The following is a 141,706-nucleotide window of genomic DNA, read 5'->3' as shown; positions in this document are numbered from 1 at the left end:
GGTCAGTCAATGCACCCCTCTGCTGTTGGTGGGCAGCATGCCACTAAAAAGGTCCAGAAAAATAGGAATAACTACGCCTCTGTAGAGTGCGGTGCCAAAATCTTGGCAGCGAATCCCGAGGCAAAGGTAAGCATTTACTAATTATCAGTGTGCATTATTTTAATGTACTGTTATGCAGGAAGTACTACAAAGTACACTTAAAACTGAACTCTGATTTGTGAATAATCTTTTATTCCTGTGTTTGTGTTTATTGGGATTTTGATTTATAAAAACGGGACATAGTGATCTGTGCTTTTTTTTAAGGGGGATTGCTATAGAGGACTTGATGTCTTTTTAAGTGAATTCAGAAGGGGGAGCAGAGTCTACTTATTACAGAAAATGAACAACTGAACCAAGTTGTATTAAACATCTCCCCATAGTAAATAATCTGTGATGGCTTCACAGTAGTATGATTTACTGTGTCCTGTTTATTATCTTGCTCAGAATGTTATGAAACTTAGTTATTAGTCCACATACCTAATATCAGAGTTATTTTTGGAAAGTGGGAAGAAATTCTTGGTGCTCTGTTGGTATCTACCATGCAATTTAAAATACTAATCCTCTTCTTTATACAGAGTACTTCAGCTATTTTGATGGAAAACATGGACCTTTATATGCTCAATCCTTGCAGTACTAAGATCTGGTAGGTTACTGAGGTTTGCTCACATGATTACAATTTTCCATTGTGATGGCAATGTGTTTATCCTGTGGGACTGACTTGACCTTGGTGTGTTGCTGCTTGAAATGGGTGTGTAAGAAACTTTGACAGAATTAGCACAAGATGCTCTATTGTGCCTCCCACAGAAATCTAGCTCTGCTATTGAGAAGTAATATTAAGGTGGTATTTTTATTTACCTTCCTATTTGTAGGTTTTGCATAATTATAATCTTGCAGAAGATTAGTGAGTATTTAGGTAGAGATTTTGGTTTCTTTCTCCAGCTGTCAAATAACTAGGAGAGGTGATCAGAATTTACCATATACTAACTGGTATTTCAGATGTGATTTAAATTATATTTGCTGTCCTTAGTTTTTAGTTCTGTGACTTGATGCCTTTGAGTACAAGATGGATGAAGCTCTTGTAGCTGCAGGTGCTATCTAGAGCTACAAAGCTGGATATTCAGGAAAATATCACTAGTGATTCTGAAGGGAGCAACAAGTGTTGCCTTCTTACTCTACAGCATTTTTGTGGCTTTGCAACAGTAATGGAGTAAAGGGCTGAGAATTGTAATTGTGGAAGGAAAAGTCTTTTTTTTTTTCTTTGTTTAAATATTTCCTTTTTGTCTTTAAGGTTTGTTGTTGAGCTCTGTGAACCAGTCCAAGTAAAGCAGTTTGACATTGCAAATCATGAATTATTCTCTTCCACTCCTAAAGACTTTCTGGTGTCAATTAGTGACAGGTATGTTATCTAAATTTACCCTTCTGAATGAAAAATGAAATAATTATTAGATACAAGGCTTCAAAAAACGTGGTCTGTGTATGCCTGTTATTATGCAAAGTGTAATGTTTTGTGGAATTACATGGATTTTCTTTGGGTGTGTATATTTTATCAATTTAGCTTTTTTTTTCCTTTACCTCCTTAAAAATTAAAAACTTAGTTTCTTTTTGGGTGCTTGAAGCACATAAATTTGGACTTTCAGCACTTGGTCTATTGTGTAGTTCTAACTCTGCTTTGCTCACAGTTTTTTACTGCTTGCTTACAACAGTATTTACAACCTGTCACTTAAGTATTGTGTTCTTCACTGTTCCTGCGAGGTGGCTTTTTTTCAGTTCCAGACACTTTATTGTAGACTGGATGAATTTCAGTAATTGGATCAAGTGTAGAGTTTTGTCCTTTGGGGGCTTGCACACTGTTTTAAGTATGTGAAGAGGTGCTGCTGAGTTTTTGTGCTGGGACTACTTTATCTTGCAGCTCTTCCTTCCATAAAAAACACATTGCTGTCACTGTGCAACTGGAAAGAAAAAATTATTCCTTCTCTGAAAAGGCGTTTGGGGAAACCTCAGCAAATGTCTGTAAACACTGTGTTCTTGCATTTCATCAGCTGACTTCATTGTTTCCTTTCTAGGTATCCAACAAACAAATGGATTAAATTAGGTACTTTCCATGCCAGAGATGAGAGAAATGTCCAAAGCTTTCCTCTGGATGAACAGATGTATGCAAAATATGTTAAGGTAACTTAATACTGCAGAAGCATCCATGCTTGTCAGGGATGGAAGGGTTTGCTGGGCTTACCCTGTGTAACAGCATCCAGAGAAATGTGTTATCCAAGCCTGCCTTCCCATTAATTGCCCTGGGTTCGTTAGTGGCCCCAGTGGTATGGGCCATGTACACTCACAAGCCTCTGACCTGCCTCAAAATGGTAACTGAGAGGCTCTTGGGAGGCACCTATTGCCTTGTGTCCAAGTGCATACTTAGCTGATAGCTGAATTAAGAAAAATCCAGACAATGTTCTATTCTATTTGACTTAACCAACTGTCCCCTGAATGCAAGATTAGAAGAATCTCAACCTATATTGTCTCTTGGCTGTACCTGCTTTATACACATACATATGTACTATCTCACTCCCTGGAGCACAGATCAGAATATGTGTCTTTGTTGATATTTTTGTATTGTATTCTGCTGTACAGTTTTAAGTGAACCTGAAAGACTAAATGTTTGAATCTTGATTCTCATCAATAGATTCAAAGTGCAGTTTTGCAATTGCTCATAATTCTGACTCAGGCAAATTACTTAAGCTCACTGCTACTGGAGCATTGCTGTGATATCTCCACCTTCAAAATAGCTTGCATTTATTCAGGAGACTCAAAGAGAATAAAACTCCATAAATAATTAATGTGGTACTTGAATAGGGATAAAAGCTTTTGTGAAAATATGGGGATGTAGTGGAGGTTTAAATTCAAATAAAATATAAATCTTTTAGGTCCTCTCCAGTGATGTGTTTATGTGCCAATTATGGTGCTGCCAAAAAAAAAAATGTAGTTGTGCTACTGAATTATGCTTTGTGCTTTCATGAAGAAGCAGCTATGAATGATAGTTGTTTAACTTCTCTACCCAGAAATTCTGCATGAGTCACAGAATAAAGATTTCATTTATTTTTAATTCTGTTTTCTGGCTGAATTAATGCCTCAAGGTAGCTGGAATCTTGTTTGTCACTGAAGATCCAGAATTCCAGTAGATGCTTCAGCACTTAATCCCTTGGTGGATACAGTGCTCTGCCTTGAATAACATGGTAAAATGTTCAAGTTCTGAGTGTGTAGTCTACAGAAGAAAAGTCCAAAAATTTTTCAAAAAAACTTAATTTTTTGATGTGGCCTACTAAACTTTTATCAAAAACAACTGAAATTTTTTTGTAAGAGTGCTTTTATGGGAATAGTTGGTCTCACTTGTAGATTGTTACAGTCCTTCAGTGGTAGTGTCTATGTGTCTACGTAGTAGTTTCATAAATGTATTCTACACTTGCAAATTAATTCAGATTAAATAAATACCAGTGTGTAGTCAAGGTGGCACTAGAAATACACAGGCAACTGAAGCTTCCAAGTCTGTTATCAGATGCTCTGTTTCTCCAGTTGTGCTTCTATAAACTGAAGCATGTTATGCTGAACTTGAAGCAGCAGCAGTACACAAATGCATGCTATGTGGGGTTGTTTTTCCTCTTGAGTCACTTTCTGTGGTCTGTGCTCTTTAAGGGAAAAAAAATACACTTAGAACACTTAACACACTTCAGTATTCTGTCTTCAATCATGCTGCCTTGAAAAATTGAATAACTTAAGTTATAACTTAATAAAACACGCGTTGCATGTAACCTTCAAATCTGCAAGGTACAAGGGCTAAAAGAAATCTTGCTACCCCAGGCAGATGTAGTATTGCAACTTAATCCTCCACAGCTTGTCATCTTAGGCATTTATAGTACTGAATTAAACCCAGCCAAACTCTGTAGTTGCCTGTGGCATGTGTGTTCAGCCTTTGTACTGACATCTTTTTTTTTTTTTTTCTCTCCTTTCCCTTCTCTCGCTTCAGATGTTCATCAAGTACATAAAGGTTAGCAACCTCTTCTTCTGGAATGGTGAATGCTTGGGGCTTGGGGGGTTCTCTGCTGCAACTCAGCACTTTAATGCATGGCAAGAATAAATCTCTTGGTCTTTTCTGCTGTGGGCAGTCTGCAAATCCCTTGAATAAACAAAACTTGGAATTTCAAGGTTGAGTGTGTATGTTAATGAACTCTTGACTCCGTGGGTCTTTGGAGTTTTATTTTAAATACCTCTTATTCTTTAGGTGGAGTTGATATCACATTTTGGATCAGAACATTTTTGTCCTTTAAGCCTTATAAGGTAATACTTTTTGTTTTGCTTTGTCTTTCTACCTCCTTGCAGTGAGGATTAGTCTTTTTCAATAGTATTTGAGCAACAAATTCTAGTTTTCAATTAAAGTTATCTGCAAATATTTTGAAGTTGTTACCGAACTTACCTGCTGTGTAGACTCCTTCATGTCTGTTTAAAGAAGTTTTGAATCTTTTTATTTGGTTCTCCAGTATGCAAGGAATAGTTTGTATTTGTAGGGGGGAGCATAAGGGAACAGGAGCAGCTTTAGAGAAGGACATGAGCATTCAAGGCTGACCAAGCAAAATAGGGAACAAGTGGTGAACTAAAAAGAGCAGGTTTGGTGAGTGCTTTTAGAAAATCTGCTGTGTTTTTTGGCACCCCAGGTGCTTGCAGTTAGTAATGCTTGGAATATCCAAGTAGAAACACCTGTGTGTTTGTAGTTCAGAGGGACCATCAGCCTCTGCTCTGCTCCGCTCCTAAAAAAACAGGTCTTGAACTTGGGAACTCTGTAGTGGTATAAGTCAAACCATATTTTCAGTTAACAAGACTGCTTTAAATTGGATTGATTTGATATGGTTTTGGCAGAACAGGTCAAAGAGAATATAGTATGCAAAGTGAAGTAGTTATGAATAGATACTCCTGAAGTTAGTCAAAGGTGAGGCTGAAGAGGAGGTGTAAGAACTCATGGAGAGCTTAAGACAAGGAAGTCTAGGCATGAGTTAGAGTTAAAAAGGAGGAAAAGACTCTTTGGAATTAGTAGAATGAAAAACAGGATCTTGTTTTTGGTTCAGCGTTTAAAAGCCTGCAGTGGACTTTGCGGATACAACCTTGAAAAAATAAACATACCTCCAGCTTGATCTTGGTTAACTGAATGCAACTACTGTGTTTCTAATTACCTTGCTACATAAAAGTAATAGTGCTTATCAAGTAGGTAACACAATTACATAACTAATAGGCTAATATTAGGTTTTCTTTTAAAACTTTGTTCATAGGGTCTTTGGTACTAGCATGGTTGAAGAATATGAAGAAATAGCTGATTCTCAGTATCAGTCTGAACGACAAGAACTCTTTGATGAAGATTATGGTAAACAATTATTTTGTGCATTTTTTTCAGCAATTCACACATCTCCTGTGCTAATCTGGTGGCTTGTTTTTTCTTGGTTACGATAAAAGATTTGACTGTTAAATTTACTGTGTGTCTTGTTGACATTGTTCTGGGCTCTTCCAACAATCCTTTTAAGTTTTAAACAATCTGTTTAAATGTAACTATGTGGAAGGTTGCTTTAAAATGCTCGTACTAAGCCTCTCTTTCACTTGGCAGAATAGACAATAATTTCTTCATCTGCTGACAGTAGTTAAGGATTACTAAAATAGCCAAAGCAGCTCACACAAAACAGATTTATACTTAGTGTCCATAGCCCATTTCCTGTGATTGTTTTTATAATCAATGCTACATGCAATTGGGAAGGAGCTTAGTTTGGCTGCAGACATGGTGTTTTAATTGAAAAATGTGAAACTATCTACCTCCAGCCTCTGTGAAGCTCAATGAGTTGTTTGCTGCATCTGTCTTGTGAATCCTGGCTAACCCCTGTATCTGACCTCTAACTTTATTTCTGTAGTTTCATTTTCACACAATCAAACTGACATAACTGAATGAAATGTTAAATCTTGAGGTTTATATTCTCTGTCCATGACACTTTTAATTTTGATAGTCACAAGTGTTCTTCTTTATACATAGATTATCTGTTGGATTATAACACAGGAGAAGAAAAATCTTCAAAAAATCTTCTTGGTTCTGCAACAAGTGAGTATGATTTATTAGAAACACTATTGCTGTGCTAAAACAAGATGAGTTAATTCAAAGTAGAATGACATTTTGTCATGCAACATCTACAAATTTCATGTTCTTCTACTGAAGCAATATATTGTAATTCCTATTTAGTTTCATAGGAAAAAATGACAATTTCAAGTTGGGAGATCAATCTTAAAGTGTTCTAAAAATAGAACTTTCAATTTCTAAGGATGTCTCTTTTGTGAAAACTTTTTCTGTATGTACAGATCCTGAGCACTTAAAATAATGTGAACCTTGCATAGGGCTGTAAGTAGCCAGTACTCATGTGCTGTAGAACCTTAATTATTTGGAACTTGGAAATCTGTGTTTAATGTGCTTTATTTATAGGAGACAATATAAAGATTTACTCTGTGTACAGCTTGAAAGGGAGGAATGGAGAATACTGTTTCTGAGAAGGCTTTATGTAAATGTTGTTACTTATGTTCTTTATAAGGGCTGTGGGTTTTTTGTTTGTTTGTTTTTTGTTTTTTGTTTTTTTTAGAGAACTAATAGTTCTTGACTGTCTCTTCTCACTTTTCACTTTGGAAAACCTCCAGTGTAGGGTTTGTTTGCTAAGAATATGTGAATATTTAGTTTTAATGGCATTCTTAACTGCTGAATTATTCAGGCTAGTATCAGCTCCACACAAATTTTTCTAAGGAGCTCTTACACTGTTCTGCTCTTCCTTCTGTCTCAGTTGATGAAGATTTGTTCCTGTAGTGTAGATTTGCACTCAGTTAATGCTGTCTGGGCTCAGGCTTTCCTTTCATCCCATAGTGGACCAAAGCTACAGAATTCTCTAATACTACTTCCTAGAAAGTAGTTGTCTCCTGAGAATAAAAAGGTCATGGCTAGGAATATTCACAGCTTAGAACAGTTTTCAAAAGGGAAATAGATAGTGCAAAAGGCAGATTCTTTCTAAATGTTAGTCTCTCACAGATGAGAGAAAGCAATAAATTCTTCCCTGACGCTGCTTATCTGTTCTCTGTGACTTTCAGACTTTCTACTCTCAAGCTTTCCTGATGATGCATATTCACATGATCTGTCTGTAAGGGCAGTATTGCAAGTTTATGTTCACTGTCTAAAAAATACAGTGACTTTTCTGTTAGTTTTTTAGAGTACTAAAGCAAAGATTAAAAGATTTGAAACCTCTGTTGCTGATCGTGCTCAACTGTCTTCCTAAAGCACTGAAACATTGCAGTAATCATTATTTAGTGGATCTTGTTGTTGAGACCTTTCCTCTCTGGCAGGGTAGTCAGTGTTCCTCTTTTGGAAGGAGTAGAGTTTGTGGGTTTTTCTGTGGTGGTTTTCTTATATGTACATGCTTAGACAAAAGTGATAGGTTTCCATTTTGCATCAGTTGTTTTAAACAAGCAGTGAGGAAGAGGGTCCTCTGAGGGGAAGACTTAGGGATTCCCAGACATTTAATCTCATAGGAAGTATTCTGCAGTCTTCCACTAGTCTTGACATTTCTCGACTCACTTTAGTTCTATTATGAGAAAGGAGCCAGCCTGTCTTTGTTAGAGCTTTTCTATTTGAGTGTTCAAGCTTTAAATTTCTGGCTTAGGACCTTCCTCAGAGGTTCACATTCTCAAGTTGTCAGCAAATTCCATGCTTAAATACTCTGTTTGTTTTTACTATTCCTTGGTTTCAGTGGACCGATGATCAGCAAGTACTTCTTGCTGTTGTTAGAAGGTCCAGCTGGTAAAGGTTAGGTGCAGGTTTCTAGCTTATTAACCTACCCTTTAAAAGGAACAGCTGCACCCCACATAATAGAATGACCAGGCTTTTTTAATGTCTTTATACTGTGATTCCTTTCAAGCAAGTATTGCAAAATAGCAGATTGCTCAGTGCTGCTGATCTCTGGGCCCTCTGAGTGTGTCCTTGTTGAGTAGCTGTTGTCTCTTTTAGATGCTATCCTCAGTATGGTGAACATTGCTGCTAATATGCTCGGAGCCAAAACCGAGGAGTCGACTGAAACAGAAGGTATTTTGTAGATGGTTGTTTTCTTTAATGAAAATTCTGTAAAGTTTTAATTTCTCCTTGTTGTCTTGTTTAATGTTTCTGTGAAGAGTTGGATGACCTATGTTTAAGTGACTTTTTCCACCTTTTATGGCACAGCTGATTAGTGTCATGGAATTCTTATCTTACTGTGAAAAGTGGAACAAAGATGCCAAATTTGCTGAGGAAGGAACTGATATAAAGATGACACATAGGCCTGTTCAGTTTCATTCAGAGATCTTTACTCTTTGTTACCCAGCTGAAGTTGTAAAGTCTAATTTGCTCCTTCTTTCTGGAAGTATTCTGAGGCTGTCCACAATATCATATTTATAAACTGACAGTAGCACTTTCATTCAAATAACAAATCTGCAATTAATTTGGTAGAGCAGTTAATAATCAAAGAAAACCCCAGCAACAAACCCAATGAAAACAAAGATGGTTCTTGACTTTTAATGTTCACATTTACCTCCTTCCTGCAGCAGGGAACAAAAGTGTGTCTGAAAATGTCACTGCCACTCCTGCAACTTCAACAGCTGCACCGAGACTACCTGAACCAACGCCTGTTCCTTCACCAGAGTAAGTGATTGGTGGGGGGGTTTCTCAATAAGTTCCTAGCAGAGACTAACAGGCACTAGTCTGGAATCTTTGGTACCAGAATGCTCAGGTATGGCATACAGACATAAACAAGTGAAAAAGCAAGTGTTTGGTGAAGTCTGTAGTATGGTAATGTTACTAACCAGGGGAATTTATTGGTTTAGTTACTGTTTATATGTATTTCCATAATAAAACATTATAACATGTTTTGTTTTGGCACAGCAACTGACTTAATATTGGTCCAGGTTTTGTGGTTGTCTCCTGCAAGGGAGACTAATTAGGCATTAAATTGTATTGCTGAAACTTCAACCAAATTATACGGGCAAAAATTTGTGTTTAGAAGCTTAATATATTTGCTAGGCTATCCTTAATAAAAATTTGTATGCAAATACGCAGAATTAGGTTGGAAAGAGGAGTTGTATATAGATTCTGGGACTTTTTTTTTTTTTCACTTGATTGCAATTGTTGAGAATTGATTTGGCTACTTAGAGCCAAGATTCTACCTCTTAAATGTTAAGACATGAGTTGTGCTGTATTTAGAGGTTTTATAGTTTTCTAGTACTCTGGTTGTTGAGAGACTGAGGAAGTTCAGTGGGAAGGCTGAGATTCTTGTGTTTGCATTTGAAGATTGCAGCAGCGGAGTAAGATGTTTGCTGTGGAAGAATTTAGTCATATTTGAAATGGTGACTTTTTTCAGGGGTGAGGGAAGGGGCAATGTGTGACTGAGAAGGCTTCTGTTACAGAAGCAAGGGTTGAAATAATTTGTTTGCAAGTTGAGACTGAAGAGCACCGGAGAAAATGCTACCTTAGAGAATTTCTCACTGTCTTCAAATCGGCCCTTGGTTACCAGATGAAGCCTTGCTGATTTTTCTAAAAGATCCTACTTTTGCAGTTTTCCAGAGCAGGCATGTAAAACTGTTGAATTAACATCCTGTCTTTAACTCTTTTGTTGTAGACTTGTTACTACAGATATTCCACAGATAGATAAAGAGCAAATAGTGGTGGATTTGACTAAAGAAAGTCCTATTGTTCAGCTCGTACAAGAGTATGAAGAAGATACAAGCCAGTCCACAGTAACCTTGCTGTCCAGTGATGATCAGGAAGAAGAAGCATCGACCTGGTTTGAACTCGAGACAGAGCAGTACTGCTGTGACATGGCAGCAGTGTGCTGTATTTCCACGTTTTCGGAATACCTGTTTAAGTGGTGCTCAGTGGCAGCAGCCCTGCGTCGGCAGCACAGTAAAACTGGAGGCAAGGACGGGCCAGCTCACCCTGCTGATGTGCAGCAGCCACAGGCAGCTCTGACCGAGTCTGTCCCTGCGTTGATAGATGAGCCTCTGCCCGAGCAACCGGACAGCAAAGCCGAGAGACCATCTGGGTCTATTGCTGCAGTTGTCTTGAGCAGTGTGGTCCACGAGGAGATAAGTAATGAGACCACAGAGTCAATTGAACTGGAGCCGAGCCATCCTCAAACTGTCTCTCAGTCCCTCCTCTTGGAAGTTACTTCTCAAGTTAAGCCGTCACCCACAACAGACGTGGTGTTGGAGCCTGCAAAAGAAGATGGAGGCCAGGTAGCACTGAGGGGGACTCCCCAGGTGGATGTACCTGAGATCAGTGCTGAAATGGAAAAGGCTGAGAGCTCGACTGTAGAAGAAAGCCCTGTAGTTTCTGAGACCAGTGTGGTCACTGAGGTAAAGGAAATGAGCACAAGAGAGACTATGGCTACTCCAGTGACTTCAAAGCCTACAAAGACTGTTCTGCAGCCTGAGAATACAGTGGATGTAGTAGCCAGTGTTGCTGGGGAAGGAAAGGAGAGCACTCCAGAAGTGCAGAAACCTGTTTTGCCTCCTGTCGAATCTTCTGTGCCTGCCGAAACAAAGGAGGACGATCAGGCAGCTGAAGAAGCTTTAATGGCAATTCCAGTCTCAGGGGGACCACAGAGAACAGCTACAGACTTCTATGCTGAATTGCAGAACTCAACAGATCTGGGCTATGCTAATGGGAATCTTGTTCATGGATCCAATCAAAAGGAATCTGTCTTCATGCGCTTGAATAATCGCATAAAAGCCCTGGAAGTCAATATGTCTCTCAGCAGCCGTTATTTAGAAGAACTCAGTCAGAGGTAAGTCTGAGGATGGTCTTAGCCATTGACACAGAGGAACATCCCTGTATGGAGAGTAACACAGGGGTAGTTGGGTAGAGCATAAATCACAGCATAAAGCTTTATGGAACACTGAGGGAAGTAACTAAGCCTGGGTAGCTGCTGGAGACCCAGATGTCTGTGTGTGGCAGAGGTTCCCTCTTTGTATTTCAGATACAATCACATTTATTTTGTTCTGAGGAATATTACTGTGGGTTTTTTAAAAGGATAAAGTGTTGCCAGGAGGTAGGCACTAATCCTATCCCTAATCCTTTCAACCAAAGGGCGCATCCTTCTGTTGCTTTAAAACTGAATGCCACAGACCTACAATGCCTTCTTTATTGAGTTACTTCCACTTAAATTACTATGTTATCCATCTGTAATAACTCCTGTTGAATAAGTGAGTGTGGAGAAGGAACTAAGAGCTTTCTGTGAGGGATGTATCTATATTAGTGTTTATCTGTAGTGCTCCTTAGGGACAGGAGAAATGGGAAATGTACCAATTTCAGAATTGGTTCCAAGGAAAGGGCTCTTCATTATACTTACTGTTGTGTTGTCTGTCTCGGCAGTCTGTGTTTCCAGAGTGAAGTTCAGTAAATTGGCACTAAATTCCAAGGTGTTGAAATAGATTTGATTTTAACCTTGGGGAAAAAACAAACAAACAAAAAACCCCAGAAAGACACATCTGTTTTATGTGTGAAACTTTAAAAGCAAATGCCACTTGATATTTAAATAAAACTTTGGGCAAAGAGAAGTTCTTTCACTGGCATAGTCATGGTTTCTGAAGACAAGTCTAAGCTGAGGAGTTTTATGCACTAGTATTTCAGACTTACATGCTCTTTGTTTTAGGTACCGAAAACAAATGGAAGAAATGCAAAAGGCTTTCAATAAAACAATAATAAAACTTCAGAACACCTCAAGAATAGCAGAAGAGCAGGTATGGCTTGTTGGAGTATTTAAGTGTTTTCCTAATTAAGAAAGTTTACTTTTAATGAAGAGTTGCAAGGAGTTGGAGAAATCCTCTTTCAATTGAGCTGTATATCTGCCTTTTACAAGTATCCATCCATCCCTTACTTCCCTGTTTTTTTTCTCCACAGTAAAATTCTTATTTATGCTCCCAGTTGTTTTAGAATAAGGCCATTCCCAGCTCTCTTTTCTGATTTTGTATTTGAAGAAAAAAAATAAGTTATCAGCTGGTAATGGCTAAAACAATTTTTTTAACTTGGTTGGTTTTTCATATCTGATTTAAAGTATAGATAGACAAATTCTCTGCTGCTGCTGAAGAGACCCAGCCTATAGAATGGTAGAGGGGTACAGTAAAGGCTTAAGTGAAATTTGCATTTGAAAATGTAATTCAGGTAACAAAGCTGTAGTTCATTCTTTAAAATGTGGGTTTTCCCTGCTCTGCCATCCTGGCTTTTGTGAGCAGCTGTGGAATACAGCCTGTATGGTTGTGCTGAATATTCACTAAAGCAGCCGTGCATGTGGCATTGAGACAGTTTGGGACCAAGCCTGCTAAGTTTCTGAAGTGCAACCCCAGGCCTGTAGTTTGCTCATCCATCAGCAGTGAAGAAAATGGCAACTTCAAATGTGTTTTCTTTTCCGTTCTGTTTTTTGAAGAGTATCAATGCTGATCAGTCTCCTCTTGGTTAACCTCTCTGATATTCTGCTCACCTTCCTTGGTTTCTCATAGGATTAAGAATCCTGTTAGGGCTCTTTCCGGGGAGCAGCTCCAAAGTTGTTGTTCCTGGCTCCTGTCATTAAGTGACTGGCTGCCTGATCCTGGGACAAGAGCTCTGTGTCAGCCCTGAGACTGGAGCTGTGCCTGGTGGTGTGCATGTGTATTCTGTGACGTGGCAGTACTCAGCCTCCTGACAGCCACTGCCTGGAGCTGGCTGCTCACTCTGCCTGGAATGAGGGCAGCACAAGTCACTGTAATGAAATGCACTTGGCATAACTTTACGAAATGTTATCTGACAAGTCAAAATGTTACATAAAGCTGGGCTAAAAACAATGCTGGGTGGGTCATGTGGCTGCAGAGTGCCTGGCTGTGTCAGACAGAAAGAACACTAACTGTACACGAGTGCATATGATAGTGGGAACCTGACAAGCACTAACATGACCGTGACTCTCTTGAACACAGGATCAGCGTCAGACAGAAGCAATCCAGCTGTTACAAGCACAGCTCACCAACATGACCCAGCTGGCTTCCAATCTGTCAGCGACTGTGGCGGAGCTCAAACGGGAGGTAATTACAGTTCAGCAGTATGGCACGAGGACTCAGAGGAAACAGATGCATAAACAGATCTGTTTGAAGAGACCAGAGTCTTTAAATGAAGCTTTAGGTTGTCTGTAGTGTTGCTTTCAGCTTGCTTTATCCTAAGCTTTTAGCTACAAATTTGAGTAGCTTGAGCTGTTTTGTGCACAGCAAAATTGGTAATGATTACTAAAGCCCTACAACCCCATGACTGTAGTCTGAGCTAAGGCACCTTTCTCCTTTCTTCACTGGATATTGTCATCTTTGGAGATCAGGGGGATCTTGGCAACAATACTGAGAATGTCTTGTCTCAAATGTTTATGTTCTCCTGCCTGGGATTTCAAGCAGTATCATAAACATGACCTTTTTAATTTTGTGCCTGTTGCCAGAGACCTCCCTTGAGCTGTTTTCTAACACTTAGTGTGACTCCTTCTTTGATACCTGGCTGGCTAAGCTCCTGTTCACGAGTGCTGTGGTTGGTGAAACCACATTGAATCAAGTGATTATAATGGTGTTCTGTGAAGTACTTCAGTGTCAGCTGATGAAAAGCATCACTTAGATTTGCTATAGCATTACATCCATGCCAATTGTAAACCAGAGAAGTTGCCTTCTAAGCATGCTTTTTTTATTGCTTCAGGTAGATTTGAATGCTCTTTACAAGGGGTGGCAGCTTCTCTAGTAATGCTGGTACTGCAGGCAGTAAAATACTGTCCTGTGTTAGCACTTAGTGGGATTCGGCCTTCACTCCTTCAGTGCTGCACAGCCCATAGACTGCATCAAACCTCTGAAAAATTACTCAAATTTGAACTAGTGTTAAGTGAAACTGAAGGACAGTGACTTGAGAACACGTCATTTGTCTTTTAAAGTTTAAAACACGAAAATAATAGTATCAGGAAATTATTCTGTCTTTAATAATTGTATCCAATTCCTGCAGGTTTCTGATCGACAGACTTACCTGGTGATTTCACTGGTTCTTTGTCTCATCCTGGGCTTGGTGCTTTTTGTGCAGCGGTGCAGGAGCCCTTCTCAGTTCTGTGACGATTACCTCTCAAAAATTCCCAAAAGCAATCACTACCCTAGCCCCAAAAGGTAACGTATTTATATTTGAAACTTAATTGTTATTGCAGCTTTTTTTGGTATTTCCACAGTCTGCTGGTACTGAAATATCTGCTTTAATTCTGAGTTGTCTTTCTGCACACTCAAAATTGATGGCAAAGAGCCATTACTGCTTTGTAGTAACACTCTCCTAGAAGCATTTTGGGCCTACTACACTTGATAACGTGTTGCAGACACAGTGCTCTGTCTGATTGCCAGGCTGTCTTGGGCGCCTCAGTTCTGTCTTTCTACCAAAAATGCTTTTTAATGAAAAATGTGTATGACAAAGTACTGAGAAAAATGTGTTAAAAAAGCTTTCTGGAATTTTCTAGGTGTTTTTCCTCCTATGATGATATGAATCTGAAAAGAAGAACTTCTCTTCCACTGGTCAGATCACAGTCTTTTCAGCTAGCTGGTAAAGAAGGTATTATTCATATTGTACATCTAGTTTCTAGTGTTACTCTTAGTGCTACACAATGTGCATATAGTTCATATATGTGTTCTATAGGACAAGGTGGTTTGTGAACAAATTACCAGATATTCATAGAAGTGTGCTGGATTATGCTAAAACCTTAAATGCAGTTTTTGATACCAGTTATGCTCTGCTCTGCACATGTTTTCTTGGGGTTAGTAGCAATCCGTGCAGGCACTCAGATCTGCAAAGCTGTCAAGCTTGCAGAGTAGTTTTTTTTTTTCTTGTAAGTGTCAGACGTGGGAAGTCTGAGTGCCCTACTTTTCAGAAGTCTTGATAGTCTGTGTTTGAAACTTGGCAGGTATTTAGGATTCAAATTTAGCAACTGTGGTAAGAAATTTAGACCATTTATCTTGGCTTGGGTATGAGGAACGATCTGATCTTTTCAGTATTCACTTGGGACAACTGAATTTTGATTTCTTAGGCCATCACTGTCATGCAAAACAAAGTGTTGCAGATTATAGTAATTACTGAATATGCAGCTGACACTGTTCTTTGGGTGCAGCAAACTTGCCTCACAAGTTTTTGTACTGTGAATGCAAGTGCATGAAAACTCGTAAGTTGAGTTGGAAATGTGTTGTAATAAAGACTAGCTAAGGCCTATGCTATTTTATTTTCTTTTTTGAAAAAACACACTTTTCCTGAATTCTCCCCTGCCTCATCTTGGAAGAATGCTTTTGCTTCCACCAAAGCCCTGGTGGAAGAATGCCAGACTGGTCTCATGTCTGTCTGAATGTCTGTGTCCTTGATAGGTGCACGTACTTCTGTCCTGTCAGGGTCAGGTTGCTTGTTAAACACTGTTATGCTGGTTTGTTTTCTTAGACTTCAACTTTTGCTGACTCCTGCTCCTTTTCCCCAAAGGATGTTCTCTGCTCCTCTCCCGTGGCCTAATTTATCAGAAAGCCACCTGTTTTCAAGTTTGTGCCACTGACAGCTGCCATGACAGCACAGTGGAATTCCTCTGTGTGCTCCTTCACTTCCAGTGTTTGTGTTGTGCCCCCTTAACTTAAAAAGGGAGAAAAAAATGTGCCTGATAAGTGGAATATTTTGTTGTGTTGCTCTAGAGCTGGCAGTGTTAGGATTGCTAAATGTGTGTTTCCTCTCTTACAGTGGATCCAGAGGATCTGTACATTGTAGAACCTCTGAAGTTTTCCCCAGAGAAGAAGGTACTGTGGAGTGAGGTGGGAGGGCTGGTGGGGCTGAGGTGCTTGTGCTGGCAGGTGATTGAAGGCGTGTCTTTGCTGCTCTGCTTCCCTTCCAGAACCTCACTGTTTCTTTTTTTCACTTGTGATTTCAGAAAAAGCGTTGCAAATACAAAAGTGAAAAGCCAGAGACTGTTAAGCCGACAACAGAGCCTGTGCATCCCATAGCCAATGGGGAAATCAAAGGAAGGAAGCCCTTCACAAACCAGAGGGACTTCTCTAACATTGGGGAAGTTTATCACTCTTCATATAAGGGCCCCCCATCCGAAGGAAGCTCCGAAACGTCATCACAGTCCGAGGAGTCTTATTTTTGTGGCATTTCAGCGTGTACGAGTCTGTGCAATGGGCAGACCCAAAAGACAAAAACTGAGAAGAGGGCTATAAAGCGAAGACGGTCTAAAGTTTCAGACCAAGGGAAGCTCATAAAAACTCTGATACAGACTAAGTCGGGGTCAATGCCAAGCCTGCATGACATAATCAAAGGAAACAAAGATATAACAGTGGGAACACTTGGTGTCACGACAGTGTCTGGACACATCTAAAACTAGCTGAACTTCTCAAACAGGAGAGTGTTTGTTCGTTTGAGAACAGTCTGTGGTATTCTGTGGGAGGATAGTGGGAGACAAAGAGCTCAACCAATTGGAAAGTATTCAGAAATTTGGTTTCTGCCTTTTTAAAATAGATGGGATTGTGTCAATCTTGGCTATAAGCTGCAGCTTTACAAGGCTGATAATTTCCTATGAGAACAGCTTGGGGGGAGGGAGGGCAGGGTTCATTTTATAAAGGTTTTTTTTCACAGTTCCTGGGACAGAGATTTTTTGAAACCCAGTTTGTTGGGTGGAATAGGGATAAAAGCCTAATCCTCTTCCTTTAGCTTTGTTCCTATTTCTTGCACCTTCCCATATTTATGTGCCTTTTGTCTATTTATAATGCCACTGGAAGAGGGGAGATACAATTGTTTGTCATTTGATTTATTTTGTAATTTCTCTAGCTTTTTTTGAAGATGCAACACTACAGTGCTGTAAAGGGACATGTGTTGGCCTTCAGCTGGACTCGGTAATGTGGACTGGATACTGTAAAAATACCAATAGATGGACTTGCCTGACTAGATTCTGGTTTTGCAAACTCTGAGGAGAATACGTCACCAGGGTTGGTAACTCTGTCTGTTTGCACCTTGAGTCACAAATGTGAGCTGTAGTCTGTGCAAAATCAGTGACGGTGGCTCTCCAGGATTTCCCGTGTGCAGTGGAACCTGAGGCTGATGAATGCATTTGTCATCTCAATGGCCTGCTGCAGTTCTCTGAAGGAAGTGGATGAAGAATGCTCACTGTTGTTGTGCTGAGTTCAGTGAAAGCTCAGCTGAAGAACGGGAGGGTGAGCCTGGTACAGCCGGGCCATTCTCCGAGCCGGTCTGGCTGCGCTGAGTTTGCAAAGCCTTGGAGTCTGAGCAGTCGGGCTGGTTCACTGGGGGTATTTCCACAACGTTTGCTTTTGTATTGGCTAACAAATGTGCAGTGTTGGTATGGTTGGTATTTCATATTCAAGTGTTTTTTATTTTGACTGTGATTGTATATTTGGATACTATAGGATGTGTGGTTGCTAAAATGTGTGATTCTGAATGAGTGGAACAAAAGGTTATTCCTTTTGACAGGTGTTACAGGTTCACGTTGTACAAAATAAGTTAACTTATTGAGCACTTTTAGTGGTACCCTTTTTAACAGATCTAATGCCTTTCCTGGGTATTGTATGTAATGTGACTTATTTAAAGACTTTGGTTTTTTTTGCTGCTTTCTTGTTAGTTTTTGAATACTTTAAAGTGATGTACTTTCAGAGTTGATCTGCACAATTAGCCAGTCAGAGCACATGAACCAGACGTGTTGAACCTGAATTCAGAAGGGTGTCAAACCTGGATTAGGAAAATACATACCACCAGAGTGCAGCATCCAATGTTGTGGAACAAGAGTATGTAACTACAGAGCTGTAGTGCCATTAGAAACTGTGAATTTCCAAATAAATCTGAACACTTTGTCTTTCATTTACTGGCATTTTTCCTTTGAAAATGAAACTTGTGGCTTAAATTGTCTGAGAAGGACTGTTCTTTAATTTTCAGTCTAGGACTAGGACTGGAGTCCTTCGGCCCTAGTAAGAAGTTCATAAACTCAGCCTAGATGTGTTTGTCTGTCTAAAGAAAGAAAGGGGGGAGGTGAATTCTGAAGGCCAAGCTTTGCTTTGTCTGAAAGTTCAGGAATTGTGGCCCTCTGAAACTGCTGGATAAGTTTCCAGCAGGTCAGTTCACACCTTGCCCAGGGGGATCCCTGGGCGTGGTGGCTTTCTGTGAGAACAACTGCATTAAATGACCTCTTGATACTCAGAGCTAAGGTTTGTGAAAGATATAAAAGGCCCTGAAAGGAAAAGGTTAGGGAGTCATTTATTATTTCAAACCAGAGTTTTCAGCTTGGTTTGCCTCTTACTGGTCCTTCCCTCCTAACTTATTTCTGTCAAGCACAGCAGCACTGTGTGCAGCCAAATGCTGAATTCACAGGCTCTTCAGCACTGATTTTTTCACTTGAGTGTCTCAAAACTCTCTGCTTCATCATAGCACTGTTATTTAAAAAGCAATTTAGTGTGGATTTTGCTGGGGAGGGGGGGTTAGATGGGGAGAGTGGCTGTTTTTTGGGGGGGAAGGTGTGGCTTCTTTTATTTACTCCTTTCTCTTGATATGTCACTTGTAGGAAACTGTGTACCTTCATTGCCCAGGCAACCACTGGGCTCTTCTCTTCAGTAAGAATCATCTGAAACTGGACATGTCTGAATTCTTAAAACAGCCCATCTTTACTCTCTGCTATGAACCAAAGACTGGCAGGTATATACTAGGCTGATAAATGTAGAATGAGGCTGCACGTTTGTTATGACCCGCCCAGAAGAGGAGGGTAACCCAGGTTCTTGTTAATAAATCCTTTGGGGTGGATTAGAGTGAAACAACACTGAATAGTTGGTGTTTGTAAACATATATATATATATATATGTATATACACACGTAGGGTTTATTTTAGAACAATTTTGTTTCAAAGGTAAACAAGTGTGTTGCCATTTTGGGTGCCAACATTTATAGTGATGCAGCAATATTAAAGCATAGCAATATTAAGGCATAAAAATAATACTTAAGAAAATGTGTAAGGGAGAGAAAGGGAAAGAAAGGATAAGGGTCCTAAGATAGATATATATATATAGATATATATATATATATAGTCACCACCCACTGGATGCAGGAATGAAACTTGGTAGTTACAGCTTCCGTGTCTGTTGGTTGAATTGGTGGTCTTGATCCATTGGGGCTGGGGGAAGACACAGCCCCCCCCCCCCAAACCTCAAAGATTTCAAGCTCAGGTGGTAATGCCTTGTACTTCCTCTGGGGTGGGGAGTTTTTCAGTGGATCATGTCATGGGACATGTCATAAGTCTTGGATGCTCCTCAGAGACATCTTCACAGCAGAGCCATCATGTAAGGGAGGACACTGGCATGGTAAGAAGGATTATCCTGCTTCTGCAGGATTTGCCTCTTCTTTTTTCTGGCAATCCAGTTTGTAGCTTCAGGTAGGGGGTAGTTGGACCATAGCACCCACTTGTCTCATCTGAAGGTCCTTTCCCAGTAGCAGTAGCACATTCAGGGAGGGGGAGGCTTTGCTGGTTGTGCAGCTGTTTCTTTTCAGTTTGCTAGAGTGGACAAAAGTCTTTTGGTGATCTTATAATGTTTAGGCCATTGACTATTTCAGTCTGACAATGCTGAAATTCCAAGCACATGTTCACATTTCCAAGTTAACATTCAGATGTCAAACCAAATGCCTTCTAAACCAATCCTTTAATACCCTGTGCTCTCTGTACATTTTAAGCACTGGGCATGACTTAGATCTAAGGAGTTGCCGCATTCTGTGGAAGAGTATCAGGGATAAAGCTTGTCCTGTAATGAACAGGAAATGTGCCATGGGAATAACACATCTGAAGGAACCTACAGAGCTGATTGTGCTTTTGCAGAGTCGAGAGTGTGTGCTTTGGCAGGAGATTGGAGATTGAACCACAGCTTCCACCTTCTGCTGACTTCCTGCTTTTAAGTATCTGTAACCACTGTTTTAAAAAAGGACTCTCAATATCATGTTCGTACTGCTTAATGTTGTCCTTTCATGTGGGCTCTTGAGTAATTTTTTACTTTCGGTTGTATTAATGTCATGCAATCTAGCTTTCAAAATCTGATTCTTTGGTGGAATCAGGTCTCTCAAATTGGTTATAATCTTTATATGGGGAATAATAGTTTCTAATGAAGACAGTCTTTAAATCTGAATGAATTCCTCTGGTGATGTGGATACTTAAATGGGGGGGGGGCAGGTCCATCTTGTGATATTACATACTGAGATTGGACAGCTGCTCATGTAAAATACTAAGAAGCCAGTGTGTGTGTGCTGAGTGAGGATGGTGTCCTTCAGACCTTGGGCAGGTCTGGAGCCCGTGGTCAAAAAATACCTACAGAATGCAGAGGTTTCCTCAGGGGGAAGGATAATCACGAACATACACCTTGTGTAAGTGAATTACCAGCTGTGGTTGCCAGAAGGCGGCATTTAGGTTATATACATTAAGTATCAAGAGAGGAAAACCAATATTTTTTAAATATGGAAACTTTACCAGTGGTTTGGTGTTGTAAGTAGAGAAATCAAGTCTAAGGTGTCTCTGTGTGGCTTCTGCTTTTGCCAAGTTACAGAACGAGATGAAGCAAGATGGAACAGCTTAGCATGCTTTGCTTAATTGGGTACAAACATGTTCCACTTGATCTGGAACAATTAAAGTGTAGAGCCCTGACCACAAACTGCTGTGAGCAGGCACTGGGTGGCTCATCTGGAAACCCGAAGTGTCAAACAGCACTGGGTGCTGTGGGAGACATCGCTGTGGTTTGTGAGAGCTCAGAGATAATCTGTGTCCCCAGAGCTTGTCTAGAGAAAATGCTTTAGTTTAGGAAAGGGTGCTGAAATGAATCTTTCTTACTTATCCCTTCTCTAATTTAAGGATGGTAATTTTGAAAGAAGTTTCCAAGGAGCTTTCTGCTGCCTTGCTGCTGTCTCACATTGGACATGTGGCCTGGGAGCTGCAACTGGTCTCACCTGTGCTGCTTTCCAGTGGAATCACCCAGTAACTCCCACATCAGCAGTACAACTTTTGGTAGGGAATAGAGAGGAAGTTAGTATCTGCACTTTGTGGACCTGGAGATGGAAAGTGTTTGCCACCCTGAGGCTTGTTTTTCCTTTGTTAGATGTGGTCAGAGCCTACATCCAGCTGCCAGGCCCTCCACAAACTCGAAGCAAACAAGAATCATTGTCTATTTCTTTTCTCCCAGAAAAATAACTTAAAGCAGGTAATGAATCTTCTGTTAGTCATAATTTGACACAGTTACTGCTGGAACATCAAGGTTGTGTTGACTGCTCATGAAACCACCTGTGGCTCAAAGTTAAATCCCAGGAAAGTCAGCTGAAGGTCCCTCGGGGTTTTGGGAAGTCAGCTGATATCTGTGCTGTGTAATGAGATGGGCATACCTGCTGCTGGGCTCTCGGTCATGAAACCAGTGCTGGAGGACCTGAATTTGCTGAGTGACCTGGAGCTGAGGTGTGATCCTGGTGGATTCAGTGAAGATCTCAATGTAGATCTTAGGAAATTTTGTTGGTTTTTTGTTGTGGCTGGTTGGCTGGTTTGGGGTTTTTTGTTTGTTTTTTTTATGGGCTGAGGCTGCTCCCAAGAAAACGAAATTGTCAAATACCAACTAGGCCACATTGGCCAGCAGAGCCAGCTGGTGTTTTTCAGGGCAAAGGCTGACACTGTGCTGAGAACCTGGAGCAGGGCACAGACCCTGCTGAAGAGCTTGTGAATGCAATTCTCAGCTGTCACTGGGGAGGAGACGGGAAATCAGCATCTGCACGTTCTTCTTGGTCTTCCTCACAACCTCTAAGTGACCACAGCACCTCATTACATTTTCTCCCATAACTAAGCTATTGTATCATACGAAACAACCTGCTTCTGTTTCTCAGAATAGATCCCGTTACCTCATAACCACTATACCTCATTTCCTTGTTCAAAAGAAATGAAAGCAGCAGAGTAATATTTTAATTATTCCTCTTTTTCTCAGTTGCTTTGGCTCCTTGGATTCTCTCCCACCTCAGGACAGAGCCCTTGTACCTCTTTTGCTGAATTCAGGGCTGCTGTCTGCTTGTTGGGATCACGGTGAAGGAGAGGACAAAGTCCCTTGCTCACTGGAAGAGGGACATATTAAGCACTGCAACACCAGTCCCGAGCTGTTAGCAATGGATTTTGAAACCTGCTCAAGTGTGAGTATCTGAATGTCCCCCCTATGAGCTTTTGGCACCAAGACATGGCTTTACATGTGCTGTAAATGCTTCTAGCAAGGAGAGCAGTCACTGAGGAAATGAAAAGCGTCACCCTCATCTGGGAAACCAAACTGTTAAAAAAGCATGTAATAAAGAAACGACCTGAAGACGTCAGCACCAGCTGCAAAGGCTGGGTGAGTTCAAATGTCTTCCATGCCTCTCCAAGGCTTCAGTAGATGAAGATCCTCTCCCTTTGGAGGCAGCTCTTACAAGCATCCATGCTAATGTTCAGTCAGAAATCCATGTCCTTTTTTTTTTGTTGGAACTCCTTCAGCTGTGGCTCTCTGGGAAGGTTTTTATTCTGTGAGATTCAAGAGCACTCTGCTGCTGGAAATTGTCCCTGTTTGTACAGGTTTTCCACACTCTGTCCATCCCTCCCTGCCAATCTGCTCTTCAGTGCACAGAGTTGAATCCCTTTGCTGTCCAGCAGTTACTGCAACTTCTTCCAGAGCCTCTCCAAAGTTAAACACAGACTTGGAAGTGGGTTCCAGGACTGTCTGTAGCTGTCTGGTGCTATATGTGGGCTCTCATGGGGGAACTTATGGGAACCCGTGGGCTTTCCCTACTGGGAGCTCATGTCCATCTGAGGAGCCTCAGTTTCAGAATTGTTTTCTTTCTAATATGATATTTTCTACCTAAAGAGCTTGATTTGAAGTCTTTGTTTCTAGACTTTTCTTCTGATGCAATTCCCTGTCCTCATGGTTTTGAATACTGTTTTTTGAATGCGAATGGGTCTCAACTCCCTCAGTTCTTGGGTGTAATTTATGCAGGCCTGTGGGCTTTCAGGAGCTGCTTTTTGGCATTTCCACTAGTCATTAGCGTAATAGGAAACACTTGTTAATCGCTTTCAGACAGACTCTGTCCAAAACATGATGAGAGCCTCTCCTACACAGAGGTTCACACTTAAGTTGGTTTTGTTTTATCTTCTGTCAAGTGTTAGATCTGGATCATTGTTCAAGTCCTGCTTTCTTTGGGCAGTCCTGCTTTCTTTCAGGCAAGTCATCCTTTTGTCCCTAAATCTGCTGATACAAACTTGTAGCTGCTGGCTGATTCTCTGCTGTCAATATAAACTTTAGCACAATTGTGTGTATTGTTAGTAAGAGCTCCCATGTCTCATCTGGGGGTGAAGTGGAGATGGAGAGTGTTCTTCTGAGCAAATCCTCTTTTTCAGTCTGTGTCTTGTTTTTTGTTGGTTTGGCAAAGGGGAACAATTCTCTGATAAAGCCTGTGGAAGGTGTTTCCCTTTGAAAATACTGTTTTCTCTTCAAATGACATAATAATAATATGACACTGGAAACAGAGTGTGCATCTTGCAGACTGGCTGAAGAGGGGGATAGGGATAGATGGAAAAATCTGATGCCCTTTTTGTCCTTCTTATGCCCTCCTTTCCTACCTAACTGTCCTTGTCCCATATTTTAGGAGGGCTTAACCTTGTCTAAATCAATGCCAACTGCTCTGTGACTCTGTCATCTTGGTGATATCTGAAGCTGGTGACAGGGAAAACAGTGTGACAGCAGCACCAGCACAGTACAGTGTGTGAGGAAGGGAGAGGTCCCTGAAACAATGTTGTGCACCAAACACAGTCCTTTGATGGTAAAATATCCGTGATCATTGGCTGGCCATGACGTGGTATCAGCAGGCTCTTGACTGGAGCATTAAAAAGCAAAGATGCAGCTGAAATGGCTTTAGCTGATTTCATTGTCTGTCCCTCTCACCCACTAATTAAAAAAAGCATCTCTGTGAAAATAGGAAGCAGTGGGTGAGAAATAAGAGCCCTTCTGATGTTTAAGGGAGACTGCTACTGTGCCCTCAATCCCACTGGGATAAGATGTTGGCATTAAACACGGTGTCAGGGAAAAACTTGGGAATGGATCCTCTCCAGGCAAAGCCACTGTGTGACACTCTCTTGTAATGGTCATGAGAGTGGATGGGGACCTGTCCTTGGGCTGGCTGGGGAATGCTGCTCTGGGGGGCTGAGAGAGGGAAGGCATAACCCAGCTTGAACTGTTGGAGTTGGATTTATGTCGTGTTGTGTCTTTTATGTCAGAAACCTAGAAGTGCAAGGAAGAGCCAGTTGGGGTTGTTGAAACCTCTTTTGCTGCATATCACTGCTGCAGCAAAGGGCTGTGGTGAACATCTTCAAAAAGCAGCGGGGTGTCTGGTGGTGCAGGAATGGCTTTGACAGCACATTTGATTTATTGGTGTGGTTGGAGGCAGAGCTGAGCCCTTGTTTTGGAGAAACAAGTGTACATACATTATTCAAGTGTGCTCTTCTCAGATCCCAGTTTTGATGTTCAAGATCAAAGCCTGTGTGTTGGGATCGCTTCCTTCAACCACAAATCTCCAGTTTGTTCTTGTATCAAACATTTTAGTTTTTTAACACTACTATACAAATACACACTTCTGTAAAATGCCAGAACAAACTGTTTATAATCACTTTTGTGCACCTGTAAATCTTCAGGAAAATCTCATTGTCACCACTCAGAAATCTGCGGTCAATGAGGAATGGAAATGTCCCTGTCTCTCTTCATTAGGATTTTGTAATGAGCTCTTATAAGTGCTGGTCCTTGCAGCATAGCCTGGATTCTGGATGATTTCTTGAAAGGCAAGAGAAATTCTACTAAGATGAGTGGCACTGTGTCTGCCCCTGGCTTTAGTCACGAGATACCCAGCCAGGTTCGATCCTGCTGCAGTGCTCAGCACTGACCTGGAGAGATGATGAAAAAGCCCTTCCCTCTGTGAGGCTTCTTCAGGTTAGAAGAGGGCTGTGGGATTGGAGATAGTATTTGCAAAGGTATGAGGGGCAGCGGAAGCTGTCAGAAGAGCCTGCTTGTGCCCCAAGGCACTGTGTGTTCCCCACATTATAGCAGTCGTCTGGTTCAGCCTGGCTGGTGCCCCAGTGGATCAGTGGGGGTGAGGGCAGCCCACCGAGCTCTGCTTGGGCTGGTAATGCTGGGGCTGTTTGGGCTGCAGCACTCACTGTGTCCTCCTTTTCTGACTGGTTTTTATTACAGTGGGATGGTGTCTGTGACCATGTTCTGTGACTCATGATCCATGCCCTGTGAAGCAACCAAGGAAAAGATCGGATGCAAAATGGACAGTGGTAAGGAATTTGTCCTGTGTGAAATGAAGCGACTCCCCAGCACTGACAGCTGCACTTGGCATTGGTTCCTCATCCTTCTGCTGAGGGCAGAAGTCATCAGCTCTGTCTCTGCCCTCTGCCAGAGGTTCTGTCGTTCCCTTTGCACTGCTTGTGGTCTAGGACACCTCAGCGGAAAAGCAGCTGCCTCTGTCTGAGTGGGCTGCTGGAAAGAGTGGCTGGTGGTGGGTATGAGCTATCACTCAGCCCCGGACTGGCAGCGCAGCCCTCGTACCTCCAGCCCGTGGCTGCGGGAGCACGTTCGGCTCCCGAGCCCCGCGGGCTGGTCCCGCTGCCTGGCGGGGGAGGAGCAGGTTCGTGTCCCGAGCCTGCAGCCGAGGGCGGAAGCTCTTTGGGGTTTGCTGTCGGTGCTTGAGGCTTTCAGAGAGTCGCAGCATCTGAGCCGGGTGTTCACCGGATGCAGGGATGCAGGCGTACAAAGGCAGAGCTGGGTGCTCCCCCAGGGCTCAGGCTGGGACAACCCCGGCAGTTTTTGGCTGCCATATGGAGGACCACACCAAGCGTGTCCAGCCCATCCCGCTCCCGGCCATGCAGCAGAACTTGAACTACGGGTACCCCCAGATTTTTTGGGTGGATGGCTGTGCTGAAGCAAGTACTTCCTGCCCCTCGGCACCCCCTGTTGCTCCTTTCCCACCACCAGTACCGGACCGGAGGAAAAAGCCAGGGAAAAACAGGGAAAGGAGGGGCTTCGACTTCCTGGTGATCTACTTGCTGCTCCTGCTGGCCTTCGCTGGAATGGGGCTGAGCATGTTTCGAATTTTTCACCTGGAGAAGGAACTGGCTGAACTCAGAGAGGTGAGGTTTGCCTGGCTGGTCACACGTCCCTGGGGAAAGAGGGAAAAGGAGAAACTTGAAATTGTGTCTGAAATGCTCAGGTGGCACAAAGCTCCCCAAGGGACAGGATGGTGCTACTTCAGTGTCTGCTGTGACAGAGTATGTGAGGTTGCTTATTACTGTGAGGGACTGCTCGGCTGGTGACTGTATCTGGATGTGTTCGTGTTCCTGAGTGCTGTGAGGTCTCTCCCTATATATTTCTTAGGACTTTACAGCTCCCAGTGAGCACCCAGAATTTGCCACTGTCAAAGACAGTCTTTGGCTGCTTATGCTCTCATTCTAAGACAGTGTCATTCTTCTCTTTTGACAGTCTGCCAGCGCTGAACACATCCCTCCAGCTCTGGAGAAACTCATAGGTGAGTTGATGTGCTTGGAGGAGGAACTCCTGTGTTAGCAGGTGTGAGTGTTCCTGTCAAACTCTTTCCTCATCAGGGGTCACAGCTTGATGCTCTGAGAGTGCTGATTTCTCTTGCTTGGCTGGACAAAGAGCTTTATCTCAGGGCTGAGTATGTGGTCCTGCAACCTCCCCGCTGGACTGCTCAGAGGTGTCACCCACAGGTTTCTGGGACAGTGTGACAGATCCTGGGGCCTCCCATTCCCAGTGTGACAATGGCACTAAGAGTACTCTGCTGTGAAAGGGAGAATCTGGCTGCCCTGACACAGAGCAACAACATGAGTGGAAGGAGGAGAAAGGAGATGGGCACTGCACATGTTACTTCTTTCTCTCCTTACTCTTAGAAGATTCTGGGAGGAAGTAGAGGGGTGTGTTTTCTTTGGAGTGAGGAATTAACTCCCACCCTTGAAAGCACACCTTAATTTTTTCCTACATTCTTTTGGTACAAAGCTAGTTGAGAAATGTTTGATTATATGTAGAGAGTTTTTCTCTTAGAAATGTAATTTCAGTGAAATTGAAACTTTCCACAAGAACCTGACAATCTTTCTAGATTTCACTTAGGAAAAAAGAAGGAGTTTCAATTTCAATGGAACAATTCAAAAATCATATTTTGAACTTCCAAACTATTGTTTTTTCATTTGCATTCCATGTTAATGTTGTCAGTGAGGGTATCCTTCTTAATGATGGCCAAGTCTTAAAGAACTTTTTAGCTCCCTTGACAATTTTTGCTAGATTTGAAAGGGTTTATTTTATTTTCTCCCTTTGAGGATTTTGGTTAGTAGAAAAGTTAATTTCTTTCCAAATTTGTTCTGGTACTGAATGCAAACAAATTTGGAAATAGCAAAGTTCTCTGGAAAGGGCAGTCCTGATTCCCATCAACTCCCATATCAATAAATTTTCCACTTTAGGGAAAGAGGAACTATTCTAACTGGATGCTCAATACTGTGATCAAAAGCTTCTTTAGCAGAAGCCAAACAAAAGTAGTAACGCTGAATTTCTTGAGGGGATGAATAAATAAATAGAAACAGGGAAATAGTGTAAAGAAGAAAAGGGAGAGGATAGAAAAATTTAATTGGCTTGAGGAAAGAATAGGCTGCTTCTAAAATTAGAGGACAAAAAGCAGATGCTGATAAGAAGGGAAGGATGAAGTGGGTGGGATCCACATACTGAGTTGGTGTAACTGGCCCACCTGTCCAAGGGAAGCCAAGGCTCCCAGGAAAGGCAGAGTTTTCCCAGCTGTGCTCTGCCTCCCTGAGGACAGGGTCTGCCTGGCCAGAGGGGTGGTTTGCAGGGTCTCAAGTGACAGCTTTGTGCCTGGCTCCCTCCTGCTCTCTGGGCACATGGCTAATGTCTTCTCTATTTTTGTGCAGGGCAGAAGGAGTCAATGAAAAAAGAAGAAAGGAAGGCAGCACACTTAACAGGTATGTGCTGAGGGACCAGCAGGATTCAGGAGCAGGAATAGAACAGATGTGATTGGGGTGAGAGGGTGTCATGGTTGTAGTTGTGAGGAGCCCACCTCACACAGGCCTTCCTATTTTCCTAGGAAAAGATGTGCTCTGATGGTGGAAAGTTGCTCCACAGACAAAACCTCCCCCGCATTCAGACTTCTCAGCAAGGCCTGTTTTTGGCTTGCCTCTGAGGTGTGTGGGGCAGAAGCTGTCACAAGGGGCTGGTGTTGATGAGGTGCCAGGTCAGGGTGGGCTGCAGTCAAGGGCTTGGAGAAGGGTAGACTTGTGACGTGGGGTGTGACTTGAGGGGAAAAAAACCCACACAACTGTTGTACTTTACCACCCCTTTCTTTTCCTTCTTGATTCGCCTTCCAGGGAGCCCATCCCAGCAGGGCCTCCCTCTAGAGTGGGAGCCCATCTCTGGCCATGCCTACACCAGTCACATTCAGTACCGTGACCGGGGGCTTGTCATCAATGAGACCGGGCTGTACTTCGTGTACTCCAACGTGCTGTTCCGGGGCAATGTCTGCGACAACCAGGTGCTCACACACATTGTCTACAAGAGAAACCCGAGCTCCCCGGGCAGCTACGTGCTGATGGAGGACAAAGGCATCAACTACTGCACGGGTCACAGGACGTGGGCCCGGAAAAGCAGCCTGGGGGCTCTATTCAGTCTCAGGAAGATGGACAGTGTGCATGTCAACGTCTCCAAAATCGCTCTGGTTAATTTTGAGGAATCCAAGACTTTCTTCGGCTTGTTTAAGCTTTGAAATGGAGTGTGGCCAGCAGCCCCCCCTCACACACACCCTAGGGTGTGAGGGCTGCCTGAGTGCAGTGGCCAAACCAGGGTCACACACCACAAAACTCACCAAGAAACCATGTTTTGGCCTTCAGTGTGAAAGAGCTCAAGCCACTGGCAAAGGCTTGAAAGCAGACACCTGGGAAGCACCAGAGCTGTATTGTGTCAACCTGAAGAGAACAGGACATGTTCTCCTTACAAAAAAACCCCCAACAAACTCAAAATGTGATGTGCTGAAGACCCCATTGAAACTCACTACTTGCTACCTGAGAAGAGGCTGGGGCCTGCGCCTCGCATGGTGTCATGGCCCTAGTGAGCTTGGGCCAGCAGAGACAGCTGGTGGGCATTATGGAGGTCCCTTGAGCCAGGACTGCAAGTGCCTGGGTTGTTCCACACTGCAGGGAGTGGTGTGGGAATGAGTAGTGCCAGCAACTGCTCACCCCGGGCCATGGCTGCCCACCCTGCCTGGGCACGGGGCTCTGTGCTTGCTGTCCGACAGGCACCTGCCTGCAAGCTGGGCTGTTACAGCTGGTATGTTCATTTTGTGTTTAGTTACTGAACTGTTCCCATCCCAGAAAATGCTCCTCAACCCCTTTATTTAACTCATCCCAACTGTCTTGCAAGGAACATGCTAGAAGCAATGGTGGCATGAGGGGAGTTCTGACCCTGGAGTGGAACCATGACCACACTTTGGGGGTGGGGCTGGTGGGGAGGCCACGTGCTGACAGGATCTGAACAGCAGGGCAGTGAGGCTTAAGGTGAAAGCAGCACTTCCAACCCCCCTCCTGCCCTTTCAGTATGCAAGGATCCTCTGTGGTCTTCCACCCCTTTCATGATGCATGTAGCAACATGCTAGCATCTATCCATGGCATGGCTTCAGCTGGCCCCCTTGTCATGAGATGTTGTCTCCTGAGCAAAACACAGATGGTAAATAAAAGATATATTTTTCTAGTAAGTGACACTGTCCTCTCCTCATTTGGTGCAACAGGTTTCTGCAATGGCCAAAACACTGAAGGCCTCTGTGATCAGGGTCCAGCACCTTGTTCCTTCTCCAGCAGCATGGCAGAAATCTGGGAGCCTTATCCCACTTCACTGCCTGCTTGGCACTGCACAGGATCCCTTCCATGGAGCTTTGGGGCTCCAGTATGCAAACATCAGTATTTGGGGTTTGGGGAGGTGTGATGTGGGCAGCACAGACCAGACAGCCCAAGCCCACTTGGACCATCAGGCAGGGCCTGATTTTAAAACACAGGCTTGAGCTTGAGTGGAGCCAGACACTTTCTGCTGAGCAGAAGCACTGCTGTCCCCAAAGACACCATGGTCCTCTATGTGACTTCTCACAGGGCAGTCTGAAGGACAAGGAAAGGAAGTGGTGTAAAAAGAAAAAGCCTATTTGTTCACTCTGGCGTCTGGTCGGTGCAGTTCTATCCCCAGAGTTGTCTGTCACGCTACCACCAGGCAGGACCCAAAGGCTGCAGCTGTGTTGCATCATCACTTTTGCCTGTGGTTGTGCCTTCTTGCAGCTCTGATGTTGGTCTGCTCTTCAGCAGTCTGCAGCATTTATTTACTTTTCCTCCGTGCTGCTCTCAGCTTGGTGGTGTGTGGCCTGTGGTTTGCTGTTTCTTGCTTCAGGTAAGCCTGTTTCTTGGAAATTTGTCAGTGATCTGGCTACTGGTGTGTCCAGTATGAAGGGAACACTGCACCTCTGCTCACACACCCGTTGCTGCACTCAGATGGTTCCACTGCATTTCTCAGGATGGAACATACATCAAACAGATGAAGTTTAGGGACCTTCTGTCTTGACTGACTCTTTTTTACTACCCCACCCCACTAATATCAGAGGGGCAAAACACATAGTGCAGATATAGAGATGCTGGATCCAGACCCTGCCATCCTCTTCCCATTGCTGTTTGAGCTGTGTTGCTCTCCTAGTGGTGAGACATCCAAATGGGGAGTGGGAATCTGTATGTACTCCTGCCTGCAAGCTTTTCAGCTGTTTCTGTAGCAAAACTAGCCGAGCACATCACATGCTTCCAACAGCTTGGAGAAAGGCAGAATATTCTGTGCACAGAGGAAGTCTTACTGAGGTTATGCTCTCTGCTAGTGTGGTGTTGGAAGGGTTGGAAAGCTCCTAAAGGCTTCTCTCAGTCAGCACCTGGTAATTCATCCAGACTGTGACTGTAGCTGCCTCTGGGGCAGGATGCAGCAGTTGCTATTGCTGCACGTCATGAGAGGACAGGCATCTTTGTCTTTTTATCTGAAATGTTAAAGGCAATGGAGACCTGCACGTTTCAGAAACAGTGGCACAGTGGAGTGGACAGCCTTGTTACATGTGAGTAGTGCTGGGGTCTCCTGAGGTGGACAGAGCTGGCTTATCCCTGCAGGATAAAGCTCAGTGCTGCTAGGTTTGCTCCCGAATCAGAGAGCAGCTGTGACTGTGCGAAGTCAGCAGCACAGATGCCAGTAAGACGTGCTTCTGCTTTGTGATCCCTTCCTCAAATATCCCTCTAAACTGCTCACAGCAAATCCACTGCTTAGCTTGTGGGCTCTGGCTAAAGATTCCAAGTAAGATCGTGACAGGATTATGCAATTTCAAACAGCACAGAGTCAGTTCCTAGGCTGCTTTTGCCACAAGGGCTTTATTAAAGTCATCTGTTTATCTAGCTAATGAGCTGTTCATTTAGTGAAATGAGTGCCTATTGTTACCATTAAATATTTAATGAATATTTAATGCTGACATTAGGCTCTGTCAAGCTGAGAGAATTGGGGTTATTCAGCCTGGAGAACAGAAGGCTACAGGGGGACCTTAGAGCCCATTCCAGTGCCTAAAGGGGCTCCTAGAGAGCTGAAGAGGGACTTTGTGACAAGGGCATGGCATGAAAGAACAAGAGGAAATGACTTTACACTGATAGGGGGCAGGGTTAGATTGGATATTAGGAAGAAATTCTTTACTATGAGGTTGGTGAGGCACTGGCACACATTGCCCAGAGAAGCTGTGGCTGTCCCATCCCTGAAAGTATTCAAGGCCAGGTTGGATGGGGCTTGGAGCAACCTGGGATAGTGCAAGGTGTTCACAAACAGCTCTTGTGGGCAGCTGAACCCTTCCCAGGTGATGGCTGTGTGTTTGGAGGTGCAGCTGGCTAACTCAGGGCTCTGCACAGCAAGCATTTGTGCTGCTATGCGGCCGAGCACAGTGAGGTGCTTGATAAAGATATGGCTCCTTTTGTGGTTGATGTCTATCAGATGCTGCACCCTGTTTGCCTGCCTTGGTGGAGGAAAAGGGAGAGCAGGATGCCAGTGTCTTGAAAACCTCGTGCAGGCTCAGTGTGTGCAGTAAACAAGATGAGAGAAGGGGCTGCATTACAGAAAGGACTGTATGGGTTGGGCCATTGCTGCTTCTACAGCAGGAGTGCAGTGGAAGCAAACAAAATCCTGGTCAGAGAGGAGAAATATTCCCTGGACAGCTATGACCAGCATCCCTCATCCATGCATCCTGACTCTTTACCAGTCTGTGGTTACTCATGATGGGGAGGGAGGTGACTGATGCACAGTGAAGGTAAAGCAAAAGGAGCAGTTGCTGATCTCCAGCTCTTGGCTCAGAAACCTCAGAGCTTAGATGGTTAGCTGGAACTGTCACTGGTGAGAGGTGTTATGTATAACTGTTTCTGTAGCCCTTCCAGGGAGAAGAATATGAGTAAGAATGGAAGAATTGATATATCTGAAGACACTCAAATTCTGTGAGTTCAGGCAGTAACGTTCTGTTTGATCTGACAAATTATAGTGGTTTTTTGCAGGTTGATTATTGTTTTCCTTTTTTTTTTTTACCTCCTTCATTTACCTGAAGCCAGACTTAGGCTCTCTAAGTTTCTGTTACAATGTCTTGTGGACTCACGTCTTCCAGCTCAAGGAGCTGTAGAGACTCTGGCAAATTTTTACCAGGAGCATTGTCTAGTGGTTAGAGAGAGGAGAAAAAGGAAGAGATATAGACTTAGATATTGTTATTATTCTCCTAGTGGTCTGGCATGGCTATATTACATCATGATTACAAAAGTGTAATTTTAGGCACCTAAGTGAGGTTCAACACAAAAGAGAGCATGAAATGAGTAAAGAGAGAAGAAATTTTGCTGCAAAGTGAGGCAAGTTGCATGTGAATTTCTTGTTGATTTTAATTATTAAAAAAAAAAAGAAGATGAAAAGCTTGACAACTTGTTGCTGATTCATCTCTTGGTGTAATGCAGAAAGTCAAATGTTCCATTCCTTGCACATAACCTGTTACAGGAGATGTGGGACTTTGGGGTGGAGGAGTTGGCTGGCAGTGACGGCAGTGGTGTCTCCTGCCAGGCAGAGCTGTGAAGACATGCTGAGCTCCCCAGCCCCTGCCTGTGGTGAGACCAGCAGTGCTGCTTTAGGATCATACTGGTGGGCGCTGGCCTGGCTGGTTACCCCTGCCAAGACATCAGCAGGCACATGAACAGGCACACAGGTTTCTGTTGTGAGGACTCACTTGTTTTGAAAATCAGCTACTCGTTCCTCTGGGTAGCAAAGAGACTAAAACTCTAGCTGGAATAACAAAACCCAATGTGCTTTCCTCTGTCTCAGTTGCTTCCCCATTCCTCAGCATGCTCACTATTACTCATCTCTCTCCCCCCCTTACAAACCATCATAGAGATTTCACATCTCTCTCTCTTTCCCCCATGTTTCATAACCAGTTTCCTTCAACAATAATTGAAAAAGTCTCCTGTCCATTTTTCTTCTGCTGTTGAGTGACTCCTTCAGTCCCCCTTTGTCAGATCATTCTTGGGGAGTGAAAGACAGCTGGTCAGCTAATTCCCTGGGACCTTCAGCTTGGAAAGCTGCACTGGCAGGGGAGTAGGTGGCCTTTTGAGCCATCTGAATAACTGTCAAAACTGGACTGTGTGCCCTCCTGAGCCTCATGCTGGGGATATGCTTTCTCCTGATGTTTCTCTCTCTCCTCACTAATGTGAGGTTTATGCCAACACAGAGGCAAAAGATTTCAAACAAAAAGGCATCAGAGAGGAACGTTTGTGTCTCCTAATAAGGTTTCTGCATGGAGAACAGGTATCCAAGATTTAGCTTTCATTAAAGTCCTGAAAGAGAAGTCCAAACCATGGAAGATCAGAAAACATTTTGCTCAAAACTTCTCACAATCTGTGGAAACCCTGCTTGCTGGGCTGGAGGATGTGACTCAGGTAAGGCTGTTGATGGATGGAAGGGGATGGTAGTTTCTTAGTTCAGTTTGAACCATCCTTAGGTACTGTCTCCCTGCCTTGAAGTGTTTATTTTATCACCATACACATTTTATTCTGCACAGGGGGATGTTTAGTGCCAAGACATGGTGTAACCCATCTGCCAGTCTATGCATCCTCATAGTCACTGTACCTAAAGCCCTCCAAGCCTCAGATTAAACATGTTTCAGAGCTGGTAGGATTGCAGTGCTACAAGAGAAGTACCAGTGCTGTGCACAGGACCCCTGGAAAGGAGCAGAGCACCAACTGCACGGCTCCCTGCTGGCACCAGGCTCTTTACAGTGGCTGTGGGTGACACTGGGTATGGGGAGCTTCTGCCTCCAAGTACTGATTCCTCTCTCCTGTGGGACCCTACCCTGAAAGTGCTCACCAGCACTTCAGCCAAAATTGTTCTCCCCACTGCCATCGTTTGTCTTCATGCAAAGTAAGCAAAAATCCAGCCCTGTTGCTTGAAGGAGACTGGAGGATACACTGAGGGGGTGAAGTAAAAGAATATGGGAATATGGTAGCAGACAGCTTCTAGGCTGCCATGTTCCAGATTGCTGTTTGGGAGTGTTGGAGCTGAATGCAGAGCATACCAGCAGCCATAAAAGCCCCACTGAATTCTTTGAAAAAAAAAAAAAAAAAGCCTAAAATTGGCCCTTGGTTAAGCAGCGCTTTCGTTTCTCTGTGTTTCAGGTCATTGCCTGTAAACCCTGCCTAGCACCCAGCCTTATAGGACACCAAAGGAAAACCTGCTGATTTCACGCAGTGCTCGTGGTGGGGTTATGACCAGCATCGAAAGTGGGTATGGAAATGGTGTCAGTGATGAGCCTCTCCTCTCCACCAGCCCACGGCCAGGTCCAATCAGCACATCGAGCCCTCTGGAGAGAGAAAAAAATGTTATATGAAAGAAGGAGATGGTTTAGAGAAAAGAAATTCATGTTCATTGTCTTAAAGGATTGACTCTCTAGGAACTTCACTTAGCAAGTGTTGTTTCTTTGTATAGCCTTCTTTGGAATTTTGACCTTTTTTGGTGACCAAATTGCTCTCTTTTGTTTTCTGAAACTGTTTTCTAGTGGTTTGTACCCTCTACAAGTCTGTTACCACTGATGAACGCTTTGCTTTTGCTTTTAGGGTGTGAAAACCCTCTTGCAGAACCATTGAATCACCTATTAACAGAATGCATCACACAATTGGTTTGGAAATTCACTCTGACTGCTTTTTAATCACATTTTTTTCTTCCGATTTCCTCCGTGGAAAAAAAAAAAAGGAAAAGAGGAAAAAAAATGCTATTCCCCCCCCCAACCTCCCGCCCAGACCTACTTTTTAAAAGTGTTGTGCTATTTCCTGTGGTCTTGAAGAGCACGTTGAACACAAAAATGCGAACTTGAAGTATCTCTTGTTGCCGTCAAAGGCAGCAGGTAGGCAGAGAAACTCCATGCCGACTCCCAGGAAACCCTCAGCCTTGCAGGGAGCTGCTGGGTCAGCTGGGTAGTAAGTCTGCCAGGAATTCCTCCTTTTCCATGCTACTGTGTGGTCTCTAAAGTCCCTGCCAGGACTGTAAACATATTCTTGCCAGACATGCAGACAGAAATGCTTTTTTCCCCTCTCAGCACCCCTGTGTGCTGAACAGGGCCAGTGGCTTATGTGCCTCTCTGGGGCAAGTAAGGCTGAGCCATGTGTGAGGTACTCAGGCTCTTACCTGGAATATGCTATAGAAGTGATACTTGCTGGATATATACGCACATTTCAGTGCTTGAAATTTAAATAATACTGGGTACCTGTGGTGGGCTGACCCCAACAAGCTCCCCAGTGGCCACCCAGCCACTCTCACTCCCCCTCCTCAACAGCACAGAGAGGAGAAAATAAGTTGGAAAGGCTCACGGTTGAAGAAATACAGGTAGATGATGTACCCTCACCGCCAAAACGGACTCAGTTTAAGGAAACTAATTTATTGCCAGTTGAAGGAGGTTTGGATGGTGAGAAACAAAGACAAAGCAACACTTTCCACACATCTCCACCCTTGTTTTTTCCCTTTGTGCCCCCATTTCCAGCTCCTCTAGCTGTGCAGGGACAGCGAGCAACGAGGCATTAGAAACAGCTGTGTGTTAGAGATGTGTGGGAAGTGGAGGTCATTAATAATTAATAAGTAATATCTGTGTCTGTAGGCAGGTATTTTTACCCCTTAAATTGAGCAAGCCCACACGTAATACAACCTCCAGCCAGCCAGGGAGCAGGTAAAGCTGCCAGCACTTTAGGCAGCACCCTTGAAATGTGTTGTGTTTACATTTGTAAGGAAACCGAATGTAATCGTATTGTAGTTGATGTAATGCTTTTATTTTCAATGTTAGCTAGTTCCCTAATATCAAGCTTAAAACCTGAAGGGCTGGAGGACTCCCGTGGGGAACATCTATTTGTTTTGTGGGTCTGGCTGGAGCTACCTGAGCTGCTGGAGATACACTGCCCCCAGTCCTTGCGTGTGTGTTTGGGGAAGGATGGTCTGAAGTCTGTTAAAAATTAAATTGACCGGCTAGTGGCTGGAAAGGAAAGCCTGAATAGAAACTAAGAAATGCCTCTTTTTAGTGAGAGACAACTCAGAGCAAGGAGGGAGGATAAAAGAGAGGTAAAACAGGTTTCTCTGCAGTGCTTGGTCCTCGCAGCCTGACCTTGCCTCCAGCTACCAATACACTCTTGCTGCCACAGAGAAGTCTCTGTCACCCCAAAGGCTTGCTCTTCTGCCACAGGCTCACACTATGATCCCCCTAGGACTCATTCCCTGCCCTCCCCACGAAGTCTGGCAGTGTCTGCAGGATTTCTGGACCTGGCAGACAAGTGACTTGGTGAGCAGCCAGGAAATGTGTTTGGGAGGGAGGTTAGGACACAGAGGTGCCACAGTAAGTGCTGGGGAGTGGGAAATGCCCTGAATGCCTTGCTTGAGACTGGAGCTGGGTAAGGATGAGTATGAGGGCTGACTGAAGGGTGGAGCTATATTAGAGCACTTCAAACTCTGGATGAGCAAAGAGTGCATCCTTTCACTTCATAAGGACATTAAATTCACAGATATGGTGTCCTTTGTCTCAGAGCCTGGTATTTTGGGGACCCTGGTCTGAACTGACTCTCAGTGTGCAGTTTATGATGGTGTGGGTACATTTTCACCTGAAGGGAAGCAGAGCAAAGGTGTGGCCACACACATTAACCCTGCAGTAAAGGAGGAAGCTGAAACAAGGGGTTGGAGCCAGGGACTTTGGAGAGAATTAGGATTTGGACGGCCAATGGCAGGGGTCTCCATGCTCAGTGAAGCCACAGGTCCAGCAACATGTTCTTTGGTGACACAAGGAAAGCTGCACGACAGGTCCTGGCTGTAGGTAGGGCAGCTCCAGGATTCAGCTCCCTGGCACATGCACCACTAACCCTCAGATAAGCTGGTGTCCTGCCTGTGTTCCTTGGCTCTGCCACACAGTGCTGCCAGGAGAACTTGTGGTTTGTGACATCAGCACCCCCACCTGCCTGGGCAGTGCACATTGTGAGAGAGCAGTGTTCCAAAACAGCCTGGAGACAGCGAGGCCCACAAGTGAATCATAAACACTTGCGTTCTGCAGATGACTCTTCCACTGGGACGGGTGAGTCACAGCTGTGCTGGTGAGGGCTTGGGGGTAGACTGGGTCTGTCCTTCCATGAAGGATGGTGGAGCCTTCCCTGGCCCAAGAGCTCTGGCACCACCATGGCCTGTGCTGACCTGAGAACCTTTTGAAAGCTCCTTCCATTCCACTGTTGAGAAAGGTGCTCGCTCGATCCCGCAGCAGTGCCTATTCCCTGTGACCAGGGGAATGCTTGGGATGGTGCTGAGGGTATCCAGCGGTGCTGTCTGGCACCCACGGACTGGGTTCTCTCCATGGTGCTGCAGGTCAGTGTAATCTCCTGTCCCATGTCTCCTGCAGGGCCGTGTTGACCACCTGTGCTGCCCTCCCAGCTGTGGGGGAGGTGATGCTCAGAGTTTCCTCGATGCTTGGTGGTGGCGGGGGCAGCAAGCACTGCTGATCTAAACTGTGACAAGACCTTCTTCCCTGAATTTGCTGGGTTTAGCCTTGGGTGGTTTGTGAGTCCCTGGGAGCCTGAAGAGGGATAGTACTGGTGCCTGGCTGGCTGGCAGGCTTGTCGTGGGTTTATCTTAATCCCAGAAATGAGGCTTCCCCGTGGCTGGGACACAGAGGTCATGGTTTGTGGCTGCTGGATGAGGCCTTTGCAAGGCTGCATGTTCTCTCCAGAGCTTGCAGCCTCCCTTTGTGAGTCCTGAGCTCAGGAAGACATTCTTTGGAAGAGGTTGGGTTCCTCATGGGCCAGGAACTCAGTGACTGGGAACTACAGGGTGGGCTGACACGTGCCAGCACCCTGCTCTACTTGTTAGCTCTGCCTGGTGCAGGAGACTGGACAGGAACCCTCCAGAGAACCTTTCCACCTTCTTATCCTGTGACTCGACACCAGGTGCCAGCCCAGCCCCAAGCCAGAATTGTCCTTTCTCTGTGCACTGTAGCTGCACTCAGGGTGATATTCTCATGCAGGGAAACCCTCCTCCAGCATCCAGGGAGGAGGAGAGGATGTGCAGGAGGGGATGAACAGCTCCCCCCCCATTCCAGACACCTTTGGGGTGACAGGCTTGTTCCACCCGTAGGTGCTTGTGGTGGGCTGTCCCCCGTGACGCCTCTCTGCCACCTGGAAGGGAGCAGATCAGCAGCAACTGTGATAAACAGCTCGGGGCTAATTAGAACATCAGATACAAACAGAAAATGTTTCTTCTTTATTTTGTGGAAAGAGCTACAGGAAATCAAGCCACCTTGGGCAGGAAGTGGAGGTTACTGAGAACAGGGACAGGACATCTGGGGGGGTTTGTGTGCTTCTGACAGTGGTCTTGATCCACGGCTGTTCCACCTTAATTTCCTCATAGGGTCTTAGGAGCTTCAAAGGGCTTTGGTGAGGGGGAGCAGGGATGTCAGGTCTGTAGCCTGACAGACAGTCTGCTTTGCTGTGCATCCTGCGCCTCCCAGCCATGGCTGGATGAGCACTCTCAGGAAACAGCTCTGCAGGGAAGGGTCTTAAGTCAGGACAGCTTATGAACTGTGATCAAATATATGGAGGTCTTGAAGGCTATGGCAGGGAAGTTTAAAGGGCACAATTGAAATTAACACCCTGCTTTACACAAGCAGATCTGCAGACTTGTTGATATGTGACTTCTGGATGCTGGTATCAGGTATAACCATATCAAAGTGGGTTCTGGCAAAATCATACCTGGATTGCTTTAGAATGTTAAGCGGGAAGCTGAATTCAGAGTAATCTTAAAAGTAAAATCCCCAGGAGACTCAAAAGTAGATTAAGATCCTAATAAGTTAAAAAATGTTAGAGGTGGCTATTGCCAGTATTGTGTTAATGAGACTATTCACCAACTAGGCACAGAAGTGTCACCTCCAGCTGTATCCCTGAAGAGCTTCAGACAAACAAGGTGATATTGAATCTCTTTGGGACTGGAGCTTTCCCAGTTCTTTTGAAGATTTGTCACATGGTTCTCTTGGGACCATTGTGGGCTGATTGTGAGATGAAGTGTATCAAATTGAAAGTTTTAGGTTGGCTCATCAGCAAAGCGCTCAGTTTTTACGTGAAAGCAAAGGGCCTGAGTGTACAGAAGGGAATCCTTTGATATCTGGGTATACTTTGCAGCCTTCCATTGTTCTTCCTCTGCCATTGGTAACCCATTTAACTGAGACATCCTTATCAAGAGATGGTACACGACTGTCTTCGTGGCTCAGCATGCAAAAGGTCTTGAACAAAGTCAGACATTTGTAACAGAATTTTCTTAGGCTTGGAAAGGACTGTATTATTTGGGTAAGCAGGACTTGCTGGGCAAAGTGGAAAGAAGTGAGAAGAGTGTATTGGGTTTACATAGTAAGGTTTTGGTAGCGGGGAGGTTACAGGGGTAGTTGCTGTGAGAAGATGCCAGAAGCTTCCCTTATCTCCGATATAGCCGATGCCAGCTGACTCCCAGATGGACCCACTGCTGGCCAAAGCTGAGCCCAGTAGTGACACTGTATTGCCTCTGGGATAATGCATTTCAGAAGGGGAAAAACCTGCACCCTGGCAGCAGAAGAAGACAGGAGTGAGGTTATGTGAGAAACACAGCTCTGCAGGCACCAAACTTGGTGAAGAAGGGAGGGGAGGAGGTGCTCCAGGTGCTGGAGCAGAGTGCAGACCATGGTGACTCAGACTGTTCCCCTGCAACTTGTGGAGGTCCAGGAGGGAGCAGACACTCACCTGCAGCTCACTGAGGACTCTGTGCTGGGGCAGGTGGAAGCCCAAAGGAAGCTGTGACGCAGTAGGAGTCACCTTCACTGGAGCAAGCTTCTGGTAGGACAGTAAACCTGTGGAGAGAGGAGCTCCTGCTGGAACTGGTTTGCTGGCAGGATTTGTGACCCTGTCAGAGCAGGACGGAAGGACTACACCCTGGGGAAGGGGCCAGTGCTGGAGCAGTTTGTGAAGAACTGCAGCCTATGGGAAGGATTCGTGTTAGAGAAACTTGTGGAGGACTGTCTCCCATGGGAGGGACCTCATGCTGGAGCAGGGGAAGCCTGTGAGGAGTTCAACTCCTGAGGACAAAGAAGCAGCAGAGACAATGTTTGATGAACTGAGCACAACACCCATTCCCTTTGTCCCTATGCTGCTGGGGGGAAGAGGTAAAGTATTCAGGAAATTTGAATTTGTATGATACAAAACCACTTTCTGGGATGGAGTGACCCCATGGAAGGATTTTTCTGGGCAACTCCTTGTGGCTCACCCGTGGTAGGTAGCAGGAAAGTCTTTGAGCTGGAATAGACAGAGGAGCAGAGACCAAAGGCAGAAGTGGGTGACTTTCGTCTCTCCTACTCCTTAGCCAACTTTTGCAGTATTTGCCTTGTAGTGACAATGCAGCTTAGTGTTGAAGTGTTAAAAACTACCATTCTTGGGGAAAAATATAGAAAGGTTTTACACTTAATAGAGAAAGGCCCGAGACTCAGTGGTGGAAAACAAGCTAATCTGGGTGAAAACTGATACACCTGGTGGTTAGTTAGCCTGAGAGATTCTGGTTTGTGGAATCCTTCACACCTGTGTGGAGACCAAGGCACAGAAAAAGTTAATTGTCCTAATTGGACAAATTACTTAAAGCGGGGTAAAGGAAGCAGGGGTTAGTTTAATTGTGCTGTGCTATGCTGTGCTGGCTGGCAGGTAAGGCTGTTTGCTCTCTTACTTTTGTGCTTTAGATTCTGTGGCTTAATGTTCCTGTTCAGGCCTAGGGCGTTTTATGGACTTGGATTTTGCTGTGTGTGTTTGAAACTGGTCTGGCTTTGTGCTAATTCATCTCTGGTTACTGAGAAAGTGCATCAAAAGGAGGCTTGGATTCAATCCACCAAACATCTGTTTCTGGATAGTGCTAGAGGGTGGACAGAGGCTGTGGGGACCTTTTGTCTGACCCAGGAGCTGGTGGTGTGCTGTGTGGTTACCACATTTTCTGCGTAATTGCTTGGAATGATGTCTCTGGTGGTTCTTTGGGACAGCTGGTGATACAGAGGCTGGAAAATTGTGAAGGCGGCAAAATCCTATCCAAAAAGAAATGTTCTGTTTCTCTCTTGTGTCACTGATACCTGGTCTGCAGAGGGATTGGTGCACCTTGGCTCTTAAAATCTCAAGTCCTGTCTGTGCTGCCTGGCTGCAAAAATGGTGAAAGCTGTGCCCCCATGACTTGGCTACTGTGCAGCTCCATATCACCCTATTTGCAGGCCTTTGGACAGCAAGACCTTCAGGACTGCAGTCACAAAGGTATTCTGTGGTCGTAAACCAAAATGTGAACTTTAAGTCTCGCATGAGAGCGAGTGAGACTGTACTAACCAGCAGTCACATAGGGATCAAAGAGTGTTTACAGGAAAGGAAGCCACCTGAGAAATCACTCTTGATGCTTTTACCTGATGATTTGTGCTCCCTCTCTGCACCTCTGAGCACTGGCTCTCCCTCAGGCAGCTGCCTGACATGTAAGGGCCCAAGTGACTAAACAGGCACGTGCAGGGCTGTGCCCCAGCACAGGCACTTCGACCGGAGTGTTCCCAGCTTTTCTGCCATGAACCCCTTGGAGCAGAAGGGGACGCTCTGGGCTGGAGTGGAGCAACTGCAGGCACTGGATGGAGCTGGCTGTGGATTCTGCAATGTGAGGTAAGGGGGAAGAGGGACTCTGCGGCTGTACGGCGTGGAGGGGCTCCTGCTCCAAGGTGGGGTTGGGTGCTGTGCCTGATGTGGTTTGAGTCTGAGAGGTGTTGGGGGGCATTTCTACGCAGTTTGTCTCAATCTCCCTCAGCGCTGTTTCATCAGAAGCAGCGCAGTACAAGTGCTTCCCCTCAGAGAGCTGATCTGATGAGATAAAGTACTAGGTAGGCATTTCCATTAGACATAAAAGAAAATAACCCTTTTTCCACCACCACCATACTGGTTCCATGCCCTGGAGGAGTGAGATGAGAGGAGGCAGGAGGGCTGAGTGGGTAGAGCTGAAGACCAGTGCTGACTCAGGGTCTAGCAGCAACCCAGGACTTCTCTGTGCTTGGGTAGCCTGCATGGGAAATGGAGCAGCAGCACTCAGAAGGAATGGGCGTCCACTGCTGCTCCAGATGCCAGTAGCCCCTGCACAAGTGGATCTTTAAACTTGTTTTATGTCTTGTCCTTGCCTTGTTGTGCCTCAGCTGAGTGTGCTTCTAGCCTTCTCCTCTCTGCAGTGGGGCTGGAAAAGGGCAAAAAAGACCCTGCGTGTGTATATTGATTAGCTGTATTGGGGGATTGAAATGTAAAGCCTTCTTCATTACTTATTTTTCATTTTGTTTTCATTTTCATTTTTAACTGTTGTGTATTGCCTTTGATTTCTTTGTCAAAGGCTGAGCACCTTCCTGCCAACTTTCTCAGGGCTGTACCCAGTGTGAGGTCCTCCTGCTATACCTAGTGCCAGTGTTAACCGTGCTTGTCCAGGGTTGTTGAGTGAGGCTGGAAGGTGGGAGTCCTCTTTCCATAAGTCCCTGGGAAGGTTTTTGAAAGGTTTTGAGTGAGAGAGGTTAATTCCTTGCAGTGCTGTTTCCATCCTGTAATACCTCAAGTTCTCAGCCATGCTGAGAGATGTGGCAACCAGAGCGTTTTCTATCAGAGCTCTTACTTTTCTATATATGAAATGAGCTGACTTTAAGAAATGGGAGAAGTACCATTTCTCTTTTTAAAGCCCTCTTGTCTTGCTATAAAACTCTCTGCTTGGGTGAACATATTGCAACTCCTAGGCTTACTAATCTGGTCTTTTGCCAGGGGGTGCATGTTTGTCAGCAGGTTTCGAACAACAAGATGTTTCTTATTTCCCAGCTAACAGAAGAATCTTCATTTAAATCCTTGTTTGAAAACCACATTAGTGGCTAACTTTACTATGCTGGCTGGTAAATGGAGTTGGGTTTTTTTATACCCTTGGGGATGATGTTGCAAAGGATTTAAGGTCTCTGTTCTAGCTGTAATTCTGCTGTTAGGACAATAAGATTCTTGTGATACTTTCTCCTCTGAGGTTTTACCCCATTTTTCTGATTTTTTTACTGTGTTGATTTGTAATGCTGTGAGTGTTGCTCTCAGTGAAAGTGCTGCTGGCTTCATCCTGCCCTGACTGGAGGCTGTGGCAAGGGAAAGCCTGGTATCAGATGAAGTGTCTGGAGGAACATGTGGAGGGGGTCCCTGGGTGGGAGGTAGAGAGAAAGGGAAATATGCGGAGGCTGAGCAGAAACGCTGATGGCTGGGCAGTGTGTGGCAAAGGAGCAGACCCAGAGGGCCCCGAACTCCTCTGGGACATGGGCATTGCGTTTGTCAGCCCTGGCACAGGGGAGGGGAGAAGTGCAAGCAGTTCTGCGTGCTGTGTGATCAGTGTTATAGATACCCAAATAAGTAGGAAAAATGCTATCCTCCTGGTGATTCTGCCTCCCCCAGAATCACTTGCATCTGGATTGTTTTTACCCTGCCCACATGTTTCACGTTTCGGCTGCTCCAATGAGCACATGAAACCACCCTCCCACTGCTGAGTGACTCACACTGTCACCCCTCCAGGAAACCAAACGATCATCTCGCTGTAGCTGATAGCGGCGGCTCCTCCTCAGCTTCACAGGTGGTCCCACGCCTCCAAAAAGCTGCTCGCAGCAGCTCCAGGGGCATCCCCACCTCCTCAAATTCAAATGTACTCTGGAGATCAGAGAGCCGAGCTCTCCGCTGCAGCCCGGGGCTGGGTCACCTTTGCACGGAGCAGGCGGGGATTCCTCCACGGGTTGGCTTTTCTTTCCTGCTTTGAGCTGGGCTGCCCTTTGAGGCTGCCCCGCTGTGTTCTGTGCCCCAACCCTTTCCCCCGCGGCAGCAGCACAGTCACGGTGTTTCTGTGCAGAATAAGGCGAGGACGCCTTAGGGGAAAGCCTGATGTCGGCACCACGTGGGGGTGGGAGGAACAGTGCTGCAGGAGCGGTGGGAAGGCTGTCTCTCGCTCTATTTTGGAATTATGCTTGCTTCTAAATAAGAACTTCAGAAAACCAAGGCAGTTTGTGGGAGCGGTCTAGTGTGCACATGCTACTGCCAGGGCAGTCCCAGTGCATTGTGACTCTTGCTGTTTCCATGTGAGATTTTTGCTTTGCTTGGTGAAACAGTGGACATTCAGGATTTCTCTTGTTTCTTCATCCTACCTAGATGGTGATCCATGGGTGTTTGACTGTAAACTGTCTGAATAGGTGTGAACCCTCTGTCGCTCCCATGTCCCTGCCTCCCCCTTCTCCTCCCCCAGTTGACTGATGAAAGGCTGAGTTTGCTATGAGCTGGAATGATGGGGGTGGACACAGGCTATCCCTCTTTCAAAGCCGGGGCGAAACACAAATTAAGTCTGAAACTGCCTGTTTGGTTACTCCAAAGCATCTGTCAGGGTGGTATGTATATTACTTTTAAAGAAGATCTGTCAGTATTCAGTCTGTTCAAAGGCACCTAGCCTCATGGGAATTCAGTGCTGCATCTTCATCCCACCAGTGTGACTGCTGAAAGTCACAGCTGTGGGGGTGTGGGACAAGATTGAGTGTGTTGGCACCTGGAGGATGCCCTGCAGCTCACAGCTTCCTCAACTAGCAGTTTCCCTGTGAGACAGGTATTAAGATGTGTTGTACTGGGGACCTTTCAAGTGCCTTGGGCCACAGAAGGAAATGCAAACCCTTTAAAGCAGTCAGGTTGAAGGCCCATGCTCTGGTCCTTGGAGAAAATCCCTGCAGGACACAGGGAAGAGCAGAGGTGAGGTCCCTGCACTGGATCAGTAGGTGATGGATCAGTCCTGCCACCCTCGGGAGGGGCTGTGCTTTCTGAAATCTCCCATTACTGGTGCAACACTGGGTTTCCTGTCAGTTCCTCAGTGCTTTTTATTTTGGGTTGGCAAGATGCATGTTATCATGACACTGACACCTGTTATCTTTCTCGTGTGGAGAGATGCACAGATGTTTTACTAGATATGCATCGCACAGATTGTGTGCTCTCTTTTGCAATAAGGACTGACCTGGAAAATGGCCAGAGCACTGGATTCATCTGCAAGCATTTGATTTGTGGCATGGGCTCCCTAAATGACCTTATTTAATTGCTAGCTCTTTGGGGCACGTCGATATGTTCCGTGTGTGTGAAAGCCCAACATGGGAACGCCTTGGTTTTACTCTGACAGTACAAACAGATGGTAGTGTTGGTGCTGCTCTGTGGCCCTGGTGGCCCTGGTGGAGTTTGAGCACAGACCACTAGATGTCTGTATAAACCAGGGTGTGATAAGCAGCAGTCCCAGCTGTGGGTAATGGGTTTGTTGGCTTATCAAAAGGGGAGATGGAGCACAAGATCATAAGTTTCAGTCTTGTGCAGAGAGCTCAGGAGAGTGGCAGTGAAGGAGGGGATCAGAGGCAGATCCTGCAGCAGAGTGGGATGGTGGATGACCAGGAGGTGTCTTGGAGGAGTCTGAGGCCAGGCTAATGCTGCCACCTCGCAGCACCCTGGTGGGACGTGCTGTGCCATTGTGGTCAGAGCTCAGGAGCCCCTGCAACCCCAATGAAATCTGTCCCTTGCCAAGAAACCTTGTTTTGTTTAATGGGAAAAGAGAGGCTTTTGCTCTTTGCCTGCAGTGAATCCTTCCAGGTGCAGGCTTGACACCACCTCTGTGGTACAGTTCTGTCTCTGCTGTGTGAGGAGTTGGTGAAATTGTGCTTTCACTGGGGAGAAGGTGCTTTCTCAGCTTGCAATTTAGCTGTGAGATGGGCATTAAGGTGTGTATTGAGAACCTTTCAAGTATGCTGGGCCACAGGGGGAAACAAACTCTTCAAAACTCCAGATTCAAATGGTTCTCCACACACCACTGCAGCAGCTGTGCCTCTGAGCACAGTGACTGCTTCGAGCAAGGGCTCACAGATCTCTTTGGAAAGAGAGATAAAGGTGGTGAGGAGCCCAGTCTCTCTTCCCTCACCACTGGCGTAGCAACATGTGCCTCTGCTCCCCAGATCTTCAGGTGTTAGTTGAACCTGTGTCCTACCCCAGAGAGCCGCGTTTCCCTGCCAAAGCAACTTGCTTTGCTTTGCTTTGCCTCTGCAAGATAAGGTACTGCCAGTACCAGAGGGCAGCTGCCCGCCCACGGCTGCTGGGAGGTAGAGGAGGCTCTCCCTGTGTTAGTCCTCTTGCACAGATCCTCTAAACCCACTAGAGGGCAGGGAAGGTCTGTGGAAGAGCAGAATGGCCTCGAAACCTGAGAGAGCTCAGCTGTCCCTGGGGTGAGATCCTGCACCTGAGGAAGGATCCTGCTGGCTGCTTTCTGGAGGAGTCTTGGGGCAGGCTGGTCTCGCTGCAGCCTGGGCTGGGGTACGAGGAGTCCTTCGTTTCCCAAATCACATCCCTTCTGCTATGCTCCCCTGAGACCATCCTGCATCCTCATAGATCCTTTCTACCCTGTACCACCTTGCCTTGTCCCTTGTTCCTGCTCCACCAGCCCAGGCTGGAGCACTGCCTCAGCCTGCCTGGGATGCTCAGCCCTGCTGAAGAGATCAGGGAGGCTGCTCCAAGGAGGAGCAAGCAGCCTCTGTGCATGGAACATCTGGTGTTTCATGGGTGCCCTGTGGGGAATTTGGAGGGCTCTGTGGCTGAGCTGGAGTGTGAGCCCCTGAGCCACAAAGCACAGGAAGATTGTGCAAGGCAGACAGCACCTTTGCAAGGTAATGGAGGAGCAGCACGTCCCCTTTGTGCCGGCTGTGTGGAGGAGTTATGGCAAGTGGCAAAGTGCAAAGGGACTGTGTCCCCTTACCAGAGATTGTGGGTTAGCCCAATGCAAGGGACATCTGTGGCTGGGGGGAACTGGCCTGTGATCCACACACAGCTGAGCCTTGGAGCTCGGTAGGATTAGGGGGAAGGTGCAGCCATGGGAAGACAATTACTACATGCTGTGCTCCCTGGGCTGCATCACACCAAACATGGGCATGAGTTTCCTGGGTGGAGGGACTTCAGGAAGTGGCTAAAGGCTGGCATTATGACATGGTCAGAGCTGTGGGTTTTCCAACAGTTCCCAGGAATGTGGCTATGGTCTCTGAGGATGCTTAGTTATACCTATGCTCGGCTGTCTCATCTAACAGAGGCCAGGGTAAGGCAGGCAGAGTGGGCTACAGTGGAAGATGAGCCAGAGGATGCTGAGGTACTGCGTGGGGGATCAGAGCCATAGCACAGGGGGGAGATGTGGAAAGGGGATGATGTGGCAGAGCTGTTCCTGTCTCCTGCCCTGATCATGAAAAGAAAATTTGTCTGTTTTTCTTGAAGGAAGCTTGGGCTTTCAGGAAGATCTGTCTGCAGAGGTCTGTGCCTAATTAGGATATTGCTCAATGGTGTTTGTCAGGACCAGCATTTGTAAAGTATGGAGCAGAACAAGTGTCTCTTGAGGATCCTCTTTCCCCCCTCCCCCCCCTTTTTTTCTTTAATTCCAGTTAGCAAGCCATTCTATCTAAAGTTTGGACAGAGAGTTTCCAAATTAATTGCTTAAATCATGGTATTGGGCACGCTCTCATGTACCCTTTGAGGAAACCAAATAATCCATGTTTCAGGGTAGTCACTAGTTCTTGCTCCTGTGTACTCTTCACTATTGCACTTATTTTTGAATCCAGCAGATATTTGCCACCTTGTGTGTGAATGATAAGGGAAGTGGACTGTGTTTATTTCCTAGGAAAGAAAATTTGAGACTTCTGAGACAGCTGAGAACAGAGCATGGAGCCCAGTGAAGGCAGGACTAAGGCTCAGCTGACTACTTTGCAGCTGGGCTATGTCAAACCAGGAGTTTGCATCCCGTGCTGACAAGGTGTACATGCACCCTCTGACAGCCTAGCCACATGAATTTTTTGTTTTTAGAACTTCAGAACTCCGTGGATCACTGTATTTGGCTGATAGTCAGGCTTTTAATTCTCTAAGCCCTAGATTTATTCCCAAGCCAAACAGATGTACTGTTAATAGTGTTCAAGCTGCCTGGAAATACTTGCCTACCGTTTGTTGCTGAGCAGAACTGCAACACACTGCCATAGAAGATCAGAGACATCCGACCTTTTTGGCTGGGTGCTCCCTCCTTTTGAGCTTTCTTCCTGTTGAAGCATCTTTGTGCAGCACATTAGCCTGTTTTGCTTCCCGTGACTTGGCTGGGTGCAATTCTGCAGCATGTAGCCAGTAGGACCAGGGAGAACACAGAGGAAATAGGTTCAGCTAAGAGCACAGCAAAGATCAAAGGAGGGGAAATAAAGCGTGTTCCGTGTCTGGCCAGAGATCTAATTTCCAATTCCCAGCTGAGGAGGTTTTCAGTAAGTGCTGAATGAGCAAGCTGGTGCCATGGTAACTGGGTACACATTTGACATCAGCAGTATCTGTGGCTGCGATAATTGATCAATGTTTGCAGTCACTGCTTGCAGTTGTGACCTCTACTAGACAATTCATGCTTATTTCCTCTCTTTGGGTTGAGGGTCCCAACACACACCCTATTTTGTGGTATATGTTCTGTTATTTTGGCTGCTGCCTCCATAGCAGAGTGCTGTGCATTTGCCTCTGGCCTGTTTCTCCCCAGTAACCAAACCCTTGGTAGTGTGCACATTGGTGGGACTCGTTCTCATGGTCTGGCCTCATCACTGCCACGGTGGCGTTCTTGTTGGAGATGTTGGGAGAGGACTTGAGGAGATCACCCAGGCTCACAGTGACTTGCTGTATGCTCGAACTTGTGCCATGTGCGAGCGAGGTGACCTCCATGTGGAGATGATGACAAGGGAAAATACGTCTTAGAGGGGTAAGGTGAGATCAAGAGCTGGAGGTGGGAGAATCTGCATCCACCAGCTGACCTTGTGAGGCCTTCCCAACTATGTTCACAGAAGCTGTATGACTAGACCCTAAACTTGGGATAACACCCAGGCCTGATAAAGCTTGTTTTACAGCTCTGTGAAAATACAGGGTTAGAACCAGCCATGAGTGTGAAAACCTTATTAACTACACTAGTGAGATGAGTCAAAACCTTCAACATCCAGTGTCCTGCACTGGCATTTCTGAAATGAGATGCTGAACAAGTCTGGACATGCTCCTGTCCGAAGACAGCTGCTTATTTGACTGACAGCTTTTTATTGGTGAGCTTGGAAACTTATTCCTCACCCCACAAAAATCTTTCTCTAAGGGAGAACTAGCTGAAATTCCCTATGAACCCAATATTGTACTAATTTCTTTGCTAACCTGATAGATTCTTTTGTTCTTAAGATGGTTCTTTCAGTGTCTAAAAATGCTTTGATTCCTCTGGGCATCCTTCAAGCAAGCTCAAAGCTGTAGCTTCTCCCACCTTATGAGCTGGTTGGTTGACTGGCTCTGATGTGGTTTGTGGTTACATGTAACGTTGCTCATGTGGCCATCCTGTGCTTTTGATTTTCTGAATCACCAGTGAGTGCACTTTCACAAGCAGGTGTGAGCCTTGCTCAGGAGATGTGTGTAAATACCATAGAGAGATGCTGAGAGGCTCAGCTTCTTCCAACCTGACCTGTAGGCTCCCTGTGCCTGTTGGAGGTGTGAGTGTGTGGGCTCCAGGTGCTGCTGCAGCAGGTATTGTGGAGCCCAGCACCAGTATTGTGCAGACACCTCACCAGGTACAGTCCTTGCCCTGAGCTGCTGTGGACTCCAGCCACCCTCCAGTGTGGGATGAAGTTCCCCAGGGTTAGATGGTATCTGCTGAGCAATAACAGCTGGGGATCCAGACTCATTCCTCACTTGCCTAACTATCACCCCTCTATTGCTGGGTTGATGCAATGCTTGAATCTTGAAAGATTCAAAGAGTCTTGGTGTTGACCTGAAGACATTACTCTACTGGTGTCCATTCTGTGTGTCTTAAGCAAATAAAAGGTTGGTGTCCCAACTTGCCAGACCAGCTCTAACATGTCAATGGGAGAGGCCAGGTATGATGCTGCCGTTGGAACACAGTGCTGAGTCAGTGCCTTTTCTGCTAAAACATGGCCAAGCAAACTTTGTGGGATCCCTGGTTTCTCTAAATTGTAGGTCAGGCACAGGTGTGTCAGAGGCTGGGTCCGGTGGGTGCAGGTGGAGTTTGGAGCTACCACGCTGTTGCTGGTCCAAACTCTGAGGTATCTCTCACAGAAATGGTATGTCCTGTTGTACTGGGCTGTATGGAACTAGATGCCACGAGGAGCTGGGTTCTGTGCATCTGCAGAGAAATATGAACCACGCCGGCCCAGGAGAGACATCTCTTGACTCAGCAGGATGATAATGAAAAACGTGTCACAGTTGATGAACCAAGATGCTGTTTAGAGAAAAAGATACCTAAGAACTGGAGTTGTGTTGGTGCACAACCCTGGTGCACAGGGTCCTCCTAGCACACTTAGAGTAACTTGCAGGTTGTCTGAGTCTTTCTGGTGTATGTGTGCTGCCTCAACTGCATCTTCACCTCTCTGTCTGAACACTGCTGAGCTTACAGCAGTAAGTTGGCAAAGACAGCTAAACCACAAAGAGGAGCTTTCAGAAAGGCCTGACTGTTGAACAGCAATGAGAAGTCCCCACTCCTCTGCTGAAAGATAGCCAGAGATATAGGACATTGTTTTGGCAATGGTAGTCGATGCGGGGTGTTTGAGCAGTAGTGGGAGGATGATAGGAAAGAGGGTGCCCTGGATGAGAAGATGATTGCAGCTCTGCTCTGAAGTGGCACCCGAGGAAACAAAATCTGGTCAATGAGACAGGCGCAAGCAGAAGGAACAGTGAAGCTGGAGGTGAAAAATAGAAACCGGTGGTTGAGGTCACCCAGAATCGAGACTCAATCTGAGAAGAGATTTCTTAGGAAAAAAGGAATACCATTAAGGCCCTTTTTAGAAAGGTGAATGTTTTACTGTGTAAAAATCCTGAGAGATTTCCCATATAACTGCCACTTGGAGAGCTTCTGATCCCACCCTCACAGATGTGAAACAAATCAGAGGGTACTGCAAGCATCCTCTTGAACCAAAGAGTCTCTTTAGCACTTCTGCAAAGGAAGTGACCTTTTTCTTTGGTGTTATCCTCATGCCATCGAGTTCATAATCCTCTTCTGCCTCTTTTAAAAAATGAAAGAAAAAACACCGTACAAAACAAATTAGCCAAATCTTAGTAGCATATCCAGGATATATTACAGATAGGTGCCACTCAGCTTGCTAAAGTTCTTCTGTAGTTTTCTTATGTCACTCATTTTGTGTAAGTCAAGCACTTGTGAGGCCCTTAGAAATGTTTGCCTTCTTGCCATCTAGATAGGTGCCCTATGCTTCTTTTAGCAAATTTGATTTGGAGGTGCTTTGCACGTTTGTCTCAGTCTTTTGGCACGCTGGCCCAATTAGTGTTCAAATCCAACTTTCAGGGCCTGGCTCACTTCCTTTCATTGTGTTGTGCAATGATGCATTTAACTTCCAATATCAGAGGCTGGTGGTGCTGTGCAGCTGTCTGAGAAAGGTCACTGAAAGTCAGAGGAGTTTCACAAAAAACATAGATGAAAAGTTGACTCAGATTCACTGAAATGAAGAAAACTCTTTTCTTTTTCTTCTTTTAGAATTATGTTTTTTGCGAAACTCGCTGGTTTTGCTGTGACCTTTATCTTTTACTCAGTCATAAGAGACCTTGTTTTGGCAGGCACATGGGGAATGACTTTAATACAGTGTGTGCACTCTGTGCTCAATGCTGAAGGGTGGATTGAGATTTCCTGTGGCAATCCTGTCACCAATGGCTCGTCTTAAAGTCATCTGCTGTCGCTGGTGCCATGGGTGTGCCCTGGGGGTCGTATCCAGAATTGTTCCCTTCATCCATGCAGGCGGTAGAGAGACACCTCTTCTGTCATTTGATGCCGTCCTACCTGTTTTTCTTGCCCATGACTGACAGAAAAAGGTCTTGAAAGATAAGGGCAGTGGCCTCTGTGTGAGTGCCAGTGTTTGGCACTGTTCATCAGCCTGGCCTGAATTTAGAGGATTTTGCTGGCATCCAGCTGCAGTGCCAGGCAGACGTGCTGTTAGTGTGGCTCCTACATCCTTTGCTTGTGGCACAGTACCTTCTCTGCGTGCAACCAACCGTCAATATCTGATGAGGTGTCAAGAACGTGCTATCGAGAATAGAGGGCACTGAGAGGTTTTGATGCTCTAGGTATTTCTGGGGAGGGCTGAGGTAAGAGGTCACCGTTTCAGGTGACATCAGGATGCTATGAAAAACCTGTCAAGTGTTGCGTCTTGCTTTGAAATCAGCAGGTATTGGCTGTGGCAGCTGATGGGCTCTGTGTGGGTTGGTGGTTCCCGCAGACACCACTGAAACCGCTGTTCTTGCCTTGCCACTGCCATCTCGAGAGAGCTTGGGAGCACAGTGGGGCTCCGGCAGCACTGCGCCTCAGGTGGGAAAACATTCCCTCCTGACACACCTGCTTGCCCTTTGGAAGTTCCGTATATACGTGAGTCATACCTGACTAAGTCTGTAACAAAGAGAGAAGCTTTCTCAGAATGGAGTGAGTTGGCTGCCAGAGACAAATGTCCCAGTGCTGCAGGATGGGTGATGGTAGGGGGATTTGACTCTGCCTGGACACTGTGATTTTTTTTTTAAGGAAAAGTGAATTTAAGTGCTGGTTGCAGAGCAAGCTGTAAAAATGGGAGGCCTCTCATTTTGGTGTTTTGAGAGCTGGAGATGAGTGAGTTCCTCAGCTGCAGCGCTCTTAGCCCAGGATATTTTTGCCTGTGGAACTTGCTTTTTGACGGTAGTAATAGCCTAGAGCTCTGGAACACTCTTACGACTCTAAGCTCAAATAATCTTTGTGCTATAACCATTCCCATCACTCTAGGGACACCTTTCCTTTGTCCCCTTCCAATGAGAAGTGGGTGGGAGTCGCTGTGCCTCACCAAGCCATGTAAAAGGAAGGGAGCTTGTCTAGGGCATGTGGGTCACTTCACCATTAACAGATGCAAAATCCCTCAAGGATGGTCCCAGCATCACCAGCTTCAGAATAGCCTAATCAACCTGCACAGTGTGATTGGGTGGATCAAGTGTAAATGCATGTGAACATCATCTTTGTTTTGTGTAGCTTTGAAACCAGATGGCAAGCTGGGAAGAGAAGGCTGATGTTGATGAAAATGTGTCTTTGGGAGCCTCTGGTAACACTTTCAGAAGACTGTAGAGAAAGTACAGCCTAAATTCTCAAGTAAATCCAGAGGAGTCACTTTAAAGCTGTACCCTCTCTCTCTTTTGGAGTTACAGGAACAGCAGCTGATATCCTACATAATTTTGAAGGTCTATGAGGTCCAAGTCCTGAAGTCATTTTCAGGGCATGTCCTTATTGTAAGACTTACAAGGCTGGACTTTTCAGTGAGTTGACTAGCTGATCAGATAAGGTGGTGTGCTTTCTGTGGGTTGAAACAGGGATCGAGTGTGTGTAAACAAAAAAGAAAGTTGTCTAGATTTAAGTAAAGCTGTGATTAAAAACTTTACTGGGGTAGAACCTGCAGAGGAATCATCGGGCCTTGGGTATGCAGCTGGTTTAAGGTGCCTTTAGGCAAAGTAGCTGCATTTGCTGAGCAGTAGGAAATGTGTGTTTGTTGGCCCTCTTTGGTCATGGGTGAACTGAATCTGAGAGCAGGGGGGTCATGCACTCTCCCCACTGATGCACGAACACACTTGTGCCTCTGATTTGTAAATCGTTAGAGGTTTGTCTGTCAGGCAGTAACTCTGTAAGCTTGCCCTGAGTTGTTTTCAGCCCATCAGGAATCAGAAGCTGATGGGAAACAGGCAATTCCTTAAATGAGAATGAGCATCAAGAGCATTTGTGCCTGTCCAGCTTAAGTAGTTGAAGTTCACAACTTGAACCTCGCTAGCATAACTTGCTCTGCCCCTTCACCAGCTAGACAGCATTGAGTATGTAAGTCCACAGGAAATGATTCCTAATTAGACAAGACAGAGACTGCTAAGAGGTGCAATAGGAGTTGCTCTACTGGGAGACAATCAGCTATACCAAAATGGAATCTTGGGATGACTGGACATGAGGGGTACTCCCTAGGGCTCAGCCTTAACTACTCTTTTTATTAACTCCCCCAAAATGAAAACCTGTTGCTGATTAACAAAATGTGTTTTGGATAGAAGTTAGGAAATAATTTCAGCATGGGGGAAGTGCCAAAATATCATACCAGGAATGCTTAGACCAAAGTAGAAGAAAAGGGCTGAAACTCAGCAGTAGGATGTTCAAGGGTGCTCAGTGATTAATAATGAAAACCTGTTCTTAAGCAGGAGTCTCATCGGTTAGAAAATACTGAGAAGAAGAAAAGGTGTCTGTGTACTGGCCCATCACAGGATGACTACAAACCATCTATGTGATGTTCTTGTGAAAAAAGCTAATCCAGTGTGAGGGTCCACCAGGTGATTTGTGGTGGGGTCTAGTCCCCTGCTGTGGCAGTTGTGAAGAACAACAGTGTAGATGGGAGCTCCTGGCAGTTCCCTGTGGCTCATCTTGGTTTGCTTCCTCCTGCACTCGTGTAGGATGAGGCAAGATAAGCGGGAAGCTGCTGGGACAGTCTGGGAACACCTTGTCTGTGTCCTTGCTTTCAGCTGAAGTTCGAAGCAGTGGGTATCTAGACCTGACTTCTCTTTATGTTGAAGCGGTACCATTGTTTGGAGAGGCCAGAAAATGCTGTTCTGAGCACAGCTGGAAGGAAAAGAGCTGGGTTTGTGTTTTAGCAACAGGAGGAATTTCTTGCCTGGAGCCACACAGGCGTGTGTCAGTGGCTCAGTGGTGGATGGGTCACACAGAAATAGCTTTTAAACAGAAATTTTCATTTGGAGAAGTTAAACGTCATGGGCTTTATTCTTTTCCCAGTTGCATCCTCCTTTCTGAGATATACTCTAACCCACCTCAATGTGAGTAAAATCAAGAGCAGCTCTTGTATTTTCAAATACATCTCTGCCCGTGTAGCAACTGTCAAATACAAAGCTTACTCCTAAAGCCACTGGTTTTAAAAGAACCACTGGAAAGTTTAGGATTTCACTTTGACTAAGGCTGTTTTTCTTTTTATGGGAACATCACAAAGCCTCTCCTTTCTTGATACAGGTTTGAGCGAACAGATGCTGGGATAGCCCCTTTGAGGGAGCAGTCTGTTTGTTTAGGTTCATGTGAAATTCAGACTCAAAGGTGAAATAATTAACAGCACGTGCATTTGTTTTTGTTTTGGGAGAATGCTTATAAGCCAAAGTACATGCTACTCTGATCCAGATACTGAAATCATCCAGACAGCTGATTCACAAAGGCTGATTTTCCAGTAAAAGTTTGTATGTTGTTAAGGTTTGCCTGAAAATTTAGCGCAGGAAAGTCTTTGGGTCAGAAAAGGTGGATTTTATTTTTTTTTTTTCCTACAGTAAAGTCTAAACAGATGAGATTTTCTTCAGCAAAGAAGTATGACTTGTTGAGGGTTTCTCTTGGTAAAGCAGAGACTTTTTTTATAGTTGCCAGTCAAACAGCGACAAACTACAGATAAATTGCCAGTGCAACATGATAAACTCATCATGGTATGAAACCAAGTTGCTGCTCAAACAGCACCACTAACAAATTCCTTGTGACTTGATATTAACGTTGTGGTCTACCTTATTACAGATAAGGAAATTGAAATTATTTTAATATTAAACTAAGAAGCATACTGAAACTTAGAATTTTCAGAAGACAATTAAACCGTCGTTTTTATTTACTGTAAGCCTTCTTTGTCTTATTTTCTTACAAAAAGAAAGACTACTTGGACTACCAGCACTTGCTTGTGTACACGGGTATTTATCTGGAAATAACTGCCAACTTCAGCTGCGTAATTCTGATTAATGAAGTATTTTGGGCCAGCAGTACTGACAGTTTTGACAGATGAGCCTGTGACTGACTGCAACACTTTCTGGGGTTGCCACCACAGCTTCTCACAGACATTTTAGCTTGAATTGGCTCTGGGAGTCATTTAAACCTATATCTTGTGGTGAGAAATGTAGCCCTGAGCACAGGTGCCTCTGTGTCTCTTTCTGGGAGAAGAGCAATTCCTTTGCCTGCTCCAATGTGTTGCTTTGTGTGTGAGAACTGGCCCTTGTTACCTGTACTCGGGTGAACTCTGTGGGGCTGCTCACCTTCAGCATCATGCAAAGAAGCTGTGATGCTCTCAGGAGAGAAAGCTGGCCTGGGAGCTCAGCGACCCAGCACAAATCCGATACCCTCTCTGTGCCTCAGTTTCTTAGGAGACAGGGACAATAAAGCTTACCTTCCTAGGAACAGATATATGAGGGTGAGCTTGGAGAAAAACAGTGATTGAGAAATGTCTCTAGGTTCTAGATGTGACACTTCACGCAAACCAACGCACTGCTGCTTTGCAAGGGGTTTTATCACCCTCTGCTTGGAAACATTTTTGCCTAAATTGACAGCCCTTGTAGGTGGAGCTGTTTCTTTCTCCCCAAGGAAACTACAGGATGAGACTCTCTTATCCCCTTCCTTGCCATCATGCAAGCCTGACTGAGGGGGAATTTCCCTTGGCATTTAGCACAGGCTAAGCAAAGACATTCTCATGTGACAGACCAGTGTGGTAGAAACGCTGCTGTCAAACACCATCGTACCCAGGCATCTTGGTGCAAGGAACCCAGGGGCAGGGCTGTTGCTGCATTGGGAGAAAGGCTGTGCAAGAAAGGAAGGGAAGGCAGGAGAGTGTGGTTGCTTGCTGTGCCTCTTCCTCTGCACCAGCACAAGGCTGGCTGTAATGTGCTGGCTGGCAGGACTGGGAGCTCGTGCTTGCATATGACAGGGTAGGGTGACAAAGAGGGAATCTGTGACAGTCCCTGGGCACAGGGAGCTTGTTTGGTCTCCACCTCGGGCAGGTTTTTGCACAATTGCTCAGTCTGCAGATGAGGCACAAGGGCAGTTTTGTCCCAGTATAACTGTGCAGGCTCTTGGTTTCCCAGCCGTGGCCAGCAGCAAAAAGCTCTGCAGTGGCTGGGTCACACGTGTCTGACTGGAACAGAGGTGCTTGACTGGAGTGAAGCAGCTCACGACTCCTGGGAGTCAGACTTGTTCTCTGTGCACAGACACTGAAATAGTTATGGAGCTGTGTCTGAGCAGTGTTATCCCTGAGCAGATAGCTTGTACCTGAGGCAAGACATCCATACTGCCCAGGCCTTCCCTGGGCAGTGCTGGCACAGGAAAGCTCTTGATGGCTTATTGACACAGGCAGCTTCCTCTGCAGTCACCAGGCTTGCAGTCGAGATGCCCCTGCCCTTACAGGACAGCTCCCACTAAACAAAACCGCCCTGTATTTAGGAAATCTAAAAACAATGCTAAGCCTTAGCACCACTGCCTGGACTTGCATCCGAATCTGATGTACAGATCGCATATGCTGGTTCTGAATTAGCCATTCCAGAGCATGCACCGGTATTTCTTTTTCTCCCACAAGAACTACAGGCAGTTTTAACAAATTTAATCTGTTTCTTGTACTCTGACTGCAGGAATAGCTGCTGACAGGGCCAGTGTGCTCAGCTGTTTGTGGTCCCATTCATGGCATTGCTGGCACCTCTTCTTCCAGTGTGATTCAAAGCTCCTTGAGTCCTGCCACTGGAGCACTGGTAATGGGATCCAGTGCTCCCATTGTGGCACTGAGACCAGAGCACTGGAAGAAGGTGGCTGCTGGTGTCAGAAGGGCACTCTGGAGATGTGCCTGGGCTGCAGTTGACCTGGGCTTGCAGTGGGTGTGATGTGCAGACTGATATTCAGACTGATGGTGGCAACACAGCAAACGGAAACTCGGACAATTGCACAAGGGAAAAAGGATCTGGTCTCCCTCTGCATGCAGGTGAAGGCCTTTATTTGATTCCTTGTCCAAGAAATAGATGACTTTTCAGTCCTTGCTAGTTAATTCCTGCAATTTGTAAATTATTGGTTAGCAAGGCCATGAAGTTCATGTCAATGATAGGGAAAGCTTGACTCAGGTTTCAGAGGCTGTGGAATATTTCACAGGGAAGACTTGTTTCCTGAAAGTTGTTCCTGACAGATGCACCACCTGCATATGCACCCTCTGAGGGCTGTGAGACCTGGCAGCTCTGCCTCCAACTGGGGGAGTAAGTCCAGCAGCTATTTCAATTTATCTGTGTTTTTAACTCTATTTTTTTTATTACATTAAATATTCTGTCTACAAATATATATGTCTATTTACCTATATGTATTTCTGTCTAAATGCCAGGAGGCTGCTCACGTCCTTTGTAGACACAGACCCATTGTCCCCTTGTGCCTCTGCCAGAAGGACAGACCAGTGGTAGTCCTTCTACCACTAGAGCTGAGACTCTGGTTCGTCCCTCCTCCTTCTCTCAGTCTGGGCCCAAGCAAAGCCTGGATACATCCCAGCCACTGCCAGGATGGGCTCTGGGGCACATCTTCCATCCCACCCGGCAGAGCTGCTGCCCTGCTTCCCAAAAACTGCTGAGCAGAGAATGATGCTGGAACTGCAGGGACGGTTCTGGCACTGCTCTCAGGGTTTCCAGCACAGCTCAGAGTATTCCAGTTGCTTGATTTATTGTGTGTGTATAATTCCCGGCTTTTTGCAGAGCACTCAATCTTCCTGTCCCAAGTGTGTTCCACGTGTAGGCAGACACTTCCCCTCTCCGTGTGTGACCAGGGTAGTCGCACAGCATCAGATATGTGGACCTTTGACTCCGAAAGCAGTCAGAGTGCAGTGCCCTATGTAGTCAGAACAGACATTCCCTGCGGTGATGCGTTCCGTGGCAGTCAGCAGAGATGCTGTGGCTGTGCTTGGTAATGCTGCCATTCCCCAAGGTGATTTGTGGCTGCATCCAAGTCAGGCAGAACTGAGCCAAAATCAGTGTCTTGAAAAAATCGCAAGTACAAGCGAAACACCGATGGTTTTGTCAAAATCAGCACACAAATCACCATTAAATCCAAATTAGCTGATAAGCCAAATTACTTTCAAATCAGGACGTTCTCTTCTGATTTATTGCCTTTGTTAAAATATTTATCTTCCTTCTGCAACACATTCATCTTCCTCTGTACAATTGAAATCCTCTCGATTTCTTGCTGATGCCAAAAATGACCAATAATTATGTTGTTGGTCCTGTAGGATTTCCCGACTGATTCAGCAGGAAAGGGAATCTTTGTGGTTTGGGTTTTTTTTGGCACTCAGATCTTGCATTTGCTTCCCATATGCAATTCCCTAGGGCAGCAAGTTGTTTTCTTGTTGTTTTTATTTGCCAGGATCCTGCAGATAAGCTGTACTGCAACGGTGCCGTGCTGCTTATTAAGACTCTGGAGTTCCCAGCTGTCCTCCAGCCTAAACAAATGTACATGAACTTTGCTATTTGTCAAGCATGCTACCTTGTGTTCACTAATGCTGGTGAAATATATGCCCAGATTCTGGCACATGAGAGTTCTATACCTTGTTGATTTTATCTGCTTGGATTTCTTCCTAGACCCTCATAAAAGAACTAATTTTCTCCGCCTCTGTGCAGAAATACTATCTACGTGGGTAAGAAAACCCCTGGGTCTCTCTGCTTGCTGCTTTTCATTTGCAGCCCAAACAATGCAGAGACCTTGGGAGGATGGTCTCAGAATTCCCATGCGAAGAAGCCTATCACAACAGGATTGTGAGCTCTGTCTGATCCCTGGCTGCTGGCAATGAGGGACACACTGCTGGTGGTGTTCTCCACTACAATTCAGCTGCAAATTCTCTTGGAGCACACTAGGGAGCCTGTCAGTCTTGTGATACTGGGTTAAATCAGTACTTCTTAGCGTGACTTAGCTTCCCAAGTGCGCCAGAGGTAGTAGCTGGTTTTCCAGGAACAGGGATCCAGCAGAGGTTAATGAACACCAGCTAGGGAGTGACTGGAAAAGTGCAGGATGTTAAGAGTGCTGGGAGGGTCTAGCTGGGGCAGGATTAGACCTTGTTTCTCCTACAGAAATTTCAAAGAGCGTGGTATCCTTACTATTTCCATTCCTGGATGTGGGAGACTCTCCTTCCAGATGTGGCTCAGGAAGCAGTGTACCTGCTGTCAGACCACCTGCAATGGAAGGCTGAATTCTGTCATCAGGGGGAGTTGGAAGATGGTGATGTGTATCTTGGGCCAGCTGTTTACTGTCATGGCTTTTTGGGTGCTGGTGAGGTCCTTGGATTCCTGAGCATGGTTACTAAACTTTGCGGTCCTCATGATTAACTTTTTTCACGTGGAGTAACCTCCAGATGGTGATGCTTAAAGTCCTGTGAATCTGACCATAAAAGCACGGGTACCACATCCCAGGGAAAAAAAGGAAAGCTTTTCCTGTCACATTCTTGCACGGAGAGAGATGGAAATCTTTTACAGTTAGCTCTGGGCTGTGGCTTAGATTGTAATGCTGCTTAATCATTAGCTGTTGATACTGATTGCTTCTCTTGAGGCTGTCTGAAACCATGAATGAAAAGGAATTTGATAATAGTGCAGTTACAAAATAAGTTTGTGAGGGTTTAGTCTATTTAAAGTACTACCACCACTGTTATTTGCTAGCAAACGTGTGGGTTTTTCCTAGAAAAGAACTTTCCCTGGAAATGAGTAACAAAACACAAATCCCCACAAATGTTAGCAAAACAAAGGCAATTGCATTGTTAATAGATAGGGTGCCCGAGGATTTCATGGATCCACGTGACTGGATGAGAATGTGGCCAGTCACTGCAAAGCAATGTGTGTGGGAAATAAGGGCTTGCTCTGGGGATATATGTCGACATTGCAAATAGTCCTTTCCTCTCTGGAAGGCTGTTGGAATCGTTGTATGTCTACCTGAAAATCTCTCTGCAGAACTTAGTGGGAGAAGAAGAGACAAGCAAACAAAGTTCAGAGCAAAGTGAAACATAAATCCATATTGCACCCACATCTGCAATGCTGATGGCAGTTCCAGCCTGAGAAACTTTGGAGTAGAGCTGTAGGAAATGCAGAGATGGGCAACTAGGGTGGTGAGCTTTCATATGCGAGGTGACTACTCAAAGCTTTTTTGTTTAGAAAGGCAATTTTGAGGAGAGGTGATGAAGACATGCATTTATCAACAGAGAATTGAAATATGTTTCACTCATGACTGCTTGTAATACAAGTGCAGGGGCATAAAGTGAAATAATTCCAATGCAGGAAAGCCAAAGGAAGGGGTAGTTTCACAAAGCACAGTCCAAGTGCAGTAAATTGCTACAAGATGTTTTAGAAGCCAGAAATGTGCTTAGTCATAGGGGTTAGCCACATTTGTTGAAATTAGGTCCATGACTGACTGTTAAAGTCCTCAACTCAGGTAGTCAACAAATTTTGCTTGCTGGGACAGGTAAAGCAGGGTCCCATATTATGCACACACCTTCTTGTATTCTTCCTGAGAAATCCACTTTTTCATGCTGTCAGAAAGAGGGTATTGGGCTGTGCTGGATGAAGGCTGCTATGTGTGCTTATGTAAAAATTGAGAGCACTGTGTTGGTCAGTGACATTGTGTGGACAGCTTTGAAGGGAAGTCTGAGTTTCCTGGGAGATGATAATCACTATATAGTGGTAGCTCCTTTCCTCTGCAGGCACTCTGTACTGCGACCCGGGAAATACAAGCAAAGGTTACACAAGCTTTACCTATAAATGTTGATGAAAAATCAAGGAAATAGTCTTGCACACTTGTTAACAGACTGAGGACTTCAGGAAAAAGCAGAAGGTCTCCCAACCTGCTCTCCACTCTTCTTCATGCCATCAAGCATGGAGAATTATGAGCCCTGAGCTCCAGAAGCAGAGGATCTTGTAGGAGAGTAAATGGGTAAAGCTGAACACATGTTCAGAATAAACCACAAGGCCTTTTTTATCTGCTGCTGTTACCTACTTTCTAGTGGTAAGCAACTCTCGTGCCTCATGTTTTGCAGAGACTTATTTCTGAGAGGACCCTCAGTTGTTTTCTGTTCACTGCTGTCATGCTTGGATTGCACAGGCTGTGTGTTGGCAAAACGAGAGGGCGAGGAGGGAAGGAAAAGCTTTTAGTTTTTGTGGTTTTGCCCACAAGAGAAGCCAGATTTCCTGTTTGCATGATGTCCTCTTCTCTGGGATAATGCTGCCCTTTTTGGCCTGGGTGGTTATTCCCTGGTGCTGTGACCTTTCCCTCAAGCCTGTGCTGTGAATTTTCATTTGCTTTTGGAACACAGATTTAGTGTGCGCTGGTAACTTTCTGTATGTTTATGACTTAGGGAGGGTGTGGTCATTGTGTTGTGTGAGGTTCCTAAGAAAAGGCTGGAGATCTATCAGGAATGCATGATTAAACTGGGGATTTTATTGCTTCAATACATTGTAGAACATTAATACATCAAGAAATGGAGCTCGCATATGGATCCTGATATAACTTGCTGTGTAGGAAAACCTTGAGCAACACTTTGCTCCTTGAGCTCAGAAGATATGCAGAAGGATGACTTGTACATGTACCCTAACAGCAATATTATCACTGCTAGAGGCACACTTCTCATCTCAACTACCCTTTACCATCTGATCTTGTGCAGCTATTCTTGTGTGTGTATGTATATATATATATACACACACATATACAGTGGTCAACAGCATATAACTGTTTGCAAATACACTTTATCTCCCCTTATGGGGAGTTCTTTGCACTCAAAGTGAAATCCCTGTCGCTTGGACTACTAGAACCAAAGTGAAAATGGAATTTTGGTGTGTTCTTGCATCCAACAAGCTGCTCATAAATTACAGGGTCTCTGGCTCTCACAGAGCCGAATGGAGCAACAAAGGGAGTCAAGGAAGTTACATGCAAGGTGAAAAGCTATATGCCAGGCTGAAATCTCTAAATTATAAGGGCTAAAAAGTACAGTCATGAAGGAAAGTTGCTTTTAGATTTAGCCAAATGATCAGTATTTGCTACCTCCAGAGTGGCTGGAGGGTGGTGGTGTGGTGTTTTACACTGTCTAAGGTATTGTGTGACTGCTAGCAGAGGATCTGTTGCCTCCTAGATCTGTACAAGAGCTCTGAATGTGACTGATGGATGTGCCTGCATATTTCTACTTGTTGCCATACTGTTGCCTAAAGAAAATTCAGGGAGGAAAAAAAAACTCCAAGGCAAATTAGTTTTGGAGGTGAGATAAGGAAAGGATTTTAATTTGTGCCTAGGCATGAAGATTACAAGACGCATGTGCCTCCCTCTGTACAGATGTTACAATTTATAATATTGTCTGTCCAATCCCAGATGTTTCCACCCTGTGGCTTTTGTCCTGATCCACCCCCATCCCACCCCCTGGGAATTGGGGCTGGGGGTTTTTCAAGACCCTCTTTTTCATCAATCATCATCTTCTTCAGAGTACAAGGGGCATATATTCACCCAGTTCTTGACTGTACTTTTGCGGTTTAGGCCAAAGTACAAGTGTTCTCTAAACAAAATAGGCCTACTTTGACAAGAGACAAAACATTTTCTAATGGAATTCAGGGGTAGAATTCATATGAGGAGCATGGAATGGGTAATAGGGGTTGGGGAATATGTGTAGTTACTATGCTAAGGGTAAAGGAATAAAGGCTGCTGTTTCTAAATCTACTTCTACTATATAACTATTCATAAAGCTTATAAAAATTAGGAAAATCAAAAAAACTAGATGGACCTTAAGGTGTCAGTACAAATAACTTTTGAAGTGATATTGAAGAGGGCAGGGTCAGGTCCTGGCCTGTTCATCTAACCTTTCTACTGCAACTGGGTAGCTGACGTGTTGTTCCTGTCCTTTCCAGTTTCCCCACACATTACAATTGCACAGGATATTTGTATTTGCAATATGGGAAACAAAGGCTTCTATTTTATCATCTTTGCTCTTCAGTTTGCTGCCCAGCATTTCCGCCTAACCAAGTATACCTGGAGTTGACAAGTTACAAGTAAAACAGCTGGTGATGATAAAGTTTCTCTGGAAGGACATAGAACGGTGCTGATGTACTCTATAGAGAATCTGACATTTTTTAGTGGGCTTCTCATGTCTTGAGCCTGTACTGGAGTATTAATCTGCCCCCACACCTGTGTAAAAAACCAGCTCGCTCAGATGCTTCTGTGATGATTTCTGTTTCCCCCTTAAACTGTAAAAATGCCACATCCTTGAGTTTTGGTGCAATGGATTCATGACTGGAGTGTCCCTCATCCCATGAAGTCTGGCTTGAGAGAAATAAGAGCATTTTCACTCCTTTCTTCTGACTGTTTTTTGAGCACATATTCCAAATGTCTTTTAGAAGCAGTGTGTGTAAACATTGGTCTACAGCAGGAAGTGCAAGTTGGTGCAGTGGGTAGGGGGGAACAAATGGAGGTCATTAGACCAGAGGGGGGGGCAAAAGTAAGGTAGCCTGGGAGAAGCTGAGTGAGCCTGATTCTTCTTTTTTGCATTCTGATCTGAATCAGGGACATGTCCACTGGAGTCAATGAAACAATATTGAGGGAAGTATTTCAAGAATAAAGGAGTTGGGATCAAATTGTCCTTGAAGCTCTTCTGAAGTAAACATACCTGCTAAGCCCTTGTCAGTGTGTGATTAACAGGGTCCACCTACCTCAGGATCAATTTACTAGTGCACAGTGTACAATAACTACCTCTGAGATTACCTTCTCTGACATGTTTTATCTCAGAGAGAGAAGTGTGACTGAGAGCAAGTTATCCCATGAATAATTATTCTAGAGCTGCCAGCCAAAACTTGTGCTCTTCTGCTTGTTGTCACTTTGAGGTGTGATTCTTCTCCTCCTTTAGCTTTACATCTTTGCAGTTTTATTTTCTATTTCAGAAGCATTGCTTCTGACTGACTGGGGGAACTAACAGCTACTTTTCTCGTGTTTGTTCTTTTCATCAGTGTTACCAGCACAAATATTTACAAAGACCTATTAGTGCACATGCAATTGTTGTTCTTGGAGAGCCATTTCAGTCTTGCATTTCTCCTCTTTTCTGCTGATGCTACCAGACAATCACCCTCTGATCCTGTGACAGACTTAACCTCTTGGCTTTCCATCCAGACCTCTCTTGGCCTTGGAGGTTTGAAGCTTTGGTCTGCTGTGTTGCACATAAACAAATATCCTTTGCATCCAGACATGTGATCTGACTGCTGTGTGACACTGCCTTGTCATCTCTGTCATCTCATCCTGTCCTTGCTTGCTCTAGCCCTTCCTTAATGCTGTCCTGTTGTTCACATCCCTGTGGAATTTTGGTTACCTGAACAACAGTTGCGACGGAATCAAAAAATGCCCTGTGGGAGAACATAAAACACATGTTATGTTTCTACCCTTTTATTAAATGTAGGGGTTGAAAAGAAAGAATTTTATCCTTTGTTCTGATGTGTCATCCTTCCACTGCTGAGTTATGTCCAATCAGTGAGAGATGCCTCTGCCCAAATTAAGGTGCAAATGAGACCATATGCAGAAGTCAATAGCACGGATTTTATTTAACAGTGAATGTGAGGTAGAGAAAGAAACAGAAAAGTGGAGGGGGGAGGAGACAGAGCAGAAGATAGTCACCACCTGTGGATCCAGTGGTGTCCCGTTGGTCTTTCTTCATCCTGGGCTTCTCAGTGGTGGGTCCCAAAGTTGTTCTTCTGGGGGTACCACCTTTACACAGTCCAAGTTCTGGGTATCTGTGGGGTGATCATAGATGTTCACATAACTTGGCATGGCATGTGTATGAGCAGTTTCTTCATTTCCCACGGCTTGCCACAGCGGAAGTTTTTGTCTGGATGCATGAACCGGAATGTGCTAAACAGATGTTGCCTCCGTCAGGCCTGGAATTAGCACCTTCCTGTTCTAAATTTCTCCTGCCTGTGCTTTTCTCAAATTCCCTCTGTGGTGGCTTATCTTATGGCAAGTTCCTTTTGTGGCCTTGACAGTGTTTTGAGAGAGGCAACTGTGCTCTGTAAGTCCTTTGAGGTGGGATGCCTATTGGCACTTGTTGTATGTTCCTCTGCAACCTAAATTTCAGGTGAAGTATTTCAGAATGGTCTGTGTAAGCAGAACCTTGGAACAGTAGGAATTATTCTATCTTTTCTTTGTAGTTTTGGAGTTTCAAAGAAGTTTTTTCGCAGAAAGGTGCAGTCCTTTTACAAAGCAGATGAGATGGCACAGCTCAAATAGAGGAAACACTCTGGTCTCTTAGACACAGATCACTTCACTTGTTTTCCTCATCCGAGGTAAATCAATGCTTTCTTTTGATAAATGCATTGATGAGGAGAGGCATTGGGTTGATAAACTGTGCTTTCCCATAGGATTTCTGTGTTGGTGTCTCCAGTCTGTCTCTGAACAGGAATATGAATCACACTGTAAGAACAGAAGGTGCTGCAAAGGTTACACTGAAAAAAATTTGCTCTCCTGCCATGGGAAATGTGAATGTTTAAAGATAACCATTTTTTGTCCTGCACAGAGAATAAACAATGTCAGAGCTGTTTCTGGAAAAATGATGTCAACAGTTACTTAAAAAATGTCTTGTTATTTGCCTTGTTTTCAAGCAAAATGCCATCATGATGTGATCTCCCAGCTGGAGTCTTTTTTTTTTCATAATTTGCTTCAGTATGATCTAGGGGATGTGGTGTAGGGGAATTTGGATTTCAGAGAAATTCTTGTAAAGTCCCTGGACTGGCGCTCCTGGAGAGAGGAGGCTGTGCACTGTGGGAGAATTGATCTGCTCATAAAATTGAGTTTTTCTAGGGGAAAATGAAGCATTTTTTTTATTCTGGACAAAAATGTTCCCCAAGAGTTTACCAATCCTAAGATGGCATTTACCAGGAGGGGGTAGAAGAGAAAGCCTGTGAGGGAGACAGTTTTGTAGAATAATATTGCCTGTTTCCTTGGATCCTGACAGAAATTCTGTGTGGCTGAAAACTTCTGCATGATCACCTGGATGATCCACACTTACTCTGACCAACAGATGGTAGGGAAACACAAAACTTTTACCTACCTTTAGGTGGAAGGATGAACCTGCTGCTTGAAGACTCCAGGGATGAAAAGCAGGATTGGGGCTCTCTGTGGATGCATTGATAGAACAGCTCATAACTCAGGATAACTTTGGAAGTTTTACTTGGAATGGTTAGAGCTAGAGTTTAAGGAAACCAGCCCATCTAAGCAGGAAGATGGTATATTTACCAGCCCTAGGGACATATTGATAAGTTGAAATAATTCTTTATTTTCTCAGGGACTCATAGTTTGGATCCTGCTGTAAGCCAGGAGCTCATGGACTAGAGGTCCAGCTTATGGCAGACTCCTTTCCCTGCTCAATAACACCCAAGAACCCCGTGCATTTTCTACTTCTATCATAGCCAGTCCAATCTCTTTTACTGATGCAGTTGTAGATCTTGGTTTCTGATGAAGAATTCAATCAGCCACAGTGTAAGAATTGTATCATATCTTCTCAACTCAACAAGCTCATGCAAGAGTGCAGCAGAGCCTGCAGAAAAGGATTCTGTGTAGTGGCTCTGGACACTGCCCCAGTGTCCCTGCCCTTACACCCATCTAAATGGGCTCAGCCCTAATTCTGAGTCTGCAGGAAACTGCCTTGGGTTCTGCTTGTCCTCTGATAACTATACAGGACTTCTTGTCTGAGCAGTTGAAAAGGCTGACTTTTTTTTTTCAAATTTTTTTTTTTTTGCAGTGCGAGCCCTCTTCTCTTCAAAACCCTCTGGTGTCCATCAGTTGGGGCACTTCAAGGCAAGCTCTGTTTTGTATTGTGTAGGATGACAGCCAGCATCAGTGAGATTTGTTGAAGCATTTAGAATTCATGCCTTGTTTCATCTCATTCTGAACAGCAAGCACGTGTCTTCTAGGACGCCATGGGCTGAGCAGCATTGTGGTGGCAGCAGGAATGGCATGACCCTTTGGGAAGTAAATATGTGTTCTCTTCCAAGGAGAACCAACATCTTCAGTCTGTGTCAGAGACCTCATCCCACCACTCACACACAACATGACCATTTGTTAGCTTGTATGGGAGGGTAAGAGAAGGAGATGGGGGGAAACTGTCCCCGTGGTGTGACCTGGCATTATTTCTATGGTTGTATGAACTGTGCCTGAGAACAATGTCAGAATGATGTGCTGCTGAGTGATATGCAGAGTGCCACATAGGTTTCTAAGGACCATGGATGGGACTGCACTACATGATATTTGTCTGAGCTCACCGTGGGTCTGGAGACTGAAATTTCCCCTGTACGCTTTGCTCGGAGGGTGAGGGAGCCCTGACAGGGTTAAAGCAAGACCTCCTGCCCTCCTGGTGCTTGCATAGGCACTGCCTGCAGAGCCAGCCTGGTGCTGTGGGGGTGCAGAATGTATCTGGGCTATGAAGTTGGGTGATGCTGAGACCAAAAATTCCACTGGAGGTGTTTGCTTGAGCCCTCTTCAGCATAACTGTAGACTTACTCAGCTGCACAGAGTGTCCTTCCCATCAGTGCCTTCGTTGTGAAAGACTGTGTGAACCTTGAAAATATGTGATGGTGGTGTTGGATGACGACACCATGAGCTGTTAGGATAGAGGCACTTGAAAACTAAGCTTCCACTTTCTCCTTGTGTTAAAAATACCTCAGCAGAAGGTCAAGAGACACGACACATCCTGAAAGGAAGTGGAAAAGTTCCCTAGTGTGCTGGTGCTTCTCTAGTCATCCTACCTCCCACTGCTTACTCTTTACAGTTCCCTGGGCAGTAATGAGACTGGACAGGAGTTAAGGGCACTGGGACAGCAAAGCTGTCCTTGAAGGATCATAGCTGGAAAAGTGTGAATGAGAAGAGTTTTCCACTCCAATAAGTGGAATCAAGTCAGGAAAACACCTTAATGTTTTTGATGAGTATGACAGTCCAGAAGAATTGTTCCTCCTGTTTTGTAACTTTTATTGCTGCTTGTTGACTTCTCAAGAAGCTTTTTGATCAAATTTTGTTTCTGTCTCTGAGCACACTGGCTGAGTTCAGCATGCCAGAATGACTAAAGAATGTTTCTGCAGAAGTAAGTTTGGTTTTCTGGGTGAAAGTGGTGTCATGGCACATGAACTATTGCAGACCTATTTTTCATAAAGTTCTGTTTGCCTTCAACCAGCATAAATGTGGCTCAACTTCTTTGTCATCAATAATATGCCCTTGGGATGATAATTAAAATCACCAAGCAGTTTTTAAGCTGTGAAAACCACCCTGGGTGTTGCTTACCTTCAGTGAAAGGGTAGCTAACTAGACCCTCGGGGGTGTCATTGGTCAATCCTCAGGGCAGCTGATGCTCTTAGAATAATAGAATCATTTAGGTTGGAAAAGACCTATGAAATCAAGTCCAACTGCTGACTATCTCTGCCAAGATAAAATGCCAGGGCCCTAAAAGGTGGGAAGGCAGTAGTAGCAGCAGCATTGTAACTATCCTCTTGTCTGGGCACTAAAGCCTTCTGCTAGCTCAGAGATGAACCACTAGTGCAGAGTGCTGTCATTCCTATTAATTGGAGTGAGCAGAACTACTTGATCTAATTTTTCTGTATGCTCTGCCCATGTGTCAATCTGAAGGCAAAGGAGACTGTAAAACTAAATCAGGACTTTGGAACGTATTTTGGATTTAGTAGCAATGGGGAATAAATGATGTTATCTCTAACATCTGCTTCCCATACTGGGTTGATCTTGGGTAGCTGAATATCTCTCTGCTTCTGATAAGAGTGTTTGCTACAAGACAGAGGACAAAAAGAAATCGCATTTTCTCTGCAGCAACAGATCACTGCATTTTACAGATTCTCAGCTAAATCTGAGTCAGGTGTCAGGGTAGGACTAAATGGTGCATCTTTGCCAGATTCTCTGAAGGAAACATGAAGGAGGGAAATAATCTTACTATGCAGGAGAGTTGCTTCAAATTTGAAGTGTGTCTACTCTCACTTGTTGTGAGTCAATTCTTCATGAAAAATAAGAAAAACTTTTTTTCCCCCCCTAATTGTTTGACTTGTTGGAAAGAGGTAGAGGTGCAGCTGGTTTGTTTTCTTATTAATGAAGCAGCTGAGGCTCAGCCTGGAAAACTGTTTTCAATTTTTTAAAACTTGGACCACCTTAACTATCTGAGCTGCAACTTAACACTCTGAGTTGTTCTGAGGAAGAAGCTTCCCAAGAAACTGAGACAAAACAGTCCACGCCTGTCTGAATTTTTTGAATATTTAATGAATTTTGTGGTAAGCAAGTACCAAAGGCTAAAAGGAGAGAGTTGTGTGAGGGGATCACAACCAGGGGGTCTCTAACTCTTGCATTGTAACTGGGCTTGTTTGGGATTGTGTTGCCTTGAGACCAGCTCGGTCTGTTTGGACCCATCCATTGTGCTGTGCCCTCTTGGGTGGCAGGTGCCTGCAGCCTGGTTCTCGTGCCTGTCAGTACTGTTCCCAGAAAAGCATGCTCTGCCTGTTTTTGGACAAACCACCTGTGTCAGTGGTGTGCCATCTGGTCTGTCCACCTCCAAATTTGTCCTGATCTTCCCTGCTAGTATGTCTGTCTGCATCTCACAGGCTTGTAGTGCATGTGAAGTTCTCTGTTGTTGTATAGTGACAATTATAGAAATTCTCTGAAGAGTAACTACCCCTTTTTAGTGGAAGTTTTTAAATAGTTTTAAATAAGACCAGGGTTGTATGTTGAACAATGAGGAGGAGACAAATGCCAACTAACACTCAGCAAATGATCATTTGGCTGTCCTGTGTCTGATGATGCTTAGGGAAAAACACTATTTTTAGGGATAATTGTAAGGTGCACCATGAGTTTGCAAAAGGAAGGCAAACTGAAGTGACAAACTTATTTCAGGTGTCTCCTGAATCTTGTGTCATTAATAGTAACTTTTTCATGTGAATTTGTTTTTGTTCAATTCATAAAGTGAACTAACTAAAGTCTTTTTAAAAAGATAAGCTTGTAAGAAACATTCTAGTGGCAGGAATAGTCCCTCTCTGTTGTGTTATCCAACTTATTACAAAAGCAGTGAGCCTTCTAAATAAGGATCATGGTTCTGGAATAAGGCTTTTCCTGATCTCAATGCAAAAGAAAAGAAGGTTTTTAAGAGCTGGCTTATATGGCACAGTGTCCAACAGTCTTCCAACTCCTACTTGCAGATTTTCACATCACCTCTGTGCTTCCTGCTGCCCCAGCAGCACACGATTGCCCCCAGCGAGAGATGAGATTTTCGTCTGGGACCAATGCTCAGTCTGTGCTGCCTGAACCTCTGCAAAGCACTGCAGCTTGAGTGAGCAGTCATGCAAACAGGAACATCCTTTGTGGAAGTTCCCTCTTTCCATTTAGTGATGTCAAGCAATCTCATTTCCCTACTTGTGTCTGATAATTCTGGGATTGTCACTTGCTCTGGCTTTGCTGTGATGTCTACAGGTGGTTGGCTCCCATCTTTGGTACAATGTGGGAAAAGTCATAATTGCTGAGAAGGGTTTGCACTGAAACCTTCAGCAAACACTTGCAGGACACGGAAGGGTTCAGATGCCTCTGCAGGCTGTCTTGCCCCCCTCATAGCAGGGAATGCTTTGGTAGACAGAAGATGCATCAGCTCGTCAGCAGTGACCTGTCGGTTTGGGTGAGCTGTCACTTTGCAGTTGTGCTACCTGAGCCCTGAGTCCACCCATGCTGTACTCCCACGAGTGAGCTCTGTTCAAAGCACTAGTTCCTGGACTTCTGGATACTGTGCATCACTTCTGTGGGCCACCTGGTGCTTCCCTCCAAGGCAGTAGCTGTGGGCTGGTTTAAGGATACCAGCCAGTTCACAGATGCTACAGCCAAGTCACCTCCCGCTGTGGTAATTGCTGTCTCTATTTGTCCTCATCTCTGTTTGCTTGTGCATCCAACTGTAAATTCAGTCATGTTTGAATATACGTAACAAAATCAACTACTGCAGTGAAAAGCTTGTTTGTTTGTTTGTTTGACTGCCTTGTTTGTAACACCGGGGCAAGTCCTCCACCCACAAGGGCAAGGTACAAAGTCAACATAGAGAATTACATTAGAGAGCTCAGTGAGGACAAGCATCTATTCTGGCATTTAGACACATTTTTACACTCACCCCCCTCCCCCCTAAGTCACAGTTGTTTTCCACTTGGAAAGCAGCAACATCCGTCCAAAGGCTGCAAACTCATGGGAAGTGCGTAGGAACGTTCCCTTAGTCCAATGATGAAGCTTCTCTTATTCTGTATGTTTTAAGTAAAGAATTTAAAAATAGCTTTGCAAGTTAGTCTAGACCAAGAGTAAATGTTTCCTGCTGTGCTTTAGGACTGAGATGACCCCATTCATCGCTTTTAGGGGTGAAGTTGAGAAATCCTGACACCCACAACAACCATGCAATTTTCTCTGTCCTAGAACTGATGAGCTTTTTCTGTTGTTGTTGATTTGGAAATTAGGACTATGATCACTGCTCATTTTGGTCATTTGGGAATAGTGCTGCTTGTCATAACTTAGACAAAATATTTTGGCTCCTATGTATATGGAAATGGTTGCAGACCTATGTTGCAATTTATTTGGTATTTGGACATTTTTCCAGTGTCATCTTCTAAATATATTGTATTCTAAATATAAACCCAAGCCTATGGTAATGGCTTTCTTATAAGGTTATAGGGGTGAGAATATTTTAAGAAAGAAGTGATGGATTTTTTGACTTAAAAAAAAAACCCAAACATTGCCATGGAGTTTAACCTTTCCCTAAATCTAAATGTATTGTGGGTTTTTGATTTGTGTTGATCTTTCGTCAGCAAATAAACAAAATCATTCTTCATTCCTACCTGGCCAATAGAAATTTTGCAAATAGCTGAAAACAAACCAACCCCATCATGGGTCTTGTGTCATGTTTGCTTTAGGAATATGACCTCCCATTTGCTTTTGACCATTTTTTATCTCATAGATCATTGCTGAATAGTATAGTATTCTGATCTTTTTTATTCTTTCATATTGTGGTAAACCTTCCTTTATCTACTTTTGATGTAGCTTCTTTTATGATTCATTAGTGGAAATAAGCTTCTCTCACATTTTATTTAGAGCAGTTACTGTCCGCATGCACTTGGAGTGCTGGATCTAAGGAGGAGAATTCATTCTGTGATGAAACAGTGAACCTCCATATTCACCCTGGTGGAGGAAAAGATAGATGAGAAGTGTGGATTTGCAGTAAATATTAGGAGGCCTCAGGTATTGCTCTCCTTTATGGCTTTATGCTGTTTGGACACCTGGTTTGGAGAGAGAATTACAGCAAGTGGGTGGGTGGGGAAAAATTGCAAATATCCCAAATGCATATGTTTAGTAAAGCTCCAAAGAATATGGTCTCAGTGGGATGAGCTTCTTGCAACTCTTACAGCCTTTTCCAAATGCAGATTTGTAACATCATTCTTTCAAAAAAGAATTTAGTAGCTTAAACATCAAAAGATATAACAAAAACATAGTATGTTTGAAGAAGAGATTAGGAGACATTGTTTTATCAGAGAGCAGCTAGTCATGGAGGCAAATAACATAAAAAGAGCTTTCCTGTAATTTTAAGACATTTTAAGATACCGTTTTCTGCAGAAAAGCCATAAAACTAGAGCTTAATGATGGAATTAGGCTGTGGTTATATAACATGAATTAAGGTAATGTCGCTTATGCTCTTTAAACTCAGTTATCTGACTGTAAGTTAAAAGCATTCATCTAATAACACACTTAAGCAATCATATTTCCCAGCCTTAGTGCTTTGGTAGTATCAAATCTGTGTATTGCCACCAACTGTGTGGTTTTGCCCCTTGTCTCTTTGTGTACATTTGAGAGGGTACTTGCTTAGCACGGTACCAGAGCAGCTACTACTTGCTTGAATTCTTCACTGCAGTGCCTTTAAGTGCTGTGATTTCCACTTGGCAGGGGCCATGCTGACAGGCCTGTTGAGAACATGATCTACAATCATTCTGAAAACTCTGTACTTTCCCCTCTCTTAAGCAAGAAGACAATTCTTTATGTTCTCTTGAAGCTCAGTATGGAGCAGATCTGTCATTTGCCTTGAATGGAATATACTTTGTCTTGTCTTCAGGTGAACTGATTTATGAGTGACTTTCAAGATGAAGCCACGGCAAGCACGGCACTCAGAAACTGGCAGTCTTCTTTCTGATTTAGCAGTCAGTGTTTTGGAGATAGGGCAGTTGTGGCAATTTGAAATCTGAGCAGGTTTTTCACGCGTCACCTCCTGCAGCACGTGGGGGAGCCTGCCAAACCCGAAGTGCACTAGTACACTAGTATTTTTACATGTTATTTTAACATCCTGGGCATGGTTTTGGGTGTCCTTATTTGTGGCTTAGGCCAGTACTTATTCCAGTTTTAGCAGCTGCAAATTTGATGCAGAATCTGTCACTGCTGTCTACTAAAGCAGATAGCAACAGACATGGTTTTTAATCTTCATATTACCTAGACTTGTGTGAGCTGAGGTGTTGCATGGGAGAGAAGAGGAAAGAAGTGAGAAGGGAGGGAGACAGGACCGGGGAGTGGGAAAGGAGTAGAGAAAAATGTGAGGCAGTAATATTTGACCTTTGTCACAGTACTTTTCCTTCTAATGGAACCGCTCATTTACCAAACTTCCTTTCTTCATTATGGCTGTGTGAAATTCCTGTTGTTTGCCCTCAGTGTTAACACTGACCCTTCAGCTGCCTCTGTGGTATCAAGATGTTGCAAAGGCGGGGGTTCTTTCTGCTGCGATGTGGGATGTGGTGATTCAGCAGGAAAATCAGTGCAGCTGCACGAACTCTGCAGGATGGCAGGCCTAAAAAATCCGAGAAACCAACCCACTACATAATGCAAAGCACACTTGGGTTTTACAGCCTTCTCGGGGAACAGTATCACCTGGCATTGCCAGCAGTGACAAAAGCAGCAATGAGGTTTTCAAATGTTTTCCCTCTTCGCATTTTGTTCTGGTACAAGGAGTTCTAAGGCCCAGCATCACCCACCCATTTATTTACAGGCAACCAAGTCTGCACATGATGTACTGTGTGCATCAGCCTGTGGTGTCTGGTCTCTCCTGTGGGCTTCCTTGTGGCGCAATAGTGTCTTGTCCCTGAGGGAAACGCCCATACTGCTTTGGGAACAGGGTGTTGCACCTTGTAGCAATTAGCAGTGTGTGTGCAGTGCAGGAGCATTCCCACCTCTCATCTGTGGGGACTTGTGCATTACAGGAGAGTATCAAGTCAAACCCAGCAGTTGTGGATGAGGTTGTGTGTGCTGCCTCTTATTCTGATAATCTTGGACTTGCTGGTTTTAAAACAAATTAAGCTCTTTCCTTGTAGTTTTGCTAGTGGGTCTGAAAGAAAGAGAGAAAAAAGTTATTGGACCAGTGTTTCTGGGGTGCTAAATCTGTTTATTCTACTGGACAGATATTGGGGTGGGCTTCTTAAAAGCTTATAATGCATTTTTAGATTACTGGTTGGAGAATGCAAAGGCAATGGAAATATTTTGGCAATTATTTCACTGCGAGAGCAGAAGAAGCAAGTGGAGAAATGTGTATGTGTTTCCAAGTACGTGCTTCTGTGGACTGAATCAAGCACATGGTCCATGTATCCCATGTTATCATCATCATTGGCCACCACACATTTACTGAGAGAAAAGTGGAAGAAACAGGGAAACTGCTGAGTTGTTCTGCAGGGAGATTGTTTTTTGCTGTTCTTAGCATGGAGTTAATGTTTGTCTTGGAGAAGGAGGATCTAGATATCTTGCAGAGTTTAAAGTTTAAATCCTTGTTATGGATCCTCATTCTGTAGTAAATCTTCCATTGTTCTTCTCACCCTGCCAAGATCTTATTCTCTGTGGTGCTGGTGGCAGTGTGTCCACAGGGAACCCAGCAGTAGGTGGACAGGAGCCATAGGCTTATGAGGGGTACTGTGGGACTTTGATTTGCCTTGCAAATCTGTGTCTCAGTGCTGCCATTTAGCTAAAAATCTTCCCTTGCAGAGGACACTGAGCTTTTTGTACAGGTTGTTTATGTCTTACCTGAATTTCTTAGACTGCAGTTGATAAAGCAAAAATAACCTCCAAACCTTCAAAAAAACCCAGCACCTAGTATCTAAAATATTCAGTGGCCAACATGAAGGACTCTCTGGGAAGTGCTGTTGTCTTTTGAAGGGTGTGGCTGCTCCACTGCTCCACAATGAGGAGTTCCCCATGCAGCTGTACAGTCTTTGGGTGTTCTAAGTGGGAAAAAATGAACTGAAAGTTGAGCCCAAGTCTCAAAAGCGGAGGGATTTTTGTCCTTGTTAGACATTCAAGGTGAACTGAAAGCTTTACTGTGTGTGATCTTGATTTTTGTGAAGTGGCTGACATGGGATGAAAGCTCCAAGAACTAGTAATATTCAGCCCTGTGCTGAATTAGCCAGAGACACGCAGACTCTCACTGCCAGATGGATATCTTGGCTCCTTGGATGTCCACCCACATTTTTAGGTTGGTTGGTTGGTTTGTTTTTGTACAGCTCCAGACCCTGCTTCTCTGGCACCTCGTGTCTGGTATTGCCACTCACATCCATGCAACAGTGATTGTTCTGGATCCACTGGGATGGGTTAAAGCCCTGTAACAGGGACCAGACCAGAATTACCTGGCTGTTCAGTGGTGGCACTCTTGCATGATTTTTCTTACAGTCTACTCATGGGTAAAGGTCCAAAACAGTTATAAGCCCACCTTGATAGGCTCTTCCCAGTTAGAACAAAATTTTCAGGAACACAGGAATCACTTAAGAGTGCTATGAAGGAGTCAAGGCCAAGAAGGCTGCCTCCTCTCTGTTACTAACTCTGCTTCAAACTGCTTTATGCCCCCACACCTCACTTTCTACGCTGGTCAGGCAGAAGGACAACTTTGGTTCAGGGAGTTGTTTGACATCTGTAAGGCAGGTTGAGATAGGTGTCCTGGGGAGCTGATGTCTGAAAAGGAGGCTCTATAAGGTTTTCTGTTTGCAAGACAGCCTTGTAACTAATGTGTTCAACAATTCACTGTGGATTTCCTACTGAAGTGGCCTGTGCAGTCACAGAGAGCTGCTCTGGGAGTTGCCACATGTGCTGGTACAGTTCTGTCTGCTGTGGATGCCCATCTCTAGTGTGTAGTGAGAAACTTCCCCAGATGACCCTGATGAAGCAGCAGCAGATTTTTAGCAATTCTCCTTCAAGCACCTCAAAGTGAGTAAGGAAACCCCCAAAAAGAAAGTCACAGCTGCTGCAGCACTGACACTTGAGGACAATACTCTGTTGACATTTTTGCAAAGCATGAATCAGGAATTTGACCTTTTCCCCTGCAGTACCTTTGTCATGGTATATACTGCTGTGTGATTTCTGCTTCCTGTGACCCAGATAGGACTGTGGTGCACTTATGTTTAATGGTTTATTACACTCTTCTCGCCAGCTGGACTTATTATGAGCCAGAATTCAATGGCACAGATGAACAAAAAAAAAAGCATCATGCTGTTTAGGGGTGTCCATTTGATGTAAAGTAGCTGGACTCAGCCTGTTTGGGCTGGTTTTGTGTAGAAATGTTGCAGCTTATCCCTAATCTGAATATGTAGCTTGGCACTTCCTAAACTGGGGAAGGCCAGACTTGCCTTGGAAGAAGGTGGTGGGCAAAAGAAGCATCAGGGAGTCTGCTAAGCATAGAGATGGCAAGGGAAAAAAAACAAGGAGAGCCTGCTCTGACTATGGTAGAGAGCAGCAGGAGTGGCTTAGGGATATAGAAGGAATCTTTCATTTGCCTTTTTTTAATTTTTTTTGAAAGGAAAAGATAGGGATGCATCACTTTTCCTCCCCTTCCTGTATCAGTCAATAAATGGCTGATCTTCCTTCCATTTCCTCGAAAGCAATGGAATACTCTGAGGGACAGCCCCACCGCTCTCTCCTGATGAGCATTTAATTGCATGCTGTCACATGTGGTTAGTCTGATTTAGGAGAGGGAGTCCTCCCATCCTTGCCACAGCTGTTTCTTTTCAGATATGTTCTCAGAAAGAAGAAAAAAGAAAAATCCCCCTAACATTGGAAACTCCCGTTACTGAACCTCTTTTCTCCCAGCCAGGACCTCTCCCAGTTCTGTGAACTAAAAGAACTCTCCACCTGAGTTGCACATCCCTTAGTCACACTGTGATACCATCTGAGGTTTGCAGAGCTACTCTAAATGAGCAAATACTTAGTCTTGAAATCAACCCCAAGACCATGAAGAAAATTGCCTTCATTCTGTTGCCCTGTCAAACTTCTTGAAGAGAAGATGCTATCTCAGTGTGGAGAGCAAAATTGTATTGTGTCTTCCCTTCCCTTATTACTCCAGCATCAGTTTACATGCCCTCTTTGAAACATCACCTTTTCTTGACACAGATCACTCTTGTGTAGCAGTTCTCTGAGCTATTTACTTAGCTACTTAGTTTGATTTCTGCTTTTTCTCTCCAAGTTATTGCCTCCTCCTACTTATCCCACTCTTTCTTTGGTCAGTGTATGCATTTGCTGTCATTTGTGTGGCAATATCTTTTTGGGTCAAGCACTGATGTCTCAGGGGCTCGCTAGTTTTCTGCTGACACCTTGCTGTGTTTGACCTGCTGCTGTCTCTTCCTATCAATTGGCATTGGTGACATGGAATCTGTGCCTTACTGCTGGTGGTAGCATTTCTCATTGCTTCTGCCCTTTGGCTAAAGGGAAAAATGAAAGATGTCCTCACCTATCACCTTTCCCTGCTACAGGGACAGAGGGAGCAGAGAGCTGGGGAGGGGAGCTCCTTGCTGTGGTGTGGATGTTCAAGGGTGCCAACAGGCAAAGCAGCAATGGGAGTTGACTTTCAACTGACCAAGTCCTGAATGAAAGTGGGTTTATAAGTACATTTTATTGTAGTTTCAAGTCCTTCTTTCTGTCCAGACACCATGGTGTGATGAAAATTCCAGTGCAGACAAAGGGCTCACTCTTTTAAAGCAAGCCTCTTCCTATCAGTGTGGTTTCAGTGCATGCTGTTTCCATCCTGGACTGAGCACCGGATGGGGCTTTTGGTGCCCTTAGCAGCCCCTCCTCCTTCAGTCCCCCTTACCCTCCTTTCAAGTAAAGCTTTCAGAGAGACTGTGGTGTCTGCTTTTGTGTATCTGAGTTTCACTATTACTGCCTGTTCCCCACACATCCCCTTCCCCGTTATAGTATTTGATATATTATGAGGAGAAAGCTGAGTGATAAAGGCAAGTTTGACATGCAGTGGTGATTCCCAAACCATTGAACTCTAATATGCAAAAAATATAGTGCCTTTCTCGAATAGGGCAAACCTCTGCAGAGGAGGTTTAGGTTAGATGGTAGAAAAAGGCTCTTCACCCAGAGGGTGGTTGGGTACTACAACAGGCTCCCCAGGGCAGTGGTCACAGCACCAAGCCTGATAGAGCTCAAGAAGCATTTGGATGGTACTCTCAGGCACATGGTGTGACTTTTGGAGATGGTCCTGTGTGGGGCCAAGAGCTGGATTTTGATCCTTCTGGGTCTCTTCCAATTCAACATATTCTGTGATTCTGCCAACCCAGAGGAGTTTCCCACTGTGCTGTAGGGTGGTTTCAAAATGACTTAGACAGCACAGGCTTTACTTTGACTCCAGTGCCAGTTCAGCTCTGCTTTCTTCTAGTCCACCCCTCGTTTTGTGTTATCCCCTGGATGTGTTTGATGCCCTAGATCCCTTGGCAAATGTCGCCCTTGGGGGAGAGGGAAATGGTCATTGCTGTTGGATCCAGAAGGGCACTTGGTGCTTGCTCTCCCCTCTGTGTCCTGTGCAGACCTGTTGGAGGGGATCGGTGGAGCTGGGGGGGTGAATAGAGCTCACCCAGGGTATCTGCTGAGCGAAGAAGTGCTGGTAACACCTTATCTCTTCAAGCCAATGCAGCAAATAGGTTCAGTCTGGTTTATTTGGTAACTCAGGGTGTGTTTGATTGTGATGTGTTAGTTGGATTGAATGCTTCTAGGTCATGGTTTGAGACAGCTATCACCTTGGCAAAGCAAAACTCTAGTAAGAAACAGTATGTCAGATCAGTCTGTCTTCATTGTTGGAGAAAGGACACCCTCTTCATTTTGAAATTCTCATATTTCAGAGTATACTGCTCCCCTGTGGATCAAACAAATATTTCTGCAATTAAATTCTAAGTGTATATAAGAGTAAAAACTGAAATATCTCAATCCAAACCTTATTCTAAAATCACAAACCTGGAGACAAAGTCTGGGGTGAAGTTTTAACTTTAGCTCTTCTTTCTTGGTTGTCGATGTAATTTTGAAGTTGGTAGTAGAGGATTAAAGTCTGAGCTGAGGGAAAAGTGAAGGTTTTAGTTTGCTGATCTTCCTTCATGCAAACTGTATTCATCGGCACTATTTTTTCATGGTATTTTTGAGTTCAACTTTCAACCTTAAATACTGGAAACCAGAAGCTACCCTTAAGATCACAAGATAAGCAGGGAAGTACTTGCATAAACCTTAGGACTCTCCTTTGCTGACCCTGAAGAAAGGTTGTTTTACACTCTTTGGAAAAATAAATACTCAGTTAAGAAAGGGCTGTTGACCATACAATATCACCCTATGAAACTGCCCATTTCTACAGCTGTAGCCAAAGGCCTGAGGCAAAAACCTTTTGGATCTGAATGCTTGAATTGTCAGGTATAGTTTGGTCATATCAGGTTTTGAATTAACTTGGTTAGCTTGGTTAACTGGGTTACTCTCAAAGAGCTGCCACATCATTAGGATCAAAGCAAACCACAGGATACGTGGTAAAGGACAATCCCTTCTTGGAAAAGTAAACAGCCTAAAAATATATGTTAAAGTGATTCCACTTGTAAATGTTTGTTAATTTGGCAGTGTGCCTACGTGGCTGAGTGAAAGCTCTGGAGTCAAACACTGAGAACTTGTCCTAGTCAGTGCTGAGTATTTTCTGTTCAAAGATTAATGCTAACAGCCTGTACCCTGCCATTGTCATGAAGAAGGATCTACTGGCATGACCTGTAGACATGTGTCTAAAAGTAGAAGAGAAAAATATTTATAAATTTGGGAGGAAAAGGAAAACTAGAATTATCCTGCAGAATACTGCATTCAACTGCAAGGTTCAGTCAGTGTGAAACCAGTCTTTCTGGGAGGCACTTCTGCTCAGTGACTGTTTTAGCTCAAGGTGGGAACCATATTTCTAAGTGTTTTAGCACAGTCCTAGCTGATCCCAGGCTCTTGGAGGAAGGGAGAAATGCTGTTCAGGGTGATAGATCCCATGGCTTGTTTATGGGAAGGAGTTCTGGTGGCTCTTTATCTACCTGACCTAATGCTGTGAACAAATCTGGGTTAGGAGATGGTCCTGTGCAGGACTCATGTTCTGTCAAACCTGTGTGTCCCAGTGGTGCCTGGGCCAGAGCCCTCTGATCCTGTGGGGTAGAAATAATAGCAGAATAGAAACTGGGATGATTGTCCAGGGGTGAAGGATCAGTAAATAACTGCCCTGTTGATGCCCTGGGCCAGGGAGAGAGCTTCTCTGAGGATGCCTGAGGGGTGAGGGAGGGCAGGATTCTGGGGAAGGGCCTTGTGGGGAAGCTGTATGAGGAGCAGCTGAGAGCACTTGGTCTGTTGAGCCTGGAGGAGACTGAGGGGAGACCCCATTGCAGTTACATCTTCCCCATGAGGGGAAGAGGATGGGTAGGCACTGATCCCTTCTCTGTGGTGACCAGTGACAGCACCTAAGGGCCTGGCCTGAAGTTGTGTCAGAGGAGGTTTGGCTTGAATATTAGAAAAAGGTTCTTCAGCCAGAGGATGATTGGGTACTACTGGAACAGGCTCCCCAGGGAAGTGGTCACAGCACCAAGCTCGACAGAGTTCAAGAAGTGTTTGGATGACACTCTCAGGGACAGGGTGGGATTCCTGGGGAGAGTCCTGTGCAGGGTCAAGAGCTGAATTCTGATCCCTGTGGGTCCCTTCCAACTCAGCATATTCTATGAGGATGCCTGTGAGTGAGAGGCTGTGTGCTCTGCTGCTCACTGAGCTTTACAGGCTGAAGGGACTGGGAGGACTGGTGTCACCATGTTGTAGTGGTTACATTTAAATGTGAGGTCACAGTTTAAACACAGTCTAATAGCAGCAGGAATGTTACTGGGCTGACTCGAGCTGCCAGGAATACACTCTGATTTTCACTTTCATCTCTTCACAGGGGAGGGGAGGAGGTGATGCTGCAGTCTTGCATTATCCCAGTGAAACCCAGTTTAAGGCCCTGTGCTTATTCCATCCCTCTTATTTCTCTGCCGTTTGGATGTGATCTAGTTGGAATAGGGTTTATTGAATAGTGTTGGGCAACAGGCTTTGAGCTGAAGGTGTGTGAATGACCCTGTGATGGTATGACTGGTGAAAACAAGGGGTCCAGTTCTGTGGCAGCTCTGATAGCTTTGTGCATGGCTATAGGAGAGGCTGGATGGGATGGTTAGAGAGGGATTAGCTGGTTAATATCTAGAGTCATTTGGCTGGGAGCACAGCTGGGGAGTCTGAGAAGATCATGGCAGGGAGGACATTGGAGCTAAAGACTGAGTTTCCCAGAGGAGTAAACCATGGCAAATGCCTTGTGTGAGGTTTAGCTAATGGAAAACCATGCACAAACAGAGCACATGTCCTCTGTGGACTAAGGAGGACTGCTGTGCTTCTCTGTGAGGCCCACATATCTGAGAAAGAAGTGGGAGGCATCTATTGAATACATCTGGGAAGTGTGGGAATTTCTATGTCTGTGCCTTTGGGGTGAAGGGAAGTTGGTTTGAGCATGTGTTAGGAATCCAACCTGCCAGACAACATTTCTGGACAGTAAGAGACATTGTGTCCTTGTAAACACAGTGTGAGATCTCCCCAGACCTCGAGGCTTCTGCTTTGAAAAATCAAAGATGGGTAAGGTACATTTGGAAGAAGGGGGCTGACAAAACTGTCTCACAATCAGTTTCCATGCTGTCACTTTTCTATTCCTGTTTGCACCTTCTCATACAAGCTTTTGCTACTTAGTCGTCTGGGCTTAGTTGCCTGCTTGTAAGGAACCTCGTTTTCTCTTTCATATAGACCTCCTGGAGCCTGGCTGTCATATCACATGCAGTGTGACAGTATGGCCGTGGATGGGGCCCTGGGGAGAATTCCCAGTCTTTAGGGCTGCAGCTTTCACAGTTGATGTGCATTTGGCACTGCTGCTGGCACTACATGAATGCAAGGATTTAATAATGATGAGCTGTCTGCCAGCTGATAGTTACCCATCTATTTTTCAGTTTGCTTCCACTAAGTCTTTTTTCTCTCCAAGTAATAGGTGGTGCCAGATGACAGAGAATGTCCTCTGCAGGCCCTGGCGAATGGCACTGCAGGAAAGGTGTGGCTGAAAAAGCCAGAGCAGTGTTACCTCTGCTCCCATCGGCGTGGCTGTGCTGGGAATGCAGCAGGGGAGCCCCTCGGAGGCTGCTTGGCTGCACCTTCGGCCAAGCCAGGCGCGGGGATGGTGTAAAAGGATAGGGCTGCCACCTGATCCAGCCTCTGAGGCTCGGTGGTGTGCTGTGGACCGTCAAATCTTCCTGTTTATGTCGGCTGCAGATGCGATTGGTCCTTTCCCACTAGAGGGCAGTTCTACCATCACTGCATTCCCATAGATTGCTGATCCCACTCAACACAGTCTTCCTTTTAAGATTACCAGAAATTCAGATGAATCATGATCAATATTTAATTATTTCAGCAGCCAAGTACCTATATAAATGATAAAACCATTGATTTGGAAATACATTGCTTGAGATAAAGCAGATACCAAGAAATAATTTTTTTTTATATATATGTCATATATCTTCGGGAACAAGCAGGCAGTAGGAGACTACTGAGACTCTGTCTCAGTCACATGGAAATCAATGAGTATGACTGGGGCATGTGTTCTGCACCGAGAGCAGCCACACAGCTCCCAGATGCTTCTGCTGGTAAAAGTAGAGATATAGCAAGTTTGTATCATGGAACTTTTAAAACTGCACAATATATATATAAATCTGACTACTACATTCAAAGAAAACCAAAAGAATCCCCAAAGACCCTAATTGTTAATTGAAAAGACAAATACTCTTTAATAAGGCATCAGCAGACCTGGAGGTTTTGCTTCTCAGATGAATAATGACGTACTAACAGACATCAATACTTCAGAAAGCCAAGTCAGTAAGAGTCATAATTTCAGGCTCACTTAGAGGTCTACACATCAGAGGCAGGCTGAGGAGCTTCCTGCACTGTGAGGAGTGGCTGTGTTGGGAACATCACACTTAGTTCTGCTGATGATATGTGATAGGATGTGAATTGAGTTCCTTGGCTAATGAGGAACAGAAGATGAATCGTGACTTTGTTCTGTAACTCAAATTTGATTGTATTCTAATATTGCATTTCTCCCAAGCGCTGAAGTTGGGCTTGTTTGCTTCTGCCACTTCTCAGCTATCCTTGCACAGCACAGAGGGAATGTGTTCCTCTGTTCCCTCTGGGTGCCTGGAAACTTCCAGGGTTTTACCTTGCTGAGGTCTGAGCTAATAAGGAATATGAGGAATGATAGATGGTGACCTTGCTAGGAAGCTCTGCAGACAACATTTCTTTCTTGTTTTTCTCTATCTAGTTTTACTTGCCTAGGCCATTTGTCCCTAAGCCAATGTCTGGAAAGAGTGGCTGAAGTCATGCCTCATGTCTGTCTGTCTCTGGGGTCAGGAGTTTCTAGGACTTTGTCTTATGAGGCCTTTCCAGCAAAGCTGAGCTCTGATCCAGCCACTGGGTTAATGATGTATTTATAAGTCTGTGTTGCCCTTTCCCCCTCCTTTTGGGAAGTGGATTCCCCAGGAGACGAGGTCAATGTGAGCTATAGTCTCTTCAGTGCCTGTCCTAGTTCCGCTCGCTCACTTGTTTTGAGGAGACAGTGTAGTGCCTTTTAGGTCACAAATTCCTTCTCAGCCTTGGTGGAAGCTGCCTGCTCCCACTTGAATCAGGGTCACAGCACCAGGACCACGCTCTGGGTGTGGGACAACTGCATAGTGAGGAGCACTGTACTAAACAGTTACAACCTGAGCAGGTAAAACAGAATTTTGCTTTTGCTTCCCCAAAGGCTGCATCAAACATAGAAAGCTATGCAAACTCCCCAGGGCGTTCACGACACACCACAGAAGTTAATCTAGATGGACTCTGCAGAGGGATGCTCTTACCTGAGAGCCTACAAGGCCCTACCCGCTCTTATCTTTTATCTTAAAGGTCTTTTCCAGCCTAAATGATTTGCCTGAGTCTTGTTTGCTTGTATTGGGAACTCTGGCTGTGATGCCCCTTCACTGTGTTGCCTGACAGAGTTTCTCTCTGCATGATTCATCCCCCCAGGACAGTCCGAGAAAGTTTTCAGTTGTCATAAGCAGAATGGTTTGCCTGGGTGGGCTGTGTGGGGCTTAACCTGTGCAGTGGTGAGAGACACTCTTGTCCTCAAAGTTTGCCTGGTAAGGCCAGACCCCAATTCCATCTATCGCTTCTTTGGTGCTATCCTCTCTGGTAATTCTGGAAATAGAGGGAGAATAGAGAAGGTCAGGCCTGTGCTGAAGGCTCTGACCATGTCCAAGCCACCTCCTTAATGGATCTCCCTCTCCTGTTCAAGGGATATGTCCAAAGGAGCTGTCACCTCTGGTGCAGAATGACCCTTGTCTCCATGAGGGAACATAGCTCTGTCTTGATCCTTTCCACCATTATGTGTTTAATCCTGCATGGTTGACTGTGATAATCTTAACATATTGTTTTGGGATCTCGTGCTGCTTGTTTGTTTTTCTGATTGTTTCATTTTCTAAGTGTTTTCAGACGAACTGTAGGCTGCTTCCTGTTACCTCGACAAACCTCTGTTCTCTTCTCATCTGTCTCTCCCCTTTCTTAAGTTTCCCATGAGAAGTTAAATTGTTGTTAGAATCTTTGCTCTTCTTCACTTTTTGTCCAAGACATTTTTTTTCTATGCAAGTCTCTGTCCAGTCCTTTTCTTCTCTGAAGAGGTAAAGCTGCACTGATCCAGGCCTAAGTGTATCAGCAGCTTTCTGCTTTCTTCAACAACTAGGAGTCAAAATCAGTGGATTTATTTTTTTAGTCCTTGAGGTTTGACTAGGAATATACAAGCAAAATCATATTTAAATATAATTTTGTCAACCATTTTGTGGTCACTCTGGTGAACAGTGGGTTTGATATTTCTTGGTTACTTGCCTTCTGACACATAACTCTGCTTCTGCTAACCACCAGTCTTAATAGTAGAAAACAGGCTGCTCAGTTCATTCCACTTGTCTGTGGAGGATTATACTGATGCTGTCCATTTCTGCCATGATCTGGTCAGTTAAATCCAGCTCATGCTCTTGCCATCTGAAATTACAGCTGCTCCTCTTGTCAGGGACATAAGGGAAATTTAGGGCCACATCCCTTTGATTCCTTAGGGCCACTACTGTGTGGTAAGGATTTGAGATGATTTTCTTGGGCAGGGTGATTTCCTTAGAAGTATCCTTAGTCTGATCCTGGATATGGGTTACAGGCTGTCTCCAATATAGAGCTGGAGCCCAGCAGTCTGGTCAATGTTGGCAGAAATAGCACTGTTGGGTTGTACAATCTGATCTTCATCTCTATGGTCTTATTCCAGTCTTGGTCTTACACTGACATTTAGACTCTATTGCTGGTTGAGGCTTTTTATTCTTTTTCCTTAGAACTTGTAAAAAATACTTTATCTCAACCCAGCAGTATCATCTGTTCTATTTTTTTGTTGCTACTTTTTTAACAAGTGAGTAAGCAGAGGCAAAGTGACTCATTCTCATTGGTTTGTGTAGAAGATCAAAAGGCTGTATTGACATATTCTGAGAACTCTCTGGATGAACTCCAGCATCCCCAAACATCAAGTGTAGCCTCAAATTCCCTTTTCCAGCTGGCCTTGTCTCCTATGAGTCTGGAGTTCCAGAGCAAAGTGGTTCAGTGAGCCATGGCATCTTGTGCTGCAGGAGCCTCCCCGTGGTAACTAGTGCAGCTGGGGGGTCCACCTCCTAGCTGGATGACTCTGCCTTTGGTTGGAAGTAATTTTTCTTACATCAGAAGGTTTTTGATTTTTCTCTACCCCTCTTGTACCCTTGTTGAGTAGCTGTCCTTGCCAAGATGACCTAGAACTTTGCTACCTACAGCCTCCTGGTTCTGGGAGAGTAGAAGCGTTGGGACACATCTTCTCACATCACAGCTTATTACTTACCTCCTGTGTTTAACCCCATCTCCTTGGACACCACCACCACAGAAGATGACATGGGTGGTGCAGGGAAAAGAGACTTTGTCTTCCAGTTTGTGCAACGAGAAGTTCTGGGAATAGCATGGAAGTTTTCAGTCTCTGTGACCGTGGTGAACTTTCCTGATGATTGTATGTACAAAAATAGCCTTTGGTTCAACTGTTGCCCATTTCATGTAAAAGGTTTTAACTAGATGGAAACTATCTAATTCTTCTGACTCAAGGATGTTCTTCTCTAAGGAAACCAGTTCTGGTGGTATTTCTACCTAGGTGAAAAAATTGAGTGACTAAGGAAACTCATGACTAATTTCACTTGTTGCCTTTTCTGCTATCACACATTCTTATCTCCTGAGCACTGGGACTGAGGGGCTTCCCCAGGCTTAGAACCAATCTTTGCAGTGTCTCCAGGAGGAGGTGGGTTGCCTGTCTGCTCCCCAGCATACCTCCAACACTCTTGCCAGCAAACCAAGTCACAGGTGTTTGCTTACTCCTGTTTTAGCTCCATGTCTGCAGCATCCTCATTCACTTGGATAGGGCAGTCTAGCAAACAGCCATGGTTTGAACATTTGACTTGCCTGCAAGTGTAGACATTGCTTTAGCCACTAGTAAGTCCTAAGGTGGATAAGCCACATCTCAGCCTGTGCTAATTGGTGCAGTTTGGATTCACACTGGCAAGGTTAGAATCTCCACACCTGTAATCACATAAAAGTGTCTTCACTGCTTTTCAGGCTCAGAAATGTTTAGAGATCAGACCTGTCGCTTTGGCAGCAAGTCATCCAGAAACCAAATTGTCTCACAGGAGATGGGTACCACTGCTGTTCCACTCTCCTTTTAGTCTTAGATTATGCCTTTTCCCAGAGCAAAGCCACAGGCAGGTGAGTGTTGGCTGTAAAGAATCCATTGATGTCTTGAAGGAAAAATGGAAGAGTAATAGTAAAAAGTACTGACAGTCTTTAAGTATGAGATCCAGTAGTCCTGTAGATTTTAGTCCAAATAGGACTGCATGACTATGTCATGACTTGGGAACTGTTACCTGTGATTTATCAGAAGAGTAGGAAGTTGTCCAGTCAGGTGAATTTGCACTGCAGAAGGTCCTGTTTGTCTCTGAGCTATTGTATGAAGCTTTTCTTAAGCACAGCATTCCTATCTGCACAAGCAATGCTTTTGATTCATGCTCTGATCGGAATAAAGATATCCCAGAATTGCTTCTATTGAGAAATGAAAATGTGTTGATTGCCTTAACTTGGTAAATATATTTACCTCAGGATAGATTTCTCATTCTTTTCCCAAAAGAAATGTCAGAGAGGTTCAGGTGGGTTCAAAGAGGTCATGCCTTGTGTGGTTTATGTCTGGTTGCCCATCGCAATACATTGCAAAATCACTGAATAAGCTGGACAGAACTCTGCCTTTCTACATGGAGATAAAACTCTGAATTGTTCTCGTTAGACTGAAATACGTCAGGAAAAAAAATAACACTGTGTTTTAAACTGCCAAGATATTTCTGACGTTTCCCCGGATCAAAATATTTTTGGTTTAAAAAACTGAGTTAAGCGTGTGCATTTTCTTCTAGTTCACTATTAAGTACAACATTTCCAAAAGTCTGTTAGCTCATGAGTCTTAGAGCTTAGGAGTGTGCTGTTGCCATTTTAACCTTTGATATAGTTTGTCTTCGGAGTTTGGCTCCTGCAGCCAAGACACAGCTTGGGTCAATTAAAAATTTATATAACAGTATAAGAAATAGAGTCTTCCAAAGAATCTAAGAAGAGTAACTTTTTCCAGACTGCAAGGGAAGTGTAACCCTGCATTATCTGATGTCGCCTGAAAATAGAATAGTTGCAACACAGTTCAACAAAGTGAAATATTTAGTTAGAAATGAGTGATCTGAATAAAACTTTTCTTCATAATTTTCTTCACTGAAATTTGAAACAAAACTAAAAAAAAAGAGGGGAGGGAACAATTTGATTATTTGATTTTTGTGAAAACTTCAGTTCCTGTGTGAAAATTGTATTGTCATTATGTTCTATCCAAACTTAAGAAGGAATACATCTTTAAAGAAAGCAAAGCAAAACAAACCACAAGTTTTAAATGCTCAGTACAGTGCTGAATTGCTACAACTAATGCATCATTTGAGCATCATCCGCCACCTGCCTGCTTTTCTGCACTTTTGTCTGGCCCTCTAATTTTATGGGCTGTAATCCTGACCCTACTGAAGTCAATGCCAAAACTTCCACTGATTTCCTTTCAGAGAAGGGGCTTCACCTGTTCTCTGTTTTGGTAGTCACAGGTATAATGAAATACATCTTAGCTGTCACAGAACCACTGTGAAGTACTTCTAATTTTCAATCCTCCTGTTTTACTGGTTCTGAGAGACAAAGTCTAGCTGCCTAAGGAGCCATAAGTATAAATCTGAGACTCATTCTGTATTTCATATAGTAAATTCTGAATACTCCTATTGAAGTTGCATAAAGGAACTGCAAGGAACTGTGTGACTAGGGGCCTGCCCTAGTCATACAAAAAAATTCTGTTGTGTTTTAGCACTGCTGGTAGGTGTTCTGCAGATTTGGTGTTTAGGAATTGGTATGTGTTTATGACAATTTAAATTTAGGGTTGTCTGTGAAAGGACACCTCTGCTTTCCCTCCTTCTCTGTTTGTCACTGGTGGGTGAATGTCATCAAATCATGGTGGTGAGCAAAGTGAATTGGAAATGGGGAGACTGGGGCAATTGGAATGGGGAGACTGTTCTCCTGGGGCAACAGAAGGCAGCATACAAATAACTAACTGTTTGAATTCTTCCCCCTCCCAATGCTCCCTACAACGTGTCCTAATGTCATACAGATCCTCAGCTGCATGAAACAAAGCTTAACATAGTCATACACCTGGCAGTGGGAATGTGATATCATCTGTGAAGGGAGCACGTAGGTGAGGCTTCTAATATTTCATTCATTTTACTAATATACAGTGTCTTGGAATCTTCTTCTCATGCAAAAGAAACTCTCTGTATTCTGTGATTTGAGGTTTTGCTCAAACCCTTGCAGCTGTAAACCCCAGGTTCCTTGTGCAAGAGTTGTACAGCAGCCCCTGGGAGCTGGAGTGAGCTTAATTTGTGGACTTCTGTCTGCTGTTGAATGACTCACATTAATCCCTCTCTAAACTAGTAAAAACATCTCCATATTGTAAAGAGAACACAAATAACAACGATTTGCCAAATATTTTTGGCTCTTTAGACCTCAGTAGTAACTGAAAAATGAAGTCTTGCCTTTAGAGGCTCCTGGGGTACTATTGAAGTTGGGAGTAGGCTGAGGAACAAGCAGCCTCTGCAGAGTGGGAGACAAGGCACACCAGTTGTTAGCCCCACTTCTCAGCTATTGAAATTTCCTCTGAGTTTCTATGCTTAGGCAGATATTCTCAGTCCAAAATGCTGCTTGAGATTGCAAAACTCATACCCTGAAAAATATTTCAGCTTCGTTCATGGGAAATTAGTCTTTTGTGCTCCATGTTCTCATGACTGTTCAGCTCCTCGTGTCCCTGTGTGCCTACTCTGCTTTCTCTCCTTGTTTCCTCTCTTTGAGACCTAATGGCCTTTCTTAAATACAGGCTACTGAACACCTGACAGTCATAGAATCATAGAATCAGCTGGGTTGGAAGGGACCTCCCAGATCATCAAGTCCAACCCTTGATCCACTACTGCTGCAGTTATTAGACCATGGCACTAAGTGCCATATCCAGTCTCTTTTTAAAAATCTCCAGGGACAGAGAATCCACCACTTCCCTGGGCAGCCCATTCCAATGTCTGACCACCCTCTCTGTAAAGAAATTCTTTCTAATATCTAACCTAAACCTCCCCTGGCACAACTTGAGACCATGCCCTCTTGTCCATTCTCTCCTCCCAGATAAGAGACCGTATAGCGTTAAGTGTCCCGTAGGAACAATGAAAATTAGTGTTCAGATTTTTTTTTTTTTCAAAAATCCTAAAGGTATTTTCTAGTGCAAGTGGCTGTTTTCAGGAAAATAGGTGTGTATCTGCATGTGTGTATAACAAGAGCCACCTCCCTTCTCTGGGAGGTAAATGCTTTTTCTTGCCATAATGGAGTCATGAGGAAGTAAAAATTCAAGCTCTCTGAAGAGCTGCCCTTAATGAAGGAAAGAGCAAATGTATTTACCAAATGTGGAAAAATATGAAAATGTGCAGTGTTGAGGAAGAAGGCTCTCCTGTGAACCTCCTGCCCACACAGCATCACAAACATTCTGCTCCCAAGAGCTGATGATGGGGAATGTTTTCAGATGAGAGCAGGATATGCACTGTTTCACTTTCAGCAATGTCTGGTTTACTGCGATTTGCATCATATTTGTGAATGTGATGTTTACAGACTTCAGGAGACTGCATGATGTTGTAAAATTTTTTTTTTCAAACTTTATTTTTGGCCTTTGCAGTTTTCCATGGGAGTTTACAAAGTCTGTATAGTATTATGCACTAAAGCAAAGTGTTTCTTACAAATCTGCTGCCTGAAACTGTGACTGGCTGCCCCAAGATTTTGTACAATAAGAAATAACCTTTTTCTGCTTATCTCTTTATCACATATAGTTGTATGTCTGCCTACTGACTGCTCCTCCTATAGTAAAGATTTCCAAACTGAAAAATTCTTAATCTAATCTCTACTCAGCTTCTAAGCCTTTTCTTTTTCACATTGCCTCTCTCTTCACCTGATTCTAATGTATCTTCCCTGAAGGTAACTCCTAATCTATCATCTTTCATGAGTCATGAGTTTGTCTTCAGTGTATGAGGACATTGGCTTCTCTTTCTCAAGTAATTTAATAACTATTAGCATGTGTGTATAATTGGCAGGTTTTCTTCTCCGGTTCTATTACATAATATTTACTGATTCTGAGTTTTGTCTGCTGGTTTTCTGTTCACTTGCCCTCTGTGACTGTTCAAATTTACCTTCAGATTTCACTACTATGAATGTTTACAAAAACTTTATAATCTCACTGTTCTCTGTAATGTGAGAAGCACACATTTCACCTGTTAAAGTTAGAACAACAGTGTATCTGGGAACTATTTGAAAACCTTTGGGGAAAGCCAGACATTTTTAAACTTCAACCCCTGATGTCTTATTTTGTTGTCATTGTCTTTTTCAGAGCTATCCACAATGAAATCCCACACCAGGTTTTTGGTGTGGGTAGGTGTATCTCGAGCATTCACAAATACCTCTACTTATTTGTCAGTTGTAAAGACTTTTGAGAGTTTTTCTTATTTCTGAACTGTGTACACACACACACATTAAATTCCCAGTGTTAGCAGGTGATTGGCAGTTACTGGGCTTTTTCCTGGTGCTTCATCTCTTCCTGGGAAGTGATGCAAAATGGGAATACTTTCCATTTAGATGCTGTTTTCAGTCAGTTGTCAGTCTGCCAAACTCATTGGCAATGGCTGCCCCTGCCCAGCTCACCTCCTGTTTGGAGCTGCAGGGAATGTTTTTCAGAACAGAACAAACCCACCTTTTCCCTCTGCAGCTCCTGCACTGATCAGGGTTTTCCCTCTGCCCCTGGGATGCCCATTTGAATTTGGTAGACAAACCGCTTTTGCAAGTAGAACAAAAATGAACCCCAAGTCACACAGACGCAGATCCATCTGCATGTCCTTAGCAGGAGGGCGTTCCTGTTCAGCAGCCAAGTGTTGTGAATGTGTCTGAAGGGAGACTGTCTCCATGTCTGGGCTGTGGTTTTGCCATGTCATTTCTCTACTGCATCAAGCAAATCTCCTTTTTACAAGAATCAAGGGGCAGGAAGTTTCCTGGAATTCTCAATGCTGCTGGTTTCTAAGTTAAAAAAGGGAAATCATATAGAGGCGAGTAGGATAAAATGCACAGCAGAGGGGAGGTGTGGAGAATGTGGAATGAGCCAGTGTGTTTGTGGATCTGGGAGAGGGAGCTGGTGTTGACAATGAGGTGATTGAGGAGCAGTGGTCATGCAATGGGGAGATGGAGGGGGTCAGGACTGCGTAGGAGCTGGGCAGGAGCAAGCCAGAAGTCAAGAGAAAGCTGGCTGGGAGGTGCTGTGCAACCTTGGAGATGTGCAGACAGATAACATAACAGAATTTTCTCATCTCTCTGATCAGAAGACCTTCCTTTGCTTGCAGCTATCTTATTTGAACTGTCTGAAGCAACCCACCTGCATTTTTTTCTGAGTGCTGTTACTAATTCAGGACCTAGAAATAGCTGCAAGAAGCATAAATCAATTCCTTATTTTTTTTATTTGTCAACAACACACTTCCCTTGTACCTGCCTGACGTAGATTCTGCAAAGAGGAATTAGTGTGGATTTCCATGTTTAGTCTGTCTTTAACTTCAGATCAAAGATGTTTAATTTTAAGCTAAGAGCTTCTTGGCTACTAACTTCATTCTAAGATCTGGAGCCTGAGCTCCTGTCACAGTTCATGTTATCACTAGAAATAAAGACTATGTCCTAGAAACTCAGCTTGACAATTTTTGTTTCTGAACCAAAACAGGAGCTTGCTTGTTTCTCCAGGGGGATCTTAAATATATGCTTTTGTAGGTTAAATTACCTGGGTTTACTCCAGGTAAGAAGTGAAGGAATGAGTAAGATTAGAACAGTTTTCAAACAAGCACAGGCAAATAAGCACGTGCAGGAAGATAAGTTATTCTCCAGATCCATTGTGGATGGGGCAAAAAGTAGTGAGCTGTTGTACTGGAGGAACATTCAAACTAGACCACAGAGATGCCTTCTAATGGTAAGGATGGAGAGGCACTGGCAACAGGCATCCATGGCAGCTGCTGAGGCTCTGTCATCACAGCTTTTTTGGATGAGGCAAGTGCAGGAGCTGTCAGAAGTGTCAGGCACAGTGGCAGGTTCCAGAGCTGGCCCAGGTGAGCCCATAGGAGACACAGGCTATTGAAACACTTGTGGCTTGTACACAGGGCAGATGTTCCGGTTAAAAAATCTTGTTCATAAAAATGCAGCTGCAGTCTCATTCTCTTCATCTTTTCAAAGGCAGAATGCTCTTTTTACACTAATTTTGCTTCATTAGGCAGTTCTGAGTTGCTTGGCTTCTCTTGTGCAAGGATTTCTCCTTCGTCACAAGCCCCACAGTGTTCTTCATGTCCTGGTATCTCAGTGCGTGCCTATGTGTAACAGCATGCTGTTCTACTTCGTGCTATTTCAACTTTTGTTACTATTTCAGCACAGAAAAGAGTCACTGTGTCAACAGAACACTTCCGATTCAGCTGCCGGGCTAAGCCCATGCGGGTGTACACACACACACACTCACAGACTGTGAGTTAGGCAATTTCCAAATAAATTGAGAAGTGAAGCAGTTCAGGAGCAGTGAAAGATCCTGGTATGAATAAGAGTGTCAGAATAGTTAGTATGTCCTTTGGCAGTCTGTCCTGCTTCCATTGTCTCTTCATATTGCTGTCAAATATTTCATCACATGGGAGAAACTAGAGGGTGGAAGGGAAAGAGATAATGAAAATATCCCTACCCATGGGAAGTGAAACTGCCACAGTGCAGGATAAGCAGTGACCTGGAAATGAGGAGTTCTGAGCCACCAGCCTCTTTTGAAAGAAAATAATTTCTTTGCAATACCAGTGAGGCTGTGTATGGTGCTGCTTGTATACACAGGCTGGCAGATGGAATGAGCAGAAAGGTTCCTGTGTGTCTGTGAGTTCAGAATTCCTTCAGAGCTTTGGCAGAAGTACTGAAAGAAACATCTGAAAGGCAACGGGAAAGGCCTACTTCTGTCTTTGTCTAATCATCTGCCATCTCCTGCCACCAAAACTGCAAGGATGGCTGTGAATGACCGTGACTCCTGACTGAGCAGGTTTCTTTTTCTCAGATTTGCTCTTCTTAACGCTTCAACCGTTCAAGGAACTATCCCAGACTTTCACTCATCAAATGCTTAATGTTTCTGTGTTATAAGAGTTGGAAAATGCTCCGGTTGTTAAACATGGAGTTACTTTGGAGGCTTGTCCATCGCTAAGTGATCTGGTTGCAAACCAAGCCTGATGGCTGATGATCTTTGAACTGATTATCACACATAATCACAATGCAGCCAGTGCATCCCAGCTCCAAGGATAAAGCACCTGGCGATTACCAGTTTTAATAGTACAGGTGAGGCTGTATTGGCCGCAAAATAATAAGGACTCTAATTCTGAACATGTATCCAGTTTTCCCAGGGGATCAGTGGTCAAATTCTGCCCTGGTATTGCAAGCAAGACCCTTGTGTGATAATGTCACATGGTTTAGACATGTTTTGGAGGTCACAAACATGATGTATTGACAAAGTCATTCATACAGTGAGCACCAAGCTATCTGGAAACACCTCTGAGGAAGGCCTGTTCTTTACGATGATGTGACCAAAGTGGTTCAGGCATCAAAAATGTTAGTGAAAACTAGTTTTCAGTGTGCTCAGCTAAAGAAACGAAGAATAAGTGTGATTTTTCCCGGTTTTATTTATAGGAGGCTTTTTATTAGGCAGATAATGTACTGCTCTGCTACTCTGATCTCTTCTGACATCTGTGAAACAAGAAATCTCTTTTTCAGCTTCAAATTTGCAATTTGGCAATGAAATAAATGGGAGATGGTTCCTGTGTTCCACTGTTTTCACTGACTGTGATGCTTTGCAAATGGGCAGCTGAGCAGTGCTTGAGGGGTCAGCTGGGACATCGACTGAATGTTCGTGTGTGTTTTGGCATTTTTGGCCTTTTCAATCTTTGTCCTCTTAGATGATGTGTCTGTAGGGCAGGAAGTGAGTCTACAGTATGAGAGGAGATAGGAAGCTATTTAACACAGCCTTATGCCATTCAAACTGCCTTTTGAGGGCTCCCAGTCCCAAATGCTCTTTAGTCTGAAGACAGGAGAAGGGCCTTGGACGGTGGAGTGTGTGCTCGGGAGAGAAGCTGTCCTGAAAGTGAGAGAACTGTTACCTAGATAGGTCCAGATCATCCAGCAGCAAAGGGGCATTAGTTCTGGGGGAAGACAGAGGAGGACACAGCATGGAGCCCCTCCAGCAGAGTCCTGAGACCAAATGGACCACTCTCTCTCCACACCTGGCTTTTACATGGCACTTCTGGAAGCATTGGCTCTATGCTCAGTTCTGTACTATGTGATGGAGTGTCTCCTTTTACCAGTTTTGCATATGACAATTTCTGTTCTATACATCTCTCCTTCCACTTACAAGAGAGGATAACAGAGGTTCCCAGTCTGCTTTCTCTAATCTATTTCTTGTTCTGTCTCTTTTGGCATATCTTTTCCCATGTAAACAGTCCTACTTTTTTTCAGGCTCTAAGACCTCCTATTAATTGGTTATTCTGGTTGCTTTTTTTTATTGCTATTTGATTAACTATCCTGCTGTTGATTGGACTTACGGTTGTGATCTTTAGAATAATGTAATTGCTTCTAGTCTATAACACCTGATTCATTATGAGTCCTTTTTCCTTCTGACTCTTTGGGGAGGCTTGGGGACGGTCTGTAGCTGCAGGTAGATCTGAACACAGATCTGATTTCCAGCACTGGGAAAAGTCCATTCGTTTTCCCCCAATGTAATTGTATTGATTTCAGAACAGGTTATAATATGCTCACGTTAAAATTGGGCATCCTGCTTCATACCCTGATGAATTGTTCTTTTTATTGTAGCACTTTTTATTGACTGCTACTTCAGCTGCTTTAATTTCCTCCCAGAATCCCTTACTGTTGCCTATGTATGAAGGAGCACTCTGTCTGCAGCTTCTCCTACTTGACACAGACAGAAATAATCTGTTTCTGTTTCTCCTGTGCTATTAACAATAATTATGTAACAGGTTCTCTTTAGTTTTCTGCATGCTTATTGTCTCAGTTTCTGTTTCCCTTCGATTTCTGGGTTTGATGTGTCTCGGAACTTTTTGCAATGACTGCAGAAGGGGTGGTGGCAAATATGAAGTGCCTATGCTGAAATTCATCCACAGGTCTCAGGAAAATTTCTTGGTTTGTTTTTTGCAGTTAATGCGAACACCAATGCACCTTGGTGCTTGGCTTTCAGAATTTTTTGTATCTAAAAAATGGATTTGAATGAGTCGTGGGTGTTTTAGTACAATTAGCTGTTTACTCTGCAACAGCTTGAGTGGGGATTTTAAAACACCCTGCGTGACAAATTATTGCCCAGCCAGAAGGTGCCTAAGGATGAAAACCACGGTATTTTGGCATTAAATGGGGTCATTCCAAACCCACAACTTATGCTTTTATTAACCAAGCATTTGCTGAGTACACAAGCAATGAATGAAAAAGCACCAAGTGAATCATTCATGACTTTTCTGAGTAAGTTGTTCCAGGAGTTAATGATTTACTCTAAAACACATCAAAGCCATGACCACCACTAAAGGGCCCAGGAATCAGCAAGAAACTGATTACAAATCTTCCCAGTTCCATGTAGTGACCCCTTGACTAGGCCAGTGGTTTTCAAGCACTTTGATGTTCATCCCACGAGCTTTCCTGTGTCCATCTGGCTTTTGTCACATTATGGAAGAAGCAATAGTAGAAAACTATTAACGTCAGGGTGGAGATGACTTTTCTGTTAGCAGTAAAACTCTGTCAGAGTGTGAGGGGGTGGTTCAAGTCACATCTGCGTTTCTCCATGCGCCCGTTTTCCAGTGCAGGCATTCCTGTTCTTGTACGGTAAGGAAGAAGGTCTGGCGGCGAGAAGTGGGAGACATGCTTCTGCTTTCTGCCACTTCTTCATATTTCAGCCTTGGTTGTTAAGCTGAGCCTGGCAGCAGCTCTGTGTTACCACATTCAGGGGTCAGATCATGCTCTCCGGGTACAACCCTGGGCAGAAATGCAGGGGAACGGGGACACGTTGTGTCCCCAGGGAGACCAGTCCTGTCCCAAATTCACACGCAGCCAAGAACCTGCTCGTGCTAAGGAAAGGTAAGATTTATCCTGGGACTTCTAAGTCACAAACATCTGGTGTGGGAAATGAGGAGATGGGGCTGTTCCGCCTTATCCTTCCTGCTGTCTGTCCATCTGTCTCCTCTGGGTTCAAAAAGGGTCTGTAGCCAAAGATGGCTGGTGGTTAGTCACAGCACCTGGATTCACATCCGCAAGTGAAGAGGATTGGTATTTAGAACTTCAGTCACAGAGACTAAGCTACACTGATTGTGCAGGTATCATGTCTGATACCTGCCACCATCATCTTACTGTGGCTAGTAGGGTGTTTATGTTCTACATTCCTTGTGCTTGGATGGTTTATTTCTTTCCATTATCTATCTTTAATTCAAAAAGTCTTCAAGTCCTTACACTGCTGAAGCTGAGGAAAGCAATATTTAACTTCCCATCCGAGAAGCACATTCCTTCTGTCTTTGGGAGTGTTAGAAATGCAGATGGTGGGAGCAGTCAGCCAAGTGAATAGAAGGGAGTCAGAAAATTGGAGAAGTTACCTCTGTTTCCCAATTCTCTGCCAAGGGATTTCCCTAGCACATTATAAGAGCAGTAAGCCTTGGGGATGTCATTGGTGACGTGATCCTGAATCACTTTCTTAGGCAAACCCTGAGAGGTTTCCTAGGACTGAATAACAGGCAGAAACCTACATTATCGGGTTGATACACAGAATTCCCAGGGAACAAGGGGCTTTTTCCCCCTGGGATGATAAATGCACTGACATTAGGGATGTAGCTTACCGGAGAAGAACTCTTACTTTTCAAAGGGATGTGGCCATTTCTAGCTCCTCTGTGCTGCCTGCATTCATGTGCTCAGCTGTTCTTTCACCATCCTGGCTTGAATGGCAGCATTTATCTGTGGTTAGGTCAGAGGGAGGCAGGAACACAAGAATGAATTGGTGTTTCCATGGTGCTTTGTAATTAGGTGGGGATCAAAAGGGATGGAAAGGAGACAAGTGAAATGGCACGTGTGGATATCTAGAAGGGAATAAGAGAAGCCAGGGAAGGAAGACAGCAGCTGTAGTCCAAGGAATAGGTGTAGTGAAAGTCATGGGCAATACAGCAGAGGAGAAAACCATCTAGGTCTGAGATGCTGGAGTCTGGTGTGCCCTGGCACTCTATTAATTCTTCTCTGAAAGCACTCAGGGCTTGAACTCCTTTGCTTGGCCTCACTGTCTGGCCAGGGTTGAAAAAGGGGTAGTATTAAGGAGGATTTTACCGGTAACATTCAACACACAGTGATGCCAGGATGCCCTGGCTGAGGTTGGGACTCTGTGTGAGATGTAGTTCAGGTGTAAAGTTCACAGAAGTCCTGTACAGATGTGAGTCCCAGTGGTAGGTACGCAAGTGGCAGAGTCTGTTCAAGATGAGCAACTGCAATATGGACAGGCTGAGGTTGTCAACAGAAACAAAATATGTCTCTTTTTAAAGGGCTGTGGTGGGCCACAGATCTGTTGTGGGGTGTGAAAGGTGGGTGTGCAAAAAAACAGCAAGATGATCAAAGGAAATGGGGTGAAGATTTTGCTTTTCATTGGGTGGACAGATCTCACAGCTTAGTGGTCTCTCCCTGCCCCTCCTTGTGAAAGAGCTAACTTGAGATGGATAGTTCATGAAGATTCCTTTTCAGTTTTCCTAACTCTCAAAGCCAAAATGAGACAGTCTCAAAACTATTGGCTTCCTGTGTTGTTCTTTTTTTTCTCTGAAGCCACTGCCAAAGGTCTTCACTTGGGTGAGAATAATCTGAATGCCATAGACATGATCTGAATCTCTCCACCCAAGATCTTCCTTCCCAAAGCAGGGTCACTGTTTTTCACATTCCTTTTTCCATTAGGCTTCAAGACAGGAGTAAACATCCAGTGCTTTCTTTCCCAGAACAGAGGTGCTTCTAATGCTCTGCTTGTGTGGTTTTCTCTTCCCATGCAGCATTTTTGTCCATTTCTAATACTTGAACTCTAGACAGTCCCATGACATGGTCCCATGGCCATGTCAGCAGGCACCATCTGGACATTGCCCGTGGAGGAGCGTGCACTGCTCTGTTTATCACAGCCACACAGAGCCTGGGCTGATCGGCCTGAGATCTTCAACGCTCTGTGCTGAGATCTGTGATATAAATGGGAGAAAAAAGCAACTAAACTTCCTGAATTTGTAATTAGAAAGTGAGTGATTCATCCATTTGGTCTTTCAGGTGAGGCAGTGAGAGGTGGGTAACCTGTGCACTGACTGCAGCAGAAGCAGATTGAGTCCATATCCCAGGACCAGCAAGCACAGGAGAGCTTTTTGTGGGGCTGTGGGGGCACAGCCTCCCCTGCTGCCCAAGTAGTGCTGCCCCTGCTGACTATAGAACTGCCAGACTCAAAACCCTTCTCCCACAGTCCAACTCTTCTGTTTGTCAGGTGGATGCTCTGGTCTCATGCTGTCTCCCCATTACCTGCCAAGTACATTTCCACCTTGTAGAATGGCTGAAGGCTAAGATAGTGGTAATACATTAAAGAGAAGCATCCGCTTGTCTTGGAAGAGGGGCTTGTTGTTTGGCCAGGTGCACAGCAGCTGTGATATGCAGCCTGTGCGTGGGAGATAGTTTCTGGCATAGTACATGCTAATTTGGTTTAAGTTGTTTTGGAAGCAGGAGGCTGTGACAGTAGTTTGGTGCTAGTGCTGTACCAACCTGAGCAATGTAAAGGAGAGGGAAGTGCTTTATTGGTAGAAGTGACTGCTTTGTGGTTTATCATCATGTTTGCTAAAAATACTAGGACTGCAAAATTATCTTGTTTGGGGTTTTTTGTGTTATAGCCTACTTTTTCACAAGCTATAATGCTAGGGAGGAAGCATAAATTAAACAAAAACACAAGCAAGGGGAAAGATGAGTCCTGATTAGAGAGATTAGTTTCAGCAAGTATCTATGAAGTCCTAAGCCCAAACTGGTTTTGTATCCAAATATGCCTGTGGACTGTAGAGTGTGAATGTCACTGTTCTTCTTGGATGCATTGAGATCAAAATCAGACCTGCTCCTTCAGAACTGATTGATGCTGTTTTACACCTGTAAGAAAGAGCTGTTTGCCCTAGTGAGGGAGGTGACTTGCTGGGAGTAGCCATGGTGAGCTTAATATTGCTTTGGTCTATCAAAACAAATTTAGCTTAACTTAGATCTACTCATCATGCAAATTCTGGAAACACTCTGGATGCTGACCCTTACATGTAGCAGGCAGGTGGAGAGGAAAATTGTGGCACAAAATAGAAGGTATTGTCCGTACTGGAAGTAGGGTAGAATGGCATACAGAAACAGCTGGCTGACCTTAAACTGAAGTGAGAGTGTCTGACCGTGGAGATGGGGCACAGGATTTCATCCAAAAATATATGAAGCTTGGGCTTCATTTCCATGAAGTATGAAGCTACTGTGAAGAACAGTAATGGATCTCCCCAGCTGAGCAAACACCCCAAGCAAGGGTTAATCTAGAATGTGCATGGACAGAATGAATACCTGAGGAGCCTATGTCATGGTGACTAGTAGTGAATAAAAAGTTGAAATAAAACATGGAAAGAGAATGAGTAGTGAAGGGTGTGTGGGGGGAAATCAGCCTCATAAAGAGATGGGGAATGACAGGAGGAAGTGGAGAGAGATGATGTGCTTGAAGGAAGTTGTGTAGGTTGAGGTATGATGCAATCCTGAACTAATGCCTTAACTCAGTTTTCAGTAAGACTAATGCATAAGGTTAATGTCAGAGTCTGTAGTAAAAATGTCAGTGTGGTAAAGGAAGTTTAACATCTGCAGTGGAAGCAAAATTTAGGCTAATGGGTATGAAAATACAATGGTCCCTGAGTAAGCTCTTTTCTTGGCTACTGAAAGAAATGATGCTTGAAATTGCAGATGGATTTGAAGAGATTTTTTTTTATTTATCTATAAATTTGGGAAGAGAGAAATGGCAGAGTGCCTATCTTCAAAAATGGGACACTCACACCCCCGCCCTGAAATTTATACATTTCCTAGTTTTCTGCTGAATGTCTCAACTCTTGATGTGCAAGAGCAAGGGTAACTTGAGAGTGGGAAGGCAGTGGAAGGTGATAAAGATTAAAATCTTCACACATAGACAAGATCGGTAATTTCAGAAGTAATTTAATATGTTTTGCAAAAAAATGAATAACTTCTCAAAGGATAATGCCATGGACATAACCAAGAGTCAGGTAAAACACTGATCCATAACCCCATAAGGGCCTTCTCTTCAGTGGTGGAAATAATAATGGAAATTACAGGACAAAGATGGACTAAGCTAGAGAGACACCAGGAGTATCGAAGCTAGGACTGATCCTATTTATTATATTCCTTGCCTATATAGATAGTTGGCCGTGAAGTTGGCAGATGACAAGTCTGGAATTAATGTCATTACTGTGGAGGAATAGAAAACTGATTAGATGTTCCTTTGATCTGAGATTTGAAAGCAGTAACATGAACTGTCCAGCTGCTTGTTCAAGAGAAAAGCAGAGAGAACTTTTGCAATATCCTGGGAAGTTGTTTCTGAGAGAGGGTTGAGTAGGAGACAAAAGGATGGATTGTTTTTGTGACTCAGCTGTAAGAAGACCTTAAAAGGTTATGCATCAGAATTAAAAGTCCTAATAGAGACAAATAAGCATTAGTATAATTACAGAAGCTGCTTTTAAGGCCCCTTTGGAAGTACTGTATACAGTTTTGAAACCCTTGTATTTAACTAACCCTTAAATTTAACTAAATTAACTTGGGAGGTGCAAAAGGATTCCTAGGATGGCCAGGTCAACCTCTAGAGATTCATTCTAAAAAAAAAAAAAAAATAAATGTGGAGAGTTCTTTCCAATTAAGCCTGGCAGTTAGTAGACTTACAAAACATGCCAGGTTTCTCTATAAACATACAAAGAGGGAGCTTATTTCAGTTTAAGGTTAATCTGAGTCCAAAACTAATAACTTATGAATAGATCAAGTTGAAAATTCCCAGAAGTTTTGGGACCATTCTATATGGACTTAAAAGAGGAGATTATCAGAGGGTAATCTTGGAATAAGGGGTGGAAATTTTAATGGTACCAATCCTTGGATTACCAGGGGTGTAAGTAGTAAGAAAGGGAAGGAGAGTATTTAGTATCTGTTAATCTTTGCTAATATTGATCTTCTGTTACTGCTCTGGGATTTTATTAGCCATACCTGAGGTCAGGGAGTTTTGGTTTTCTCCATGGTGGAAGCTGATTTCTGCATCTGGGGTTTTTGCCTTCCCACAAGTAGCAGATATGGGTGACCACTGGAGTCAGGAGGACTACATGAGGTGTGCTGGTTCTTTTGCTGCAATCAGATGTTCTGATGCTCAGTGACCTGTCTTATTCATGCCCTTCTGATGTGCCAGATGGCCATATTTCAGAAGAAAAAGGAAAATTTTTTTGTATCTGAGACTGGCAGTGACTATGGTGTGGAGCAGAGCCTTCTCCAAGCCACCAGCAGGGAGTTTCCCCTGATACATTTCCTTTTATTTCCAAGCAAATAGAAAACAATTTTGTTTCTAAACATCTCTTGCCTGGTGTCTTGCTATGGGCTTCAGTAACAGCAGGCCAGTTTTTTGGTTAATAGTAGGAATGGGGCTGTTTCTTGGAAACTCATCATTTGGAAATAGTGGGGAAAAAAGAGGACTTGAGTCTGTTAAAGATTTAATGCAGTTACATAGGAAGCATATTCATCTCCTGGCTTCATCATATGCAGCCTTCCCATTTGAAAGATTTCTTATTTTCCCTATCTATTTCCTGAGAAAGAGAGAACACAAGAAGCAGCGTTGACATACTGTGCATGTCTACTTTGTCCTTATTTTATAAACCCCTGTGCAAATGTTTTTGTTTTTTTTTAACCATGTAAAACAAGAAATTAAATTATGCCCTAAAGAATTTTGTCTCTGTGCTGGAGCTTTTAGTTTGTACTCAGTGTACTTCCCCCTTGCTAACTTGCCAAATAGAGACTTGAAGAGAAAAGCAGCATTTCAAGAAGTTAGGAAGGAGTCCTCAGCCTCATTTACTTAAGCTGATGATGAAGATTGGGATTTAATAATTGTCCCTGTGTTTTATTGTCTATTCTTGAGGCAGACCTACTTCCATGTGCCTTGGTATGACTAATGGCCTTAATTGCATTTTACGAAATAGTTGGCATGGGATACAGATAATCATAACAAACTGTGCAATAGTGCAGGAAGGCACTAATGGCGGCAGAAAATTCCAACCCGTCCCTGTGCTTCTATTGAGATGTTGCTAAAACTTCAAAATACGTATTTTCTTTTTTTTTCATCCCCCTTGGATGTGGCATTTCCATACCCTGAAATCAAAGAGAAGTGTCTCATAGATACCGAAAGGACACAAAAAAACCCAGAGAGCATGATCTCCATGTGACCTGAATTATCTCATTGTTCAGATGAGGGAAAACACATCTTTTCTGATTAAGGATTTGTGTGCATTTTGTTGGCTCTGGTGGGTTAATCTTGGCTGTCTGCCAGGTGCCCACTCTGCCGTGCTCTCCAACCCCCTCCTCAACAGGACATAGGGAGAAAATAAAATGAAGGAGCTCATGGGTCAAGATAAGAACAGGGAGATAACTTGCCAAGTACTGTCATATGCAAAACAGACATGACCTCAAAACCATTACTTTCATTTATTTCCACTTAATTACAGAATAACATAGTGAGACATAAAAATAAAATCTAAAAAATCTTCCTCCCACCTCCCCTTTTGGCAGGCTCAACTTTATTCTTTGCTCTTCTCTGTCCCCCTCCCCTCGTCAAGGCCTACAGGGGAATGGGGAATAGGGGTTATAGTCAGTTCATAATACCCTATCTCTGCCACTCCTTCCTCCTCATACTGTCTCCCTTCTCCACCGTGGGGTCCTTCCCATGGGAGGCAATGCTTCATGAACTTCTCCAGCATGGATCCCTTCCACAGGGTGTAGCCCTTCAGGAAAAGACTGCTTCAGCATGGGTGTGTGTCCCCCAGGACACATTCCTGCCAGAAAACCTGCTCCTGTGTGGGCTCATCTCTGTGGGCTGCAGGTCCTGCCAGTCCTCTGTGTGCTGCTTCATGGTGCATCCACATGTTCTGACTTGGGGTCCTTCATGGACTGTGGGCAGACCACCCACTTCACCATGGTCTGCAAGGAAGTCTCTCCTCTGGCACCTGGAGAACCTTCTTCCCTGCTTCACTGACCTTGTTGCATTCGGGGCTCTCATATTTTCCTCACTTCTCTCTCTCGTAGTTGCTGCACAGTGTTTTTTATTCATCCTTAAATTTTTTATCATGGAGGCACCACCAACACTGCTGGCTGGCTTAGCTTCAGCCAGCGGTGAGTCTGTTTTGGAGGTGGCTGGAACTATTTCTGTCCAACATGGGGACAGCTCTTGATCCCTTCTCTCAGAAGCTCTCACCCTTGAGGCTCACCCTGCTACCCCAAGGCCCACAGTAGTGCCCTAAGAAGTTGTTGAGTTTGAACTCCCTTTGACAGTGAAAAGGTCCCCATATGAGCTGCTGTCATTGCCCTGAACTGCACAAATGTTTCTGCAGTCTCTGTTGTGTACTGTGTTGCAGCTGTAAAAGACTCCTACTCACTCTGAAGGACAGGTACTTCTTTAACCTTAGTTTCTAAAGCCTGGCATACTAATGAGCTGTGTGTATCCTTAGGAAGGTCCTTACAAATCCTGCTGCAACTGCCTAAGCTTTCCCTTCTTTAACAAAGAACAAAGTCTTGTCCCTATTTTCAGCCTCAGTATATGCCCAAGTCTGCTATCTGGTCTCTCCTACAGGCTATTCCTGCTGCTCCCTTTCCCTGTATCTCTTCCTCCTGCCTTAGGGTGCCCTGAATCACATGTTGGCTTCTGCTCCTGCATCAGCTTGATCCCAATGAGCAAAGCAAGCTGGAAACCTCTGAGAACTTCAGCAATAGGAAGGTGTGAGAGTGTTAAATGAAGGTTTTATGACAATGAATGAGAAATGAGTCCAGCTCCATTGGATAGGTCACTGAGGGACATGCCTATGCAAGTGTGTCTCCTCTGCTCCATGCAGGTCTCTATCTGACCAACACACTGAGCCCTGCCTTGCATGGAAGGCCAGGAAGGGTGCTGGGCTGGAAATGGGGCAGAAATATAAATGTCTGCAGCCAGGTGCAAAGGTACAACCAGTATATTTCAGCAACTTTCAAGTTGCAGGGGAGGACGTTTCGCTGCATTCCCCTGAAAGCTTTCTAGATGAAGCAGATGTCAGCCTGTAAAAGCTAGGACAACTCTGCTGTGGCTGTTGGAGAGGACCTGGTTCTGCAAGTTGAAAGGGCTGTATTTTTTAAATATAAATCTTCTGTCTTGGTAAGACTTGTCTCACCAGACAAAGAGAATTTTTTTCTGGCCTCTGACTGATGATGCCTAGTCAAGTAATCTCTCTGTGGCCAGCAGTACCGGGAAGAAAGCTTTGAGATACACAAGGGACAAAAATGGAAAAAACATTCCCTGGTGCAAATTCTTTGCTTGGTTCAGAGACCAGCTCTAGGCCTCAGCTGTCGGGATGGATAAAAACATTACTGTTTTATCAAGATCTGCCACCATCCCCTTGACGATGACTTTGTTACTAGCCAAAATGGCATTTTAGGATAATAAATTGCCACTATTTCAAATATCCCCTGCCTAAAACTAATTAGAAGTCTTACGTAGGTACACTGAAAATTTAATGTTAATAATTTGTATTTGATGGAGTTCAGCCATAAAAGGCAAGGTGAGACAGGGAATTTGGTCATGTCCATTTGGTACTGTTTCAGAGCCACCAGCCTTTTTAAAATAAAACCAAATGAATGCTCTGAAAAGGCTTAAAAATACAAGGTGATTTCCAATTTCTGTTGGTTTCTGGTTTGGTTTGGTTTGGTTTTTTAATTCCAGTTCTTTTACGTGCTGTCCTGCCATCAAAGTCGTAGTCATTACATTAGAGGGTGCGAAGTATTTGAGACGTTTTTATGCTGCATAAACCCAAGACCTGATATTTAAACATAGAAAGCTTCTGTGTTTGAAGTGCAGAATGTTTTTCTCTTTCGATACTGTCTGTGAGTCTCACAATCACTTGTTATGCTGTTCGATGCTGTTATCTATTTTGGTCATAAGCTTTCACAAGCCAAGGGAGCAGATCATTTGTGAAGTTTTGGTGGTGTCTGATTCTCACATGTAGTTTCAGAGAAGCCATATGATAGTGAATGGAGGAACGTAGTGAATCTGATCTCATCGAGATCCGAAAGGGGAACCACAGGGGGTATCTTGCTGAAGTTGCTAATTTTTCTGTGTGTCCTAAGCACTAAATCTCTTCTTGGAACAAGAACTCTGACGTAAGTGAAATGTAGCCAACTGAAAGGATACCTGTGCTAACTTGAATGCAAATGGTGGACTGTAAGCAAATGCTGTCCCAAAAGAGTAACTCTTCCCGGTTTGTGCACCGTGTCTGCTCTAGATGAGAACCTGCAGGGATCAAAAACCCATCCCTGTTGTTGTTGGCAGTTATGACCCAAAAGTTATCTCTTCTGGTGCTGCAGTGCCGTGCCTGTGGTTTACAGTCACCCCGTGTTAGAGTAGTGCATCCACAATTAGTTGCTTCAAACTGCTTTGGGCTGTGTTTATCAAGGAAAAAGAACAATGAATCCCAGATTGTTCTAGTGGAAAAGACTATAATGGATTTTTTTTGCATTCTTTGAAATGATCCTTGTAGGGCTGGTTCAGGGAAGAAGGGAGGTGAAATTTTGACATTTGCAAATGGTTTGAGGAGGAAGGATTCTGCTTGATCAGGGACTGGTGGTATTTTTGGGCTGGAGGAAGCCTCTGCCAATAGGACAGACTCCATTTAAACTAAAAGTGAAACAGGCAGCTGCCACTTCACATCTAGAGAGGTGTCATCAGTGTCTGGGTGTGACATTGGGGTTTCGGGTTTGAGTGGGATGTGGGGATGGTGTTAAGTAGTTTGACTTAAAATTTAGTCTAATTTTAGGTGACTGAGTATCAGGAGTTTAGCAGAAAGTAGGGTCTAAGAATGGGTCTTTACTTTGTGAATGAATGTCTATATTTAGAGCTGAGATTATAAAACAACCTTGAGCTCTTTCCGTTTAAGAGACTGACTTAAACATAGTTAGTAGTGCAGACCTGCAAATAGTCCAAATGCAACAGCTGGAAACACTGGACAGGATGTGGGGCTACATGGGAATGAGGATGCTGGTGAAAAAGCATTCCTTAGTGGACTTATGGTAGGTCACAGCGAATAACAGGTGTGCGGTCAAAGAGAAATACACATACAGAGAAATTCTTGAGCATGCTAATTAAATAGTAACCTATTAATTTCCTCTGGAAAAGAAAATATCCTTCCCACTCAGTATGAGTCAAAAATCAGAGATGATTCTTCTCTTGTTTATAAATGCTAAGTAAGTAGGTCCTCGTGCACATCTTACAACTTCTGTAAGAATCTTTGTGAAATATGTCAAATTAATATTGATACTAGAAATGCTCCAAAAGAACTGAAAATTAAGATTAGTAATGGCCACTGTCCAAACATCAAATTCAAAGCAAAAATTGTTAAATACCTCAGATTGCATGTGTGTTCAATTACTGTAAAGACTGAGCATTCCCAAAGCGGGAAACAGCCTTACAGCAGTCTCTGTGGGTTTGGCTTGGTTCCTATGCACAGAAATCAAGGCAAGCTTTTATTAACTGGTCATACTCTTGCTCTATGTTTGCATGCTCCAGGACCTTGTGGCTTTCAGGGCAAGGATGATTGCGTTCCTTCATTTTTATTTTTTTGTTAGTGTGCAAAATGACCTTTTCATCTAACCTGCAGCTATGGATCTGTGTAGCTGTAAAAATCAGTCCAGTATCTCAAGTCAGAGAATGAGGAATGTAAGATTAACAGCCACTCCTACAAGGTTTGGGGCTTGTTATTTGCTTAACAACACACAAATATGCTGTTTGTGGAGGGATAAAACTAAAATGATCAAACTATCCTTAAGTTATCTGTCTGTGAGTCTACTAAGAGCTTGGAGTCAGTTGTTCTCTGCCCCACGTATGTCCCAGTTTCTGTAGGAAATGTAGTAGAGCTCAGACAGACCAGAATCTTCCTTTCTTACAGGATCAGATCTACCCCTAATGGATGTATTTGCTGTGCAGAAAATGGTGTCCTGAGAATGTGCCACAGCATATCAGGGTGCACACGCACACGAATGACTAGAACTACAACTAGTGTTTGCAAAGCAGTTTGCATTCTGATATTTCCTAAACTCTGAATACCTGAGCTGATGCCATGAAAATACTGTCTTCTAAAATGTTTGGTTTGTACTCCTGTGCATTTCTTTACTCATCCAAATAAGACTGACAACTAGTGAAAAACTAGTCAAGACTTTGTCTTCAGGGGTGTATTTAAATTCCTGCTCCTATTAAAGTTATCCAAATAAACTGTCAACACAAAGATTAAGATGATCATTGCTAAGGGCAGGATGGTATCCTCAACCCCCACATATTAATAGGCTGGATGACTAAGAAGGAGATGTTACTGAATTGGATTGATGGCCTCAGTCTTGCCTCACTTACGGAAGGAATTACTATAAACACTTAAAGATAAACTGTTTATGTGGACTTCCCCACCAAATAATATTAGTATATAACTGGGTTTGTGTTTTCAGTGTCAAGGCTATTGTGCAGCCATCTGAATTTCAGCACATAAATAAAAATCATATTTAAGAAACATACATATAAACACGTTGCCAGCCAGGAAAATATTTCCTTATATATATCTTCATTTTACTTATATATGTGCCCATACTGCAGGCTGGCTTATAAAACCGCTTATCGGTATATGTTCTGATTCCTGGATGTTCTCTCTTTCCTTGTCAGTAAGCCAGCTCTGTGTCAGGTTTTAGATCTGTACTTGGCCAGCTCCAGCCCAGAAGGGTTTGGATGTCCCCCCTGTAGGTGAAGCCTAAAGCACCTGGTGGCATTTTCACATTCAGAATAAACAAAATCCATAGTGCTTTGGATCAAAATCTGATGTAGGTATGGTCCCTAGGGTAGTTTTTTCCAGTGCTTTGTCAAAATGGTCTTGTCATCTCTACTGATTCTGTGCAGGTATTGTCCCATCTTCGAGGTAGGAGGTAGGATCCCACCCAAGACAGGGGATAAGCAAGACTGAGTTTTTTTGAAGTGTCATCTAATGTCTTGTACTTCTGTTGTCTGATGTAGCAGCTTCATGCAAGCACACTCTTTGTGGAACACCTCAAATGCGGGATGAGAATCAAAGCAAGGTTTCTTTTTCCTGAACATTGGTCAGGTCCTTCCAGGGAGGATGGGAACATTTTCACTGTGGTCTCCTGGGTATCTGCCACCACTCCAGGCAATATCACAACACCCCACGTACAGCACTGAGGTCCACCAGGTGGGAGAGAAACAAGATCTGGTCTTTATCCAGAGGCAGGAAAAGCCCATAGCACAGGGGTTTCAGTTCTTTGCCCCTGTCTGACTTCTAGCTTAGATTCCTGTCTAGGCAATTATCTGCAGGAGAGGGAAGGGAAGCTTGCTGTTAGCTGGCTTCTCTGGGTCTGTCTCTGGTGTCTTCATCAGTAAACTGAGCAGTTCTTCCAGTGACTCTGGCACAAAGAGGAATAGCACAGAGCAGCTCTATGGCGCAGGACTGAGATGTTAAGGTAGAAAATACACAAATTAATGTATGAATACAAAGTGAATATAAGTATGGGAGAATATAAATATGATTGTGAGTGGCAGGGCTGGAGCAGAGTGACTGCAGGTCTTTTGAAGTCTTCCAGCCACACAGAGTATCTCCAGAGGGGTGAGATGACAATTCCTTGCCAGGTTTTTATTGCAGACACAGAACAACAAAAAGAATTATTTTGAAATCAGTGTGAATGTTGCTATTAAATGTCCATCAGTCTTCAGACTGTAATGTGGGCTTCATGGAGCAGTATTTTAACAATAGAGAGATAAATTCCTGCTCTCACTGACAGGTGGCTGAATAATAAATTTTGGTAAATATTGTTCTAGATTACCAATATTTATTCCTGTGATATATTTCTTCATAACCTACTAAACTGCTACAAATTATCATCTTTTCCATGTAAAGGGAAACAGCAGATCAAAAGGCATATGTATGTTGAGAATAAAAAGAATTATAAAAGTGTCAAATTTCCAGAAAAGATTTCAATACCAGTTACACGAAAAAGCTGTTAATTCTCTAGGGTTAGAAAGAGTCTGAAATCAGGCTGTTGCTCTGCATGCTTCTCCATATCCTCTGTACTGACAACAACCCCCCCCCACCTGTTTTGCACAGCTGGTATCAGCTCAGCTGGAGAGTGGAATGGTTCCAAATTACCACAGTATTGAGATGGAAGGGCTGACAGCACAAGCCAGAGATCAGGAAGTGGTTAAGCTCCACCACAAAGGACAGCGTAAGGTCCAAGTTCTGTAAGAGCTTCTGTCAGAGCTGTATCTGTTTTCAACAGTAGGTTATCCAAGGACAAACTCCAGGTTTATGGAAGAAGTAAGCTTTGTTCACCTCATTGCCTACTGAACTGTGTAGCTATAACGATCAAGCAAGAGCTGTAAATACATGGAAAGCAAGTTCTGAGTAACTATCCCTTCTCCTGAAAAGCAAATACTGAAAAAAGGAGGATGGCAGCTGTAGTTTCCACGGTCCAAAGCTTCCCTCATGCCCAAAAGGAAAAGTATTCAGCTGTCTCTAGTTCCTCATTGTGCACTGTGAGATTTTCCAGCTTTTTCTTGAAGAATTGTTGCAAACGAGATTCATTTTTACAGATTCTCCCCTGGTTTCCACCTCCACTAGCTTTTCCATAGTTTCTTTTCAGAAAAGTATTTAAACACATACCTAAATTTCAGCACTGCTGCCCAGGCAGATACTTAAATGAATGGCCAGTTCATCAGGTACTGTGAGGTGTGTTTCTGCTTATGGTCCTAATCTGCCAAACAAAGGGGGAAAGAAAAGCCAAGAAGATGAGTTGCATTAGAGATCTGCAAAAACACAGAGTGTGAAGGGCTGCCCTGCAGCCACTCTGACTCTTTCTCAGATTAAAGACTTTAGTACTTGAAGAAAGCCACCTAACTTTATAAATGGGGGTTGCAAAGGCCTGTTGGGATTCACTGATTGATTGCTGAGGATTTGCTTCCTCATCCATTCAAAGCCCTTGTCTTGACCTGCTGCTCTGGTCTCACTCAGAGACTACCTGTCCCTTCACTTCTCTTACTAAGGGTGTAGACTTGCTGTATGTAAAGGGGATGTTTAGAAGGGTCCTTCCCTTTCATGGGAACAATTTGCAAGGACCATTTAGGAGAAGGGCTTCACATACAATTAAGCTGCTCTGCAGACATTTTAAAAATTTGAACCTAGTGGGCATCAAAAGCCAGTGGTCTTACTCACCCTTGCTGTGAAATGCAAGTTCAGGACTCAGCTTTAGATCTGGAATTTGAAAGCTGTTCCCAGCACTCAGCTCCAGCTATACAGTTATGAGTCACACTTGAAGGAATTAGGGTTTTTTCCCACAACCGGCATTTTTTTTCCAAGACCTTTGTAAATCTGCTGAGATGAGCACAGAAATGGGTAAAATTGGAGCTTGGTGTCATATTCCTCTCCCTACCACATCTTGCAACACTTCTTCCATGCATCTTAAAAGTAGTACAGGTTTTTCAAAGTTAAATCTCACAACATGGTCCACAACAGGGAACACTTAAGTGTTTACTTAAGATCGTTAATTTTTTTTTTTAATATGGTTTACTATTGCTAGTCTCAGCTTTTTGAAAATTTTGACAGAGACCTCAAATACTGTGGAAGCATCTATAAAATCTGAAGATAAACAGAAGCAAAATGCTTAGTTTCTGTTATCTTAGAATTTTTTGATACCCTGTTTTTTTGGTTGTTTTTTTTTCCCCACTTTTCCTCCAAAACCTCTCAGGAAAAGAGCAAACCCTTTAACTGAAACCTGCATTTCTGGTAGCTGGTGCTGTGGGAAAGCCACTGGCAAGGCTCCTGATTAAAGTTTTGTGGCACTGTTTGAAGAGAGGAGGCAGTGAGCTGTCACCACTGCAGGAGAGTTAGGATGAGGGAGGGGAAGGAGCACTAGGAGCAGAAGTCTTGTTCACAGAGGAGAGGGCATCAACCATCCATCTCCTGAAAATGTTTGAAGGGCTTGAATGACCGGAAACCTTCCAGCAGGAAAGATAAGTGCCAGGGAACCTACAAGGATGGAGCTGAGGGGAGGTGTTGCCTGCGACAGCAAGAAGTGAGCTTGGGGTTGCAAGATGGAACAACATCCAACTGCCACCTCTTACAGTACCATGTAACATAATACTTTCAGTGATTTTATATTAGGAGTGAGTCATACCCCTGTGACTTCCCTTCAGTAACTCTTTTGTGAATTGTTTACTTGACAAAGACAGGATGTGTTGCTTCCAAGTCTTCCTACTTCTTCAGAAATTTGCCAGAAGGGTGGGCAGCATGTTGGCCACATCAGCAGATATCTTCTGCAGCAGCATGGCCACACCATGAAGCAGTTTCTCCCAATACCAGTTGGTAGCTGAGCCCTTGTGTCATTTATCATGTGGTCCAAAAGCCAGTGTGTTTTCTGCACTGTGCATAAAGCCTGTGGTAGCAACACTCTGTGACTGTTCTGTAGGCACTGGCAGCTGAGGAGCTGCAGGATCCGTGTAGGAAAGACATGAAATCAGAATTTCTTTTTCGTGGGACAATGTTGTATGTCAAAGGAAAAAAATGCTGTTGTGTTTTTTCATCTCAAATGAGATGAAAGATGGGATTTGCCAAATCTGTACTGGAAGAGCCATTCAGCGCAAAATCTTATTTCAAGAGACCCGAGGCAGAAATGGATTTTGTTCCTGAGCTTGAGAAAGCCCAGGTATCCATACCACTGGCAAGTGTCCAAGGAGGCCAGAAGAAGTGGTGGGTGAGCACTGTGCTGGCCAGCCTGGTAACACTGCCAGAGGCAGCACCACAGTCACATTTCTGGCATTTGGAACATTTTTTATGTCCACTTCTGGGTTATGGGATGTTCTGGGACTGAATTATCATTGTCTTCAGAAAGGAAAAAGATAATTGAGAATTTAATCCGTACGTGTCACTTTATGGGTTATTTCCTCAGTGCTCTTACGGTCCACAATGAGGATGTTTGGTCTGTACCTTCCCCTGAGTCCCGTGGTCAGTTCTCATCTCTGCTTGTCTGCACTTGTGGTGATCCTCAGGAAATCACACCATCTTGCTTTGCCTTTCTTCCCTATCTCTAAACTGCTGATACTACATTCTTCGTCTCGAAGTGGTATTTTGCCTACTAGACTAAAATCTGTGAATGGCACAGGCTGTCTTTTACTATACGCAAAAGTGCTGTGGCCAGCACAGTGGACCCCTGGAATCGGGAGGTATCAAAGCACAGAGAAACCTGGATGTGGATGGTCTCTCATAAAGTAGTCGCCTCACAGAGTGAGGCAGCTTTTGGTGTGCCTGGGAGATAAGGAAGCCATGTGTGATCAAAGCCCTTCTCTAATTCGGGAGAAGAGAGCAGGAAACCCAAGTGCTGTGCCTCAGCTAGGATGTGTGACTTGTCACCACTAAGATGGTGCCTAGAGCCTCTTGGGTTGCACCATTAAATCTCCACTCAATTATGAAACTAGAGGGATAAGACCACCACAAGAACCTGTTTCAATTACCTAAAGAGGATTTAGGGGAAATATAACTGTAAAAGCAGTTGTCACTTTACAGGGACAAGAATAACAAATCACATCTCCACTGGTTCTCTTGGCAGACTGTTTCAGCAGTTTTGAACTTCTCATGCACTTATCTTTAGAGCTGAAATTAGCAGTGCAGGATTTGTGGTGCCAGACTTAATTTATTCCCTGGAAAATTTCCATTGAGACAATTAATTTTTGCCCAGAAAGCACAGGTTATGTTGTCCAGAGGAAAGACTTTTCTAAGCACTCTGCTGTGGTAGTCATCCTCCCTCCAAGACCAAGGCCAGTTTGCTTAGCTCAGGTGTCCCAAAATGCATCATCTTACTGCAATGAGCTACAGAAGTCTTGAGCACTGGAAGTTAGAACTGAAAGTAAGGATAGTTCTGCTTCCACAATAGAAGCTACTCTGTAAAATCAGCTCTTCGGGAGTTTGTTTGAAGCAACCCAAATTAAAGGTTGCCATTTACCTTTCCTCTGTGGTTGGGCTCACTGTTTGTGAACAGAGGACAGCATCATCTATTCATTTCACTGATCCAAAAGTTTCCCTTCTTTTTGAGACCTGTGCATGCCTATTCTTCAATGTGTATTTCATCTTCAGAACACAGTTCTGTGAGACAGAAAAGCTCTCAGTGCACAGAAATTTAACCATCGGAAGCAGAGAGGGTGTGGGAGCTGTGCTGGGGCAGGTTTTCAGGCACCACTAGTGGATGTGGTATCACTCACCCATTCTTAGAGGGCTGAGAGTGGCTCTGGACATGGAGTGCTCAGTGGCTTAGGCAGGAACCACTGTGTTTTGGGCAGTTCAAAACCGGCACTGCTTTGCCCCATGGCTGCCCCATCTGACTGGCCAGGTTTGGTAGTGACTTTCAGAGCAGCCTGAGAAGCCCCTGTTATGGCAGTGTCCTGAACTATGGGTGTCTGTGCAATGCCATCAGAAGTGTCTCTCTGGCTACTAAGAGGAAAGGCTGTGCTGGTATTGATGTGCTTTGTGGCACTTCTTTAATGAACTTTCAGATCATCCTAGATCATCCTGTTAGACTACAGAGAGTGTAGTGTACTGAGGTGTGGTGGTGATAGACGGCCTGTGTCTGCTTGTTGAACAGAAAAACCGCTGAATGTGTTGTGGTTACTTGTGTTCAAGTATTTATTTGTTCAAAAATCTGATTATTTCTTTTCTAGGACCACATTTTGGCTAATTTCTAAAGAGATGGAAATCTCTCCTTTAAGGGGCATTTACATCTCTGATCCTAGGGAGGCTGTGCAGTGTGCTAAGCTTCCAAGAAAGCAAAAAATCCCCAAGTCCTGTTAAAAAACCACCACTTTTTGGTTGAAGGCACATGACTAACTATTTATACAGTCAATCTCATGATGCATTCACCCTCCTTTACATCATACTTCCCATAGATTTGAAAGCACATTTAATTAAAAGGCATTACGGGACAGAGAAAGACACTTCTTTTTCAAAACCCTGACGTCTCAGTGAGAAGGCTCGCACCAAGGCTTAATGTGTTGTGGCATGGGGTGCCCTGGGTGCTGGCATCCCCCCTCCTCCCTATCCCCATGGAGCTGGGCTCTATGGAGCTCCTCTGGGTGTTGGGAAGACGACTGAGTTCGTCACTGCCCTGGGGCTGTGCAGTGCAAGCCAATCTTACTCCGTGCCTGTACTGCCAACCTCTCGGAGCGGGAGAGGCGGTTCAGTGAAAGTAGACAAAGGGTAGAGAAATGTGTCAGTCAGTTATCTTTTCGGTCCGTATCAAAGAAGTGAGATACACTTGCGGTTTGTGATTTTCTTTTTGTTTTATTTTAAACTAAGGGAAATCAACAAAGCGATGTAAGAACAAGAGTATCATTTTAATCAATAACAGCTTGTATGAAACTGAGTGTAAGACTGCAGACTTGTCTGCAAAAAGTTGACTCTTCGTTATCTAGAGTTACAATATATAAAATATAAAATTATAAGAGCAAATAGCACCCCTAACTGCCCCAACCCACCTCAAATCATTATGTATTTCCAGCCAGCCTCTCAGTTGCTTTGCTTTTCCATGTAAATCCATTCCCAAGGCTGTGACATGCTATGAGGAATGGTAGAGAAGTTTTCATCCATAAAGGTCCAGGAGGCAGAAAAGCAAAGCATAGAGACCCTGGGAAAGCCTGCTCAGACAAGGGAGAGGCACCACATCGTGGGACAGCTGGGCTGTCGTGCAGCCACAGCAGCCTGCTTTTCTGAGAGCACTTTGCCTTTGTTGAGGTTTTGAAGTGTTCCTGTGATCTGCAGGTGATTCGATGTTCATTTTGGGAAGCACAGCAGGTAGACCTTGAAATGAGCAGCACCTACTGGTTCCCCGAGCAGGTGAAGGGTGTCCTGCTTCCCCGCTAGCTCACGTTTTCCCTGCGGTGGCACTGGCACAGCCACTGCTTTGTGCTGGATGTCAAAGCTGTGTCTGTGGGAAGGAGGTGATTAGGGAGGGATGCTCAGCCTCTCCCCATCTCATGTCAGGGCTGTGTCTGCCCTGCCCTGCTTGGAACACCCACTACACAGCATAGTTAAAAAAATTCTGGGAACAGTTCTCCAAGTCTTCATCCTCTGCTCTCCAGTCTGTGCTCGCTCTCCTCATATGCATCTTTCTATCATTAGCTCTCCTCCACAGTCTCTGTTCCATACAGCAAACTCGGCTGCACGTCTGTGCTGCTCAGCCAGCAGTGATCCATCCCTTGTGGCAGCTGCATCAGTCACATTCACAGGCTCGCTGTGGTGGGCATGTCTGGGCCGCGGCACAGAGCTAGCCTGGATTCACAGAGGTGCTGCACTGCTTGGGCTTCACTGGAAAGGTCCTTGTGCTCTGAACTACCCACGAAGACGGGTACGAGGTGTTTCTCTTACTAGTGGCAAGGCTGTGGATGGGGCTGAGAAGCTTTCCTTTTGTCACAGAATGTTTCTGTCCTTCTGCTGCGGACACATTGCTTCACCAGCAGGTTGCGTGACAAGGATATAAAATATCTTAGCTTTGCATAACACCTCTCGTTAGAAGGGATCCAAGGGACTGACATGTACCCAGCTCTGAAATGCTGCCAGCTGCAGAGCAGAGCTCCTCCTCAGCTTTCAAGAGATTGAATATAGTGACTTGTTTTTCCAGGATCTCAGAGTCAACCCCATAATGCATCAAGATTTTTTTCCTCCAAGAAACATCTTTTCCTCATACTTTGTGACAATCAGGTGCCATCCATTATTACCAAAGTTTGCTATTCACTGTAGGATACAAGCCTACTATGGCATGTATTCCAGCAAGTTGAATTTCACCCAAAGAGAAATTGCAGATTCTTCATCTGTGTCCTAAGGTGTCCTGGAGGAAATAAGGGAGGAGTTGACTCAGAGCAGAATCCTGCTACATTTTAAACAGGCCCCAATAACTCTGATTCCCTACCAGAGTCTTGTCAAGACCGAAATTTTTCCTACAGTACAGCCTATCTCCTTTGTTCAGGAAAAAGGGTCTCGCGAAATTTACTGTGGTCATATCAGTCCCATTTTTTGGTCCCCCAACCTTGTCGAGGATGATTTCTGGGTCTTTGTACAGCGTCAGTGTAAAAGGCTCGTCTATTTTCTCTATGCGGTTGACCTGAGCATAGATGAAGTAAGTGCCACTCTGCTCGATTATGAGGAACTGGTCATGGTCCTTCTGCACAAATCCATTGCAGTTCTCCAATTTCCAGTTCCAGCTCATGGTAGTTGGGTTTTGTGTAGAAGATCCAGCTACTGTGGAAAGGACAGACAAAATGCATATAGTGATTAATTATGTTTAAGGACAACCTTTTCCTGTACATAAGCATGTTTTCTTACTGTTTCCCATTTGTGCATCTCACTCCCTATTCCCCTTTTGACTTCCTAATAATTATTATTCTTGTTGGTGTCATTGTAATTATTATTGGTCATTATTTTGAGTTTACTACTTCTCAGAAGTGCTAGGAAGTGGTCTTCATCTGCCAGGAGAGGCTGTGAAGGACCACTACAGCCATGGGTAGCTTGGAGGTCCTCCCTGCCAGGACAGGTTAGTTGCAGAATGCACCCCGGAGACAGGAAATCTTCAAAACTGGGGGTTGGGTCTGAGCTGGTCTCTAGTAAGAAAAAAATTCACAGGCAAAATTTCAGCCAGATCTGAGGATGATGAGAGTGGTTACAGTAATTGCTGAGCCTGCAGAGTCTTCCCAGACTTTCCCCCTCTCTGTGCTGGGTGAGCACAGACTGTCAGTGTTAAAGCTAACAGTGGTTGGCAGCTGCCATACCCCTTGCTGTGTGCTCTGGCAAACCAGGTAAGGAGACAACACCGCACAGCAATGTGGGATTTTCCCTGGCGGGGTGTGTGCCTGAGGTTCATAACAGGGTGGAGTCTTGGTGCAGAATGTATCAACACCATGTAACAGGGACACCCAGCTCAGGCCACAATGCTGGTTGGAACCATCAGACGCTGTGTCTGCCTAGGAGGGTTCCTGGCTGATTTGGGTCTTGCACAGTTAACAGCCATTAACTAAAGTTTTAAACACACACAAGGTTTTAATTGAATTAATTAAATCTCTCTGAGGGTCTGGGCTAGTATATGTGACATTACTTTAGAGCTGCCCTGGGGTTTGCTTAGAGCACTGATGAACTAACGCTTGGCAGCAATAAATCTTACCCTTGTGGTGCTGATTTTATAGGCCATTTTTGCAGAGATGAAAGTAATTTACTATGCCAGAGAGAGAGAGTTGCTGGCTGGCAGCCCTGGGTGCAGAGCTGAGGAGCTCTATATGTCATGGCCACACTGCTCTATGGGCTATTTCTGCCATCAGTACTCACAGCTGTCCTTAGAACAGGCATGAGGGCTGTGAGACAGTCATCTTTGTCACAGCATAAGTCTGACAAAGCCAGAAAGCAGGTCTAGAATTTCCATACTTACACGTTCCATGTGCCCAGCAAAATCCCGAAGCCTGTGGAAAGAAGCAGTGCTTGGTCAGTGTTTTCTGCTCCAATTTTTCCACGTATTGGTGAGCTCAACAGAGGAGCATTATCTTTAGAAGAGCACAGAAGCATTCTCCCAGGAAGAGAAATGACCCTTTTATCCACCATTACAAACACAAGCAATGGCTTGTCATGAAAAAACAGATGCTTTCAAACAAAGTTCAAAATGTTTAAAGTAGGTCAGCATTTTTCATATCCATTTTGGTGGTATTTTCCCAAAATAAAAAAGACAACCAATTAGCAGTGACCTGCAGTAGACCAAGTAAAAGCTCTACATTCCTCTTGGGCGACAGGATTGTCCTTTCATCCCTGGGCTCACTCTTGTGGACTGCCACAAGTGATGTCTCTGCAGACAAGGACTTGATTTAAAGCCAGTGCATACACACGGGGAGCTGCACAGTGTTGTGCTAATTCACCCTCACTAAACCCATGAGCTTTTTCTTCTGTGTGTCATGGTTTGAAATCATTTAGTGCCGATACAGCTTGTGGCAGAGCCATGTAATGGACATGTTCAGATATGACTCCTTTCCATGGCACTTTGTGCTCTGAGAGCAGCCAAGGGGTTTTGACAGCAGTCACCTCTTTCTTGGAGCTGCCATCAGGCTTTGTAGCCCCAGCATGAGGAGGAAGAAGGAAACATGGAGGGCTGAAGGGATGCCCTCAAATTCACACAGGGAGGACAGCTTCTGACTTTTAAGCCTACTTCTCTTTAAATGCCACACCATGCTTAGCTCAGGGTGACAGGCACAGTGCTTTATATCCAGTAGTCAGCTTTCCAGTGCCCTCCAAGCAAGGGAAGGAGGTGCTTCTCTGGGTGCCAGGGTGGTAAACTGTCAGTGGCAGGAGATTTCAGCCTATTCCTGTGATTCATGGTTTGGCGTTTGCTTATGGAGCTCATGCTCTTTCTCCACAGCAGCTCCATTCTAACTCTGGCCAGAGCCCATAAAAAGCAGATGGGGGGGCAGCTTAAAGGCACAGGGATTCAATTCTGTCTCACATCTTAATGGGTGCAAGCTCTGAAATGCTTAAAATCACTACTGAAGCACAATCTCATCTCTTCCTCAGGAAGTTGCTGTCCTGAGTGCTGGGGAGATTGTCAGCTCCCTTGCAGGGAAAGGCTTTCATTGCCTAGCCCTGCTTTCCCCAGTTAATATGAATCAAAAGGACTAAAGGCAGTTCTTTGACTTGCTAGAGTAACTTTCTGCAATATGAAAAAAAGAAAGGGAGGAGAAAACGTGTGAAATGCTATGTGCGTTCGTGTGCTCGTTGCCATCAGCAGGATGCAGTTGTGACTGCAGGTCATGGAGCTGCTGCTTCACAGCTCCCAAATAGACGAGAGAGGCTGTGGGAGTGGTGCTAAAAGTATCAAAGCAATTAATCTTTATTTTATATTGTCTTCTAAATAATAGTACTGTAAGGTACAGAGTAGTCATATCTTTGGTAGGAATTTAGGAAACTTCGTATTTTAAAAAAGCAGTGCCTTGTAGGATCAGTCCTCAGGGGGGTTCTTGGCATCATTATGCCACAAGAAGCTCACTGACCATGCGAACAAACCATCCTGCCTCTTAACAGAAGGGGACTTTTTCCTTGTCCCCTTCCTTTGTAGAACTGGAACTAGAGGGAGCTACATCACAGCGGAATATGTAAACTGGTATCCCAAATCAGCACTTGGATTCTCCAGGAGACTGATTTGCAGTTTGGAAACCAGAAAATAAAGAACTTGCCTTCAGCAAATGAGTCACTTGGCTCACCCCTGTATTTCTGTTCAATACTGTTTGTAAAGATAGAGACAGAAAAAGCCTGTCGGAATCAACTAATGAAATGGAGAAGATAACTTGACTCACTGACTGGTTTTTGTGCCGTGTTGTATTAGCACTTGGTAAAATCAAGTGTAAAAAGGCTTCATGCTGGGGGAATTACCAGGATTCCCCAGCCTCTCTGGTCCCTACAGAGCATCAACAGCTGATATCACATTAGGACAGCATATGTAATTGGTGCAGGAGAGAGGAAAAAGGAGAAATAAAATCTGGGGTTTTTTTAAGCTTACGGAAATGAAAGGAAAATGATGATGACATTGAGGAACTGGTGAAAACACTGTCAGCTGAAATCATGAAAGCTAAAAGCATTAGCAGTCTCCTAAGGAGTTAAGAATGGCTAGGTTGGAGTTAGTCGATAGCATCAGCACAGCAATGTTAATAATTATAGAAATAAAGCATGTGTTGTACGCTCCCGAGTTAAGAATTTTGCTTTGTTCTTACCTGCTTATAATGGAGCAAACTGAAGACTATAGAAACCAGGGCTGAAACGATACTCAACACAAATACGAAAGTATAAAAAGCCACTTGAAAGCATGTGAATTTCCTTTCCCGTGGACTCTTTCCACTCTCCATCAAGTTTGGTCCGTCCATGATACCGCTAGAGGGTACGATGCACGCAGCACAATGGTTGAGAAACGCGCTGACAGAATTCCCGAGGTCCTTCTTGCCGCGGCGGAACGTGGACAGGATTATGTACTGGCGATTTCATCACACCAAGAGGAGGAGCCAAGGTATGTTTCATCATTGGCCTCGGACTAAAAGGCAATGAGTTAACACGTCCTCATGAAACTGAGGCAGGGAACTTTCATTTGGCTCCTGGCCCAGAATGCCTGAAACGAAACGAGGGACAAACTGCAAGGGCTCTAGAAATCACCTCGGAATTTCACGTGAGGAGTCAAGTTTACAAACTCTCCAGCAGATGCAAAGTGAAGGGGCAAGGTGCCAAGCTCAGGAACCTCCTATTATCTGTGTGCCACCTGCTTCTGTTTCTGGAGGTGCCAGTGGGTTTTTTTCTGGCTGAGGAGTTGACACCGGATTGAATCTGGTTCTCATTTTGACATCACGGATCTGAGTGCTGATGGCGGAAGGGCATTTTTCCAGTTCCCCGAGGACATGATTTACGCAGTAGAAGTGAAACTACACACACTTAAAAAACATGACTCCAAGTGACAGCTTCAGTGGCAAATGTTAACAGTTGCATTGAGCTACCAGCCTCCACTTCCCACTGATGCCACTCAAGGAGGAGGAAGAGTATAAAGAGTAGGAAAGGAGTAGGGATTTCACAAATGGTTTTCAATTTGCAATGAGCTGGCTGAGTTTCAAAGTCTTCCTAAAATGATTTTTAGCTTTTCCCTTTCTATTTTTTTTCACCTGGTTTTTAAATTCCTTGTTGTGGGAACAAAATTGTGAGTTAGGAGTTGTATGGAGAAGAAAGGAAAAAAGAGGAAAAGAAAAATCAGATGGTCTTGAGAATGAAAACTAAAATCCACCTAAAAGAAATATGATTTTAACTGTCAGCCTTGAAAGTAGTTTCTATTCTAACATTCTACACGTTCTTTTGAATTTTCTTTTGAGATGAAAAAGTGTTCTTCATCCATGTTTATTTAAGAAAGAAATTCTGATATACGAAGACGTCGCTTAGAGATCTCGGCCAGGTCTGCTGCACTCCCTTTCTGGGAATGGAATGCATGAAAAATGTCCTTTATAAACTTTAGTTTTGGATCTGCTCTTCCCCGCCTGTGGAAGAAAACTCTTCCAGCTGCACAAAACCAAATTCAAATATCTCTGTGTTGTAGAGGGGTGGAATGGAAACGGGAATTTGGAAGAGGCACAAGAACAAAACTAAAAAACCTCGACTGTTTTGTTAATACTCTGCTTTGTCTTTCTAATTCTCACTTAGTGGTGGAGTGGGTCCTTAGCACAGATTTAATTTTGGCTGCAACAGAGGGAATCTGCTTGTGCTGCCTCCAGAAAACTGAGCTGAGTTGTTGGAGAGCTCCCAGCTGTGCTGGCGCCTGTGTGGGAGAATGCACCATTGGCAGCCCAAAGCCACCGGCCGCTCCCATGGCTTTTTGCAGACAAACCCGGAGCTCCTCAGAGGCAAGGTGGGAGGGAGTGAAACCAAACCTGGGAAGACGGTGATGGAGACAGCAGCAAGCTGCCTGTTTGGGGTTGGTCCCTGGCAGGGACACACTTTGGGACAGGTTTAGGGCAAGCCATCAAAAAGGAAAGCCCCGGATAGCCTCAGTGTAACTTTCCTGTGGCACCCCCACAGCCCATGTAGGTTTTTTGCCTGCCTTAGTAGTGACTTCACGTGATTACTGTCGAGAAGACGGGGTGCTTTCCACAAACTCCTTCCCAAAAAAAGCACTTAAAGACTTGGCTTGTGTGGGGAGACCTCTTAACCTCTATGACACGTCTTCCTCTGAGCCCCGCCCGGGAGCGACACGAGGGAAGAGCAGATGCCTGTACCTGCACCAGTCCCTCTCTCTCAAGTAATTGTCTCCCTTAAGGAACATATACAAGAGCCCATGAGTATCCAACTGTTCCTTTCAGCTGAAGCAAACCCTGACATCAAACTGAAAAAGCAGCAGTTGGCAGTATGACAAATCCCGCCAGCCACAAACAGGGATTGTTTACAGCAGCGCAGAGAGCCTGTTTCTCCTTGAGCACTCCCACAGGAATTTGAAGTCCTATTTTGACCTCAAAATTGTGTTGGTCTAGGGCTCCAACCCCACAGTCCCACACACCAAATTCCCCACTTGTTAAACTCCTGTCTTTGACCACAAAAAGAGACCTAAGCAATCTTCAATTTAAAGCATGCAAATGAGACTTCCTGTGACATCCCACAGAGCACAAAGGCAGGAAACTATATTAAAAAAACAAAAAAAGAAAATATCACAAGGAGTTCAATCAACACTTTTTTAATCTGCAGAACAATCACTTTTTTTTTCAAACAAAGAATTATTATTACTTCCACAAATAGAGCTCAGGGCAGAAAATATCAGTCCCAGTACCTAAAATTTTCCAATTACTTAGATGAATACAGAGTTAAAATGGGAAGGATAATACAAGAGAGAGATTACACAGGATCAATAAGGAGCTGGAGTTGGATGCTTCCAAATATTGAAGTCGTTTTACTTGATAGAGGTAGAGTCTGGCTAGTATTACATTTGTTTTGTATTGATTATATCACGTTATGTTAAGCATGGATACGGTATCTTATGTGACTGACTGTTAAGTTACAGCACTGAAGGGCAGTGGCCAGAGACTGTAAATCTGTCTTTCCATCATATTATCTGTAAATAGACTACCAGTGCATGGTGGGGAGAGAGTCCTAGCACTGCAATCCTGTGCTGGCATCCCAGTGATGCCACAAGCCTTGCAGGGCTGGAGGAGCCCTGTCAGCAGTTGTCAAGAGGCAGCATTATGTTCTGCAGATCCCGCCAGCCTCAGCCAGGCTTGGGAGCCACGAAATCAATGTTTAAATTAAGGCTTTCTCTTTACTTGCAAAAATATTTACAGCTGCATCTCAACTGTATTTTCCCTACAGACCCCAGAAGTTTTTGTTCAGCCAGTGTTTAACCATGTTGCTCTCGGTTAAAAGACAGAGTTGGGCTAAGCCCAGCAGAGTAGAGACTGCAATTACAACCACACTCTAGCTCATTTTCTTCCTCTTTTCTCACACTTCTCAAAAGTAGCCTCACCTCTTGGAGTGTGATTTTGTAACAAGCGTATATATTGACAGGATGCCCACTGTATGTTGGTCTCATTCTTCCTTTTCTTTTTTTCCTCTCTCCTAACAGCCTGTTAGGAAAGGATGGAAACAAATCCAGTGTAGAAGCAGCTGTGCTCTGTATGAAGGGACACTGTGCTTAGGGACATAGTTTAGTGGTGGACCTGGCACTATTCAGTTAATGGTTGGACTCAACCAGACTTCTTTTCCAACCTTAATAATTCAATTATTTTAAGGAGCAGGGTGTGATTCTTGCCTCCCTTTTCTCCCTTACTTCCCTTCTCTGGTTTCTATAGAACGTGTTTGGCAGGCTTCGCACAGGCAATGTCACAGCTCAAAATACACAAAGTTAATTTCTAACTTTTGACTTTCCATTTTGTTGGAGTGTGGGGGGTGCTCATGTTTGACTCTCTTTGCCAGTTTTTTAGTCTGAAATATCTGTTAGGGTGATTGCAAAAGAATGGCAGTATCATGTGCCCGGTTGTGGACATCACTTCCTCTGCCTAAGCCCAGCCCTGGGGACCTGTGGTAATTTCACATCTCAGGCACAGATTGGGAGCAGCAGATTTACCACCCACGTATTCAGGCAGGAACTTTCCATTACTCTGCTTGGCACTCTGTGACAACCTTCATCACCATGTTTGTCCCAGCCCCTCTTGCTCAGACACCAAACTGTGCTTTTCAGCCTGTCCCTGGGGAGCTGTTTTTCAAAGCCTCAGCAGTCATGCAAATATCTGCATTTTCCCCCATCGAATACAGCACCACCTAGTATAAGCACAAAGTTTGTTTTACCCAGTATAACTATGAAGTTTGCCTTAACTCTGGAGTGGGTTTTCCAAGTCCTGACTGACTTGTTTTCAGTGAAAACAAAGGTTGCCCTATCTCTACTTTGTGGTGCAGCCTGTCTCTGTGTGTGTTTGTGGAAAGACTGACATGCTTCTAGTTGTCACAGCTTTCCAAGAATATGAGAGAGACTGATGTAGCACAGAAAAGCCCTACTGGAGTTTCAGCCCCAACCTGCAGGAGTAGAGAAAAAGGAAGACTGATCCATTTGAATTTCAGATCTGTCTCCTGCACTTTGTGTCCAGGCATTACTGCTGTCCTTGCTTCTCTCAAGCTGAGTGTTTTGGGGAAACAACAAAATCAGTAGGCAAAACCGGAACAAAATTGGTTGCCATTGGGAAAACGGCCGTAGGTAACTATGGCAAGATGCCTTGTTGGGGCAGCCCATGGGCACTGGTGAGTCCCATGCCCCAGGGCCAGCGGCTGTGTGGTTGACACAGGGCCAGAGTAGGGACCACAGCGCTGAGTTCCCAGCAGGAATCCCTGGCATTAGGAGCAAAGGAAGTGATCAGACTGCCCTGGCACCCTCTCCTAGCAGCCAGCACAGGCAGCTGCTGGTGCAGCTCCTGCTGGAGCAGGCGGTGAGATTGAGAGTCCCCATCATTGAGCCCACTCATTTCCACTGCCCACGTCCTGCATTCAAACCAAAACAGGAGCATAGAACTCCAGAGATGGAGATACTTCTCTGTCTGAAACCCTGTAGGAAAACGGTGATTTGCCTAGTCCAAAACTTTGAAGAATCCTTCCTGATTCCTCAGTAATTGTCACTTGGTTGGGAAAAAAGCAGTGCAAACCACTTCCTCTTGCTACAAAAGTGGAGGAACTGTAGCATGAGATGTGAACTTAAGTGGAAACAGTGTGAATGGGACAGAGTGAAAAAATTCTAATTATGTTCGTCTAAAGAGGCCAATTAGAGAAGTGGTTGTTCTCATGTTTGTAGTCTCCTCAGTGAGAGAGCACCAGTAGTCTTGGTTCAGGGGGGAAATCACAGTGATTCTGTATCAGACTTAGAAAATCCATAGATGGGTGAATAACTTCAGCAAATCTCAGTAAAGTTGTCACAGAAACCTGGTGCTTGTTCTCTGTTTCAGCTCTGGGGTCCTCAGTTCAGGAAAGACGTGGATCTGTTGAAGCTAGTCCAGAAGAGAGCTAAAAACATCATCAGATGGATGTTGCACCTCTCAAATGAAGAAAGACTGAGTCAGTTGAGGTTGCTCAGCCTGGAGAGTGGGAGGCTTCAGGGAGACCTCACTGCAGTCTTTCAGTACTTTTTAGGGGGGTTTGTAAGAAAAGTGAGGACAGATGTTTTAGTAGGGCCTGTAGTGACAGGACAAGGGGTAACAGTTTAAAATCGCTGCCCTCCAAGTTTAAAACTAAAAGAAGGTCAGTTCAGACTAGATATATGACAGAAATGTTTTACAATGAGAGTGGTGAAATGTGGGAACAGGTTGCCCAGAGAGGTGGTGGTCCCATACCTGGGAACACTGAAGGTCAGGCTGAGTGGGGCTTTGAGCAACCTGCTTTAATTGACAATGTCCCTGCACACTGCAGGGGGATTGGACTAGATAGACTCTAAAGGTCCCTTCCAACCTAAGCCTTTATGATTCTGTTCTACAATATCAGCTTGGTCCATATGCATTACTGAAGCTGTGGGGATTTCTGTGAACAGAGTGGTCAGGTTATTGGTGTAGACAGATTTACTTCAGTCCCATTTATGTTGTTGTTGTTGGTTTTGGTTGATTAGTTGGGGTTTTTTTGTTTTGTTTTGCTTTTTGTCTTTTCTTTCACATACTGTTTGTGTAACAGCAGAACATGGTTCCTCTGTGCAAATTCCAGATGCTGCTGGCATGGGACAAGTATGCAGCAAAGTCTTTTCTAGCGTGGGAGTTTGTGTACAGAAGGATGGAACTCAGGTTTTGTGTGAAATTACCAAGATCTTGGGCATGGTGTGGAGTGTGTGGGATAGCCCCCGGGCAGATTGGCATACCCAGAGCATGTTGTGGCACAAAACCGAGAGAGAGGAGTGAAGGAAAAAGAGCAGTTGTTACCACATTCAGCTTTTTCACTTGTCTTACAAATTGCTTTAGGAAAATTAAGTGCTGTTTAGTCAGATTACTGGGATGGGAAAGAATATATTTCCCTGAAAGCTGTGAAACCTTGGCATGGTTCTTCTGCTGCCCCGGGCTGGGAGGCTCGCATCACAACACTAAAATTTTCTTCCTTCTTATCCTTCAGAAAGGCTTACAGCTCAGTAATTCCCATCGCATCAGAGTCTGGCAGCTTGCCTCTCTCTGCTTCTCCCTTCACTGGTAAAACGAAACTATGGCCCTGCTGTTGCTGTCACAGAGATTGGAGCCGTGTGTCTGTTCTGGGCCAGCCTGCCAAGAGACCTGGCTCTGACAACCTTGGCAGGGCTGCTCATTAGCTCAGCGGTCAGTGTGCTGCGCAGCGTAAGCCAGGCAGGGCATGTGAGAGGCATGTCCTGCCTTCCCCAGCGCCTCCCAGTGAGCAGAGCCCAGCTGTGGGGTGAAGCCCTCAGCCCCTGCACTGCCCATCTCTGCCTTAGGCTATCCCTGCTCCCCACAGTGTTGCTCCAAAGTGGCCGTTCTAATTGTATTCTCATAGTCTTTCACACGGATATTTTTAAAGTTTACCCCTCCTGACTTTCTTCACATTGCATCATCAAGTGCCAGTTTTATTTCCTCCCTGCATTTGAAGAGCAGTTGCCCTATGATGGAGCTAGGGCTGTGTCATCAGCATCTCCAGTGCTGCCTCGCACAACTCTTGATCACGTGCACTTTGCAAGAGGGGATTTCTTCCTCTGGCAGGGCAGCCAGCCCTGGCACACCACAGCAAGCCTGCCCACACAGGGCATGCAGGCATCCAGGGGAGGCAGCCTGGATTGGATGTGCTGTGGTTTGGGTACTAAGCTCTGGCTACCCGTTTTTTGAAGTGTTTAACCTTTCCTTTCAGCCGTGTGTAACAGTGGTCAAGCTGAGTGGGCTCAGAGGCCTATCCAAGTGTGGTATCCTGCCTTAGACATCAGGACTGCTGTGTATTTTGTTTCTTTTTTTTTCCAGCAGTTTGTGAAGCATTTCTCATGTGTGAATCTGCTGCTTTCTGAGCCTATCCAACCTTTTAACTTCCTCTCGTGGCAATGACTTCCACAGGTTATTTGCCTATTGCTTGAAAAAAACCTCAAAGTCCTTGTTTTCCATTTAAACCTGTTATCTGTTCTTTTAATAGGATGCTCACTTCTAACTGAGCTCTCTTTGTGAGGAGCATCAATCCCATCTCATCCTCCTGATACTTGTGGCTCTGGGGGTCCATGTGGGGCCCTGCAGCTGCAGGGTGCTCTTTGGTCTTTATGGAGTGATGCAGCTCAGGGTGCACCTTTCCCCTCTGACCATTCTTGATCCCAGGACAGAGGGAGGAATCTGGTGGAGAAAAATCTTTGGAGAAAGGAGTTACCAAAGCTCTATGCTACTGCTGAGGATATCCCAGTGCAGGATGTTATTTGGAATTTGTAGCCTTGAGCCACTTGGAAGAGCAAAAAGCGCCTTCTGTGCGGTTTGTGGTGAGCAAACAGCATCATAAATGCCTGCTGCAACGGCAGTCACGCTGTGCTGCGGCCCACGCACCCACAAACATGCTCCAAGAGGACCTCAGGCTTGAGCAGGCACACGTCAGGCACCCGTTCCTCGTCCTGCCTCTGCTCCCTGGGGACAGCATGCACGCGCCTGTGGCCGGCGCCTGAGACACCATGACCAGCCCCTGGCTGGCCTGACTGGTGGGCCGGGACCCACAGCAGCAATGAGCTCTCCTGCTATGAACTGTTTCAACTTGGCAGTTTGTGAACCCACGGGGCTGCACCCCATGGCTCCGGGACAAAAGTTCCTCTGCAGGAGTTTCCTTCTCGCTCTTACTTGGCAGATGGTTTCTGAGCTCCGTCAAGAGGAAGGCGAGCAGGGTGGAAATACCATAAGGAAAGCAGGCTGGCAATCCACACCACACATCCAAGGCAGTCCCTTCCCCTTTCACACTTGCCAAGAATCCAGGAAAGTGATGCCTGAGCACTGGCCTGAGGCTCAACCAGTTCTGTCATCCAACACATCACAGACTCCCCGTCGAGCTGGGTTGCTGCCTACCATCTCCACGTTTGCTTTTGTCTTCCTAGAGCTGAGCCTCTGTTTCTGCTGTCTCTAGCAAGGTTTAGAAAAACATGAGTCGTCCTCAGACTGGATCAGAAGCAAAGAAAAAAATTCATTCCTCCAACTCCCTCTTGCATTATCACTGCGAAGCTCCCGAGGTTTGAGCTTACTTGCACAGACTTCCTGTCACCTGGGAAATGTCCTGGGCAGGCCCCAAAGCTTCCTTGAAAAACTTCCCTGCAAGTGTATGACTGTCTGTTTTAATAATTGACTAAAAATCTGTAAAGATCAAAAAAGAAAAACATCTGTTCCTTCCTGCAGACAAAAATGTTAGAAGTTCAGTCATAACAGTATGAAATGTTTTGTATTGCTGATATGATCTTTATTTGTTTAGTTTTGAAACAAATACTGTTATTGTTGAAATGAAGCCTTATTTTGACATGAGACATGGAAACAATCTTGAAAGGAATCAACAGAAAGTTACTGCCTGTGGGAATGTGTCTGCTCTCATTTGAATCTGAATTACGTTAATGTGACTCAGTCCAACCCTTCAACTGACTTTATTCAACTACCGAAGTGCTTTCAAAGTAGTTCGGTGGGTTTGGCAAAAATTAAGGGATTTTCATCCAAATCAAAGTTTGCTCAGATTAAGGACAGTCACCAACCTTTTCCTAAAACCCAATCTGTGGGTGGACTTTTCAAAAGCATAATGCCACATTCTGTGTGCTCAAACCCCTGCTCAGAGACCAGCACACCGCCCCTCTCCCTGCTATCAGGATCATCTCCCTCCTACAGAGTCCTAGGCCCCTCTCTCCATCACCTCCTCCGTTGCTTCTCTTGACCTGTTGCTGTAATCATCCTTGTAATCCCACCTGAACTGATCCTCAGCTCTGCAGCTCAGTGTGTCAGGACTCCAGTAGGGATTTAAACATCTGAATTACGCATTGTCTGGGTATGTTGGGAGCTGCTGTGTCTATGGTGATCTGATGGCTGACATTTTGGAGGTGTTAGTATTGACAAGCTCCAGCGTGGGTGTGCAAGCAGCAGGAACAGCTTTGTCCTGAAGTTCAACCCTAGGAAAGGTACACTGTAATTTCCCTCAGGCTCTTATTTGGTAGGTTTCAGCTTGCAGAGTTTTGTTGGTGGGAGAGAAGGGTATAAACGATATGTGTTGGGAGTGCCAAATGGGTGATAAATCAAACTCTTAATTTAATCTCCCTTTTCCTCTGCGCCTGCAGTCACAGCAGCCTATGCTTGGCTTCTGCATGCCCCTACCATGACACAGGCATGAGTGAGTTTGTTTTGGTAGGGAGCTGGGAAAACAAGGCAATTCCCCAAGAATAGCTCCTGATGGAATACAGCCAGCAGTTGAACTGCAGTTTACCCGATGTTTCACACCCCACTGGTGCGTGGAGGGTTGAAAGTGAAAACTGACCCTCTCTGTTTACTTATCTGCCTTGTCTATTTACTATTAGAACGGAAAAGCTGATTGAGGCTCAGCCAGAGGAAAAATCAAGATTTCAGTCAGTCTTGTAGCCATGGCAACGTTTTCTGCCCAGCCCAGGAACTGGTAATCCAGCTGGCATTACCAGTTGGCACCTATTGCATCCCTGTTTAATTATCAGCCTCATTTGGAAGCCTCTCCCTCCAGTGTCCCCTGGTAAAAGAACTGAAACTTCCTTTCCTGCTTCTCTTGGCTAAGCGAGATGTCATTTATGAGCTCACAGAAGTGGGCAGATTGGTGACAGATCTCATCTGGCCACCCAGCACCTGGTGGGATGATGTTACGTGACACAGCACTCTTCCAAGTTGAGGGCAAGGAGGGGAGGAGCAGGTGGCGAAGGTGAAACCAGAAAGGAGGCGTATTTTTCTGTTTGCAAATGTTCTTGCTTCAGGACATCCCAGGAAACTGGTGCAAGAAGGATCTTGTGATGGCAGGGCAGCCTTGCAGGGCTGTGGCATGGCCTCTTGCCCCTGCTATGATGCAATCCCTTGGGAGCTCCCACACCCACATAGTTGTTACTTGGTTTACAAAGATTCAGATGTTTCTGCCACCCATACGAGCTGCCACTCACCATGTGTACACCAACTGCCAGCACATCAGGTGAAATCCGGGCCTCATAAAGGTAAGGGATATCCCATGCATCTTTTTCCCCCAAAACCACCAAAGCTTATTGGGATGTACTGTAATTAGAAGCCTCTCTATGCAGCCTGAAGTTCTCTGAGCAGCTAATTTTCTCATCCTGACATGATTCAGTGTGCCTGTTCTCAGAAAATGCCTGTTTCTCCTCACCCTGCTCAAGTCCTGGTGCAATGTAGATGAAGAAGGGAAACCACCAAAACCTTAATTCCCAGGGAAATTTGAAAAATCAGGCAAAACCTGTATTCTGCTAGTGATGTTGGCTGCTGTTTCATGGTGATTTACTCTGTTGTGGAAGAAAAGCAGGAGGCATCGTTCAGCCTGGGATAAGACTTGCACCCACAATAAGACCTCTCTGATTGCTGCATGACAGCCAGCTGCAACCTTCCTGTTGTGCTTGTGTCACCACGAAAAGTGATGGGACAGGGAGAACAAGCCAGAGAGATCCCAACCTCAGTTGAAAGGTTGTGATGGGTGGGACATCCTTCATGAATTTTGCTTTAGGCCCTTTTTTGATTAAGCACCAAAACCAGGTCCACATTAGCAACTGATGTGATATGACTGATCCCTAAGCAGGGGCATATCCAATTCTGCATAGGCAGCAAGGCAGTGAGTTGTGTAGAAAGTCACTTTGTCAGGCAGAATCATACTTTGTGGGGACATCTGTGGTGTCACAAAGCTCAGTGAGAGGGGATGTTTCCAGCTGAGGCCACATGAAGATGGCCAGGAGTGGACCTGGTATGCTGTCCCAAAATGGGACAAGTGCCCCTTGGACCACCGTGGCTCTCCCCCAACATGCTGTTCAGGAGCAGTGGTGTTTAAATCTCTGAGTGCCTGTCTCAAGCACTGCTTTGCTGTTCACAGATTAATCAGTGCTGGAGACCCGAGTCTGTCCTAGTTAGGACAGCTGGGACCAGTTCATCACTGTATGGGTGTAACCCAAAACTGTGTATTCTATAGCCTTCCATGCCATTTCCCAGAAACTGTTTTCAACAGATTATTTACACTTTCTACCCAGAGCAGCCTGACTCATCAGGCTATAAATTGTTAAGAGGCCTGTGAGATAGGAGGGTGCCTCCCTGTTCTCACACTTTTGTGGAACTCCCCGCTCTGAGGGAAGTACTGAGCATTCCTGCCTGAACTGGAGAATATATAATCTTGGAGTCTTGGAACTTTGGGAACCACTCTTGGGATCCAAAGGAAGACTGCAGATCACCGCTCTCAACCAGACTGCAGACCACCACTCTCAACTGGACCGCAACCATCGCTCTCGACCGGACTGCAACAGCAGTCTTGACCAGACTGCAACAGCACTCTCACCAACAGGTTTTCCCCTTTCCTTTTACTTTGTACTCAGGGGGCCCAACTAACACCACTCTGTTCATGCCCCAGGGTGCTGGGTTATACATTTGGGTTTTGTGGTTTAAAACCAATTGTTTGTCTAGATAATTGTACTTATTGTATTATTTTATTAAATTGTTATTCTGACTTATAATCTCTCTTTTGAGTGGAGTTCATTTTCCCCTGCTGGTTTACCTTTAAACCAGCACAGAGTCCAACCACAAGCAGAGCCAAGGGCTGTGGCAGAGCGTGTGTGAAGTGGTCACGGCTGCTGTCTGAGCCGTGTGCTTGATGGGGACCCGCCTTCATGCCAGTCCAAGGGTGACTTCTGCCCATTGCCTTTCTGTGTTACCTCTTGCTGCATTCATCACTTGGCTGGCTGTGACCAGAGCAGCAAGCAAAACTCTCCATCATTTGAACAGTGTCAGAGTGATTCCTGCAACCCCCCAGTGGTTGGTCTGGTATTTCAAGCTGTGGAAAACCACTGCAGCAATTCAGGTCCATTTCAAACCAAGTGTGAGTCTGGGCCTGAGGCTGATTTTCCCACCACGTTCCTGACTTCATATGCCTTGTCATGTGCTAAAGTTGGTATTAAAGGAGCTGTGAGGAATGGATGATATACCTGGCACATCTGTGTGTGTGTTTGTGGGGTGCGCAAGCATTGCAGAACAGACTTTGGAATGGCTAAGCTGACGTGGATGATCCTAAGTACCAAAAGTGCTCAAAAATTGTGACACAATATTCGTAATCACAATCCCTACTTAATCTGTCTTAATTAGTTTTTGCAGTTTTCTGGGTTTGGAGAAAGTGCAAGTGTAAAAGTGTTGCAAGAACGATACTGAATATACTTTCATTTGAAGTATTTTAGCATACTCATGCTGTTGATGATCATGGTCAGGAGGAGAAGGAGAAAAACAAAGTTTCAGACCTCAAGAGCTGAGTCACTGTGCTCAGCCTGGGACAGGGAGTGTGAAACAGGGCAAGGAAGAAAACCATGCTGCTCTCACATGCCATTGGGGCCCCAGGGATCAGATAGCGCTGGTTTCTCGATAGAGCTGACACAGGCAAAGCTGCTCTTTCGGAGTTATGCTCCAGAATTATAAGGCCAGAAAATGTTTCCCTCAGAGTGGGATTGTAGTACAGCCTTAGGCCCAAGGAAAAGATGCATAAGTGAGACATCTGATAGGTATCACGGCTCAATGAAGAACATTAATCAATGTTCTTCTGCAGATGACCCTCAACAGATTATTATCTGAGCATTTTTCATGACTTGAGAGAACTGGTTTTGTTACAACTTATGACTATTCTCTGGCTAAGCTGACTTTTTTTTTAAATCAAAATTATTCTTATTTAAAAGGTTTTACATCCTCTTAGTATTAGGTGTAGTAATTTGCATTACAGTCGCTCCTAACACCGTATGATTTAGCACTTGGGGTACTGATGAGCCAAGACACTGACCTGGCCTGCATGTCCTTCCCGGAAGCCTTCCAGGGCTAATTACAGTGCTCACTGCTCTTACTGTATATGGTCTGTGTGTGTGGCTTTCCTGGGCTCTGTCCCGGGGAGTTTTTGTGCAGGAGCAGTGCAAGCCAGCAGTGTGTGGGCTGCTCTCAGCTACAGAGGGGAATGTTCATCTGCAGGTCAAGAGCTTACACCCCAGTACATGTGGAGGAGCTGCTTGTCTCTCCAAAACGCCACCTTCACAAGCTGCTTGGAAGACCCCTCAGACCTTTCCCTGCTGGGTGCCCTCTGCCTGTGTTCCTGCAGACGAGGTATCTCTTTTGAGCTGTTTGTGAATGTTTTCAGCCTCAGACAGCTGTCCTGCCTTGTGCTTTGCCCACCTCTCCACCTGACTATGGCCACAGAGTTCTTTTTTGGTGATTTTGTCTCTCTGTGCTTTTTTGATCAGCTGTGCTTACAACGTGAAACATTGTTAAGGAGATGTTAATTATTTAGTACCAGTTGTTTCCACTGTGCTCAGGTTTTGATTACTGATTCAGCCTCTTCTCTGGTCTGACACAGCTTGCTTTATGCAGTAGTGTTGGAGTATTGTGCTTCTTGATACCAGTGATTTGTGTCCAGCACAGATCATCCCCTCCTGCACAGTTCCTGCTGATGGTCACAGCTTGTCTGGTCCAAGCTGTATGTAGATACCTGTGAAAGTCTGAAGGCTCAGTGGAAGGTTATCTCTCTCCATCTGTTTCTTTGCTGTTATTTTTGCAAAGCCAGGCAAGAGGTGAAGGTGTATGTGACTGTACCCACGTCGGCAAGGAGGAGTCCTGGCTGCTTTCTGCAACAGGGCAGGTGAGGTCTCTGGCTGTGTCTGTGACAGCACAGTCAGTGCAAACATCAGGATTTGGCACATGGGCCATGAAGCACTGGCATGGGAAGGCAGCACCTGCCCCTGCTTCTAGAAAGGACACTTCTTGTGAAAAGAATCAAGCATAAGGCAAGGCATATGTGGGAGATGACTCAAGTTGTCGAAACCAATTGGGATGTGCTGAGAATTTTCTCCTGCAACGTGTATCAAACCTTTTCTTGTAAGGTGTGGATACTGCTGGAGATAATGCATGACCTGAGGCTTTTCAGAGCAGGTGAACAGCCATCAGAGTTAGTCCTTCACATTGTCAAGAGTGGAACATGTAGAATAATAGAATTGTTCAGGTTGAAAAAGACCTTTCAGACCATCAAGTCCAGCCATTAACCTAGCACACATTGAAGAAGTTTCTTGTTGGCAGGTTTGTTAATGTTTCTGGCTCTTATGGGAAGTGATGAAGGGAGGAGCAGGTCAGCTGATGTTTCAAAATGCTGCAAATAACTGCTAAAAAAAGTCAGAAACCAAATTTCATCTCTTTGTCCCCATTGGATGTATATACCCTGCTAACTTTCTGTGCTGGTGACAGTAAGCCAAATAAGCAGACACTGCCAGTAATAGAAACCTTAAATTACCAAAACAAGACAAAGGAAAGTGAGTCCTTTGAACTCCATGAGATAACACCAGTGATATCATCTCAGGAATGTATTTGGTGATGAAATGATAAGGCTGCTGTATACTTTATGAATCAGATCCTATGCTGGGTTAAATCTTTATCCTTGCAATATGTTCGGTACTGTCTTTATAAATACATGAAACAGGTCTCTGGATTGCCAGTAAATAGGTGTAAATTTTGCCCTGAAGCAAACAATTAAAGCAATTATTAAGAAAGTACACCTGTGCTCACATCACATCAAGTTTTGTCTTGCCCCAAACCTTATCCTGTTTACTCTTTGAGCACTGACAGACCATCCAAGCACCTTGGCCGGAGGTCCAGCTCAGCACCCTGTGCCTTGGCTGGCCACCAAAGAACAGCATGGGCAACCAAACCCCACAAACTGCAGAGGCAGGAGAAAAGGCAGGCCCAGGAAAGGGAGAGTGTTTGTGCATGTGAGCAGCTGGGGCTTGTGATCTCCCTGGGGCAACCTCGTGTCAGTAAGAGGTGAGCAGTATTACAGAGCAGCTGTCACTTAAAAAGTAATTGTGCGAGACTTTACATTAAGAGGAGGAAGTGGGTTTGAGGAGGCAGTGGCTGTGATTAGGTGTTTGCAGAGGTTTGGTTCCCTGAGAGTGGGCTCGCAGGAGAAACACTCCCTTAGTCCTACCTTCCAACTGTCCTACACTGTGGTCCCAAAGTCCTAAGCACAATCAGTCCACGGACCTGCTACAAGCACTGCATCTCTCCTGAGCTCTCCTTCCCTGTGCTTGCCTGGGCTCTGTGCCACACATCCTTGTCCCCCTGGGACACAACAGCCAGCCCCACTGACCCCTCTTGCCCTGGCCTGTGGGTTTTCTAGTCCTTGGGCTCCTGCTTTCTGGTGGAATCATGTCACCACGTGGGGTGACACCAGGGTATGTTCTGCCCTGGGAAGCTGAGCAGCTGTCTGCAAGTTGCCTCACTGCTTGGCACTTCCATGGGGAGACGTGCCTTCAGCCTCAGCTCTGCTTGCCCAGGTTGCCAGACCTTTATAGCTTTTCTCATCCACTTAGAGAGCTGAGTAATAAGCTCTCTGATCCTCCCTGGCCTTAGGGCATACAAGGCTGCAAACAATGATAAATCCTTCTGCCCATCTCTTGCCACTGTCCCTTTCTGGCCTGGCACCAACTCCCCTTCTCCCAGTCCTCAATGAGTGTTGCTCAATTTGCTTAATTTGATGGACTGCCACATCCCTGGGGCCGGTCTGGATCCCTTGGAAAATAATAACTGACTGTCAGCTCAGAGAACAACTCTGAAGTAACAGATGCTGCCGAGGAAGGTCTATTAAGTAAAACCTTCCCAACTAGTTACTGCCAGAGACTGTTGGATTCTATGTTCATACTTTCCCATTTTGACAGCTGAATGAGGAAACTGAATTCCTGGTTTTCTGTTGTCCAAGCTGGACAGCAGTGGAAATCAACTGCACTTTGCCAAGCACACTCCAGCTTTCTTTTTTTCTCTCACTAGTGAAGCCGAAAGGCAATAGGTGTGACTCATGCTGGCTGACGAAATGTGTGTGGTGTCTAAAAACCACATAATGGCTTGTTATCCCTCATTGCCGATAACCATTTGTGGTAGATATTAGGTGACTTTTCCATGGATGCGAAATGGACTGTAAATTAAGTGTTTCCCATCACTTCCAGTAAAAAGAAGCGGCCTCCATCTGCTCTGTGTCACCTTCAGTAATTTCTTCTCAACTGGAGAGCAAGAGCTCTGATGGGAGGAGCAAGGTCAGCTCGTTCCCCAGGGATGGCAATGGCTCTTACATCAGCTTTGTGACCCTGACTTTTGTTTTATGTGAGTGGGGAGAGCAGGAAAGAGGAGAGAGACGAGAAGGAGTACACAGTGGCCACCTCTGTAGTTTATGCAGTAGCATGTGTTAAATATAACACGCAGCAGTGGGGGAGATTGCTTTAACAGAGGGTCAGTAATCCCTGGCTGATGACTGTGTCCTGTGAAATGGGTCTCATGAAAAGAGTCTTGTGAAGGACAGACAGCCCACGAGGTGCCATTTCAGTGACAGTGAGCTCAGGAAGTGGAATGTGTTGTGTCTCTGGAGTTAGGGATTTTCTCCAGAAACTACCTAGTTCAGCCTTGCACTTCAACACTTCCAGCTTCAAGGGGTGACCTAAACCCTCAGAGCACTGACCTGGTTGAACAGAGCTGTAAGATATGACTCCAGCACTATCTATGGACTCCTACAAAGCCTTAACAGCCCCAGTAACAAAAATTAATGTTTTCTCTATCAAAGAGAATTTTAATCTCATGGAGAAAGGGAATCTCCAGATACAAACAGAAGATGAAAATATGGAAACTTATGAGGACTGTCAGTCCCTCAAGTAATTAATCTCAGGAACGGAATTGTTTCAACCTTTATTTCAAGACAGGTGCATGTATATGTATGTATGTAGGTAAGTCTAGTTCAGCCTGGAAGTGCAGTGGAATCAGTGTGTGAAATGCCCTGTCATGCTTTGAAAAGGAAGAAAGAGTGTAGCCTTCTGAGGAACAAATCTAATTGTGCTGTCTAGGCTAAATCTTTCTTGCTGTCCTATGCACCCCTGTCCACACCACTGACACAGCCTGCCCTGTCTGTGTCAGCCCACGCTGGGGAGCACCAGCCCTGGATACCCTGTGGAGACCTGAAATGAAAGCTGAAGGATTAAAAAAAAAAAAAAAGAAGGATGTGAAAATTTCATGTAGTTTTCCTACCAGTAGAAATGTCTTCTCAAACACTGGATGTATAATTCACCAATCACCTCCACCTCCCTCCTCCCCCAGCTCCCACCTCCAAGGGACACTAACGAGCCCAAATGTTACAAAGGAAAGGTTTATTGTTTGTTAGGAAGGGAAACATATTCTCACTTTAATTGGAAAGTGTGACAATCCCCAGCTTGGGGGCAGAATGCAGCTGTCTTTGGTCCTGGTGGTGCTCAGCATGGCCAGAAGTAAAAGCCCAAAATATCCCTTAGAATCAGGGAGGAGTATTCTGTGGGTGCAAGTCAGCCCACAGCTTCTCAGCCGAGAGGAGAAAAGCGGCTTCTTGGTACTATGTGAATAACTGCTTCAGCCACAGAGGTTTCCCCTGGGTCTGTGGCCTGGCCCACGTAGGGAAGTTCACAGCAAAAAGCATATGGAAAAGCTCTCCAAGGCCTGGAAGAGCTGCCTGCCTGTGGCACCTGAGCCTGCAGGAGTGCTCAGCCAGGAGCGGGTCGGTCCCGGCTGATGCCTGGAACACTCCAGGGCATTGGGAGCATCTGCAAAAAAGGAGCTTAGCACTGACATCCGGGTCTGAAGCCTTCCCAGTGTTTTTAAGAAATCTGATGCCTATCAATTCCTATGCCTATCGTATAAATATATAAATATTTTTAACAAAAGGCTTTCGAGTGTACAGCCAGCAATGACATGCTGAAATGTTGACAGAGTTCATTGGGAGACACGTAATCTGCTTGCCCTCGATATCTGCCTCATTTCAACCAAAAATACAGCAGTCTCTGGCTGTGCTCAGGTCACGTGCTGCCTGCAATGTGGGCAGAGCAGGACTTGTCCTCAGCAGCCCCAGGCTGCAATGAAAACAGGGATGTGCAGCCCAGAACCACTGAGAGCTGTCTGGCTTCAGCACGAGCCAGGCAGGGTGTGCACGAGTGCAGAGGTGCGTTGCAGAGGTCGTGCCTATGGATCTCTGATGTACACCTGTGTGACAAGGTCTACTGCAAGGCTCACAAGAACCATCTGAGTCCTCTCCAAGGAAAGGATGCATAGATCTGCAGATTCCACTTGGTCCATTAGAGAGAACCCACCAAATCCAGTGTCTTCATGTTTTCCCAAATTTTTATGTGCCTGAATCACTGAAACCAGTGTGTGAGTGTGTGCTTGAAGATTTTCCTCTGAGAGCTGGTGTCAAGATGTAAATGTCCCACGAGATATTCCCTTGGCTGAGGCTTCAGTAGTCTGCAGATAGCTGGCACAGCCAGTGGGCCTCTGTTCCTAAAATCTGCT

At 44.6% G+C, this 141,706-nt stretch overlaps 2 protein-coding genes and 2 long non-coding RNA genes across 7 annotated transcripts in view; 3 read left to right on the top strand and 1 right to left on the bottom strand.

Moving 5' to 3' along the window:
- Window positions 1-17,983, top strand: part of SUCO (SUN domain containing ossification factor) — a 38,510-nt gene extending 20,527 nt beyond the window's left edge. Inside the window, exons 8-24 of one of the 3 annotated variants that reach the window (XM_017815663.1) lie at window positions 2-126; window positions 615-682; window positions 1,328-1,435; window positions 2,103-2,208; window positions 4,055-4,075; window positions 4,310-4,365; window positions 5,349-5,440; window positions 6,095-6,160; window positions 8,099-8,173; window positions 8,668-8,764; window positions 9,738-10,904; window positions 11,772-11,859; window positions 13,066-13,170; window positions 14,114-14,268; window positions 14,607-14,689; window positions 15,857-15,912; window positions 16,044-17,983. In XM_017815663.1, coding sequence (XP_017671152.1) covers window positions 2-126; window positions 615-682; window positions 1,328-1,435; window positions 2,103-2,208; window positions 4,055-4,075; window positions 4,310-4,365; window positions 5,349-5,440; window positions 6,095-6,160; window positions 8,099-8,173; window positions 8,668-8,764; window positions 9,738-10,904; window positions 11,772-11,859; window positions 13,066-13,170; window positions 14,114-14,268; window positions 14,607-14,689; window positions 15,857-15,912; window positions 16,044-16,490 — 2,915 coding nt within the window. In that variant the 3' untranslated portion in view covers window positions 16,491-17,983. Of the gene's footprint in view, window position 1; window positions 127-614; window positions 683-1,327; window positions 1,436-2,102; window positions 2,209-4,054; window positions 4,076-4,309; window positions 4,366-5,348; window positions 5,441-6,094; window positions 6,161-8,098; window positions 8,174-8,667; window positions 8,765-9,737; window positions 10,905-11,771; window positions 11,860-13,065; window positions 13,171-14,113; window positions 14,269-14,606; window positions 14,699-15,856; window positions 15,913-16,043 lie in introns of all 3 variants that reach the window. The other 2 variants (XM_017815662.1, XM_017815664.1) reach the window with 2 other exon arrangements.
- Window positions 17,984-18,606: 623 nt separating this feature from the next.
- FASLG (Fas ligand) lies at window positions 18,607-29,818 on the top strand. 2 transcript variants are annotated; one of them, XM_017815680.1, is made up of 7 exons: window positions 18,607-18,811; window positions 22,111-22,309; window positions 25,384-25,472; window positions 25,933-26,324; window positions 26,674-26,719; window positions 28,128-28,178; window positions 28,581-29,818. In XM_017815680.1, exons 3-7 carry the CDS (start codon window positions 25,424-25,426, stop codon window positions 28,973-28,975), a joined length of 933 nt encoding a protein of 310 aa, XP_017671169.1. In that variant the 5' UTR covers window positions 18,607-18,811; window positions 22,111-22,309; window positions 25,384-25,423; the 3' UTR covers window positions 28,976-29,818. The 2 variants fall into 2 exon arrangements, with proteins under 2 accessions (XP_017671169.1, XP_017671170.1); XM_017815681.1 differs by lacking the exon at window positions 22,111-22,309.
- A 3,334-nt stretch (window positions 29,819-33,152) lies between these two features.
- On the bottom strand, window positions 33,153-36,091 carry LOC108497767. Its single transcript, XR_001874962.1, has 3 exons — window positions 35,641-36,091; window positions 35,006-35,134; window positions 33,153-33,273 (listed from the first exon to the last, which is right to left on the bottom strand). It is a non-coding gene; the product is annotated as an uncharacterized LOC108497767 (long non-coding RNA).
- Window positions 36,092-37,809: 1,718 nt separating this feature from the next.
- Window positions 37,810-112,349, top strand: LOC108497766. The gene is made up of 3 exons (XR_001874961.1): window positions 37,810-37,873; window positions 110,055-110,129; window positions 112,263-112,349. It is a non-coding gene; the product is annotated as an uncharacterized LOC108497766 (long non-coding RNA).
- Window positions 112,350-141,706: the final 29,357 nt, after the last annotated feature.

The sequence above is a fragment of the Lepidothrix coronata genome, unplaced genomic scaffold, assembly GCF_001604755.1.
Source record: "Lepidothrix coronata isolate B3197 unplaced genomic scaffold, Lepidothrix_coronata-1.0 Scaffold52, whole genome shotgun sequence".
NCBI classification, from domain to species: domain Eukaryota; kingdom Metazoa; phylum Chordata; class Aves; order Passeriformes; family Pipridae; genus Lepidothrix; species Lepidothrix coronata.
This window is presented reverse-complemented; position numbering and strand designations above follow the sequence as displayed.

What these genes read in the sequence shown, in the direction of transcription:
- FASLG (XM_017815681.1), top strand. Translation starts at nt 25,424, where the DNA reads ATGCCCTGTGAAGCAACCAAGGAAAAGATCGGATGCAAAATGGACAGT. An exon ending in CGGATGCAAAATGGACAGTG is followed by an intron (nt 25,473 to 25,932) that starts GTAAGGAATTTG and finishes CACCGGATGCAG; the next exon opens with GGATGCAGGCGTACAAAGGC. An exon ending in AACTGGCTGAACTCAGAGAG is followed by an intron (nt 26,325 to 26,673) that starts GTGAGGTTTGCC and finishes CTCTTTTGACAG; the next exon opens with TCTGCCAGCGCTGAACACAT.